This window comes from Euphorbia lathyris, chromosome 10 (genome assembly GCF_963576675.1).
Source record: "Euphorbia lathyris chromosome 10, ddEupLath1.1, whole genome shotgun sequence".
Lineage (NCBI taxonomy): Eukaryota > Viridiplantae > Streptophyta > Magnoliopsida > Malpighiales > Euphorbiaceae > Euphorbia > Euphorbia lathyris.
Window position 1 is genome coordinate 43,368,634 of NC_088919.1, and position 144,179 is coordinate 43,512,812.

Consider the following 144,179-nt stretch of genomic DNA (forward strand, 5'->3'; position numbering starts at 1 on the left):
AGGCCCAATTTGCATCGCGCTATATTCCCCTGCCCGTATTTTGTCTCTTCGATACTTCATTAAAAACAAGCTTGACACCAGTGACCAATCATGCTTAGTCGCGTCAGGTAGCGATTGAAACCACTTCAAAGGTTCGCCCACCAGCGAAAGATGGAACCATGGAGCGACTTCTTCCACTTTGTATGGCTCTCTAAACATAGCACACACGTATCCATACAAATGAGCTTTGGGGTCTTCTACCCCACTAAACAATTTCAACACAGGCATGATCCTCCGAGATGAGACTTCCTCGGTCTCCTCAGTTTCAGTTCTATCATCCATCACTTCTTCCGTTGGCTCCTCTTCCAAAGCCGACACATACAAACCATTTCCCACATTATTCTTCTCATCGGAGTCCAATAACTCCTCCTTGTCCTCCCCGAAGGGTTCCATCACTACACTTTCTTTCAGACCGACTCCGATCATGCTCACCCTATGATTAGGCAATGGATTACGCCTAGTGGAAGGGTTCGCTGACGAAGGATCAGCTATCTTTTTCTCCTCGATTAAATCTTGGATTTCGTGTTTCAGCCTCTCACAATTCTCAATTGTATGCCCATAACTGCTGTGGAACTCACAATACCCTCTAGCTTGTATCTGCGAAGTAGGTGGAGCTTTATTATAAGGGGTAAGGGCTTTCAACAATCCCTTTTTCTGCAAACGTTCAAAAACTTTTGCGTAAGTCTGATCAAACTTGGCGAACCGCCTCTTTTCGATAGCATTAAGATCAAGCACTTTTACTGCAGCAGAGTCTGTACTCGCACTTGGCCCTCCGGCACTATATCCAGACTTCGTCCACTTGGTATATGCTTTCTTCGGCTCTCCATCCCCCTCAATGGTCAAGGCACAGCTATACATCTGATTGAAATCGGTAAAAGGCATATACCGCAACTCATTCTTAATATATGGCAATGTGTTACCGACTACCATTCGGATCTGATCCTGCTCAAGCGGCTTTTGTTTCATAACCGCGGCCTTGGCCCTCCATCTCCTTACAAAATTGGAAAATGACTCCCCGGTCTGCTGCTTAGTGCTCTCTAGCTCTTTCAAAGTGACCTCAAGCATGGTATTGAAGCTATACTGAGCGATGAATGACTTCGCTAATTCCTTCCAATCCCTCTTCGTTACCATCGGCAATGCATGAAACCATGTGAGGGCAGCCCCCTCTAGGTAAGTGTTAAATAGTCCAAGGACTTGATCCTCAGTCAGGATCGTGTGCTTCATTACAACGACATACTGATTCATGTGGGCAGCGGGATCCCCAGTTCCATCGAATTTTTTCATGTCAGGGAGCCGGAATTTCAAAGGCAAAGCCGTTGCCGATAAACAATTCTTCAAGTTATAAAAGTCCTGACTCCCGAAACTTCCCCCATATAGATCCTGCACCTCCTGAGTGATGTGTTGCTTCCACTCCTCTTCCTTAGCTTTCTCTTTCTTAAGCTGCTTCCGGATATAATCTTGATAGTCATCCTCATTCCCAAAGCGAGGTCCATCATTCACCTCATTCTCAGCGTGTTTACTGCCACTTTTGTCATCCTTCATGGCCAGCTTAGCTATCTGGGCCACTATCGCAGCTAACTGCTCATTAATGTTGTTCACAGAGTTTTCCAATCCGGCCACTTTTTTGTCGGTCGCAGACATACTAGCTGAAGACTGAGTATACTCGGACGAAGATGATTCCGAAGCCACAACTGCCGATTCAGAACTGTCAATCTATAACTGGTCAAACTGCCTAACTAGCCGACTGCTCTCTCGGTACCACAATCGCTTAATGATGACGTCTGCGCGAACGGTATCCATTAGTATGTATGCATGATTTTATATGCATGATTCGTGGTGTGTGCGTTTATTTATTTACGGATATATAAGATAAGAAGAACAAACGTTAGTCTAATTACACGTATCACAACATCTCTCTTCCACCCTTATTCCTCCACACACTCGATGGTCCAAGTCTCTTTTCTAGGATTTTGGTTTGGGGCTCACATTGCGGTCCAGGGGACGCGTGATGCCATCGATTATTAGGGAAAAGTAGATCATTCATCAGACAATACAGTTCGTTTTGACGTATCAACGTTCAGTGACTAAGAAATCGACCAAGTTGGATTGTCCTTTCGGAATAACTCGTCTTTCGTCCTTTCGTGAGACGCATTAGTTCGGGTTTTGACTCCCTTTGAGCGCATCTCAGTTTTTAGACGTGGTACGAGTTATTCTTCTAGTCCAATCGTTCGTTATTGTCAATGACTCGTTCCCTTTTGTTCGCGCGGGTTCGTGTCTCGATTTTTGGATTACAACGGGATCTTTTGGATCTATCAAGAGACGTAACCACATGTTTATTTAGTGATGGAATCACTTTTGGATTTTATTTTAGGGAACGGGCTCATCGCGTAACGCGTTTGTTCTTAGCGTTGAGGATCCGTTTGCTCATTTTAGCTACGTGAAAAGATGGCGAGTCTTATTTTGAGCGCACGATAACCTTTCGGCTAGCAACAATTCGTTGTTCTTCCCAATCCACGGGATATATCATCTTAGTGTGGTTATAGAAAATCAACATTTCGTTGAATCACATGCTTATTCAAAGCGAGGATATCACCGTTCTCTTTCCCTTTAGGCACGACTTAAGCAAACACGTACATCGGGCCATATTTCTTACAGTTTTGGTAACGGTCGAAATGATCGAGTCGTTAGTCAAAACCCGCAGTCTCGTCCATATGGCGCAATTATATGGTTTGGCTTAATTCGGCTTTGAGATTTTAAACGGGGTATACACTCGTTCGAGGCACGTATTCAACGGCATTGGTTTATTTTCTTTAACTACGCTCGGGATTGACATATATCGTAAATTCGGAATGATTTTGGTCGTTTAGTTCATTTTTCGCTTTTCTTTTCTTAGTCGCTTCTGCAGACACGTCCATTTCTCTTAACAACGACACTGGGCATAACGTAAAAGCTCGTCTTTTATTTGGAAGGGACGGGCTACGTGCGCAAAACTTTTCACGTTATGACAGGGTCGTTCGAAACAGAAATGTTCTTCATTTTCATTTCGTTATGATCTCGTTTTATCCCAATTTATTTAAAGAATGTGAATAACGGCTACTGTTAATATAGTCTTTTGTATCGAAATGTAACTATCCTTAACACCAAACCGACGCATACTAATATGTGCTTACGTCGTAACGCATTTCCTGAACATGTGCCTTCGTCGGGACACAGAAAGGGACAAGGCGGGCCGCACATGTTCATTCATACGACATGACTAAGTCTTCTTTAGTTTAAATCATTTCGATGTTTTAGGGTAATTAGTATGTCGACTCAAGAGTATATATTAACGCATCATTTCATTTTCTTTACATACTTTAGAATTTAGACACGTATCATGGCGATTTGAAAACACGAACTGATTCATTTATCACGCCAAAAATAGTAACGGGTAATCCTATGGCAACTTCTAAGGCTACTATATGCTGACACGACTGATCGTGGGACCTCACATGACCGCACAAATTCGCCCCTAATGAATGGATGGGGACCCTTTGGCGCCTTACTGTAAGGGGGAACTTACACTAGCCTCTTTCGAGCGACGAATGGACTCTCGCTAGAGGTTTCGCGGAAATTACCCAAAAGGTTTGCAATAATGCACATGAATGCATACGAAAAGAAATAATACGATCCGTCCCCGTTAAGGGCTTAATACACGCCTTCCGGAATCAAATTTCTCGCTTTCCCAGCAGAGTCGCCACTTGTTAGACGAGGTGCCGCGGCCTAATCTCCCGGACGGACCGGGGGGTGGACACCTCATGGCGACGTAAGCGGTGATTGGCGCCGAAAGCAACCAATCGTGGAATCAAGCTGCTCGGCAGGACCGGAGCTCGGAGATATGGAAGAGTCGCCACCCACGAATGGGAAAATGAACACCGATCCCTTGCGGGAGACCGGTGTGGGTTCGGGAAACTTAGGTACGAGCCGAGAAGGCTAGCTCCTTTCCGGAGAAAGGCTACTAGGCACCCCGACATCGCCCGGTTATAAACCACCGGCCTCCTACTCAGCATGTTAGGCGATAACGGACTAATCGTATATTTCTTTAAGTTTAAAATTCATTTGAAACCTTTTCTTTCTCGTTTTGAAAAAAAAACGTTTTGAGCATATATTATTGAAAAGCCACTTTGGTAAAGAATCACCCATTTACATCAGTTCAAAAATACATGGAAAAGAGAGGGGGAGAAAGAAGAATTGATTTATTTACAACGTGATTTATGTTTCGTGTTACATACTAATTCTATACTAATTCACTTCCCCAAAACGAGTTCATTTACCTGGTTCGCACCTTAATCGCCGTTGGAACGATTTAGGTACGTTTCAAAACCCCGTTTGATGAAGTTCACCCGAATCGCCGTTGGAACGACTCAAGCGTTTGAAAACATCAAGATAAAAACCTTTAATAAGAAAACGTGGTTAAGCATACAAGTCAATTTATTTTGTACAAATCATTTAAGAAAACGATTCAAAACTCTATTATTTACAATGAAAAAACGATTATAATTACAATGTTCACTTAATCCGTCGTTGGAACGGACTAAGGTTTTAAAACGTGATGTTTTAAGAAATGATTTAAAATGTCAAGAAGACACTATTTATTTACATTAGGAACCTCTAAAAAACCTTTAGTTTAAATAATTAAATTGAAAACTCTTTTTGTGATTTATTTTCCCCTTTTTACTCAATAGACTCTTTACTTGTCATAATTACAACAATGAACATATTAAATCAAAATTCACTCCAAATAAAACTCATTAAAGTATGGACCCATAAATGTCCAAAGAATAAAGAAAATAATATAGGCATATATATATATATATATATATACATTTATTTGAAAATAATGATATACATCTAACTTTAGAAAACCAAGTAAAGGATGCTACTCAATAGCTAAATATATTCATAATAATGAAAATGAAAGATACTAAATATACTTTTACCTTACTAAAAAAACATGTAAAATAATAAACAAAATTCATTGTTAATAAGAAAATAAACTCTATATCCCAAAATAACTATTGTAATATATAGAAAATGACTTTCCCAAATATACATTAAACATTAAAATAGTACCTATTTATCCTCTAAATATCCACTAATTAATTACCTCAAAATACCCAAGTAAATAACATTTTAAAATAAAACCCAATATAACTTAAATGAAATGAGAAGAAAAATCTATATATATATGTATATACTTTATTAAGTCTAATTAATTGAAAATAATTTATAAACACATTAAATAACTATATGTATAAAGCATTTAAAAATAACTTGAAAGCAAATATTACATAATAATACATATATGTACCAAGGATTAAAAGCTTAAAAGTTGAGAAAGAGGGACCAAAACAGCATTTTTTACATTCCAGCAGATTTACCGACGGAAAATCCGTCGGTAAACAGCAATTAGGACAGAAAACGCAAATTACAGAACTGCTCCAATTATTTCCAGATTTATTCAAAAGCTTTAAATTAAGTCTAATTCACTCGTTTTGGATTTCCGAACTACCAAAAATGGATCATAGTCAATAACGGAAGTTCCTAAAACGACGTTTTTATTTTAAAACGTTATTTGGAAATTTCTTTTTTAAGAAACTTATAATTACAACATCTTTTAATACCCGAACTACCTTTTTATCGGATCACGGTTCGTATTGGGATATCAAAACGACGTTTTTATTTTAAAACAAAACCAAATTTTATTCAACACGAGACGAAAATTAAATAAATACGCAAAATTAAATAAAACGTGGTAAATAAATAAATAGCTAAATAAATAAAATTATAACATAAAAATCAATAAAGGAAAAGAAATAAAGTAAATAAAATAAAACGAGTCTAGTCCTCGGATAATACCATAAGTTCGGTATCTGACAGTCGAAGCCGATTGATTCCACGAGTCGTGATTTTCCGGTTTTTTATGTTTTTTTAGTAAAAATTTAACTTTGGGAAAATTTGGATTTTTTTGGGAAAAAAAATATTTTCTCCAAAAAATTGACTTTCTCTCTCTAAAAATGTTTAGAGTGAGAAAGCTCCAAAGAATCCCTCCTCTCAAATGCATGGGGATCCGTGCCTTTTATAGGCATTTGGATCCCCGGAGAAAATGGGCGACGCCCGAGAAAGATCGGGCGTCGCCCAAAAGGGTTGGGCGGCCGCCCAAGCGATGTTGGGCGGCCGCCCAACCTTCGTTGGGCTATCGCCCAACAATAGTTGGGCGGCCGCCCAACTATCGTTGGGCGCGCGCCCAGCCGACGTTGGGCGTTCGCCCAACGACCGTTGGGCGTTCGCCCAACGTCGTCGGGCGCTTGCCCAACGGCCGCCGGGGCGCGTCTCGCGCCGTCGGGCGCACACGCCCCGTGGCCGTCGAGCGCGCGTCCCGCGCTGCCAGGCGCCCATATGTCGTGGCCACCGAACGCGCGTTCCGCGCCGCCGGACGCACACGCCCCGTGGCCGACGAGCGCGCGCTCCGTGCTACCGGGCTCGTGCGTCGCCCGGACGTCGAGCGTGCGCCATTTGCGGTCGGACGCGTGCGTCCGATGGACGCCGAGCGTGCGTCTCGTGCTGTCGAGCGGGCGTCCGACTGTCGTCGGACGCGCGTCGGCTGCCGCTAGGTGCTCGCACCACGCTGCTAAGCACTCGCGAGCCATCCGATCGACAACAGCGACCCGTTGTAACTTTTCCTTCCTTATTTTATTTTTATTTTTTTTTTGTTTTTCAAAACTTCCGGAATCAACCGCTTCAACCGTCTTGTTTTCAGGTTTTCGTCACAGGTCCTCCGACTCGGTGTCTACAGCTATGTTAGGGAAAGCATGAGTCCATGTGCAGTGCCGGCTTTGTTGACACCCAAGAAGGATGGATCGTGGAGGATGTGTGTGGATAGCCGAGCCATCAACAAGATTACCATTCGGTACAAATTCCCGATTCCCCGACTTGATGATATGCTTGATCAATTGGGTGGTTCCAAGGTCTTTTTGAAGATCGATTTGAGGAGTGGGTACCACCAAATCCGGATCAATGTGGGAGATGAGTGGAAGACGGTGTTTAAGACGCGTGATGGACTATATGAGTGGTTAGTGAGCCATTCGGGATGACCAATGCACCGAGCACTTTCATGAGGTTGATGAACCAAGTATTACGTCCGGTGATTGGGAAGTTTGTGGTGGTCTACTTTGATGATATTCTCATCCATAGTAAGACGTTAGAAGAGCATGTGGAGCACTTGAGGGTCGTATTAGTTTTGCTCCGGGAAAACCAACTCTTTGCCAACACTAAGAAGTGTGACTTTGTGATGGAGAGCTTGGTGTTTCTTGGGTACATGGTCAGTGGGAGTGGTATCCGAGTGGATGAAGAGAAAGTGAGTGCTATCCGGGAGTAGCCGACTCCGAAGACAGTTGGGGATATTAGGAGTTTCCATGGGTTGGCTACATTCTATAGGCGGTTCATCCGAAATTTCAGCGTTATCGTGGCTCTTATGACCGAGTGTTTGAAGAAGGGTAGAGGGTTCAAGTGGGGAGATGAGAAAGAGAGCAGTTTTGCCTTGATTAAGGAAAAGCTAAGTACCACTCTGGTTTTAGCGTTTTCGGATTTTGAGAAGCTCTTCGAGGTTGAGTGTGATGCGAGTGGAGTCAGAGTTGGGGGAGTATTAATGCAAGAGAAGAGGCCCATAGCGTACTTCAGTGAGAAGTTGTGTGATTCAAGTCAGAAGTGGGCCACTTATGATAAGGAGTTCTATATGGTAGTGAGGGCTCTCAAGACGTGGGAGCACTACCTCATCTGGAAGGAGTTTATGTTGTACACCGACCACCAAGCCCTTAAATACTTGGGAAGTCAAAAGCAACTCCGGAGCTCCATGCATGCTAGGTGGCCGCTTTCGTGGATAAGTTTCCTTATCGACTTCTCCACAAAGTGGGTCAACAGAATAAAGCGGCGGATGCCTTAAGCCGAAGGGTAGCCCTCTTGAAAACAGTGGCCTTGGAGATAGTGGATTTTGAGCACATTAGGGGAGAATACGAGGAGGATCCGGACTTTGGGCTTGAATGGGAGAAATGTAGAAGAGGCACCGAAGAGGGAGGATATCAGCTTGTGGATGGGTTCCTCATGAGGGGTAGCCAATTGTGCCTTCCGAACACATCCATACGGGAAAGAGTGATCCGAGAGCTACACGGAGGGGTGTTGGGGTGACACTTTGGAAGAGACAAAACCTTTGAAGCGGTTAGCTCCCGCTACTATTGGCCTAGAGTAAGGAGGGACGTGGCCTACATCGTGGAGCGATGTGAGGCACGCCAAACATCCAAGGGGCACACTACTAATGCTGGACTACGTATGCACCTACCGGTTCCGGAGACTATTTGGGAAGACCTCTCCATGGATTTTGTATTGGGGCTGCCAAGGACTTAACGGGGTATGGACTCCATATTTGTGGTGGTGGATAGATTCTCGAAGATGGCACACTTTATTCCGTGTAGGAAGACTAATGACGCCACCGCCATCGCCAATTTGTTCTTTCGTGAAGTGGTGAGGTTGCATGGGGTCCCAAAGAGTATAGTGTCGGATCGGGACACCAAGTTTATTAGCCACTTTTGGCAAACTCTTTGGACTATTCTCGGGACCACATTGAAGTTTAGTACCACAGCTCACCCTCAAACGGATGGGCAAACTGAAGCGGTCAATCGGACCTTGGGTAACTTATTAAGGAGCAAGTGTCGGGACAAACCCAAGATGTGGGATTATGTGCTTGCCCAAGCCGAGTTCGCCTACAACTCCACCGTGAGTTCAACCACCGGGAAGTCACCCTTCGAAGTTGTGTACACCAAAGCTCCGAACCATTCGCTTGATTTGGGGGAAGTTCCGAAGGGAGAGAAGAAGAGTGTTGCGGCTCAGAACTTGGCCAATGACTACCACCAAATGCACCAAGAAGTTCGACATAGCATTGAGGAGAAAAATAATAAGAACAAGGCCAAGGTCGATGAACACCGAAGAGATGTGCAGTTTGAGGTTGGGGATGAGGTGATGGTGTACTTGGGGAAGGAACGACTTAGTCATGCCCCGAGTAGCAAATTGAGGCCGAGGAAGTATGGCCCCTACCGGATCACAAAGAAAATCAGTGCCAACGCTTACCAACTAACCCTTCCCAATTGGCTTGGGAAAATGTCTTCTTCTTTTAACGTGCAGGATTTGAGCTTGTGGAAGCCGGAGGGATCGTTGCCAACTAAGGTACCCGAGACAGAGCCCGACTCTTTCAAAGAAGGGGAGAATGATGAGGGCATCTTATCCCTAGACCCGAGCCCGGAGCAACGAGGAGCTACTCGAGAGAACCCACCTAAGGAGAGCGAAGACCAAGCCAAAACAGAGGGCACGCAGGGCGTGTCTAGCAGGACGCTAGGCATGGGGAGTGTTGTCCTGGGAGGAGGATCAAGTAATGCGGGGACGCGGGGCGTGGATAGCAATCTCGAGCAGGAAGCTTCCCAGAAGGTCAAACACGCGGGGCGTACGCCTTGGGCGCCACGCGTAGATTCCCGTCCACAGAGCCATCAAACTCAGGAGCCTAATGACGCAGGGCGTATTCCGCAGGACGCCACGCGTAATGAGTACGAGCAAACACCTCCAAGTTCAGGAGCGCATCTACGCGGGGCGTAGCACTAGGGCGCGGGGCGTACTTGTCCAGGAGAATACTTCTCCTCCAAGTTCTCACCTTGAGGGGACCAATTTCTGTTACTCTTTATTTACTGTTTTGCCATTACCCTCTTATTACTAAACTGCCATGGACTCTCCTATTTTCCTATTATACTCTTGTGCACATGTTTTGGCCAAAACCCTATTCATGGGCTTTTGGTCTTTTCCCTTCTTATTTGGGAGAGTATTTAAGCTCCCCTCTTTGTAATGTTTAAGAACTTTTGATAAATTTAAAACAATAGCCTCCATTGAGAGCTTGGATTTTCATATCCTTTGGGTTAACTCAACCTTCAAGTCTAGCTTGAGAAGATCGGATTCTTTGTTGGTTTACGATTAAAACCTTCAGTCGATTTCAATCTACATCAGTACTTTTTATTTAGAATTGCGTTAATTGATTTTTATTGAAATAATCCTCTAACGTTTAGTTTAGTGTATTTTATTATTTATAATGATAGTATAATTTTCAGTTTAATTTTAAATTTTAAAAAAAAAATACAAAGATGTTAGTTGGATCGGGCCGAATTGAGCTTAGGAATTAGTTCTCTTCGCTTGGTCCAACCCAGCCCAAACCCGATGTAAATATAGTGCGGGCTGGGTTGGGATTGGACAAAGTAATTATGTAACAAGTCTGGTTAGATCCATCCCGAACCGGCCCGATCCAATCCATGAATAGATCTGATAAACTTTGACATTGTAATTATATTGTTTAGGACTAAATTTCAACTTTTCCAAAAACTTCAAGCTAATTTGGTTCTTTAATTCAACCTAGATCAATTCCTCTTTTAATCCGGTCGAGTCGGTTTAATTAAGTTGGATTTGGTGACATGTTTTTTAAAAAAATTAACCGACAAGGAAAATTTGTTCAAAATCTGTTTAAAATGACTAATGCAAAGTTTGATAAATTTAATATTAAAAAATAAAACTTTATGATATTGACATTCCATCTAATGAGGATTGTAAGTGTAATTAACCCCAATAATTAATTAATTATATTTTAGTTAATTATTATACCAATTTAAATCCTAAAATGTAAATTTTACCCCTAAATAATACATGCTAAACCATAAATTATGAATTCTAGACCCAACATATGAATGATGTAGTACACTCTAGCATGCAGTATAATTTCTCACTAATCACCGCTTCAACTAGCTACTTACTTGCTACAACATTAAAAATATTCTTTTAATTATTTTTAAATGTATTTAAATTATTGTTAATATAATACACTATTTAATTTGGTTAGTGTATATAAGTTAACATAATTATACTAATAATATTTTAAAAAACATAATTATACTAATAATAATAATATGTAGCATATATTTAGATATGACAATGAAGCGAGATTTTTCAAAACTTGCAGCGATTCGAATCGATAAGAATAGAAAATTACTGTTAAGAATAGAGACGAGGAATATTTTATTCTCGAAACCTAAATGTATGGACGGAATGAGGGTTACTATCCTCAACCCATTAGGACCCTACAGTGTTCCCTAATAAACTTTGTACTCTTCTATAAAAAAAAAAAAGATTTTTTTGATGAATAAATGAAGAGAATTTTATAGACCAAAAATTAATATAGGAAGTTTAGCGATATCTTACAAATTGCTATTGAGTTTTCAAAATAAATTCTACGAAGAACAGAAATAACGAGGGAAATCAAGGGAATTTTCCAATTAACGGACTTGTGACGAGATTCTAATCGCAGGCACATAACACTTTAGCATTTAACTGCCCGCTCCACAAGCCCAAGATTGATATTTTCCACTCCAAAAGCCTTATCAGCGTAGCTTGTGGGCTGAATTCTTAACTTGGGCCCAGAACCCACATTCATAAGAGTTCCATTCCAAAATTAATTACCCAAGAGATTAATTAAATTAGATACCAAAAATAAATAGATATGATTTTGCCACATCAGCATCTATGGAAATTCTGTCAATTTGTTCTTATTTTCATTCTGAAAAAAATGGAAAAATGATTCATGTGAGGATTCAGTGAGGCCTCTATAAAAAAGGCTTATATAAAAGCCTAAAAAGAGTAGTTCAAGTGTGAAAAATAAAATAAGATTAATATTGGTGGGCTTTTAAAGAGACAAAAAAAAAAAAAAAAAAATTAAAAGAATTCTTGAGAGTTTGCATTAATGTTTCTCAATTTTGTAATCTTAATTAAAGCGCTATTTCTTCTGAAAAAATTAGTTCATAATTAATATTTTATTTAATTTCAAAATAACTCTTTTGTATCTATTAATTATTTATTTCGGATGAAAAACGTTTAACGTGAAACAGCGTGAAGGTAAAAAATATGAAAAACGGTATCAAAATATTAGCATGCAAAAGGTTTGAAGAAGTTTTATTTTTCTGGAAAAGTGTTTACAGATGAAGAGAAAGAGAAGAAGGCAAAAGAAGAGTCTCCAACATTACAAAGTACAAAATGAAGAAATCTAAAAGACCCAAGGCTTCTTATTTGACTGAAACTGACTCTTGGGTTGCCAAGGGTATTTCGGTCTTACACATCCAATCAAGGGCATTTATGTCCAAACACATCAATAGCAAACTCCAGAAGCTAGTGCACATGATATAGTGCATGTGCATCACAACACACACAATCAAAACCATCTTCAATCACCACCATTCAATATAAACCCTAAAATCAAGGTACCAAATCATGCCAAGTTACAAAACCCTAAAACTTTTGCTTTAGAAAAAAAGTTACAAAACCGTAGATGGAAATAAAAAAATTCTGTAATTTCAAATAACCATATGCAAAACCTCCTTTTTTGATAAAAAAATTTCTATAATTCTTCTTTAGGTATTTAAAAACATTACAACTTTTGCTTTAGAAAAAAAGTATCCAAACCCGTAGATGGAAATAAAAAAATTTCTGTAATTTCAAATAATCATATGCAAATCCTTCTTTTTTTGATAAAAATTTTTCTATAATTCCTCCTTTGATATTTAAGAACATTAAAACTTTTTCATAATGTGTTAAATACTGATATTATTTAAATAAAGCGCTATTTCCTCTAAAAAACTAGTTCATAATTAATATTTTTATTTAATTTCAAAATAACTCTTTTGTATCTATTAATTATTTGTTTCACATTTTGCATGAAAAACGTATAACGTGAAACAGTGAGGAGGTGAAAAATGCGAAAAACGGTATCAAAACATTGCGTACAGATCTTCTAGAGTTTGAGGAAACTCTACAAGGTAGAGTTAAACAAATCCCAGCCCTCCAAAAATAAATCAATAGTCCAGATTTATCCTAATTAAAATAGAATAATTAACTCCCCTTTTCTCTCTCTTTCACGCACGCGTTTCTTCTCCCCCCCCCCCCCCCCTCTTCCTTCCCTTTCAACTTTCCAGCCATCGTATTTTACGGCCGACCACCACACAGACGTCGGATTTTAATTCCGACGACCACACAGATGCCAGAATTTATCTTCGGCGACCGCACAAGTAGTATTATCAGTTGTTTGCTTTTTTTATTGATTGCTTAATTGAAATTGAAATCCCTAATTACATTAGCTTTAATTTTTCATATTAACATTAGCTTTACTGTCAAAGCTTGATTTTTATATTTACATTAGCTTTAATCCTTAATTGTATTTGATCCAAGCTTATAATAATGTATTATTCCCAATTATACATTAGCTTTAATTGAAATTGAAATCCTCTCCAGAGGTGCGGGTGGGAAAGTAGCCATTGTAAGGTGCTTGTTCATCTGATTGAATTTTAATTTGCGTGAACATAATCTTAAGAGGACATAATTTTAATTATATTTGTTATCACTCCAAACTCTTAAGAGGACAATGAATGAATTGTTAACTCTTATGCCACAAACTTACATGCAGGCATAATATGTATAATTAGCTTTAATCTGATTGAATTTTAATTTAAATCAGATCCAGTAAACATAATACTTGCAAAAATTAAGCCAAGCAATATAATATTTAAACAAATAGATCCCAGCAGCATAAACAGAATGCAGTTAAAATTGCTAGCTTTAGAACATATGAACCTACTTGCTAAATTAAATATTTGGTTTGTATCAGTAATTTGAGTGCAGAGTTTTCTTAATTAAGTCAACTTTTTTTTTGCTGTGTATCATTGAATCTATATTTAATTATTTATATTAATACCAAATTTTTTGTTCATAGAATGATGAATAATTCTACAGCAAAAAAGCTCAGCGATAATGTAGACCTATCAGAAAATTGGATTCCTCGTGTTGGTATGGAATTTGACTCGGTGGATCATGCTTGGAATTTTTGGTTAGAATATGGAGGGAAGATGGGTTTTAATGTCCGCAAGCATTATGCGAACAAGAATAAGGACGGACAAGTTACTTCTCGAAGATTTCTTTGTTCAAAAGAGGGTTTTCGCCGATCTGACAAGCGCGATCATTTGACGACTAATCCTCGAGCTGAAACAATAACTGATTGTAAGGTTCGTCTTGGTATTAATTTAATTAAGTGTACGGGAAAATATCATGTTCATGAATTTGTGTCCGAACACAATCATGTACTTCATTGTCCAAATACCACACATTTGTTGTCATCACAAAGGAAGATAACAGAAGTACAAGCTGTTGAAATTCAACTTGCTGATGATTCTAGAATTAGGCCTAGAGCAGCTCATGAGTTCATTGGTGCACATGTTGGTGGATCAACAAATCTTGGCTACACCCATCGGGACAATAAAAATTATCTACGGAGTAAGCGCCAAAGAGATTATATGTATAGGGAAGCCGAAAGTTTATTAAAATACTTTCACTTACAAACAATTGAGAATCCTTCATTCCAATATTCAATTCAATTGGATTGTGAAGAACAAGTAACAAACATTTTTTGGGCTGATGCAAGGATGCTTATTGATTATGCTGCATTTGGAGATGTAGTTGCCTTTGACACTACATTTGGTACAAACAAAGAGAATCGACCCCTTGGCGTATTTATTGGTTTTAACCATTTTAGGGAGACAACAGTTTTTAGTGCTGCTTTGTTATATGACGAAACAACTGAATCTTTTAAGTGGTTGTTTGAAACATTTCTAGCAACACATGGCAATAAGCATCCAAAGACAATGTTCACCGACCAAGATATCGCTATGGGAAATGCTATTGCAGAGGTGATGCCCAATGTGTGGCATGGATTGTGTACTTGGCAGATCACAGAAAATGCAACCAAGCACTTGCTACCTTATGGATCAACTGTTCTTCAAGAATTCAAATCTTGTATGTATGAGATTAAAGAAGAGGTAGAGTTTGAAAAATCATTCGAAGAATTGCGTGGGAAAGTGATAAAACAAAGTTGGTTAGATAGTATTTATGCCGTAAAAGAAAAGTGGGCAGAATGTTATATGACCAATGTATTTTCTTTGGGGATGCATAGTACTCAATTTAGTGAAAGCTTCAACAGGGATTTAAAAGGTTATCTGAAATGCACTATTGATATAATGCGTTTTTTCAAACAATTTGAGAGAGTTCTTAGGATAAAGCGGTAAAATGAGACAAATAATGAGTTTGAGTCGCGGGAAAAACTTCCAAGAATTAAGATGCGGAGATCACCTTTACTTAGACAAGTTGGCCAAATTTATACTCCTAAGATATTCGAAGCCTTTCAAGATGAGTATGATTGGTCAACGGCAGCTTATGTTGAACAGCATGTTGAAGGCCAACTAAACAATGAATATAAAGTTCGAATTTCAGACCCTAAAACTAATAACTCTATCGAAGAAGAATACAAAGTATTAAGTGATCCTTTGAATGATACAATTTCATGTAGTTGCAAAATATTTGAAAGATTGGGCATATTATGTGCTCATGCGTTAAAAGTCCTCGATACTATGAATATTAAATTGGTTCCGAAAAATATATTTTGAAACGTTGGACAAGAGAAGCAAGGGCTGAACCAGTGAAAGATATTTCTGGGAGGACTATTCTTGAGGACCCTCAGTTGGATGCAACATGTAGATACAAAGCTTTATGTTAAAAATTTGTGAAAATGGCTTCGAGGGCATCCAACTTTGTGGAATCATCATCATTAGTAGACATTGGCTTGGATAATATGATTGTTGAGGTTGAGAAGCTATTGTTGAACCTTAAAATAGAAAAGAGTGGAGCTCCTATAATTTCACAGATGAATGAAAATGAACAGCAAGGTGAAACACATGCCTTTATTCCTGATAAGATTACTCTGAAGCCGAAGGCGGAAAAAAAGGGGGGTAAGCGAAGGAAAAGTTGGACCGAAAAATTTCATCAGACAAAAAAAAAGTAAGAAGGTGTCAAATAAACCAGATAAAGAAAATATCTCGATACAGGTATGTATGAATAAATGTTGTAATATATTCTTGATTATTTTTTATTACTAACAGATGTTTTCTTATGGAACCTTTAAATTAGGAAGGAGAAAATCAGATGGTTTTACAACAACAATTTATGTCATTTGGGAACAACTATCAAAATTCTGAAAGACCTTGCAGTAGTTATACAAAATTACTCTTGGTAATTAATAGTAAAATACATTATATAAAACAATGTACGTTCTTTTTATTATGTTTTCATGAGCTTTGTGCTTTGTAACCTAGGCTCTGAAACTTATGGAAGACACGAAACTCCACCTTATTGTGCTTTGTGGAAAGGGAATTCATTTCCAAGTCAGGTATAAACTTACCACAGCTGTAACAATTTGTATTTTGGGAATAATGCTTCAGCTTTCAGTTACTTCTTGTAGGTTATGAACGTACAAAATATTAGTAAACTCCATTCCCAGACCAATTTATGTTATGTGCCAAATGAAAATACCTTAGGTACAATCTTACTTATCAATGTGTCTCTTTCTGGATAAAAACATGACTTATTCTAAATGGAAGTTCTAAATGGATGTAGGTCATTGATGCTCAAAATATCACAAGGGATTGGGTTGCTCTAGCGTCGAAACAATTTCGTAGGTGCAAGTTTGATGAAGACTTCGACTTTTTAATTTAATTACAAATTCTTGAATATTGCTTTAGGTGTTATTTTGGCTTTAATTATTTCTTGTTTAGATATTAAGTACAATTCATCGTGCAAGAACTTGTTTCTTTAATTTTTGTATCATATGCAAAACTTGTTTCTTCCATTGTTATTATATTTTGCAAGAATACAACAACATTTTGGAGTTTAACACAAGAGATAAATGTCTTTTACAAATTATATGTTGAAAAATGACATGTTAATTCAATTTATATCTAAAATTTGTGCCAGATTTATTGATCATGGAAGACAGGTTAAAAAGGATGAAATTAACCCTTTGTAGAGGTGGTTGTAAGCCTTAATTCCTAACAACATATTTTTGAAAATTTTGGATTGAATGGAGCCCTGATGTCATCAAATTAAGATCCTTAAATTTAGAAATCCAATAATAAAGGTTTGTTTATTATTTCTTACAAATTGCTATTAATACTTTATCATATTCCCTTTACCTCAAACAAGTTCACATTAACCACTTAATGGTTCTAGAGATGTTATTCTTTTCCTTTAGTACATATGATGCTATTGGCTATTGAAAGGCCATCTATTCTTTCAAGACGTTAATAATTTGTTTGCGATAGAACATTCCACAAGCACACATCAGTAAATCGAAAATAAGGAAAACCAATTTATCATTTCCTAAGCAACAATAAGAGAAACCAAGTTGTAATTACCTATTATGTATAAATAAAAAATCAACAATAAGGGAAACTAAGTTGTAATTACCTAAAACAAAAACACCAAGTTGTAATTACCTATTGGGTATAAATAAAAAATCAACAATAAAGGAAATCAAGTTGTAATTACCTGAAGTAAAAACACCAAGTTGTAATTACCTACTGGGTTTAAATAAAAAATCAATAATAAAGGAAAATCAAGTTATAATTACATGAAGCAAAAACACCAAGTTGTAATTACCTTTTGGGAAACCAAGTTGTAACTATCTATTGGGTATAAATCGAAAATCAACAATAAGGAAAACCAAGTTGTAATTACCTGAAGCAAAAACACTAAATTGTAATTACCTATTAGGTATTATATCCATGTTTATTGAATTTTACTCATTTTTTACTATATTGTCACTAAATTTTATAATATAACTCCTAGATATACTCTAAAAATGCTTTTTACCATTTTAGAAAATAAAAGTTTCATAGCAAATACCATTTTAAACAATTTTAATTTTTAAATGTTATAAGTTTAAGGTCGTCAAGTATCATTTTAAGGTATTAGTTAAAGTTAAACGACTTTTATATTAGTTGTGAAAACAAGTAAAAATCACTTGATATGTTATCTATTCATAATTTTTTCCAATTTTGAAACTTAAAATAAAAGAAAAACAACAAATTGTAATTGCCAATTCTTATTTTTTTCCAACTTTGAAATTCGATTTTGGTGGTTTCCACATTTTCCACTCCGAAGGTTTCCGCTCCTACAGTCCGGACGGGTGTGCACAACTTCATCGCTAGGCCTTGTTTGGATGATGGTATTTAAAGGTAGGTGATGATAAGTGTAATTAGATAAAAAAAAATTTTGTTTTGAGATGTAATAGTAAGTGAGGGTAGATGAAAGTGAATTTTGGGTTATTTTCCTTACACCTCAAATGGAAGGGGAATCATGGTATATATTTTTTTCTTCCAAAATTACCTTTTGTGTTTTATTTTATTTCCACAAATGAAAGGATATAAAAATAATTTTACATATAATTACATTACTAAACCATCGTTTAGCTTACCTTCCGCACAAACACAACAAGTTATTTCATATGGGTGGCAGGACCGGTCCTGGACCTAAGCCAGGAGTGTCCTAGCGTAGAGCCCAATTATATATATATATATATATATATATATATATATATATATATATATATATATATATATATATATATATAATAAAACAAAATTTATACTAAAGTCAAAAGTGTCCTAGTTGTTATATTGGCAACTCTCTTTTGAAGAGGTTTTACGTTTGAGTCCCCTATAATTCTCAGGTTTTATGAATTGGAGTTTAATTTGAGTTTAAATTTTTTAAATTAGAATAAAAAATAATACGTTATTTCTTATATATGAAAAATAATAATATATTGAAAAGTAAATTTAATGATATGATTTAATTATAATTTTATAATAAAATGTGATATTTATGTAAAATGCCCTAAAAATTATTTAGGTTTTAAAGAGTCCAAATAATTAATAATGTAAACTTAAAAGAAATCCAATTGATTTTTTAAATATAGATTGAGAGTTAATTTAATAATTAAACTCATATTCAGTCTCTGTGGTATGCAAAATTTTATCATATTATTTTGTAATATTTTTCCTTGAAGTATTTCCTTAAGTTACATTTAACCAATTTTGGATGAAAAATTAATCGATTTGTAAGATTTTTTTTTGTTACATGATAACATTTATATACATGTGACAATTGATTTATTTTTTTATAAAATAGATTTAATATGTAGATAAATAAGGAATTAATGAAATACTTTTTTTATTTATCATGTATTGAAATATATTTTAATTTTTTTACGTAAAATATTTTTATTAAAAGGGGCTTTATTTATTATTCTGTCTAGGACCCATAAATTACCAGGACCGGCCCTGATGGGTGGCAATGGTGCTAAGCAGAGACGGAAATACATTTTCCACTATGTCCTCCAATGTTTATAGAAACGGTTTTGGAGAATCCCTATTAAATGATTCAGAGATCTTTTCATCCACATTTCCTTCCCATAGGAAATTTTCATATCCAATAAAATAATAACGTTAATTTTATATATATCGAAACCACATCACACTAGTTTTAACTGATTACTGGTTTATAACCACTAAAATTAGTTAGTCTTTTATTTGAGTAAATAATTAATTAGAGTTTTTTTTTTCTTTTTTGAGAAAATTAGAGTGTTTTCCTGGATAGTAAATAAATAATTAGAATATAAATAATTAATTTTATGCGACCGGGCCGCCCTTTTTTTTTTTTTTTTATAAATAATTAATTTTAGGTGTTGTGAACTTGTGATCTTGTTCATGGTTTTGTAAATAATTAAACAGTGTATTTTTTTAGTGATTTAACATGATAAAAAAAATGCAAGCTTTGTTCTTTCAGCGTCAGTGGGCGCTTATTGGAACTGATTTTGTGTGAGTATGTGATCAATATCCTCCACTCGGGGCTTATAGATCCTGGTGTTAATTCCACTTTCATCACAGTTATTCCTAAGGTCAAATCCCCAGAATTCTTACACCAGTTCAGACCGATTAGCCTTTGTAACACCATCTACAAGATGGTTACAAAGTGTATTGTGAATCGGCTGAAGCCTTTCCTTGGGAGCATGATTGGCCCTATGCAGAGTAGTTTCATTCCGGGGTGGTCCATCTCAGATAATATAATTCTTGTTCAAGAGGTAGTCCACTCTCTTCAGAAGAAAAAAGGAAGGAAAGGGAGCATGGTCATTAAACTGGACCTTGAGAAAGCTTATGATAGGATCAGCTGGCAGTTCCTTCGGGATACCCTGCAATTGTTTGGGCTTGATTCTCACTGGGTTAATCTGACCATGAGCTGTGTTGAGGCTTCTTCGATGCAGGTTTTATGGAATGGAGAACAACTTCCTGGTTTCAAGCCTTCTAGAGGTCTTAGGCAAGGGGATCCCCTCTCGCCCTACCTCTTTGTCATGTGTATGGAAAGATTGAGCCATATCATTGAAGATGCGGTTCAATAGCGAGACTGGAAGCCTGTTCAGATTTCAAGAGGGGGGCTGAAGTTGTCCCATGTCCTCTTTGCTGATGATATTATTCTATTGGCTGAAGCTAGTGTTGCCCAGGCAGTTTCTATTCGTCAAATCATTGATTCCTTTTTGTGATTTCTCGAGTCAGAAGATCAATTTTGGTAAGTCAAAGACTTTCTTCTCTCCTAATGTCTCTGAAACGGTTAGCCGTGGGATTTGTGATGTCTTGAATGTGAATCGCACTAAGGATTTAGGTATCTATCTTGGGGTTCCCCTGTTTCACAAAACACCTACACATGCAACATTTAATTATCTTGTGGATAGAGTCCTGAATAGGTTGGCAGGTTGGAAGTAGGGGTGAGCAAAATAACCAGTAACCGATTACCAAACCGATAATCGAACCGAAATTTTAATTTGGTTCGGTTATTTTAACATTTTGGTTCGGTTCGATTTTCATTTTAGCTCAATTTGGTAATCGGTTTTCGGTTCGGTTATTGAAAAAAAAATACCGGTATAACCGATAACCGAACCGAACTTCATATATAAATATAAAAAATATAATTTTATCTTTATATTATATAAATAAAAATTCCAACCCTAAAAAATACACTTTTATCTTTGTATATATATATTTTGGTTTAGTAGTCTTTAATTTATTCAATTGTAACTTTTGTACAAGGATATTATTTGAAAACTAATTAAATAAAAATGTAGAAAAAATTAAATATTTTATGTTTTCGGTTATTCGGTCGGGAACCGAACCGAACCGAAAATTTTCGGTTAAATGAAATTCGGTTACCAAACTTGTTCGGTTCGGTTATGGAAATAGGACAAATTTCGGTTCGGTTAACCGACAGTTCGGTTCGGTTAGTAACCGAACCGAACCGATGTTCACCCCTAGTTGGAAGGCTAAGTGCCTCTCGTTTGCTGGCATAATTACTCTTGTCAAGTCCGTCACCTCGGCCATTCCCACATTTGTTATGCAACATGTTCTGCTGTCTATGCGAGTGTGCTCAAAACTGGATGCGTTAAACCGTGATTTTCTATGGGGCTCTACGGCGGAGAATCGAAAGATCCATCTCGTAAATTGGAAGATCGTGTGCCAACCTAAAATGGCGGAGGGTCTGGGCATTCGGGCTCTAGAAACTCCAATGTAGTGCTGGTTGCCAAGCTTGGCTGGAAAATACTCACGGATAAACAGGCTATGTGGGTCAAGGTAGTGTTGAGTAAATATAAGAGTTCCAACCAGGGGATTCGTCTCTTTGAGACCCGTTCTTCGAGTTCTCGGGTTTGGTGTAGCATCATGGCGAGAGTCAAGCTTGTCCTGCAGTCAGGTTTGGGTCGGATTGTGTTCAATGGTTTAAATACGTCTTTCTGGTTCGGCACTTGGTGCGGTGATACCCCTCTAATAACTAAAGCCACTAACCTAATCCCATCGGCTTGGACATCTCACTGCGTTCAGGAATTCTGGACCGAGGGGACGGGCTGGAACTGGATTACGCTTGCAGATTATCTCCTAGAAGCAGTACTTCTGCAAATGTCGTCGTTGGTATTGGATGTGGAAAGCGATAGGATCGATGAGTGGTTCTGGATTCACTCGACGACGGGCGTGTATAGTGTTGCTTCCGGAGCTAAGTGTTTGGCGGCTCAGCTTCAGAACCAGGAACCGTCTGGTCTGGAAAAGGTGGTCTAGAAACTGCAGGTGCCGGAACGGGTACATGCTTTTGTCTGGCTAATTATGAAAAAGGCGGTGCTTTGCAACAGCGAAAGAGTCCATAGGCATATCTCGATGGACTCGAGGTGTGCAGCATGCAACACGGAGGAATCTTTACTTCATATGCTTCGTGATTGCCCTCGGGTCAGTAGCTGCTGGCAGCAAATTCTTCCAAGCCAGTTCCACGCATCTTTCTTTTTTACGGCCTGGTTAGTTTAGCTGCGGAGAAATCTTCAATGTCAGGAGCAGCTTGGTGCAGTCTCGTGGTCGATTATTTTCTCCATCATCCTCTGGTGGCATTGGAAATGGAGGAACATACGGATCTTTGAGGGACGTTTGGTAATGTCTTTAAGATGCGATTTCATCAGATTGAGAGCTTGTGAAGCCTACAAAGCCTTCCAGGCTATCGACAGAATCCGGGGTCTAGTAAAAGGGTCGCAGTGGGTTCAATGGTGACCTCCAGAAGTAGAGTGGGTTAAAGTTAATATTGACGGGTCAAGTAGAGGCAATCCGGGTAGCGTAGCGGCTAGAGGGTTGATTAAGGACTCTAGTGACAGTTGGCTTGGGGGCTTTTGCGTTAATCTTGGTATTTGTTCTGCTTTTCTTGCTGAGTTGTGGGGATTGTTCCTTGGCTTATCTTTTCCGTGGAAAAAAGGCTTTCGTAAGGTTGTTGTTGAATTGGATTCAACCTCTGTGGTCCTCTTCATGAATTCCACGACACGGATTCACCACCCTCACGCGTGGCTCTTTTACAAGTGTCAGGACCTTCGGGACAGATCATGGGATATTCGGTTCTCACACACTTTAAGGGAAGGAAATTAAGCAGCCGACTGGATGATGAATTTCGCAGGTACTTTTCCTCTGGGTCATCATGAGCGTGGTGTGCTTCCTGCAGGCCTCCAGAACATCCTCTTTGCGGACCGCTGCGGGCATTTGACATTGAGAATAGTGACTAGTTAATTGTTTTTTAGTTTGTTTGTTTCTAGGCTTTTGCCTTCCATTTCTACCAAAAAAAAAGAATGATTTTATATTATTTTTTATTTTGTTTACCGATTTTTAAATTTTAAATTAGTTTTTGCTTGCGAGTTTGTTTTGATTACATTGAATCAATTAAATTGGTTTCTAATTCATATACTCTTACGACGTGTTTGGTATTTTATGGGATAGGGATAAGGATAAATGTTGGTATAGGAATAAGGATAAATGATTGGGACAAGGATAAAAATATGATCGTTAAGAATTATTTTTCAATATTTAGTACGTGGAATAGAGATAAAGATAAAATAATACATTTTACTATTTTAATCTTATTTAAACTACATAACATTAATTTGAGGGATAAGATAGATTTTTCCATCCTATTGAAATCGCAGGAACTTATCTCACATCCTTATATCATCCCCTCTTGGGTTGGGGTGGGCATGGTTCGGTTAACCAGTCCATTAATATCGGTTAACCGTACAATAGTTAACCAATATTTTTGGTTAGGTTTTTCGGTTATCGATTTTTAACCATTTAAACATTGTTTTTTCAAAATGATTAAAATGATTAATCAAAATTAATGGTCAACCATAAGTTCACATTTTAAAAAAAACCATCAACTAAACTAGTCACTTGATTTAATTATTAAATCAATTTCGTTAAATAAGTGAAAATCCCAAAAAATAAAATGCATGATTAGAAGTGGAAACCCATTTCTTTGTAAAACAATTAGGAAGAAAAGAAAATCCAAACAAGGAGGAAGTTTCGCGGGACTACAAACAGAGGCACCCAAAAAGTGAAAAAAGAGAACTTGGGGATGTTTTCCGCATTCTAAAGAATTTATTTTACTCTATTATATATATACTATGTTAGGGTTTTTGTTTGATATACTATATAACATAAAAACAATATATAAATATATGTAAATGTTTCGGTTAACCGAAAACCATCGGTTTTTTAATATTTTGAACCGAAACCGAAACTATTTTATTTTTCAACCCTAAACTGAAACCGCTGGTTCGGTTAACCGATTTTTTCCATTCGGATTATTGGTTTTCAGTTCGGTTACCAGTTTGATCAGTTTATTTGCCCCTCTACTCTTAGATATGAGATAAAAGACTTATCCATCATCTGTCTCATTATCTTAGCTTCTAAATAAACATGAGACAACTTAACTTATTTCGTTTTTTTATTCCCGTATAGCAATCCCCTCCCGTTCCGGTCGGTTCCGATAGATGCTTGGATAATCCGCATCCCGTTGCCACTCCTATTATTTCATTGAACTCACCTACTCCACCTTTTTACTTGTTTGTCCAAACTGATGAGTGATAGAGGAGCAGTGTCAAAAAAGATTTCTGGCTGTGGGCTTCATAATCAATCCAGAAAACTCAATCGCTTTAACTTCTACGTGATGCAATCACTGTCTTAGCGAGTAACTGCTTCCATTACACACTTCATCTACGATGTCCACTGGAAGGCAGTTTCCTGTTTTCACAACCTTTATACCTGTTTCTCGCGTCTCTGCGTGCCTCCTTTCTCCGAAACATGTCTTCTATCAGCGCTTCCTTCGGGGTGTCAATTTGAGTCAGAGATTACGGTATGGTTGTAGCTGTAACCGCTCTCTTCGCGTTTCAATGAGCTTTGAAGAGAAGGAGTATAGAGCTGATAGTGGCGTGAGTTTATTTGGGGATTCTCAGTTTGTTGAAGTCATTGGCGTTGGAAGCAGGAAGGACGCTGTTCTTGATTTCTGCTCCGATTCGCATTTCGAGTTATCGTCATCTCTGCGATTCTGGTAATTTGGCAATTAAATTCTTCGTTTGGTTGTTTTAATTTTATGATACATCTGCACTCTCTCATCTGAGTTGGAAGTTAAAGCTGAATGCCACTGCTAGTAAATATAACTTTGTTTGATTCCTACTAATTTACTTCTTTTATTTCAATTGCTGTCGTTAAGTTATTCCTCGAGCTATGACCAAATCATTTTTTTTTTTTGCAGGAATATTCATGCCATAGATCCTCTGAATGTGCAATTACAAGAAAGAGTGTTTCGACAAGGTTCAATTGTCTCGGTGCATTTGTTCTAAAAAATTTGCAATGCCTCATTTTTTTTTTGTTCTGTTCTGTTTTTCAATTCCTTTTTAACAAACGGTTTTCAACTGTAGGCTGTTCTTTTGAATCTGTTAATTTTATAGGCATATTTTTTTTTTCATGGTATTGCTACATGAAGATAATGCATAGTTAGATTCTGGCACGGTGCTCTTTTATTTTATTTTTTGCTGGGGATTAGGTTACATCTGCTTTGAATTCTCATAATTTGGAGTAGACTTCATGTTGCCTGTGTAAATGGAGTGCAGTACCATGAGCTGTAATATTTGATGGTATATTTGTTCGGCTAATATAGAATTATTGATAAGATTTAGGAAGAAAATAGAGCAAAAGTAGAAATGTAGAAGAAAGTAAGAATTGGAATTCAAATTTCCCAAATCAATACAGCTCAATTACAAGCCTTATATAGGCTTTCACATTCTTGCTTGCCTCTATGTAAAAGGGAAAGTAACAGAGAAAGATAGACTGAAACATAACAGAAAAATACAAGGATAGAATGGTAATAGGCTATCATTAGCTAAAATACTGCGTTTTAACTAATGTGTATTAATATCCCTCACTTTAACAATTATCCATAAAATTCTTATTACACAATTAACAACATACAAAGGATAGAGTCTTGGTTTCTATTTATAGGCGTCTAAGTTATGTCCACATGTCAATTGATGAATAGTTACTCAAGGTGCTCTTTTGTTTGTCACTCTTCACTTGTATTAGTTACAGAAGAGAGAGGATAGATTTAGAACTGACACCTATGTGTTTAAAGAAAAAAAGTTTTGCATGCCAGGGGTGAGCTAATTTTGTGTAAAGGTTGAGGTGTGTTCCCAATTATATAAGATATGGTTCATGCTTACATGGTTTGAAAATCGTTGTTTGATGCAGAATTAGTTCCAAATTTAAGCAGTTATATTGCAATGTTAAGAACGTTAATTGAAAGCTATATTAGTTAGGAGCAATCATAAATCAAGAAGGCTCTCTTTAGTTGATCACGTACATAATTGGAGAAACCTTATATATTTGATAATTGTGGATGGAAAATGTACTGTATAATATTTCAGCTATTGTCTTTTTATCCTGTAAAGGAGTCAAAATCTGACTCCGTATTGTTCTACTCTTTGACTGACATGACATTTTTCTTTTATTTTTTGCTGTAGATCTTAATCCGAGAATTCTTGAAGCTTCCCAATTTCTGCAGTCATGTTCCCCGGCTATTATCATTGTTTGTACATTTCTTACCTATCATTCTCATATATATGAACTATAGTGCTGTCTTTTGTTGTAGTAGGACTAACAATTATTTATTAGAGGAATTGTTGTGCAAGAATAATGGTAGAAATCAAAATCCAGTTACAGAAAATGTATAATAAAGATGAACGGATTGACATAAACTCTAGCAATAGGGTATAGAAATGAGCTCTTGATTAAGTCTAAATTATCTACATTTTTAACATTTTTACTGTAAATGCTGTGATTTTCTGGATTTATCTATTTTGGATAATTTGTGACTAAATTGTTTTGTACCGAACTAAGAATTGTATCTCATATACATGTCGGGAGGAACTCAAAAACATTTAAGCATCCATGAACAAATGTGTTAGGCTATTCAGATTTCATTGCATTCTATAGCCTCTGAAGATAGCAACAAAGGGTGAAAACTGCAAAATTTTATATTACACTGCCTTATGCTTGTTCTAGAAATATTCAATTTCCAATGCCTATGTCATGAGTGCAGTGGAATCTGATCTGTATCTGATTTTTGTTTTGTATTGCTTGCATGTGTGATTGTGCTAGGTAGCTAGTGCAGGATATGGCTTAGATCATGTGACAGCAATAGATATACTTAAAACAATAAGATCAAGGAATGGATTTGCTGTGGCTATCTTTCTGAGGCCTTTCAGCTTTGAAGGTCAAAGGCGCCAAGATGAGGTAGGCCATTTACTTAGGAATTTTTTTTATATGTAATGCTTCTTTCCAGCAAGAAATAAATAAAATAACTTAACTATTAGAAGAAAATCATTTTTTTATCTTTTCATTTTGCCTCTTAGGAGCAAGACTCATCTATAGCACAACTAAAAGTTGATATTTAGTTGCAGATTATTTTAATAGTTGGTTGGATCATGTTCAAATAACCGCTAATTGTTGAGGGATTATTTTGGACAAAAATATTGATAGTTGATGGGAGTCTATTTTCTTTGGGAAGCTTCTAAGAAATTATTCCATGCATGTTAGGCATTTGAACTATTTGACGAGTCTATAGCGAATCAAAAGAAGCTAGTTTTCTTCATTATAGGTTTGAGGGTGAGAGATATTATGCACTTCCATTTTAGAGTTAGATTACTTGCCTGGTATTTTCTCCTTTTGCAAGGAAATATAAAATGTGCTGACGTTAACTATACATTTGCTTGGGGATTTCTGTATGTCTTTAGACCATCTAAAACTGAATTCATATTGGAATTCTTATAGAATAAGACTTCTTAAGGGTCGTTTATTGAATTTTAAGGAAACACTATATCATATATTTGATTTACCAAAAAGTACTCTACAACTATTTATTTGATCTTGATACCTATCAGTCATATACTTCTGCGCCATTGCCTATGCCATGAGAGCTTGAGAGTGACCTAGTTGTCAAGAAACAAGCTCTAGAGCTATAAAAGAACACCTTGAGGATATTTTCCTCTTGAAAAATGTTGCTAGAGTCAGGTTCTCACACGTTTTTGTTTTTCACCAATTTCCTTATTTCCTTGCTGATTTTCATTCATTTGCTGTGAGCTCTAAAAGTTAAGCTCATTTCTACACTTTGTAAAGCAAAACAGCCTAGTAATTTGATAGCTTTATTAAACTTTGAAACAGTCAAATATTAAATAGGGAAAAGTAAAAAAAATTCCAAGCCGTGGAATGTGGTATTTTCATGCAAACGGGACTTTGTGCTTATCAAAAAAGGAACACAGAAAATGCAGGTCAACAAAGTCAACATTTTAACTTGTCATGTCAGCAAGGTTGATGTGCCACATTAGCAAATACTAACACTGTTGATCGAATTTCTTATTTATGCTAACGGTGTAAAGCACAAAGGTCTCTTTTGCAACGAAAATACTACATTCCTCAACCTGCAAATGTACGAAAGGAACCATGGCATAGGATTATTTAAGACTAACTTTTCTTTTTGAACTGCTATACGCCAACACTGTAAAGCACAAAGGTCTCTTTTGTAACGAAAATACTACATTCCTCAACTTGCAAATGTACGAAAGAAACCATGGCATGGTATTATTTAAGACTAACTTTTCTTTTTGAACTGCTATAAATTTATGAAAAGTTCTGGAAGAATTTATTTTCATATTTCAATTTGTTACAAAAAATAAAAAACAAAAGAAGGTAACTTCAGTTAGGAGCATGGATTGTGATAATATCACAGTAAAACAAGACAATTTTTGGCATTCATAAACTCAATATAGCTTGGTTCAAAAAAAAAAAACAAACTCAATATAGCTAAATCTTAAATCCAAACCAGTTACAGCTAGGCAGAAGAACTATTTTCTCTATTGAACCTCTTATAGAGATGGATTTCCTACAAAAGCAACTGCACTTACGTTTAATGTACTTATACATGCTATTTCAATTTTTCACTTCTAATTCTTTAATCAGCTACCTCATGATTTGAAAGTTCCTTCATCATTGAGAAAATTCCCATGTTTTATCTTATCTTTAAAAGATAACATTCCCGTTAAAAGATAACATTCCCTTGGTTGCATCTTTTAATTGAGTTTTTGCCCCAAAATTGTAATTTTCCATCCAATCTGCAGATGAAAGATTTGGTGGCAAAACTTCAAGCACATACAAACTTTTGGATAGGTGAGTATTGCATTATATCTTTCGAGAAATGGAGATTTTGTTTGCTGTCATGTGAAAATGCTAAATATGTTTGTGATCATCATCCCCTAGACTTTTTCTCTTATCATTGGTGGAGCTCCCAGATAGATGGGCCCTTTTTATCATAACATTGTTAGAGAGGGACCATTCCAGTAATAAAATGCCATTAGTTTCCTAATGTATTGCAGCTGCTTTGTTGGTATGAAGGTAAACCCTCTTGATAAATACCTGTCATCCTAATAAGGCCACCAGGAAGGTTGTTCCCGAAGTATTAAACTGCAACTAAGAGCATTTTGTTTACCATGCCGGTTGAGCTCTTCTACTAGGGGCTTCAGCCTTTTGCAGACAAGGCTTTTTTGGTAGGCACTTTGCCTGTGAGATAGTAGAGCATTTTTCCTTGACATTTAGCAAGGTGGTTCAATGAAGATAGCTAGGATGAGAAGAAGTTATTATTTCACTCCAGTCCATTTTCAAGAAAATTTTATAGTAGAAAGCATAGTCTTAAAAGGTGGTAGCTCAGAAGCAATATCTTGATTTTTTTTTCTTGAAGTTTTCTCTATCTTTTGTGCTAAATAGCATCTTCTTGCTAGGTTTCCAAAGGCACAAAGGATCTCTAGAATGTTTATTAATTTGTTCGGAATAATGGGCCATCAAGCTTGTATATTCTTTCTTGTGGTTTTATCACGTGTGCCCTTCAATTGATCATATTTGGATGATTGCTGTAAGCACCTGTTAGCTAAAACAATTCACTTTTACTGCATTATGAATGGGATTCTTGTGGATTGAGGATTGCCCGCTTAATAAGATTGAGCAGTAAAAGGGTATTGTGAAGTTGTCTGGTTGTAATTTGTTTTATCAGTGCAATGATTGTTTGAAACAGAAGCTGCTCAGCCAAATGAATTCTTGGCTAAGTACTATCTCAGGACTATTACTGTTTTCTGTTGAACATTCTTCCTTCAATATGAACAATATACTATCATCAACTATCTGTGCTATGTTGTGCTAGCAGAATAACAATCCTCTCTACAGATATTGACACTGACACTCTACTCAAGAAGGATCTAGTCACTCTAGATGAGGCTTTGAAGACTGCAAATACCGCTGTTTTGCTAGCCATAAATACTATCTCAGTCCTCATCTCAGTATGTATATCCTCTCTTCATTTTGATCCCAGACTCCATATCATACTCTCCCTGAATAACTTATTTTTGGAATATTTTTTCAGAGCATGCACCAGAAAGTAATTGACATGCAGGATAGTAAAATAAAAGAGCTCAAATTTTCAGAGATTATGAAAGTAAGGGTTGATGGCAATCCCATTGATGCAAGTTAGTGATTTTCGTTTTTATTTTTCCTGTATCTTATTTTTTCTTTTTCTTTCATTCAGGGTGTATTTTTTCCATTTCAACTTTCTCTCTATTATCTTAGCTTATTGTTAAATCTTATTGGAATTTGTTTTCTCCGAACTTGGTAAATGCATGAAAAAACTTGAATTTATTCCTTCAGTCATTCCTGGGGTTGTCTAATTATATCCCTTTCTCTTTTAAGCTTCTTATTGACCACTTTTGGATAATGCTACTGCACACAGATTCTAGAAAGCTATAAAGAAGCAAAAATTGGATTTGGAGCTGGTGACAACATTAAAAGCTCAATTTTAAAAGCTCTCTACGACTGTCCCTTCATTGGTGCCACTGTTGAGGTATGATTGTTTATAAGTTTCAGGAGTGAAATTTGCACTTCACTGATTTAGCAGATGTAAATCACATTTGGGGCATCCTAGTTGCTTCCTTTTAATTTCTTGCTTGGTCACAGTAATGTGAATAATTATGTTTTGTCATTTCATCTCATTGTTACCAAATAGCCACTATTCCTTCTAACGTTTTACTTCTTTTGTTTGATGTTGACAGAACTCAAATGGCATCACTATATGCGTTATTGCAAGTTCAGGTGTTATTGAGAAATGCGATGTTGAAACGTCTTTGCTCACTTTTCGTGAAACTGCAGAATACAAGGGGAAAATTATTATTTCTACTGCTCATGAACCTAATTTGGATAGCAACACAATAGTGACAACAGTTGTTACTTTAGGGTAAGGATCCTTGTTTAGAAGATACAAATGCTAACCAAGAAGTCTTGCTTTAATTGATTGGCATGTGCTGATTGATTTATTACCGTAAGTATGCACTGCAGTTGCAGTAAGATTTTGGATGGTCAATCATTCTTGGATTCATATGCTTCAGGCCACAACTTTTCTAATCCATTTTACTTTGTATCAACGAAGTTTTGACATGTGAGAAGTCTTCAAGAAAATTTTGCACAGAGTTTCACGCCCTTGTTAATGTTGTCCATTGCTTATCACATGGTATATGGTCTTTAATGTGCTTTCTGGCTGGATATAGGGTTTACTGATTCTTATAAGAAAACTTGGCCTTGTACAAATGACTAGAATGTGCTAATTTGAATTTTTTAGATTAAATCAATCATTTCCCTGGTTTTTTCTTAAATATATGATGTAATTTTTTTGTTATTAACAGTTGTGATGAAGTACAGACTTCTCAAAAAAGTAGCTTGCTATCCAGATTGGCATATCATTTCCCATTTGTTAACAAATTTTTGAGGAGACACCATCAACAATTGGATGATGATGATGTGATCAATGGACATAAAGATGCAGAGGTTCCCAAGACAACAAACTCTCCAGATTCTGATGAGATGGAGATTAGTTTTTTAGAAGGTTTAGCTGGAGGTGTTGACAAAGACTCTGAGGAGCATGAAAGATTACCAAGCAGCAGTTACAACGACATTTATGGTTTGGGGTGTGGTTGCTGCCTTAAGCTTGGGTTGCATTTGATGTACTTTCCGTAACTAGAACTCCATTACCTTTTCAATTATTTTATTTCTATTGTTTTTTACTATGCCAGGAGTTACAATAATGGGTCTTATGAAAATGAGATTGACTTGTTAGATGCCAGGGCCGAGTCTTTGGATTTTTATGATGAAACTACTAAAGGTAGAGCTTAAAGTTTACTCCCCATTCCAGTTTAATTTGAACGATTTTCTCTGCACTTCTTGTTGGAGTACATTTTGAGAGTCAATAACTAGCTAACAACACTTTTTCTTTTCCTTATTCGTGCTCAAAATGTATTCTGTAGAAGCTCCTGCTCTCCAAAGGGAGCAACTTGCTAGGTGGAACTTGGGACCAGGTTATCAGATTGCACAAGAATGGGCCAAAGAAAGGGCTGGAGATACTTCAATGCTAGATGATTTGAGCATCTTTCACCTGCCAGTTGGTGTGAGGCCTATGGACGGGTCTAAAGAGGGTCTGGATATCTCCTATGCTGCTGAAATCCCAGAGTCAAATGCTGAGGGTGTGATCAAAGAACAAAAACTTGCTAATTCCAGCATTGCATCTTTGGGTGCGCTAACTGATAATGGTTTTCTATTAGTAAGGGAGTTTTATAATAATGCATCCATGATGTTAAAGGGTAAACAATATGATGCGCCCAAGAAGCAAGGAGTTCTCTCTGTCCGTGCTGCATCTATGCTGGTAATCCACCAACTCTGTAATATTTGGTTGCAACAGATGCACCCAGATAGGCTTAGTAATAGGCATAACATTTTCCAATTTTACAATGTGGCTAATGTCATTATTAGGACCTGGCTATCCTTCAGTTTAACCATGTTTGTTAATATGCACCGTAAAGTGAAACTGTGCATTATTTATAGCTTTTTCAAAGAAATTAAAAGTTAATTATTTTGTCAGCTTTACTTCATCATTGTTGAGCTATAAAGTTAAAAATTGGATTACGTGAGAGTAACTTGGTTGCTGTTAATGTTTGTCTTCTGATTATGGATATTCTGCATGAATTCATTATGGTGTTTGCCTAATGTTTTTTTTGGAGGGATTTATTTTGAGCTATGCAACAAGATCGGTGAGCCCCTACCAGAAGTTTGTCATTTAGCCTTCTTTTAATAGGATTTCTTATGTTCCTTTATTACTATTATTATTATCATTATTATAACAGTCTCTCTCTCTCTCTCTTTGTGTGTCTGTGTATGTTCATGTGTGTGTTTGTAAATATAAGGTCTGTTCTCATTAGAAAATAAAATATAACAATTCCATGTTCCCATTTAGCCTTTTCTTTTCTTGCTTTCTGGTCTTAGACTTGAAATTAATCTGATAAAATTGTTCCATTAATTTCTAGTTTTGCCAGTTTGCTTTACCTATCCTTTTCAGTGCTCGAGGGCATATTTCTTGATTGTCTAAATCCTTGCAGGAAGCTGAGCGAGATTCCCCCAAAAAGTGGAGTCCTATTATGGAGATGCAGTACAGAGGAGGGGTCTATAAAGGACGATGCCAAGGAGGGCTTCCTGAAGGGAAGGTACTAATATTTAACACCTTTTGTGTGTGTGCTTTCACGTGTGGAGGATATTAATTTTGTTAATTGTCAAAGATATTTAAAGATCTCTTAGTGGTCAATTTAACAGGGTCGACTTATCCTCGGAGATGGAAGCTTATATGATGGTATCTGGCGTTATGGTAAGAGATCAGGTCCAGGTGCTTTCTGCTTCAGTAATGGAGATGTGTTCCAAGGGTCATGGAGGGATGATTTGATGCATGGCAAGGTTCGGTCTTCCTCTCCTGATTTTTTAAACTTCAGTGATAAATTTCAAAGACAGACTAGCCAATAAAATTGGCTTTCTCATACTATGCCACATCATTCATATCTTGTTAGTGCAATGTTTATGGCTTTTTTTTTTCTCAGTTCACAATAATTAATTCTTATTTTGGATGGCTTAAAAATGTTATCCTTCAAAAGGTCTGACAAGTTCTCCGGGAATAGAATTAGTGCAAGGGAAAGAAAAATGCATGGGAATGGGATACAAGATCACCCATTAGGGACTCTAGGACTTCATGACTATGAAAGACTTAAAAATAATACAATTACTTTGGTTACTATTTGTATTTGACTTTGCTACTACTAGAGTAAGAATTTACTTTATGGTACTTGTGCAAGTATTTAATCTCTTCCATTGTTAGGTTGTTTTGAGTGACTAAAAAACGAAGCTGAAAGTTAAGAAATTATTTTGGTACTTCTGTTCGGTCTTTCTTGGTTCTAAATCAATTGGTATCGTTGGCCTTATAAACAGTGCAGTAGATAATGATTGCCGAAGTTATAGGCATCTATTCAAATATATTGAACTTTTTAGTGGAGTATTTACTCTTAAGCAAGTAACACACATGCACACGCTTATTAAAAAAAAAAGGCATGGGCAAATGTATGCGCTTATATATGCTTGAGGCAGTATATATGTATTCATTCTACTCTGGTTGTGTGGTTGGGCACCTTTGGCTTTGCAGAAATTTTCCCGTAACCTACATCCTTCCCTTGTTTGTCTGATTTCAATATGGTTTTCTGTCGTCATGTAGGGTTGGTTCTATTTCCATACTGGAGATCGATGGTTTGCAAACTTTTGGAAGGGAAAAGCCAATGGTGAAAGCCGCTTCTATTCAAAATCTGGCGAAGTATTTTTCGGTCAGTTTCAAGATGGATGGCGACATGGCCATTTCCTTTGTATTGATGTTGATGGAGCAAGGTTAGTATTTGTTTCATCATCATTGCTGCCTTTTCTTCTTCCAAATTAGTGTTTTGAGGGGAAGCGAGAGAAAATAAGGATAAAAACAAAAGCACCGAGAAAGTAGTCTAGGTATGTATGTATGAACATGAGAAAAAGACTTGTGATTATGCACCGGTAAATATTCGAGAAAGTAGTCTTGGGGCCATATTGTCATTTTATAGTCTCAGTTTAAGGTGCATGCCTAATTCTATAGTTGAATATCCATAGATATCGTGCAAGTTGAATGTGCAAGTTGTACTTTGTCTGGGCTGGTGTATTAAGTAGTTGATAGTTCTCTAAATCTTCTTTACATCTCTATTGTATATGGCTTATGTTATTCACGTAAAACAGGCTTTTACTCCTTGAATTTTACTGTCTGCAAACATATCTGGGTTCAATTAATTGGCCTCAGATTTAAATGTGGTGTCTTTGCAAAGCTAATGTCTTCTGCATTCTGCATATTTACAGGTACATAGAGACATGGGATGAGGGTGTTCTCATGAGTCGGAAACAACTGGACTCGGATAGTGATGCTGGATAAACATGAACAGATAATTTCTGGATCCTTTTTTTTTTCACTTGTTTGTATAGTAGCCCCTATTCATTTTACATATTAATTATTAATAGATGGCAAGTAATTTGAAACTTGTTCCCATCCTTCTGTGCCATGGACGATACATCAGAACCATTTCCTGTTGTTGTAAACCTAGGGAAGTACATAAACACTAGTTCTTTTATCAATTACCATAAAATCACAGTTTTAAATGATTGCTTAGATGAAATTCCAAGAGCTAGCGGTCCTAGATATTGTTTTTTTTTTTCCTGGTAGGCTTGTAGCTGATATAGAATTGGGTGAACAAATCTCACTGAAACAGGTTAACCGAAGGAAATAAGACAATAAACACGCACAAAATCACTAAATTGTGGTATTCATTGATGAAATAGTCAAATAGAAAGCAGATAATAGAGAAGAAAGGAAATGGTAAATGATTGAGCTCACTCAATCCCTTCTCTACTAGAATGATAGAGAAGTTTGCACTAGGCATGATAAAATTCTCAATACCCAACTCTCTCTCCTCACGCACAAATGCCCTTTTCTCATAATAAACTACTCACTTTATAGCTCAACAAAACTAACATTTAGTTTGTTCTGTTGTGTCTTTCCCTCTTTGGGGTATAAACCTTTCATATTTTGGGTCTAACAGGATAGGGATATAGAATGTTAGTAGTAGCCCTTTGTTTATCAATACCACCCTCTTTAGAAACAGTTTTGTCCTCAAGACCATGGCTAGGAAACTTTGCTTGAATAGTGAAAACATCTTCCCACGTGGTGTTGTCTACTTCCTGGTCTTACCATTGGATGAGCCATTGAGTAATGGTGTCACCATGTTTCTGAGCAGTTCGAGTAGCTAAAAGCTGGAAACAGTTGCTTGGAGCTGTCCAATTCTAACTTCGTCGGTATAGGAGCAACATGATGCTGACCAATAGCACGATTTAATAGTGAGACATTAAACACGAGGTGGATTTTACTAGATGGAGGAAGTTGCAACTGATATGCCACACTGCCAACTTGAGCGACAATCTGATAAGGACCATAGAAACGTGGAGCTAATTTGGGTTAGATTTGCTTGACTATTGATTGTTGAGGACAAGGTCGAAGTTTCAAGAAGACCCAATCGCCCACAGCAAACTCCAGTTAACGGTGTTTTTGATCTGCAGACAGTTTCATTTGTTGCTGCGAATGCCATAAATGGTGCTTAAGTTGGTGATCAGCTTCATCGTGATCCTACCTGGACTTCCCCTAGAATGAATTGAATGACTGATGAGGGTTTACGTCTATACACCACCTTAAAGGGAGTAGTTACTCTCGGACATTATACATAGTGCTACTACTGAATCAGGTCATCATCTTCGCCTTGAATCGATCCCAGTGGAGCCCTGTATAAGAACTCTGAAGAATGGAGAACTAATAAATCGTTGGGCATTCCTTACACATCTGAGCATTGGATAACCGACAGAGAGGGGGGATTTCATTAACGTTGAATTATATCTCATTTCAGTGATCCAACAATGAGGATCATCACTGGAAAATGCTAGGAGTTTCACCTTTAGTAAAGAGAAATTAGAATTTGGAAAATGGTTGGGTTGCATCACAAACTACATCTCCGCTGAAGTTTTTGGAGGTGGTTGGTTTGGAGGAGAACTGTGAGGAATGAATTGGCCCTGAGATTCTCCCGATGGCATATGTGTCACAGTAGGGTCGCTTTGTGCAGAATCTCTAGAATCCCCTTCATGTTTGCACACTGAACATTTGCCCAACTGTTTAACCACACCTATTAAAAGTGTAAATTCTCAGCATATCTTATTTCTTCTACATTTCTATATACATGGACATAGATTTATATACATAACTAGTTAGTTATCCCAAAGGACAAGCAAACATCTACTCCACAAGTAGCCTAGACATCTTTATCCTACAACAACCTAAGCAGCCTTGAGAATACTCAGAATTAATTACATAACATACAACAGCCTAAGCAGCCATAGACATGATCTATATTAATTACACTTCCCCCTAAAGCTGGAGCATAAATATTAATCATGTCCGGGTTGGTACATATATAGTTAATCTGATTTCTTGGTAACACTTCCATAAGCACGTCTTCCAAATGTCCCCATATTCGATGTATGGAGTAGTGATTGTGCCATATTATATCTTTTCCCGAGTAAAGTGGCAGTGAACTTATATGTGCTTTGTTCTTTCATTGAATACATGATTATTGGCGATATAGTTAGCTGCTTCATTATCACATCATAACTTCATAGATTTCGTTTGAGAGAATCCAATCTCACCAAGAAGATTGCGTAGCCATACAAGTTCACATGTAGTTTGTGTCATAGCCATGTACTCAAATTTTGCAATGGATCTAGATACCACACTCTACTTTTTACTTTTCCAGGATATGAGGTTGCCTCCGACAAATACACAATAACCCATAGTAGAATGCATATTTGTAAGATCTCATGTGTAATCCGTATCTGTAAAACCTTCAATAGTGTGATGATCATGATTTTGATACAGTATACTATGCCCTAGAGTCCCGTTTAGGTATTTCAGAATGTGACTGACCACATCCTAGTGTGAAGTTCTCGGACATGACATGAATTGCCTTACAACACTTACTGTAAATGAAATATCAGGACGAGTGATTGCGAGATAGTTCAATTTTCCAACGATTCGTCTATATTTTTCAGGATCCGAAAGTAAATCTCCATCGCTGGTCTTCAGCTTTCCATTTGGTAGCATAGGTGCATCATAAGTCTTTGCCTCCATCAATTCAACATCATTTAACACATCTAGGCAGTATTTTCTTTGAGTGGGATAAATCTCTTTACGACTCCAAAAAACTTCAATCCCCAAGAATATTTCAATTGTCTTAGGTCCTTTATCTGAAAACAAGTACCAAGGAATTCTTTCGGTTTTGTAATGCCAAACTCATTATTTCCAGTAATTGTAGTATCATCAACATACACTACTAGTAAAATGCACCCAGAACTAGATGATGAGTTGAACACAGAATGATCATAGGCACTTCAACGAATAACAAATTTAATGACGGGATCACTGAATTGCCCAAACCAGGCACAAGGAGATTACTTCAATCCATACAAGGACATGCGTAACCTGTAAAATTTTCGAGACCCCCTAAGTAATAAAACCAGGAGGTTGCTCCATGTAATCTTCCTCGCGTAAATCACCATTCAAAAAGGATTTCTTGACATCAAGTTGATAAAGAGCTAGCAACCAAATAAATAAACAACCAAACAGAGAAGAGTTTGGCAATATGAGAAAATGTCTCTAAATAGTCGATGTCATAAGTTTGAGCATAACCTTTTGCAACTAAACGAGCTTCAGGCGAGCAATAATTAGACACAAAATAATGACCCAAAGAAGGAGAGTAGCAACAATACCTTTTTTGAGTCCGATAATAACCCACAAAGATACACTTGATTGATTTGGGATCAAGTTTAGAGACTTATGGTCGCATGTCTTGAACAAAACAAGTACACCCAAAAACACGTGGTCCGAGAGGAAATAAAGAAAACGAGGGAAAAAGAATGGACTATGGAATCTGATCGTTAAGGACTGAAGAGGGCATACATTTGATAAGAAAATAGGCAGTGGAGGCCGCATTTGTCCAAAAAACTTTGGGAACTTGCATATGAACAACAGTGCTCAAGCGATTTCTAATAAGTGATGATTCTTATGTTCGGCAACACCATTTTGCTGAGGGGTAACGATGTAAGAAGTCTGATGAATAATACCATTTTGGGAAAGAATGATTGGAAAGTGTTAGATATATATTCTTTAGCATTGTCACTTCCCAAAATACAAATAAATTTGTTAAATTATGTTCGAATCTCAGCATGAAAGGCACAAAAGATACTAAATAATTCTGAATGATATTTCATAGGATAAAACCAAGTAACATGAGAATAATCATCAACAAAGGTTACAAAATAACGGAAACCAAGTTTCGACACAATATGACACGGGTCCCATACATCAGTTGAATGCACCAAATAAAAGGAACACTCGATACATTTATTGGTTCGCGGAGGATATGAAACTCTATGATGCTTAGCAAATTTACAAGCTTCATATTCTAGAGTAGAATCACGTGGAAGACTAGGGCATAACTTTAGCAAAACTAGAAAAGACGGATGACCAAATTGATAGTGAAGTCGTAAAAGAGACGCATTTGTGCAGAAAATGGATCTTAACACTTGTCGATAAGTTGAATCAAGTTTATACAATCCATTCACCAGTTTCCCTCCAATAAATTTCTTCGTCCCAAGATCCTAAAAAAGACAATGGGTAGGATAAAAAAAACAACACAACATTTAGGAGTCTTGGTAAGTTGGCTGACAGATAACAAGTTTAGAGGAAAATTGTGTAAACATAAAACAGAGGATAAAAGAATATTAGATGTTGGGTGAGTTGTCCTTTGTCCAATTACAGAAACAGATGGAAAATTAGCTATATGGTTTGTAGCACGGGAGTCGCGAAGTCAATAACCCAACTACGAGAGACGGTGGATACACATGCAACGTGATTGCCTGTATCAGCCAAAACAGAGGTTCAGGTTGATGGTTGTTCTGCATCATAAGTCGCAGAAAGCTGCTGAAACCAAGAATACTCGTCTATAGAAATGGTAACAGAGGACGGGGTTGGTACGATGCCACGTTGAATTTCCATATTTGCAGATCTCTAGGGAGCATTCTGTCTTGAGTATTGGGGTGGTTTACCATGCAGTTTCCATCAATTTTTCTTAACATGCCCTTCTCCCCCACGGTAATAACAAGTATGAGGGGAGCTACGGTTGCCATTAGGAAGAGTATTGTCTCCACCTCTACGACCTGGACCAGCATTACTTACCAATGCTACTGTGTTAAAAGACAACGTACCAGAAATCATTACACCATCCTTACAGACGTTAAGTAAACGAGAATAGACTTCCGCGAAAGACACGAGTGTCCCACTAGGCAACAACTGTATACGGGCCACATCATACTTATGACCTAAACCTGTCAAACAACAACGCGTTCCTCTTGTGCTTGAATTTGTTTCATATCACACACAATTGGAAACATATTGTTCTTTTCCTCGTATGACTGTTTCATTTCAGTGTAAAAGTATAAAAGAGATCGATTTTTTTTTCTGCACGATAAATCTTTAACAATAACATATGAAGATGAGGCATATCCTTTTTGTTAGCATACAGAAACTCTAGATATTCCTATCAAGAAATATAATTTCTTGATAGTCTCACGGTGAGTCACAACATCATCAATAATGGGATCGAGAGTGTTTTGAATTTGATTAAACAATATAGTTTTGACTCCCAATTAATTTTCTATACGTAATTTTGGAGAAATTTAATGTAAGTTTAGTGATGATTTTCTTTTCACTTCTGCCATTAAACCGATCTAGGATGGAATGAGGTGTGTGTATATATACATGTATATTCACTCTTCCTTTTTTTAATATAAAAGTAGCACAATTAAATTAAAATAAGTAAAACTCTCAAAATCCCACTACGCATACAGAAAACAAAAACAGTATCAGAGAAGGGACTTTTCGGACATCAACGAGCACACGGGGTGGTCGGAAATAAGATTCTAACGGCGGGAAGGTAAAACGGAACCAAGGAGGAGACTTCACGCGTCGACGAAGCAAAAATTTGGTGAAGGTGTGTGGGGCTTATGGGTAGGTCAGACGACAGTTGTATTTTGAAAAGAGGCCGGTCGGAGGCAGGGAAGATGATTGAGACGGGTGGTGAGATAAACTGAAGTATTGAAATATACTCAAGAGACCCAAGCCTTCACTGAACTTGGGAAATATTACCCAAATAAACAAAACCAAATTTTTTTAAAAGAACCTAAAGCATTAATACCATGTAAATTCTATGTATGTCTTATTTCTTCCACATCCATATATTACATGGACATAGATTTATATACACAACTAGCTAGTTATTTCAAAGGACGAGTAAACATCTTTACCCCACAAGTAACCTATACATTTTTACCCTACAATAGTTTAAGCAGCCTTGAGCATACTCTGTATTAATTACATAACATACAATAGTCTAAGCAGCCATGAGCGTGCTCTATATTAATTAGAAAAAGAATATTCAAATCTCGCATATCTTGTTGCATCTGAGTAAGTTTCTCATCACCTTCGGGTATAAATCTTCCGTAACGAGATCCAGATCCAAAATGTTACTATCTCTAATAGATGTCTTTCAAAGTTAAAGCACAAGAATTGAGAAATATAATTAATTTTAACTAAAAAAAATTATTATCCTTTTATTAATTGCATCAACTAATTAATTTTTATCTATTCCCAAAATAAAAATGTAACTTAAATAGGGTTATATTTGGTAAAAAATCAATTAATGTGTATGAATTTTGAATCAAACTGATATGTATTATGGAACAAAAGAAAAAAACAATTCTAGAAAGGCATCTATTATGAAACGTAGAGATCGAGAGTAAAGGAGAGAGTAAAGGGCAAGTCAATACACAAATTACATCTTCCAATAAATACTCGGGCTAATTACAAATCTAGCCCAACTAAAAGGGTCCATTTACATATCTGACCCACTTTGCTTCCATCTCACCAAATTAGACACTTTCATCCACTTTGGACAAAATTACCCTTAATTCTATTTGATCCATCTGTTTCTGCTTTTTCTTCTTCTTCTTCAATTTCTGATACCAATTGTTAGCGATTTTTGAGATTATTGAAGTATTATGTCCAATTTCCCGTAGAAATTGTATGTTTTTAGCTTACACGTCTGCTTTTTTCGATGGTCTTGCCTCTTTCTTCATCTGTAATGGTATCATTTCAATTTTTTCAATTTTCCACCATTTTCCTCTATTGTTGTCGCATTTGTGACGAAATTTATCGCATTTCGTCGCATTTGTGACGAAATTTGTCGCATTTCGTCACAAATGCGACAATAAATGCGACAACTATTGTCTCATTTGTGATTCGTCACAAATGCGACATCGCAACAGATTAATTGTTATATTTTTTTTCTTTATCGTTTTTTGAGCTTTCCATCCTAATCCTCTTCCACATACACTAATTCTTCAAAGGTTGAACGAAACATAATCTCTTCTCTCTATAAAACACCGTCTTTTTATCGGTTTGGGATGGTGAAGGAGACATTGAGAGTCTAAGAAAAAAAGTGAACTGAAATAAGGGTATTCTTGTTCAAAGTGGATGAAAGTGTCTAATTTGGTGAGATGGAAGCAAAGTGGATTAGATATGTAAATTGACCTTTTTAGTTGGGTTAGATTTATGATTAGCCCTAAATACTCTCTCCCTTACATTATATTTGTCCATTTTGGTTGTTTTTAGGGACAATTACAAAACTAGCACCTTTTAAAGGGCTAGTTTTCTTTTCTAACTCCTTTTGAGAAACTCACCAAAACTAACACATTTCATTAACTAAATTCTAACCTTGCCCTCATCTCTATCCTTTTATAACGTTGTCTTTCCCCCCATTTGCTTCTTTCGCTCTCTCTCTCTCTCTCTCTAAAGAACAAATCGATTTACAGACAACGAACAACAATCAATCCAACCCACAGTTTGTGCTTCAAGATTTTATACACAATCATGTAAGTCTTTGATTTATTTACAAAATATAAAGCTTCGTCATATTCAAGGTTAAGATGTAGGATTTTGTTTCTCTAAAACCCAATGTATATTGTTGCTGTTGCATTTTCATGTTATTCCTGTTCGTGCGAATCCCTAGAAACAGAGACATTGTTGTAGGAAGATGCATTTCGTTTTGAACTTCACTCATCAGCGATTTTTTACCGAAAAGGTCGATAGCCGTCGATATCTTATTCATAACGACAGACATATCGGCGCGTTAGATGATGAATATCGACGTATATCGACGTATGTTTTCCATTCTAAATCATAATATCCAAACACAAAACACATAAAACATAGACAATAACAATATTTTTATATTAAAATAAAGAAGAAATACAGAAAACGGGAAAAAAACGGAAAAAAACACACTTAAACACAAAACACATACAGAAAACAGAAACAAACACACAAAACAACAAAAGTACATAAACATGAAAGACAAAAAATACACAAACTAAACATTCAGGTACTCAGGACCCAAAAGGGCGTCAGCGTAGTCCATCTTGGACTTCTCCAACTGCCTTTTGAGGCGCCTAATTGTCCTCCTAAGCCGCCTGTTTCTTTCCCTAACTGACTCCAGATGGTCAGCCATGGACTCAGCAGCGAAAGACATGGTGCGCGCCATGCCCCTCATGAATCGGACTATCTCGTCCGTGTCACCATCACGGAAGGATTCGCCGAACATAGCTATTAAAGCTTCGAACTCAGGAAGAGGAGGTGGTGGTGGTGGCGCTTCCATTTCTGGATAAACTAGAGTGTTGAGAGTTTTTTGAGAGTTTACTAGAATGAGTATAATATGAACAGACAAAGCGTCTATTTATAGGAGAAAGAGCTGTATTGTTCATGGGGAATCTCAATAGACAAGCCTCGTATTTAATGCTTAGTGATATTCGAAGAAGAGTGAAAGTTAAAGTGATCATTACATGCATTTAAGGCACCGCTTAACAGATCATTCTAGAAAAACGTCTTTTGATCTTCCGTCGAAATCAGTCGATACATGATCACTATCGACATCTATCACGAGAATGCATCGTAGATATGTGCCGATATGTGTCTATATTTAAGGGGTATCGACATATATCGACATATGTCGACATATATCGACATATCTTATATTTTGAAGTGTGTATACCAATAATATATAATTTTCGTTAGCTTTCTTCGTTTAGTTACAATAATATATAATTTACTTTTGTGTTTATGATAATGCAGAAATATGTCCACCCCGAATATTTGTCTGTGTATGCTTTCGTGGGATGGAGAATGGAAAAAAGAGGGGCCCATGGACACTATGATATACGTTGGTGGTCAATCGAAGGTGCTCCATTTTTCAACGCCAACTGATTATCAAACTTTGAGAGATAGAATTCACGCTTCCTTGGATGTTGATGCAGCCTGTTTTGACATACAAATGGCAATGCACACAACATACGGTCCAAATAAACTTTTTGGAAGATTAGCACACATAGTGGATGACAGTGATATTGCTGGTTTCGTTGAGTTTTGTAGATGGAATAAACCCGATGTGATGCCATTATATGTGACTATGACTTCTCGAACAAGTGTTGCAGAAGTAAGGCGGCCAATGGTTGCTGAAGTACGGCGACCAAGTGTTGCGGAAGTAAAACGACCAATTGTTGCAGAAGTAAGGCACAATGATTGGTCAACTTACTTTAAAAATGGCTAGAACTTTGGGCAATTTAGCGATACTGGTCTTTTTCCATCGTAGCCATCGTGGGATTCGAGTGCCTTTCTTCTCATACCATGCCTGGGTGGCATCCCATACTTCGAACAACCAAGCCTGCAACAAAGTTCCAATTCATTATTTATGACTATTACCAACATTTCTAGTATACAGAATATACACACATCATACCTAAAATACGTGTGCAAAACCATATAGGTTGTATGAGACACGGTTAGTCCTAAAATTCTCCCTATAAGCGACCAATTGATCAATTCGGTCTTTTCCACCATCTATCCCATTAACAAGAGACTTGTAAGTCACATCCCAGCCACAAACACCCCACGGAAACTCGTTAAACAATCTTGGAAATTCAGCAAGTTCCAACACCCAAGGAAGAGCTTTTTTTGCGGCAGTGTTATCCAACACACAGCCAATGGCAAAATACAACATGGCAAATGAAACTGCATCCTGATCAGATTCATCCTTCCAAACAGTTTGCAGCATAATTGTTTCCACCTCTTTAAAGGTTGGTGTAGGGATGCCTGGAAAAAACTTATTCCTAAATCTATATGGCTTATTTATCGCACTGAACCTTTCCAGAAATGCTTCCATGTCTCCAAACCGTAACCCACTTAGGAGTCCAAACTCCCAATCCTCAAATCTTAACTCAACACCTCTAACTTTGAAGCAAAGCTCCCTGGGTTTGAGGTCTTCACGTATGATCTCCCTTGTTAAAAGGGTATGACAAAGGACTCCTGCAAATACTACATTGGTCATATCCAAATACTGGCCGAAGCAACTCTTCCTAAATAGATTTACTTGGTCTACTGTTAAACAATCCTTTATAACTTTTGCTGCTTCTAGGTTACACCTAACTGTGATGACGCTTTCCGTTCCAAATGTTTTTTTGTATTTATATCCAGATTTCTTCTTGGCTTTCTTCTTCGAAGGAGAGCCATGCTCATCTCTCTTCCTCTTGTCTACACGATCATGCTGAAAAATGTTGTAGACATATCATCAGGGAACATACAATTAAGCTAATTATAACGTTGAGCTAGAATGAGCTAGCGTATGCTAAAATAAGAGAGTTATCAGTAATAGTTCGTCGATATGAATGTTCTATCGGCAATATAACGTCGATATGAATGTTCTATCGGCAATATAACGTCGATATGAATGTTCTATCGGCAATTAGATCGACGATATGAATGTTCTATCGGCAATATATCGTCGATCTGGATGTTCTATCGGCCATTAGGCTGTCTATGACTATGTACTATCTACAATTAGGTTGCCGATGAACATACACATCGACGAATTTCATCCAAACCAAATGACTTCCTAACACCAGACGAACCCAGAAAAAACCCTAACACCAGAAGAAGTAAACGAAACGAAACGAAACGAAATATTTCTTCTCAAACACAACAAATGTACATGCAATACAAGAGAGAAACGCAAATGTAAAGTCAAGTTATTTACCCTCTTTTTTGTCCTTCCTTCTGAATTCGATTCGTTGTCTGAGCTTGGTGTTCTCACCATGTCCACTCGAAGTAACAGAGATTCGCCGGATGAAATGTACAGAATCGGGCAATGAATCGCCGGAAAGTTAGAGAGAGGAATAAAGGGGTGTTAGGTTAGAGTGATGGAAGTTCGAATGTTGAAGAGCGGAAGCGGAGTGTTAGAGATGAGGGCAAGGTTGAAATTTAGTTAATGAAATGTGTTAGTTTTGGTGAGTTTCTCAAAAGGAGTTAGAAAAGAAAACTAACCCTTTAAAAGGTGCTAGTTTTGTAATTGTCTATTGTTTTTAAGATTAATGGGTTATTAACTAGGTTTAAAATTCAATGGTAAAAACTACATTACCTCTGTTTTGAAAAGCCTAAAAATTAATTTACAAACTTAAATCTATTAGTTCTGGAATATGAATTTATGTTTTTTAAATCTCAGATATATACTTCTATTCTTTGACTAAGCGAAAAGATGACTAAAATAAGAAAATTTAAAGAAAAACAAATTTAATTGGAAATCTAAAAACATCGATACATGCAATTTGGATTCTGTTCTGTAGTTGATTGATAGTGAGTTAGGTCCATATATACAAAACTTGAGTATTCTCTTTTTATTGATATTTTAACGATGGTAAGGTTTTGTTCTTTATCACTTAATTTTAGTAATTTATCAGTACTTATTATAATTATAATTATTTATTATTATTATTATTATTAGAATCATTATTACTTTTATAAGCTTTTTATTTTAATTATTGCTATTTGTAAAGAATTGTATTATTATTATTATCTCAATTTCAGTTCAATAGCATTCAGTTCAGTTTACTTAATTTGAGTAAAAAAGAATAGACCTTTTTACTGTCGATTTTTCATCATTGAATCTTGCTCAGAAAAATAAAGAACACTATGTTTTGGTAGATAGAATCTACAATTTAACACAATTCAGCATATTTTATTTTAGTCAAAAGCTAATGTAAAACACACTTCATTATGTCAAAATCTTGGAGTTGCTATTTTTTACTGCATTCCAATTTCCAAATGAAACACTCTTCAAAATTAATTTAATTTTTGTCTGTCCAAGATAAAGAACAGCTGCCACTCAACACCCTCTACCCAATTTACAATACCATTAAATCCAAAATCAGCTTCTCAAGAATCTGAGAAGTCTTTTACCATTAGAAATAAGAAAATCCTCAAGTCCCATAGCAATCAGCTGCTCTTCACTAAGAACATGGTTCTCATAGTATATTTTCTCAATAAGAAAACTCCTAAACATTCCACATTCATCTGTTGTATGCAAATCTGTTAGGTGCCATCTACAATATCTTTCTAATCCTTCATCATAGTATTGCGGAAAACCCCCCAGTGTCCCCGAATTCGCCAACTCGTTGAACAGATTAATGGCTGTTCTAGTTTTCCAACATTCTTCTGCCTGCATAAATAAATGCACATCTTCATATTAATACCATTTCTCTTATTGAATTCATCAAGTAATACAACTTCTTCCCGCCTATTTCCCCCTCCGTCTTACGCGTGTTGGTTAACTAACTTCAATTACTAAACAAAATCCAGGACATGCTACTGAATATATCACAACTTGATGCCTGATTTCACACACTTTAACTCTATTTCACTTCATTCTCCAACAGATATAAATCCAAGAAAAATGATAATTGTTTCAATCATATTGTGTCGGTCGGATTGTCTCTAAATTGTGTTCTCGTGTCATAAACTGTCACACCCCTACTTTTAAGCAAACTTAAAATGTAAAAACCAGCAAAATGGGTGCAGAGAGAGTTACCATAGTTAACAATGTTGATTTATGCTCCCGGATGTACCTTCTTGATCTTAAATCAGCCTGCGAATATTTTCGTATTGAATTCTCAGTTGTAACATTCATATAGATAGCAAATTCTGACATTAGTTATGTCACAACAAAAGATATAACTGAGTTGTACAAATTGAGGTAATAGATGTGAACCTGTCGTACGGACTCCGGCAAATGATAATTTCGTGTAAGCTTGACAAGTCTGATAGCAGTATCTAGCGATATGCGATGACCAATCGAAATGTATATTTTCTCATTAGAATCATATGCTCCTCTTTTTGATGACATTGCCTGTTGTTGAAGAACAAAACAAGTTGATTATGTAACTGAATGTTTGATTAACAATATCAACTAACTGTATTTGATTCTAAGATCCTGTAAAAAGAGAAGAAATGTTTGTCTTACTTACTGCTCCCAAAATACTCCCAGATTTTCCTGTGAGTTTGACAAAATCTTCACCACTTCTTCCTCTAGCTTGAAGAAGCTTTGTCACTTGATCTTCATCAAGACCATCCACATAATGCAGCTAAAACACATGAATCAGAGATAGGTGAAGGATAAAATATTAAGAAAAAAGAACTTCCACATTGCCCAAGGCCGTTTCGACGCAGCAGAGGGTTTTGTGTTCAAAGATGATTCAAGTGTTAGATATCCACATTGCTTAATTACTGAGCTATATGGCTCTTCATATATATATGACCACAGCCCCCTTTTGACGTACTTTTTTGAAGTGAATTAGACCTTTATCTATATGAAGATGATCGAATTCTTTAGTGGTTTCAAATAATGAAGGAAATTCCGTCGACTAAATTCACAAGTTTACTTCCCAAAATAGGTTTAATACATCCCTAACCTCCTGACCCCTATACTTGTAAAAAAAAAAAAAGTAAACTACATTTCTATACTTTGAAAAACTCGTATTTAACCTCTGGAATTGCTTAAAGTGACTATTAACTCCCTGAAGTTTCTTAAAGTGAACTAGTGGCTTTCTAAACATGATCTATTGACCCTTGAACTTGTTTAAAGCGCTACGCACTTCAAGTTGTCCAAAATCTCTCTTCCTCTACCATATGAACTTAGTGGCGGTCTTTAGGCAGGTTCGGAGGTAAATAGGATGTATACAAAGTATAGGGGACAATTAATTTTTCTAGACAAATACAATGAGCTAGGGATATATTAGGCCATAGAATCTGAAATCATCAAAGAATGGACAACCAGACAACAAGAGTGTGGTAAAAGGAAACTCACATTCTTTCCAATCCCAATGGTAGGTATATCAGCCATAACGCCTAGATGACATGCCAACCCAAAACCTAGAAGTACATATGAATCATAACAATTTTGTATCATATTAGAAACCAAATTGAACAAAACATTCAATTCTGTTTTGTTTCACATTCTACAGAACATATATGGAATCACATTGCTAAATCTAAAGGGAAAAAAGCTATACTTAAATGAAAAGAAAGAAAACATACATCGAGGATGAAGCTTTCCATTGCCATCTACCATGATCACCTACCCAAATCAAAACCATCAGATAGACAAAACACAAAAACATATTCAAACAAGTACTTAAAAAAGAAACCACCTGTGGATAACATGGATTTTGAGATCTTTTCATCTTCTCAATCAGAGGTAAAAGTATCGGAACCTGCAAAATTGAAGATATTACATGGAATAGTGAAGATCAACATGATATAAACATGAGAAAATGACTTCTGATTAAGTGAATTTAAGTGACCTCTCTGAAGGCGAGGAAGCCGGCGATGTAAGGGACTCGGAGACGGACAAGAGAGTAATCTTCGTAAACAATTTGGTGAGTACGGAGATCCAAAACAACAAGTGATCCACAAGCAACAGATGGATCTTCTTTCAAGAAGCTCACATCAACACCTCCCACATACTTAATTACTGCATCTTTTTCAGATGATGAATTAGGCAGTTTCCATTCGAAATCATCTTCTTCAATCAGTCTCTTTTTAAGAGAATGTTGAGTCCTGTACCCAGATTATGAGATTATCATCCAAATTTTCTAATTAGTAGTAAAATTAAGAAAAACATATACATACTCTAGCCAAGTGGGCATCCTTGAATTTGAATTTGAATTTGACGATCCCCCATGCTGCTGCTGCATGTTGGGTAGAAAATTAATGATCGGTCTGCTGCGAGAATCTGCAACGTCGGGTTTCAACTTCAAGTCGTCCTTTAGTCTTCTCATCTTTGGAAACTTAATGCATACGTTGTCTAGACTACTTTAATGTCACTTTCTTGACCTTTTGCTTTCCACCTGAATTAATTAAAAGATATTCTAATAGCCCCTTTAACCTCTCTTTTTTGTTTTGTTTTTTTACAAACCCCCAATGATTGAAATATTGATGATTAAAGGCAAAATTAAGAAAATAGAGAAGTAAACCAATTTTCAATATGATATTTGTACAATGGATAGAGTACACCATTCCTTCCCAATGCTATCCAAAAAATAAAAAAATAAAAAAAAAATAAACAAGTCAAATTTTGGTCTAATACATCAACATCTCTCTGAATTTAATCAAAATACTAGATTGGTTCCCTGAACTTTGCAACTGTCTTACCAGTCCCTTAAACTTATTTCGTATCACCAGCTCCCTAAACTTGTCCATAAAAATATATTAGCTCCCTGAACTTGCAAAGTATCTCACCAACTCCCTAAACGTGTTTATTTTGTAACAACTAAATACAAAAACCATAATACAAACTCTTGATCCTCATACATTCAATCTCTCAAACCTGCAACACTAACTCTTATAATAGGTTGAAAGGTAAGAGAAGCGAAAAATTACATCTCAAATAGATGAAGACGTACAGAATAAGCAAGTTTAGGGAGTTGGTGAGACACTTGTAAAGTTCAAAGAGTTAATATACTTTTATCGACAAATTTAGGAAGCTGGTGATACGAAATAAGTAAGCTTAGGGAGCTGGTGAAACACTTGCAAAATTCAGAGAGTCAATCTACTATTTCGGACAAGTTCAGGAAACTGGTAATGTATTAGGCCTCAAATTTTTAATGATATGTCTACAATGAATAGACTGTCTTCCTTCCCAATGTCGTCAATAAAACACAGATGAATTTTCATCTAGCTTTGTTTTTGAAACGGCTCATGCTCCAAAACTATATGCCCATTGTCTTCCCTTCCCAATACAATCACGAATAAAGCAAATGTGGATGTTAATTAATATGAAATACTATTGTATTTGTATGTCGGTTCATCTTATGTAATAACTTATGTTTGCTTCTGGCTTCTCATTTGTCAATGAAACTTCTTATAGTCAGATGAATTAGAATTTTGTTTAGACTAGGTCTGAAACATATTCCCCATTTTGTTTCCATCTTGAACATTATTGTGAAGGAGTAGTTACTGAACTTTGTCTGTGTTTCTAATCTCATGATTTAGTTGTTGTTGATCGAGGTATGCATAAACGTTATTGTAAAATTGACAATTACCTTTCATGATGAAATGTTGGAGCATGCCATAGTCACGAGATGTTATATCGTACGGAAACGTTAACTATAAGGCAATCTGTTAAGTCAGCTTACTTGTGCAAACTGATTAACGGAGCATTCAAGATTAGTGATCTACTCACGTTTGGCGGATCGAGGAAATATATTAATTTTCAATACCCTGCGTGTCTCTGCGTGGATAATGTGTCTTACCTTCCCAATACAACCAAGTATAAAGCAAAAAGATGAATTTTTAATATGATGTCTCTATAATGGATAATGTGTTGTCCCTTTCCAATACAGTCAATAAACTTAAAATTTAAAATTTTAACAAAGTGGATATTAATTAATAATCGGTTTTGATATATGCAGCCCTTAGGGCTGCATATAAGCATTAAATACGATAGGATATTCTTTTGTATTTTCAAGATGTATATTTATTATGCATTGAACTTCTAAATACATCAAAAATCATTTAATACAATCATAAATTCTTTTATATTTTTTATATGTGCATTAATTTTTATTTTTTATTTTCTGAAAAGATATCTGCATTTATTATTTCGACACGTTATTTGTAACTGTGTTAGTAACAGAATAAAAGTTAAAAATAACTCGTCGAAATAACACAGTTACGAATAACCTGTCGAAATGATAATGTTTAAGTCTGACAGATAAAAGTTACACACAAAAAACTGCATACAACTCGTCAAAATACAATTAACTGTTTTATTATATCGACGAACTTCTTTGGAATATCTGATGTGATAGTCAAATAATTGTTAAATCAGTAAGTTCAAATTTTCTGTTGTGTACTTGACATTGTTAGGGTAAAATTGCACAAATTCATAGTTACGAGTAAATCTGCACTGTTCAAAAAATGTTGGAAGTTCAATGTATAATAAATGCAGATATCTTTTCAAAAAATATTATCATTTCGACAGGTTATTCGTAACTGTGTTATTTCGACGAGTTATTTTTAACTTTTATTCTGTTACTAACACAGTTACAAATAACGTGTCGAAATAATAAATGCAGATATCTTTTCAGAAAATAAAAAATAAAAAATAATACAAATATAGAAAATATAAAAGAATTTATGATTGCATTAAATGATTTTTGGTGTATTTAAAAGTTCAATACAAATAAATATATATCTTGAAAATACAAAAGAATATTCCATTGTATTTAATGCTTATATGCAGCCCTAAGGGCTGCATATATCAAAACCGATTAATAATTAATATGAAATATTGGATTTGTAGGCCAGTTTATCTTATGTAGTAGCTTATGTTTGCATCTCACGGACAATTTTCTAATATTGTTCTATTTTTATGTGAACAATAAATTCATATAGTACGGAATGTTTAGTAAAACAGTGTCACATTCATAAGATATCGGTGACAGAGATGTGTATGTTGTGATGGATGTATGGTCATACGAGAAAGGATCGGGTGAAGAATGAAATAATTAAGATGGAAGTAGGGGTTACATATATTGATACTAAAATGAAGGAAAATCGACTAAGGTGGTTTGACCATGTAAGACGAAGAACGTTTGATGCACCAGTTAGAAGGATTGAAGAGTGACAAAGGGATAATGGTGAGGGGTAGGACAAAGCTTAAGCAAACTTGGAAGATAGTGATTGAGAGTTATAGGAGTTTATTGGGGATTGAGAAAAATATGACAGTAGATAAGATGAAGTAGGGGAGAATTTATATCGTTGACACGAGTTGATTTTACGATTTCATATGAGGGTTCATGTTAGCCGACCTCGAATCATTTCGGGACTAAGACTTTGTTGTTGTTGTTCTATTTTTTATGCGAACGTGTACATTACATTAGTTATTAGTTAATAATCAAATTAGAATTCATTATATTGTCATTTTATTTTAGACTTCAAAATATTAATTTTGGACATTATTGTGAAGGAGCAGTTATTGAACTATGTTTCTGTTTCTAATCCCAAGACTTAGTTATTATTGATTAACTCGTGTTGGGTCATAAGAAGCCCTTTGACCTTCAGCAATTCTCGGACTTAAAGCACAAAGGTTGTTTATAATTACATTTTTACTTCAAAACAAAAGAACCTTCAACATTCAAGCCAGTTCTTCACCCTACTCTTTTTTTATAGCGCATTTATGCTTGTTCAAGTCCATTAGACTTTTATTTCTATAGATTCTTATCGTGTTCTTTTAGTTTTTCACAAAATGCCCAAACTTTTTTCTTCCTTGAACATTTCTTGGACCGACGACTCTAATGAAAAAGATAAGAACCATTTTGTTGAGAAAATAGAGGAATCTAATGTTTTTATATTCTTCTGAAACTTTCTAATAATATTCATTAATTTAATTGTTAACTAGTATTGTGCCCGAGCGTTGCGCATGTGATAAATCTTTTGTACATAAATTTAACATTTTAAAATTTTTAAAATTTTGTATCATTTATATATAGTGATATTAATATTTTGATTTAAAATAATTTAAATTTAAAATTTTTAAGTAAATTAACTAAGAACCGTTTATAATTCCTTGATAATAATTTTTGGAAGTTGTTGAAGTTATAATTAATTGGCCATGTTGACATGTTTGCAAATGTCCTTCATTTCCGTTCTTGTACATTATTTTTATATATATAATCTTGCCATTTTAAAATATTTTACTACACTTTGTAGCGATATTTTTTCAATCAAATTCTAGCTCTTCTCAAAAAAAAAAAAAATCACGTGCTTTCTAAATCCTTTGATAAATCCATGAATTTGAAATAAGTATGTCTTTCTTTTTAAATTTTATTTAGTTTATATAGTAGTTTGAAGGTTTAGATATTGTGTTAATTATTACAACAAAAAATTAAATGTGTTATAAAATTTTTTAGTTATATCGATTTTAATGCTATTTATTAAAGTTAAATGAATGTAATTTGAATGGATCCTTACATATTTTTTATCATTATATAATTTGTGTTCGTTGGGATATTTTGTAAATTAATTTATTATATCTATTAAATATAAATATAATTTTTTCAGTTAATTGGTTTTAATACTATTTATTAAATGAATGGAATTTGAATGGATCCTTACATATATGTTGTCATCATATAATTTTTTTCGTTTTGATATTTTGTAAGTTATTTTATTATACCTATTAAATATAAATTAGATTAGATATAATATAATATTTATAATTTTCTTTTGTTACTATTTTGGTAACTAATCAAAAAAGCCTCTAAAACTCTCCTCATCAATTTCTCTCTACTTCTACTATTATATATAAAATATAAATATAGATATAGAATCCATCACTAAAAATGAGAAAGAAACTTAGAATAGTAATCATGACAAAATATGAATTGAGAACAAACTAACTATTACATATAAAAAAAATCGAATAATTACATTGGGAAACATAACGATTTCCTGTAACTTTTTACTCTTTTGTTTTTCCCAATTTCATTTGTCCATGCCTCTTTTTATTTCTATCAGATTTATTCAATTGGAGATATCAAAGTCTAAATTCTGACAATTCTGGAAGAAAATGATATTAATACAGTTTATCAACGGAAATCGCTCCTAAATAAATTTGAATCTCTTAATGAAATCAGAACAAAATTATAAAAAAAAAAATTATATGATTAAAAACAAAACTAATACATAATAAAAAAAATAAAGGTCGATGATGACTTTGATTTTCAATGGCCAATGAATATAACGATAGAATATTATCTTGAGAAACATAACGATTTCCTATAATTTTTACTCTTTTTCTTTTCCTGATTTCAGTTGTCCATGCCTCTTTTATTTCCATCAGATTTCTTCAATTGGAGATATCAAAGTCTAAATTCTGACAATTCTTGAAGAAAATGTTGTTAATACAGTTTATCAATGGAAATCGGTCCTAAATAAATCTGAATCTCTTTATGAAATCAGAACAAAATTATAAAAAAAAAAATTATATGATTAAGAACAAAACTAATACATAATAAAAAAAAAAAAGGTCGGTGATGACTTTGATTTTCGGTGGCCAATGAATATAATGATAGAATGCTATCTATCATGCTTTATATATAGGTTTATTTGTGACTTTTGGATTTCCTTCGTTTTGTGTTTGTTCATCTTCCTGTAACTCTTACTTTATTTTATTACTTAATTGATGGACTATTAATTGAAAATAAATAATGTATTATAGTACTAATTATATAAAGATAATTAGAACTCATTAACTTATTTATTCTCTTTGCTCCTACGGTGCCAACTAAGCCAAAAAGCCTCTAAAACTCTTCTTGCAAATTCTCTATGCTTCCGTAATTATATATAGTATAGATTTTAATCATATAATTTTGAATAAAAATATAATAATTGAGAATAAAAATATCATTTAAAAAAATGGACCAACAAACTAATTTAAAAGGTTTATAACACTAGTTTTTTCCAAAAAAAACAAAAAAACTAATTGAAATCTCTTTTCACCAAAAACCTGGTCTTGCTCCAAATAGGGCAATGTCTGTCTCAACAATGGATGGTGTCCTCCTTTCCAATGTATTTAATAAACAAAAGGATGAATTTTCAATACAAGGGATAGTGTGCTCTCCATTTCCAATCCGGACAATGAAATTCATTATTATCGTCGTAATTTAAAGCTTTTTCATATTTAGGGTCCGTTTGTTTTACCTGATGTTTGCTGTTGCTGTTTCCTGTTACGGTTTGCTGTTTGCTGTTTGAAAAGGCTGGTGTTCCAAAAAGCAGGGATTCCCTGCTTTTATAAAAAGCTACTTTTCGGCTACAAAAGGCAAACAGGAGGTGTCTAACCGAACACCTTAAACTCTCCTTTTTAAAGTGAAAAGGCAAACAGGAGGTTAAAAAGCAGCTACCAAACACCTCCTTAATTTCTGTTTATTTCATACTGTTTTTATGATTATAATAATAATTTTTCGCATATTTTTATCGTTTCACATATCTAAATCATTTTTATGTATTTTCAGAGGAAAAATAAAAAATTCTTACACTATCCCTCTCCCTCTACCAACCCTTTCGTCTCCCCTTGGACTCGGATTGAACTTTGGCCTATTTCAACTACAAGCCATGCACTTCACCACAATTCTCTCCCTGCCAAATCACAAATATTAGCAAAAATGTAATTTGCCAGCCATCCGACCATCCATCAACAACAGTGACGGAGCCAGGAATTTACGTTCGGGGAACTAATTTCTAAAACTTCATTATTTTGATGTATTAAATGCTAAAAGATTAAAATTGCTCGGCTTAAAAGGAGTAGATATCTTTAGTGTTATATAAATCTAACGCTAATTTCTTAGAATTTTTTTATTTTTAATTATGAATTTCTTATAATTTTCATAAAATTAAGTTTTTTTAGTCATAAAAGTTTAAAAAAAAAAAACTGATTTAAGAAAAAGAAATTAGTTTTAAAAAGTTAATAAGTCAAAAAGAGATAGAAAATTCAATCAATAAATAAAAGCTTTAAAAAAAAAGTTTCAGATTTGAACCCATAACCTCTTGTATTAAAAAATGTAACCTAACCAACACAATTATCTTAAAGTATTGTAATAATACTACAAATACACCAATATGAACGAAAATTAGGGGGGGGCCACAACATATAAAAACACCACTATTTAAGGGTGGAGCCGGCGGCCGGAGGGAGGCCGGAGCCTTGATTCAAATAAATTTAAAAAGAAAAAAGAAAAGGATCAAACTTGTCTTTTACTGACAAATATGATGGTTCCTACATATTTGTTTCAAAATGTTCACGTTAATTCAGATCAATAACTAAAAATGGACAAAAACTACCAACTAATTATCAGCTTCAGAAAGTGTGATGAAGCAACGAATGAACTAAAAGCTTCATTGCTTTCGCATTTTATCACAGGCTCACTAGAACTTGAGCAGTTTGTTTCCAAATCCTCACGCCTCAAAGCAAAATATGCTCCTGGTTTAGAGCAAAATTACCATAACTCATTCATGAGGACATAAATTTTCAGTCTTATAACACAGAACCCACCAAGTCATCAAAGGGATCATTGCCAGTAATCATATTTGGTATTTAGCCGTCTAATACCAAATAAGGGTATCATCCACAATGATGAAGTAATATGATAAACTAGAGAAGCATGACAAGTGTTCTGTTCTATGTACATATGAAATCCCCATGTAGAGAACAATTTCAGGAAACAACAGTTCTCTATAGAAATTGAGTATTAGAAATGTCTAAAATGAGCAAACTGATACATAAGTTATAAGAGACAAAAACACCAGATAATGGTTATGTAGCAAGCATGTGGATAAATTGAAGTTATTGGAGATAATTTGCCTGACAGAACTAAAAGGTTGGCCCGGTGCATTACGCGCCCCCGCTAAGCGAGGGTCCGGGGAGGGGTCCCACCACAAGAATGTATTGGGGGCAACCCTTCCCCTGCCAAATTTTTTTGGCAAAAGGCTGCTCCTAAAACTCGAACATGTGACCTCTCAGTCACACAACAACACGATATGGTGCCCTCCTGAACAAGCAGAGGTGGCATAGATTTAACACAGTGATCAAATATAAAAAAAGCCCATTGACATCCATCTAGCCAGCCACAACTAATAAGAAAGCACCCTTGTTCGAGATTAAACTTCCAGACCTAGCAAGAGAGACGCAATTGTGAATTGTCCTAGAAGAATGCTAATCGCTTCATCGGAATGTCGAGTCAAATTCGTTTTTGATACATCTAATCATACACAGTAACAATGTGGAAATGAAATGAACTTTATATCATACAGTAACTTTTTGACTAAAATAAAGATCAGCCTCACCAGATTCAACTTAATAAACTGTTCTAATATTTGTTGAGGCTTCGCACATAATCCCTTGATCTTTTATCAGCCTGCATTTAAAACAGAGCAACAAACTGACTGAGTTCACCGAAGTGATGAGTAGGTGGTAGTTTTAAGTTTATGAAAGACAAGCTGCCTGGAGAAAGCAGTATCACCAACATTAATCCCATGTTCTACCTTCCAACTTCAGATAGTACTACTAACAATAACAAATAAAAAGATTCTGAACTAAGATTAGGACCATTTTTAGAAAAACCATATTCAACGCCTGCGCAAGAACCTTTTGCTTTCTTGTGGACATGGAATAGCAAAAGCTTGCATGAAAACATCTAGAAATCTGCCCATGAGATTTTTAAAGCATCTACAAGATTGACTGACAGTAAAGACTTGCTACTTATTAGTCATCATTTGCATCTCTTGTAACTGCATTCCATGTGAAACTTTCAAAATATTTTTCAATATATTGCTCTAAACCAGAGATTTATAGAAACCAGGATGCCGAAATTTTAATTGTTGGTTGCTTTATACTGCAGTTGGCATTTTAGCCAAAACTACAAGGATGGAATAAGCATCATAACAATTAGCATTTCTTAAGAATGATTAGCAACTCTGACGAGTCCATTATTACTACTAACATGATCAAACACAAGAAAACTAGTTTAAATTGTAATAGTGGAGTATGTCCAGGATATCAGTTTATGACTCCTTATGTTTTTCATTGTATCCTGGAGCATTCAGACAATGTAAAATTGCAACTTTTAACATCACCTGACGAATAGGCTCGGGTACACGATATTTGCAAGTCATTTTCACAATTTTGACGGCATTATCAAGTGATACACGATGACCAATTGAAATAAATATTGGCTTTACTGAGCCCTCAGTTGATCTCATTGCCTGTTACAAAAAAAAAAACCAACAAGAAAGAAACAAATAAAGGTTGATTTAAAGTGCTTATTATCCATATTAAAGTGCTTATGTAATCTATGTAGAGGAAACCTTTTAAATCCCGTACCACACCATGTATGCACCCAGAGCGTCCGGTTAAAGAAACAAAGTGTTTGTCACTTCTTTCTGTGTCTAGAAGAGATTTTCGGACTCCCTTTTCAGTAAGACCATCTATGCAATGCAGCTACAAATATTGAAATTGGATTTTTTCATGTTAAACACAAAAAACAAATGAAAAAGACAAGAAACAAATTTGGGGAATATGTTCGGAAAAGAAAGAAGAACAGTGGATTGTTTTGAATCCTAAAACAGCAGAAATAGAAATACTCATAGAATTAGTATCAACAAAAACAGTAAGATGGAACCTGGCTTTTACTATTAGATAGTGATTCTTATAAGAGAACTCACTTTCTTCCCAATCCCAATTGTGGGAAGATTTCCCAGAACACCAAGATGACAAGCTAAGCCAAAACCTACAAGAACTACACTGTTACAACTATAGGTAAAAACGTTCTCTTTCATAATAATGATTAAAAAGACACTTACCTCGAGGATGAAGCATCCCATTGCCATCAACCATTAGTAACTGTTGAACCATACACAGAGCCTCAATTTAGATTAAAATAAAAACATATCGCCTGGTGGTGATAAGAAAAGCAATTAGTGAAGTTCTTTGAGGGGTAAAATAAATTATCCTGCAACTAATTAAGAAATTCACCTGCGGGTAATAAGGATTATGATTGTTCTTCATCTTTTCAAGAAGCTGTAAAAGTACGGGAGCCTGAATTACGAAGAGTCAGCAAGCATACATATCAGTGTCGATATTCTGAAATCACTGACACTAAAAATGAACATCAAATATGAAATTGAAAATTTGAATGTGCACAAATCAAAATCAAGACACAAGAACATGAATTCGAAACCTCTCGGAAAGCAAGGAAACCAGCAATATAAGGGACATCGAGTGTGACGTGAGCAGAATCGTGGTACACAACTTTGCCGGTGTGAAAATCCAAAACAACGATTGTGCCACAAGCAACCGATTGGTCTTCCTTCAAGCAGCTCACATCAACCCCGCCGATATACTTCAAGACTGGCTGATCATCGCCGTCACCTGCGGACACAGTTTCCGATGTGGGCGGCTTCCAAGTAAAATCATCATCCATTATCAATCTCTGCTTAAGCGAATTCTGAATCCTGCAAAATTACCCGTGTGTATTGCAGGTAGGAATCGGGTAACTAACATCAATTGGAAGAAGGTATAATAACATACTCTTTCCATCTCTGTAAAATATCTGATTCGGAGGCTGATAAAGATGAAGAAGGTGCTTCTTCGCCACCGAACATTTAAACAATTTGCTCAATATATCTGCTCATTCCGCGAGACTACTCGTTGAAGATCAAACTGTCATCTCCTCTGTTTTCGATTTTCAGCTACAGAAATTGGAAGATAGTTCTTTCTCACGATTTAGGCTTAATACATTATTTAAGCCCTCAATTTGTAAAAAAAAAAAAAAAAAAAAAAAAAAAAAAAAAAAAAGTTTGATATGACCTCTCAACTTTCAATATGTTCCGATAACCTTTTGAAATTGTATAAACTATTCAATTAAAATTTAATCAATTAATCATTTAATTGTAGAAAAATAAATTAAATGCAAAAGATATGTTGTATACATTTTAAAAAAAACGAACCACGGTTAAGGTATACTATTCTAATATTAAAGAAGAAAAAGTTTTATAATTGAATAAGTAATACCAAATACTTCCATCTTTCTACCCTGATTAGAAGGCAGAGAAATAGAATTGAGGCCATTAAGGATTCTAATGGTGATTGGGTTTATGAAGATGAGGTTATTCGAAACTTAGCCCTGGATTTCTACAGAGAGCTGTTCAAAGAGGAACCTGTTCTTTTGGAGAGGGCTCACTCTATTGCTACATTTCCTTTAATCAGTGAGGATTGTAGTCAGGAGGCCTTTCAACCTATTTCCCGAAAAGAGATTGACCAAGCTATCTTCAGCATTGGGGCTTCTAAAGCTCCTGGGATTGATGGTCTTCCGGCGGGCTTTTACCATAAGCATTGGGATGTAGTGAAGGAAGGCATCTATAATTTTGTCTTGGGGGTGTTCAGTGGTTCGAAGGATATTGAGCTGGTTAATAGAACCCTCCTGGTTCTGATTCCTAAGATTGATAAGCCTTCTTCCTTTTTGCATATGAGACCTATCAGTCTTTGTAATGTTCTTTACAAAACTGTTACAAAGATTGTGGCTAATAGAATCCGTGGCATTCTTCCTGCGATCATTTGTCAGAATCAGGGTAGCTTTGTGCCTGGTAGACAAATGATGGATAATGTGGTGATCGCCCAAGAGATGGTCCACACGATGAAGATTAGGAAGGGGAGGAAAGGCATTGTGGCTCTGAAGCTGGATTTAGAGAAGGCCTATGATCGAATTAATTGGGATTTCTTGATGGAGAGCCTTGAGAGAGCTAGAATCCCGGACAGCTGGAGAAGTTTAATTAAGGTATGTATTTCTTCTCCTGTGTTTCAAGTTATGGTCAATGGGGATATGTCGGAGGAATTTTCCCCGGGCAGAGGAATCCGTCAGGGGGATCCTATGAGCCCTTTCCTTTTTGTTATTGCTATGGAGAGGCTCTCTCACCTGATTCAGGATGCGATTGATAATGGGAGTTTCCACCCTGTGGCGATCAACAGCTTCTGTCCCCAGGTGACTCACTTATTCTTTGCAGATGATGTCCTTATCTTTCTTGAGGGTAATGAGGAGCAGTTGAGAGTCATTATGGATATTCTGGATTGTTTTTGTTCGGCCTCTGGGCAGAAGCTTAATATCCAGAAATCTAGGATGATGTGCTCTAAGAATATGAATCAGAGAGTCTGTAAGAGATTAAGTGATCTCTCAGGTATTCCTCTTACTGATTCTCTTGGGAAGTATCTGGGCGTTCCCCTCCATAGTGAGTGTGTGTCTAAAGGCTCCTTCAAAGAGACTTTGGATAAAGCTAATTCGAAGTGTGCCACTTGGAAAGCCAAGACTCTGTCTCTCGCTGGCCGCCTCACGTTAATTCAATCTGTTAATTGTGCTGCTCCCAATCACATCATGCAGGCTTGTAAGCTTCCGGATCCTGTGCTTAATGATCTTGACAAGATTAACCGTAGGTTCCTGTGGGGGGAAGCTGCGGAGGGCAGGAAGATCCATCTTGTGCCTTGGAGTGAGGTTTGCCAGCCTAAAGATTCTGGGGGTCTAGGTATTAGGAAAGCAAAGGACAATAATAAAGTTTTATTAATGAAACTCCTTTGGCGTATGTGGCAAAACCCCTCCTCTCTTTGGGTTCGCCTCCTTTGTGGTAAGTATCGGAAAGACAAAATCTTCGGGGGCCCGAAAGAGAGAGTTGCTAATTGTTCCTTCCTCTGGAAAGGACTTAGTGCTGTGTTTGATGAGTTCTGCTCGGGAGTTGGCCTGGAGGTGGGGAATGGTAAGTCCATTAGTTTCTGGTTTGATAACTGGATTGGGGATAAACCGTTAATTGAGGTGTGTTCTTCCCCCCCGCCTAGTGATATACGCAACTGGAGGATTGCCGATGTGGTTGACTCGGAAGGGGACTGGATCTGGTCAAAGTTTGATACTTTCTTTAGCCTTGAGACTCTCCTTAGAATGCGGGGAGTGAAGGTGAGTAATCAAGAGGAAGACTTGGATAGGCACTGTTGGGCGCTGACTAACAATGGAGTTTATTCTTGCAAATCGGCCTTTGAAGCTTTCTCTCTCTTTAGATCTGATCCTCCCTCGGATGTGTGGAAGTCGATTTGGACCCTTAAAGTTCCTTTCCGTATTAGGAGTTTCCTGTGGCTGGGCGTTAAGGACAGGCTTCTTACTAATTCGGATAGGCACAGAAGGCACTTGGCTGATTCTGGAGCTTGCAGTAGATGCAGAGGCCATGTTGAGACTTTGTGCCATGCTCTTAGAGATTGCTCTAATAGTAAAGAGGTTTGGAGGAAAATTCTCCCACACCATATTTTCTCTTCCTTCATGGCACATTCTGAGGTCGACTGGTTCTCTGATGGTGTTAGAGGAAAGTTGCTTCCATACATGGAGCATGGTGACATTTTCTTTGCTATTATCTGTCACCAAGTTTGGAAATGGAGAAACGAGGAGATTTTTGGAGATAAAACTGTTTTTATGACAAACTTAGCTGATTTCTTCTCGAAAAAACTTTTCTCTATTATCGATAGTTTCAAAGGAGAGTCCCTTGCCAGAGCCTCTCAGTGTTGTGATGTCCATCTCGTGGGATGGAGCAGGCCAAGAGAGGGGGTTGTGAAGCTGAATACTGATGGTTCCTGCCTCAGTAACGGTAAGATTGCGGCTGGAGGTGTGCTTAGAGATGTAGGGGGCGTCTGGCTTTCTGGGTTCTCCCAGAATTTAGGGTTGGGTTCTTCCTTTTCTGCGGAGCTCTGGGCTATTCTTACTGGAATCAATCTTGCTAAAAGGCTGGGTGTTAAGAGGCTCTCTGTGGAGTCTGATAATTTGGAAGCAATCAAAATGATTTCTGAGAATCATTCTATGGGTCTTAACAGTCGCAACCTCATCAAAGCTATTATAAGGCTTTGCTCCTCCTTTGAGTTCGTAGAGTTCAGACACATTTTTAGAGAGCAGAATCGTGTTGCTGATCGCTTGGCGGCGGCGGGCCATGAAGGGACGTTAGGCGTTACTACCCTTCCTGTTTCCCCTAGTTTCATCTCTCATCTTCTCTTAGAAGATAGGATTGGGGTTAGCTTCCCTAGGCTAATTCCTGGGTAGTTTGTTGTTATTCATTTTTCTTTTCCTTTTCTACCAAAAAAAAAATAACTACTTTTTTAACATGTTTTAATCTATTTTATGAATTATGTAATAACATTTTATGGCACATGCAACATATTTTCCGTATTTAACTTATTTTTTTTACAATCGAGTGATTAATTAATTACATTTTACACAAGTTCAATGGGTTAACTGAATATTTTATACACTTTTAAGGGATTATCAAGATACTTTAAAAATTCAGGAGGGAATCAAATTTTTGGATAACTTCAGAGAACAAATGATATATTAACCCACGATTTATTTATTTTGAAGCTAATAAATTTTGAGGGGTAAATTACACCATCACCCCTCAATTTGGGTTTATTTTTTTAGTGTCCATACCTTTCAAAATCAGATATAAATTCAATTAATATAAAAATAAAAAATTTCCAACAATTAGAAGTGTTTATAACCGTTTTATGAAACCAATTTTTTTTTAATCACTTAACTCTGATATCTAAGTTAGCAGTGTATAAAAATAGAATACTAAGTAATTGAAAGTAATTGCAACGAATGTGTATAGTACGTAATTTAGGTAAGTTGTGTTATACCTGATTTAGGTTTCCTTGATCCCAAGCGGATTTGGCGAGGCATAGTCCGAGTTGGATTCAGATGCTTTCATGCTGGTGCACGTGTCTAAGGTAGGCGATGTTTCTATTTAGATTAATTTTATGGCTCCTGTCATTCTAAATGCTCTCGTTACCCTATGATGAGGGCACGTGTACAATGATACTATTTTGTATGATACCAGATACCCTCATTGACTCTCGAAACTCTCTAGGGCTTCATCCTTTAGAGGTTTTATAGGGACCATTCATCCAGGGAATGGCTCGATATTCCCTAGATATTTGATTCTCCAGAACAATGAAAGATGTGTTGCGCTATATGTGATCCGTAACTTTTAAAAGTGTGATGATCATTATACTGGGTGATGTCATTGCTTTGGGTAGGTGTTATGACCGTCATTCCATTCCATCAAAAGCACGACACGTGTCTTTAAGCATTTTATCATACACAAAAGTAGGTAGAAAGGCCCACAATTTCCAAGGAGCGTCAACGCTAAAAGTCCTTTCATTGATGGCTATTTTTCACATACTCTTCGATGAACGTCCATAAAAGGGATTTTTTGGCGATGGGTTTCTTTTCGAGACATTTTCCATTTCTTTATGGATTCCGAGCTTCAACTATCCCTTCAAACAAGCGTAAGCTTTCTTTCTCTCCCATTTTCTTTTTTCACTGTATGGAAGTGTTGAAGTAGAAGAACTTTCATAAACCCTTGACCTTAAAAGATATTGCCTCATCCTCTTCCGAAGAAACCAAGAATATGCCTCCTCAGAAACAAAATAATGGAGGATCCTAATGAGGGCATCAAGTCGACTGAATGTGTCAAAACGGGTAGTGGGAGAAGCCGAGTCAAAGGGACGACACGCCGAGAGAAAAAGATGGCTAAAACATGTGGAAACAGAGCCTACATGACGTGTAGATCCAAAGGAGAGTCTTTACCTCCTTATTTTTAATCCACACGTTGTGTGGATATTCCCACATGACTTGTGGACTTTTTAAAAAGGCCCTACAGATCAACCTTGCCCCTATTCCAGCTGTTTCCTAATTATAATTTTACCACCCTTTATTTACAACTTTTACCATCATCTTATTTACAAGTTTGCTGCCCATTTACCCATATCCCGTTTTACCTCTTAAACCTTTCTCATGTTGATTCCTTCGGAGATTGGATAGACACTTTACTTCAGCGACACAACATCGAAGCAGTAGGGAAAGCAAGTATGGTTCTGTGGAGCATATGGAGGTAGTGTAATGCCAGTGCCTGGGAAACAATCTGATCCCAGCCTATAGCTCTCCGTCTGCTTGTCCATTGATTTTCTTGATCAGTACATCAGAGCTCAGGAGTTACAGATCTCCACTTGTTCAGTCGTAGCGTCGGTTGTGCGTAGCATTCATTAGTCTCCTCCACCTCCTAGCCGAATAAAAATAAATGTCAATGCAACTCTCTTTTTTGGGTCCTCTAAGATTGGTTGTAGTGCTGTGGTAAGGGATCACACGGGTAGATTTCTTAGGACTTTTCCAAAGACTTTATCTAGACTTCGTGACTCCACAACTGTGGAGGCGATCAACATTCAAGAAACGCTTTCCAAGGTAGTTCAATGTTAGTTCACCAACGTTTCCCTGGAAATAGATTCATAGTTATAGTAGTCGATGCATTTACTCAAGCTCCTAAGATGTTTTCTGAGTTTGGAAATGTAATTCACTTTTAAAAAACTATCTACAATTATGTCAAGTCATAATTTTGAGTTGTATTAAACTAATAAAATCATTACTTTTAATATATTTTAACGATTAGAGTTTATAAATTAAAAGTTTAGAATTTATAGATAGAGGTTTAAAATTTTTAAAGTATGGTGCATGAGCATACTTTATTTGTTATATATAGCAAATAGTGATATATTAAGAATTAAGTTTGATAATATGATTTAATTGTAATTTTTAATTAATTATAATTATTCATGTATAAAACCCATTATTTTATTTGTAACATTATTAAAAAAGAAATTAAAAGTAGATTTTATAAAACTACAAACTTTTAGAAATAAAAATACCGAGTGCCTTTAAATTAAGAAAGTACAATCATAAATTCATAATAACATATTTTCATCATTTAGAGTTCTTTTTCGGGGAGTTATCATTGATATTTTTTTTCTTCTTTTGTCTCTTTTTTCATATGTTTTTATTTTCTCTCCTAATAATAGAAAAATAGGATGTTGTTATATCGTCACTGCAATCGACAGCAAGTGTTTCTTTTAAGTTTTAGCAATGATTGTAATATGAAATTAGAATGAGCAAGAATTTATGGGTTGTGGTTCATTTGGCAATACAGATTTGATAACTTGCTGGATCCGCTTTGATATTCTTTGCCGGAGTTACCTGCAAAACAAAACCGGAGACAGGATCTCCGGGAAAACTCTCCGACGATCAAGTCAGTTTTTGTAAGAATGAGTCTATAATTTAACAATAGCTTTGTGGGAAAAAATGTGAACGTACCTCCCCCCTTATTCTTAAGGCATTTTATAGGTGTTTTTTGGATAACCGCCGAGGGCGGTTACTCCTTAGTGGGCCACGTTCTGAGGGCGGTTACCCCTTTTTAGGCCATGTCCCTTTCGTGGCTTTCATGGCAACGAACGTGGTTCTGAGTGGGAGTCTTGACGCTCCGTTTAGGAATTCGGGGCGGTTTACTCGCTGCGCCCGCTGCCTTCATTCGGGTCCCGTCCAATCTTATCCCATGGGGCTTTAATATGGGCTGGGCTTGCGAAATGAATATAACCCGTTTTGGGCTTCGCGGGTTATCAAGATTGAATTTGTTTGTAAGAATCTATGTTGGTGTTAGTGCCTCTATTTCAAAGGTGAAAAAATCAAAGCTAGATGCTGATTTTGACGTTGATATCTCAGTTTTAAAGGAGAAGAAGTTGAATTAACATGATGGTTCTAGCAAAATTGATAAATGGCCATGTCGAAACATAGATTCTCATAAAACATAATTGCTTCCTCATGCATACTGATCAAATAAGATGCTTAAAAAAATAACTAACAAATAACATAATTGCACAATTTTAGCAGAGACTTCTAATTCTCAATACTAATATAGCTACGATGAATATAATAGATCAATCTATTCCTAGAGCTAACTGACAGAACTAGATCAATGAATTCCACAATAACTAATATAACAGTTAGCATTTTATATCTTTCAATTTTAGTACAATCAGATTGTATTCCGAGCTGAAAGTTGAAGACGACTAGTTTCTTTCCCCCAAACTTGAAGTTGCCAACTGGACTTGCAGACTGAATACTTCATATCCCATTGAACATTCCACTGAAGCCTCCTCATGATTAACTTTGTTACAATCTGTAAATGCAACACAAAAAACTAATGTCAACAAAGAACAATAATTCCAACTGGCCATGGCAATAGAAGACACACCACTCAATTCCAATACCCTAGCTCAATAATTCTGCCGTAGAAATTAGAAGGGTTGTGAATGCATTAAGATGTGTCGTTACATTATATGCATAAAAACATGGAGCACGTATCAAAACTCGAAATTTCACCTTCTCATTTTCCTTGCAGCGATCTACAGCACCTCTATTTCATATTCATTTCAATCATTCTCGCAGTTCTAGTTGGACACCCCCTTCCGGATACTCGTGATGATGGAGGGAATCAAGACTGAAATTCAGTTAGCAGAAAACAAGAGCCATTCAGGGGATGCAGATCAAATACAACAATACAATGAGACAAGATTAATACGTCCATCTAACCTGCAATTCTTAGGGACGCTCCAAGAGACTATCAATGATGTTTTCAAACTTGGTGGCAATGACAAAAAGTGTTTCCAGTCCTGAAGCATAATTTTAAGATCATGGAGCTTGCTGTCCAATCCAAGACAGCAATTTGCGTGCATCGTACATACTAAATTTAAATCTTTACTAGGTTCACAAAGCCCACCAAAGTATACTGTGTCCAAGAATCTCATCTTCAACCCAAGATCATCAACAAAAGTATCATTCTTAATTCTATTAAGAACTTCCTGATCATGATTTCCAGGATATGTCTCCTTTGAAGAGTGCCAGAACTTGTAAAACTCTATCGAACGGTTATTGGACTTCACATAGGAAAATCCTCCATTGGGTTTGTTCTCTATACTATCAGAACTGCCTGCAAAATGATCACATGCAATCTGGAAATCCACATCTGAGTAAAACTGTGGAAAAGGATCCCTGAACCACATGACATCGGCATCCTGGGGGAGGAATAAAATTGGTATTGAATTTGCAGAACTTATCAAAAATAAGGCAGCATACAAATATATCAACATCAAAATATAGATAGGAATAGCTTGAATGCTGCACATGCACACAGAGCCCCTTTCAAAATATCCAATAAATGATGCAAGTAATATTGGTGGTCAAAACTGTCTCCTCTCAGGGTTTCTCTCTATATGAGTGTTTGTGTAAAGAATAAAACAGAATAAGAATTTGAATGCCTATATTTGAAAGCAGCGGTGCAAAAGTATGTTTATGACCGTTAATAAAACGCTCATTTAATTGTCAAAAGGTGTAATTCCATTAATGCTTCACAGAACATATTAAAGTAACAAAGTGGTAGAGATGAACAGAGCTACTTATGCATGAACAAGTCAGATTACATTATCATCAATATCTGCAAATGAATTTTCGAGATTACCGTAAAAACGAAATTATACCCCATCTCAAGAATAGACCGTAAAAAGTCAATCCTTCTCCACATCATCTTCAAATAGGAAGAGGTCATAAAATAAGCTTCCTTGCGAAAATCAATCCCCTCAGTGACCAAAGCAAAACAATGATTATGCACTTCTGTACAACGTGTATATGCCTTCTGATCCAATGCAATAATCACCAAATGATTCAAAAGCCTACGAGTGCCTTCCCCTATTCTAAAGCTCGCCAGGAACAGATCAATAACTGAATTTGGAGCTGCCCAAGCTTCATTTAGAGTAGTTAAAATAACAGTCCTATCTTCCATGGCTGCATCTTTCAGTACCATCTCAAGATTTTGCTCATTACTTGCCTACAACAAGAACTATTACCCAAGTCAATAATCGAAGTTCAGCCATAGGTATAAGCTTACTATTTCACACAAACAAACATGACATAGGCGGCAAAAAAAAAAAAAGCAACAAAGAATACACATTTCTCCTAATAAAATAGGTAATTTTAAAGGAATGAGAGATGTTAGGCGGTGCCAGAAAGCGTAGAAAGATAGATTTTCCATCGATGAGTCAAGCTCAAGATCTCATTAAAGAAGATCTTTTCTTCTACAGCAAGGCTAGAATAAGCCCAGATCCATTTCATAAGCATAAGAAAGGATCAATGCAAGTCGAAGTTCGTTGCATAAAATGTGGAAACAACCGCTACACTAAAATAGAAAATAAAAGGCATAACAATGCGATTGCCCTAAGTTCATTAGAGAGAAATTTCGCTAATTACACAAAATGAAGAAGGAAATCATCATCATCGACAACTACAAGCAAACAATTGCTAATATGCGCCAAAACATTCAAATGTCGGCAATAAAAGTGTGAGCCAAATCATTCATTCAATGAAACTAAAGGAAAAAAAAAATTAAAAGCATACTCACAGGAAGAAGATCGTTATCGGCCACGGAAGGGAAAATGTGAGGGAAAGAAACAGGGTAAACGGAGGGAAAAGAGAGGAATCGAAGGGAATCAGTAGCTCCATAGAGAAGAAAACAGCAAATGGAGACGAAAGCAAAGAAAAGGACAGCGCGGGGAAGGGCGGAATCCGGGAAGATTCTGAAGCTAGAAGACATGGTATTAGGTCGGCGAAGCCTGGTAGGCGTCAACAGTTTCCTGCTGCCGTGAAACCTGTAAAATGGTCCAGCACGATTCATGAGGGAGCATGATGGTTTAGGTGGGACTATAAATGTGATTCAGTTAGGGAGAAAGATCTTCCATCCTGATTCTGATATTTATTTGAATTTGTTAGGAATTAATTTGGTCGCATCTCGTCTTCTTTCTTTCTCTCTTGATCACAAAAACTTTATACTGCTGAAAACCAGGAAGAAATGTAAATTCAACTTTTTTTTTTCTTTTTTTAATGTAAATTCAAATTGCTTTTTTTTTTTTTTTTAAGAATGTTAACTAATTGTTAATCTGTTCGGTTGCCTTTTTTACTCTCTAATTAATACATTAATCAAATAATATTAGAATACGAGGCTATTATAAAAAGGCAAAAAGCATCTTGAGGCCCCCGATCTTTCATTGTTTGGTGCATTAAGCTTTCGATTTTTCATTTGGACATATTGAGTCTCTGATCTTTCATTGTTTGGTGCATTAAGCCCTCGATCTTTCATTTAGACACATTGAACCCTTGATCTTTCATATATGGGTATATTAAGTCATTTTGTAAATTAATTCATATATGAGTGTATTAAGAGCCTATTTGGTTCAACTGTTAGCTAATAGATGTTGTTGTTGTTGTTAGCTGTTGTAGTAAGCTGTTTGTTGTTGCTGTTGGTTGTTTGTTATTAATTGTTTAATTATTAGTGTTTGGTAAAATTATACTGAACTGTTACTGTTAGTTTATATTTATTTCTAATATGGACATGTTTTAAATTAATCTACAAATAAATTATAAAATAAAAAATACATTATACAAATTAATAAAAATAAATTGTATAAAAAATAAAAAAATAAAAAAATTGAACGCAACAAAACTTTGTTTTTCGATAATTTTGTTCTAGAAATAAAAATAATGTCAAAAAGGAACACATTTTGTGGAAATAAGAAAGATAATTTTGTCAATAATAAGTAACTACAAACAACTATCCATAAAAAGAACTTTTCGTGAAAAGCTCCAAAATGCTGCAGTGTCCAGAGAAAATATTAAACGATGCGGTTATATTAACCTAACCAAATGCTATGTTTCCTGCAGTTTGGAGTAAAACGCTAATAATTAAACAACTAATAACAAACAGTTTACTACAACCGCAAATAGCTAACAGCAACATCAACATCTATTAGCTAACAGTTGAACCAAACAAGCCCTTAATACACTCATATATAAATTGATTTACAAAAGGACCTAATACACCCATATATGAAAGATCAAGGGCTCAATATATCTAAATGAAAGATCGAGGGCTTAATGCACCAAACACTGAAAGATCGAGGGTTTAATGCACCAAACAATGAAAGATCAGGGGCCTCAAGGTGCTTTTTGCCTTATAAAAATTAACAAAACATAACCCATCATATTAAACTATACTCCTTCCATTCCAAAATATAAGTCAGGTTGTTTCACACAAATTAAGAAATCTAATTAATATAAAGTGAAATTAATAAATTTACATTGATTAACTAAAAAAAATGGCTTAATACATCATTTGCCCCCTGAATTTGTCCAAAAATGTTGATTGACCCCCTGAATTTTCAAAGTATTTCGATAGCCCCCTGAACTTGAATAAAATGTTCAGTTAGCCCTCTGAACTAGCGTAAAATGTAATCAATTGATCACTCGGTCGTAAAAAAGTAAGTTAAATGCGGAAGATGTATTCCACGCATCTTAAAATGTTATTACATAATTAAAAAATAGATTAAAAATGAAGTTATTGTTTGCTCAACTATACAACTTGTCTTCTCTAATATTAAAACCGTATACTACGATTTTGGTCGTTTTACTTTTTTTAAGACTCGTGGAATACATCTTCGACATTTAACTTACTTTTTTACGACCGAGTGATTAATTGATTACATTTTACGCAAGTTCAGGAGGCTATCGAAACACTTTAAAAGTTCATGGGGCCAATCAACCTTTTTGGACAAGTTCAGGAGGCAAATGATGTATTAAGCCAAAAAAAATTCTCTCTCATGTAATGGTTGATGAATAAGTCTTGTAATTTTGAAAAACACATGGATCAAGTTCTTAAAAAGTTAGAAAGACTTATATTTTGGAAAAAAATCCATTTACTCATGACTTATAAAAAGAAATGGAAGGAGTGATATTTATGAAAAAACAAAAACATTTCATATTTAATTTCAAACACTCGTAACACTGTGAAACTTACCAAAACAATTACCAAATAATCAAACAGTCATTTTCTATTATCAAACACCCAATTTAATAGCACATTTGTTGGAGATGCTGTTAAAATACAAAAAGGTCATATGAATCTCTTGACCTGTAAAAACCATTTAATCTCATTCATATATATATATAAAAATTTAGGTTTGCTGTAAAATTTGATGATATTATTTGATTATGTATTAATTAGGGAGTAGAAAAAGCAATAAATGAGAAGATTAATTTATGTTTTATCAAAAAAAAAAAATATTGAATTTGGAGTTTTTAGCATAATTTTTGTGATCAACAGGGAAGAGAAGAAGACCAGATGTGACCAAATTAATTCCTAACAAATTCAATCAGAATCAAAATCAAGAGGATCTCTCTAACTGAATTATATTTATAATCTCACCTAAACCATGCTCCCTCATGAATCGTGGTCCACCATTCTTCTTCTGGTTTCACAGCACCACTTGCCGCCTACCAGACTTCGCTCCTAACGTGTCTTCTAACTTCAGAATCTTCCCGGATTCTATCCTTATCCGGGCCGTCCTTTTCTTTGTTTTCATTATGATCTCCTGTTTTCTTCTCCACGGAGCTACTGGTTCCCTTGGTTTCCTCTCCATTCCATCCGTTTAGTATGCTTTTTCTTTTCATTTTGATTTCATGTTTAGTGCACATAAAGAGGGAAATATAACTATCATGTTTAATTGAATGAATGATTTGGCTCACACTTTTATTGCCGACCTTTGAATATCTTGGCGCATGTTAGTAGTTTTCTTCGTGTAATTAGCGAAATTTCTCTCTAATGAACTTAGGCAATCACAGAGTTATACTTTTCCATTTCTATTTTAGTGTAGCTATTGTTTCCACATTTTATGCAATTAACTACGACTTGCATTGATTCTTATGTTCAATGGCGAATATAGGACTGCTCGGTTGGGGGTCCGATTTTATATGTGGTATGTAAAAAAAAATTGCTAAATCAGTATGTAATAGGAAAAATTTGGGTTTAAAGGACCTAATAGATAAGAAAAAATTAGAAATTTAGATTTAACAAAGACCTAACAAGCCAAAACAATTAGAAATTTAGATTTAAAAAATGCCTAACAGACTAAAAAATTAGAAATTTAGACTTAGAGAAGACGTAACAGGCCCAAAAAAATTGAAATTTTGGATTTAGAGAGAGCTTAACGGGATCAATTTTGGTGTACTAATATAGCACCCGAACTAAATTTCTTGGAAATACGAGGCCGGAATCACCACAACCTTAAATTTTGTGGAGACAGTGTGACCAAAACTACTCGTGACCATAATGGTTCCAGCGGCCGCAGGGTCCGCCCCTGTCTCCGCCCCTGCTTATGCTTAAGAAATGGAAGATCAGGGCTTATGCTAGCTTTGCTGTAGAAAAAACGATTTTCTTTCTCGTACTCGCTTTCCGGAAAACCGGATTTTATTAGTAGAAATGTGTATTCTTTGTTGCTTTTTTTTTTTTTTCCGCCTATGCCATTCTGGTTTGTGTAAAATAGTAAGCTTATACCTGTGGTTGAACTTTTCGATTATTGACTTGGGTAATAGTTCTTCTTGTAGGTGAGTAATGAGCAAAATCTTGGGATGGTGCTGAAAGATGCAGCAATGGAAGATAGGACTGTTATTTTAACTACACTAAATGAAGCTTGGGCAGCTCCAGATTGCATGTGATCCAAGAAAATGTGATGAATTAATATTGTAATAAGTACTTTAATGTTTTGAGATTGCTAATGATTTAAATATTTGTATTTTTTTTATGTTTTAAATGTAAACTTAATGTATTATTTTTTAGTTTGGTAATTATGTTTTGAATTCTAAACTTTTATATGAATCCATTTTATTTAGATATTTGAAATTAGATGTATTTTGATATTGTTTAAAAATTTAGGTTTTGGTAAAAATTATGGTTAACCGTTGATTTTTGGTTAACCAATGAGAATTGGTAGCCGAAAAACCTTACCAAAATCAACGGTTAACCAATAAATATGGACCGATTTTAGTTTAGATGGTTCAAAAACCGTTGATAACGGTTCAGTTAATTTTTTTTTCCCTATGAACCGGTTAACCGAACTGTGCCCATCCCTATCAAATTGTAACATAGTGAACCATGAGGAGACTTCAGAGGAATGTTCAATTGAATATGAAGTATTCGGTTGGCAACTTCAAGTTTTGGGGGAAAAAAACTAGTCGTCTGCAACTTTCAGTTTGAAGCTCAGTTCTGTGACTTAGCTCTAGAAATAGATTGACTTATTATATTCATCATAGCTATATTTATATTAGTATTAAGAATTAGAAAGCCTTTGCTAAAATTGTGCAATTATATTATATGTTGTTTTTTTAAGCATCTGATCTTTCTTTTAATTCTAATTTCATATTACAATCATCGCTAAAACTGAAAAAAACACTTGCTGCCGATTGCAATGATTTAACAACATCCTCGTGATTGTGAAAAAGAACTCTAAATGATAAAAATATGTAATTATGAATTTAGCAATGTTTAGTTTTCAAAAGAATGTCCATATCATGGCCCTGTTTGGGAATTAGCTGTTAGCTGATTACATTAGCTGATTTGACTAGCTGATTTGACTAGCTGTTTGTGTAGACCTGTTTGGTAAAAATTAGCTGATTGATAATAGCGGTTTGTGCAAAAAGACGAATAAGGGCATTAATTTTGGCGCAGGAAAAGAGTGAGTCTATTTATTAAGGTTAAAGAAGTCCATTAATTTTAATATTGCAAAACGCTAATTGAAAAAGCTCCTTTTAAGAGCTTTTTCTAAATTAGCGTTTTCATCCCAAAACTCTCTCTCAAACCTCTCTCCACCAAACACTCCAATTAGCGGTTTCAGTGGTCAAACCTCTAAAGTTGGTCAAAACTGCTCTTTTTATCCCAAAACGCTCTTTACCAAACAGGGCCTATATCTTCTACCCACGTTAAGAGTAAACAATTTATTAGTTGGTGTTTTAACCTATTTCTAGGAATTACAACGGATACAGATTTTGTGAGTACTAATACTATTAGGTCTCGTTCGGTAAAATGTAACGACCTTCATAATGGAATGACCATTACATAGAAGGCCTTATTACCATATTTGGTTGCATGTCACAATTTCATTGTAATTGAATGAGAAAACCTTGAATTAAATTTTGTTGAAGAAATCTTGTAATCCTCGTTACATAGAAAAATGATTTGAATTCTCATTACATTGTCATCTAACCTCTCATATCTCAAATCTCACATCTCAATACCTCTCATTCTTGTCAAAAACGCAAAACGTAGAAAAACATGAAAATTGAAAACGATAAAAATGAAAAAAAAAATGAAAAAAAAAACAAGAAACCGGAAAAAGGAGAAAATAGAAAATAGAAAAAACGGTGAAAAATGTTGCAAAATGGAAATTGAAAAAACGGTGAAAAATGTTGAAAATGGAAATTAAAAGAAACGAGAAATATATAAAAAAAAGTGAAAAAGCGAAAAACTATATACTAATTTATTGATTTCGGTTAATCTAATTTTATATTTGATTTCGATTCGATTTTTCACATTTTTCGTGCTTTTCACGTTTTTCATGTTTTTCGTTAATTTTAATTATATAAATAAAATTTTATGATTGCATTTAATTAGGAAAATATAAGTATTGTAATGGTTATTACATTTCATCATAATTGTCAACCAAACATTGTAATAGAATCACTATTCCATTCCATTACATTACAACTTTGATTACATTACAATCTTGATTACATTACGGCATACCAAACGGACCCTTAGACTTTAATATATTCAGTAGCGTTCACCTGGACCTTGAATGGCCAAATGAATTTGGTCAATCACCGTTGGATCTATGCTCATTATAATCTACACTTTACGATGTTTTAGATATCAACCGTAGGATTAGAATAAGCATAGATCCAATAGTGACTTGACCAAATTCATTTGGTCATTTAGGGTTCAGGGTAAACATTACTGATAATTATACTACTCAAATCTTATATAAAACGGTTTAGGATTACCGCAATATTTTTGTTAATTTGTACTCTTTTAAAAGTTAATGAGTACATATTAAAAAATAGAAGAGATTATGAACTATTTCACTAATTTGTACTTGTTGCTGATTGATCTATTATATTTTTTATTTTTTTAATCAATCTATTATATTATTTAGATTTATAAGTGAAATCGTACAATTTATCATTAGGGAGACCTCCCATTTATAGGTCCCCGATTTTTTTTTTTTATAAAATTCAAAATTATTTCAATTACAATATAAAAAAATGAGATTCTAATTATTAAAAATTATCTCTATAAATAATTATTATCTGAATCTAAATTTAATAGTAATCATGTATTGAAAACAGGAATACACCATGCTAAAAAAAATCGAAAGTCGACAATAATTACATATATTGTTTTTTTTTTCTTTAATCATCGCCACTTAACAACAATAGCACAACATGAATCTCTAAAATTTATTTCACAACTTCTCTTTTAAAAATAATAGGGATACATTACAAATTTATCTATATGGTTATTGAGAGATAGCATATTTAGTGTCCACGTACAAAATAATACAATTTGAAGTCTAACATTTATCAGACAATACAATTTCAAACCTGATTAATAGAAATTGATTTTTTATTAACAGAAGATGTGCAATTTCAAGCCTTATTGGGTGGTCAGAATGCTAGAGGTTAGAAGGTAGCGAGAACTTAATATTGCACATGGATAAAAACTCATCTTTTATTAATAATGCTTGAAATTGTCCCTTTAGTAGGCTTAAGGTTATTTTATTTTATACGTGTAGGCTAAATTCGCTATTCTTTAATAATTATGTGGCTAAATGTGTATCTCATCTCATAATAATATAGTTGTTAATTATTTCGTTCTCTGAAAATTGTCCCAAAAGTTTTAGCTTTATTTGATTATTCTTCATCAAAATTAATTAAATTCTATATATATTAAATTTAAGTTTGTAAAAAAAATGGAGTATCAGAGTTACCTATATCGTCTAAAATACTAGAGTTGTCACTGTTTATCATAATACATGTGGACTAATGAGACTCTCCTTCTTCAAAAGTAACTGCTAAAGTGACGTGGACTAGTCAAAAGAGACATCAATATCATGCATACTCCTACCCGCGTCAAACGTCGTGGTTTTTGAAATCACAAGTGCAATCGTTACTACTAGGGCCGGTCCTGGGTAGGGATGGCAACATGTAATGTACCAGTGGGCACCCGACATTATCAAACTTTAATGGGACTACTCGTACCTGTATAAAAAGATCTGGGATCAAAACCATTCTTGTGACGGGTATGGGAATACCCCCCTAGGGTACCGGTTACGCATCATAAATCTTTTATATTAAAAAGATATTACTATTGTTTTTTAGATGTAAAATGTTTGATTCCAACTCCAACTTTTTCTTCTTTAACCATTGATATTATTAAACTATTTTTATTGATTAAGGTTCAATTTGTTCAATTTTTAGATGGGTGATTTATTAAATTTATATATTTTTTTTTTAAATTTGTAATATTTTTTATTTTATGTATTTATTTTTAACGGGTAAGGGTTTGGGATTGGCACTAAATATACATGTTAGGGTAATAAGATTGGTACGGGTAGTTAAAAAATAAATGGGTAAGGCTTTGGGATTGGAACTACATGAGGGTGCCCTATCTGTTATCATCCCTACCCCTGGGCCTTGAAATGAGGGGCGCAGGTCGAGGTCCATAAAATCAAGGGGGCCAAATTTTTTTAATGCAATACCATGCAGGGTTAATTACAAATACCTACCATATGATTTGATCGATTTACAGATGGGTATCTGTGGTGTTTTTTTATTTTTTAGAAACACAACCTTGTGGTTATCACCATTACCAAAACCAAGGTAAATTGATGGAATCTGTTTAGACAAAAATTTTATTTTTATTTTTATTTTTTAATTCTTCTTAATCCTTTCTCTTTCTTTTTCATCTTCATTCTTTTTTTCTTCTTCTTAATTTTTTTTAATTCTAAAATTTACAACCGTTCGACATTTAGAATTCTGAAGAATTAAAGAAGAAGAAATTTTGGATTTGATTTCAAAATTTCAAATTAAATAAAGTAAAATAATAGGAAAAAAATACAAAATTAGGTAGTTATATTTGGAAATGATGTTGTGTTTGTTTAGTTCTTCTTTTTTAAATTTTTTTTTGTTTTTCTAAACAATATAATAAAAATGTTTAGTTCTTTGGAATAAAAATAAGTAAATTTGTACCAGCTATATAAAAACAACAAAATAATAAATATGAATAATTTGAAGTAAAGAGGCTCATAATTTATATCAAATACTCTATATATATATGGGCCTTTAGGCATTTATTGAAAGGGTCTTTTATATAAAACACATGAATGAATAGAAATTATATTTATGACAATTTAATTAACAATATATCAAAAGCATTAAATATATTTGAAAAATGTCACAGTGATGTAGTTATGAATTTCCTACCTTTTTGGGATTGTTAACGTGATTTGTTTAATAAAAATGACAGTTTTTTAATTTGATAAAATTCAAATTACTTTTTTATAAAGTTGTAGATATTTTTTAAAAAGTGGATGTGAATGTAAATTTTCCTTATTGAAAATTGAAGGGACTGACTATGTAATTGATATAGTCCTAAATAGTTTTTAAAATATGAATTTCTGTGTAATTTTCCCTTTTTTTTTCAGAAAAGGAAGTGGGCTGGGCTATAATTGCTGTTAACAACCCAAACTCTTTCTTCTTTTTCCAAGTTCGTCCTCCTCTGCGGAGAGAAGAACATAGAAGAAGGGTTTTGGGAGCTCTGTACATTAACCGCATAGAAACCTGAAGTAAACGAAATCATAATGGCCGGAGAACAAAAAGATGAGAACAAGACAATGGAAGGAGAATCAAAGTCAGAAAATGGAAATGAAATTCAACCTCAAGCAGCAGTAGCAATAGGAGAAGAGCTGAAAGAGAAAGAGAAGGAAATAGAAAGAATGAAGCCATGGGAGCAGCACGCTGCTGTAATTAGCATACCTCGCTTCGATTACAATGCACCCTCTGCTCTTTCCAATCAATCTCACTCCGGGTTCCTCATTACCTGCTCTATCAGTGCGTTTCCTCTATTTTTCACTTTTCTAATCTCAATTCGTTACTCTTCTTTTGCTTATGCGAAGCGATTATTTTCCTATATTGAATTTGAATTTGAGTTGTGAAATACTTTTCTTTTCATCAGAGAGGGAAAAAAGTGCCACTAAAGAAGCAATTTCCATCCTTGAAAAGGTTTTTCTTACTGAATCTTGCTCTCTTTTGTACCAATCCTTTTAAACATAATACTGCATATGATAATTTCTTTTGTGGTCTTGCTTTGAATTAGTTGCTTCATTATTTAAATTAGAAGTTAGATTGGGTTAATATTCTTAGCTTTTAAAGCTTTGTAAGTGTTTCTGTCAAAGAGAGATTAGAATATTGGAAATCCTCAATTGATTAGGATTTGTAGGAACAACAACAACAAAGCCTTAGTCCCGAAATGATTCGGGGTCGGCTAACATGAACCATCATATAAAACCGTGAAATCAAGTCGGATCAGCGACACAAATTCTCCCCCTCCACTCTGTCCTATCCACTACCATATTTTCCTCAATCCCCAATAAACTCATATCACTCTCGATCACCCTCCTCCAAGTTTACTTAGGTCTTCCCCTACCCCTCACCACTGCATCCCTTTGCCACTCTTCAGTCCTCCTAACCGGCGCATCAAGCGCTCTTCGTTTTACATGGCCAAACCACCTTAGTCGGTTTTCCCTCATTTTATTCTCAACAGATGTAACCCCTACTTTTGTCCTAATTATTTCATTACTCACCCGATCCTTTCTCGTATGACCACACATCCATCTCAACATACGCATCTCTGCCACCAACATCTTATGGATGTGACAGTGTTTAACTGCCCAACACTCCGTACCATATAACAGTGCGGGTCTGATTGCCGTGCGGTAGAATTTTCCCTTCAATCTATTAGGCATGCCGGGGTCACAAAGGAAACCCGTAGCACTCTTCCACTTCGCCCAACCAGATTTAATCCTATGAGCAACATCTCCATCTACTTCTCCATCTGTTTGGATAATAGATCCTAAATACCGAAAGGAATCCGATGCCTGAACCACTCTCCCATCTAGGGTGATTGTCCCTGCCTCCATACTCCTATCGCCGCTAAACTTATGTCTTACTTCGGCTCAACTTAAAGCCTCTAGATTCTAAAGTTTGTCTCCATAGTTCCAACTTCCTCTCCACGCCTTCTTTCGCCTCATCAACCAACACAATATCATCTGCAAACAACATATACCATGGTATACCATCTTGAAGTGAACTCGTTAGTTCATCCATAACGCAAAAAGAAATGGGCTTAGTGCAGAACCTTGATGCACTCCAATCGTAATAGGGAACTCTTCACTCTTCCCAACACTGGTACGTACACTCGTGCATGCTCCCTCATACATGTCCTTTATGATGTCAATATATTTCCGCGAAATGTCTTTCCTTATTAAGGCTCACCAAAGTACTTCCCTTGGTACCTTATCATATGCCTTCTCCAAGTCAATGAAAACCATATGCAAGTCTTTCTTTTTATTTCGATAGTGCTCCATTAATTGTCTCATTAGATGGATGGCTTCCATAGTTGATCTTCCCGGCATAAAGCCAAACTGGTTTTCCGAGATCTTCACCGTCCTCCTTAGCCTTTGTTCGATCACTCGCTCCCAAAGTTTCATAGTGTGACTCATTAATTTGATTCCTCGATAGTTGGCACAATCCTGGACATCGCCTTTGTTCTTATACAAAGGGATTAGGATACTTTTCCTCCATTCTGATGGCATCTTATTGTTTCTCCAAATTTTGTTGAAGAACGTCGTCAACCATTCAATTCCTCTCTCTCCCAAACATCTCCAAATCTCAATAGGGATGCCATCAGGTCCTACTGCTTTCTTCAATCTCATCTTATTTAATGCCATTTTGACTTCACCCTTTTGAATTCTCCGTATGCATTCACGATTTACCATATCGTGAGTGATACTTATATCTCCCACATCTTGTCCGCGATCTCCATTAAATAAGTTATCAAAATAGGACCTCCATCGTTCCATGATATCCTTATCTCCAACTAGGACTTTTTGGTCAACATCCTTCACACATTTAACTTTTCCGAGATCTCGCGTCTTCCTATCTCTCATCCGAGCAATTCTATATATGTCTCTTTCCCCTTCCTTCGTATCCAATCTTGTATACAGATCCCGATTCACCTTTGCTCTAGCCTCTCGTATGACCTTCTTTACTTCCCTTTTAGCCTCTTTGTACTTTTCGTAGTTCTCATCACTCCTACACTTCCCTAATATTTTATAGGATTCTCGCTTACTCTTTACTGCTTGTCGTACTTCTTCTGTCCACCAAGATGTGTCCTTACCCGGTGGCATGCTACCTTTAGATTCCCCTAGAACTTCCTTCGCTACTTCCCTTATACTATACTCCATCTTAGTCCATATCGAATCTATATCTAAATCCATATTACAAGTCCAAATATCTTTTTTGACCATCTCATCCACAAATTTTTGTTGATTCTCCCCTTGCAATTTCCACCACTTAATCCTAGTCTCCACTTGTGGTGTTCGTTTTCTCATACATCTCCTACTTCGAAAATCAAGCACCACTACTCTATGTTGGGTTGTCGTACTCTCACCAGGGATCACCTTACAATCAATATAACTCTTTCTCCAAGCACTCCTTACTAGGAAGAAGTCAATTTGGCTCGCATTACCGTCACTCCGATAAGTCACTAGGGATGTTCTTTTCATAAACCATGTGTTCATGATACTCAAGTCATAGGTTGCTGCTAATTCCAAGATATCATTTCCTGCTTCATTTTTATCTCCAAAACCATACCCTCCATGGACACTCTCAAACCCATCTCGCCTAGAACCCACATGTCCATTTAGATCACCACCCAGTACCATCTTTTCATCCCTAGGAACCTGTTGCACCACTTCCTCTAAGTCCTCCCAAAAGGCTTGTCTTATAGAGACATCTAATCTTATTTGTGGCGCATATGCACTTATGACATTCACAACCTCGTCCCCTATCACAAGCAAACCCATACTGGAGAATGTTTCCAAGCTTTAGGTTATTTGCAGGTGCCTAATAATTAAAATGAAAGCCTTTTAAGGATTTATCATCTTCCACTTAGCATATATCTCTCTATCTTTTTCTTCTCTTCAAAGGCAAATTAATTATCAATTTCATGTTGTTTAAATAAAAGGCTTGTGCATTAAGGCATTTTATATGAGGATTAGAGCAAACTTCATTCTGTTCATTTAAATTCTACCTGAGGATCACAATTAGGAATGCCATTTTCTTGAATATTGATTCATATATTTTGATTTCCTTTGTAGTATACTAGGTCCTCCAATGACTGCAAAGCGTCTGAATGTTTGGAAAGTTCTGATGCAAACGAGAGAATTAAGAGAAGGAAAACATTGATGGATGAAACAGGTGGATTAGATGATGAGGGTTTGAAAGGCACTAGCATTAATGAGGATACAGGTAGTGATTTTGTAAGCAAGAGAACGAGACTTTATAAATGCGCATTTGATGTTTGATTGTTCCCATTTTTGTGTTTCCTGATGATAGATGGGCACTCAAAAGTGAATGATAGAACAGAAGAAACTGGTTTTGCTCTTTCATTAGTCAAGTTGACGAAAAGTGGTTTGCTTCTCCTGACCTGTGTGGGAGAAAACTCTCCTCACACCATAGACATTGTATCAGATATTTTTCAACGTCTGGAATCTGGAAGTCTAAAGTCACCACGGTAAGTTGCAGACAGAATTTTTTTTTTTTAATGCTGTTTCTTATTTAATTATACGGTTTTCCCGTGTTCACAGTTTATGCAATTAGAAATAATGAAACTGCAATATCTGGATGTGTTTTGGTCTTCGCTTTTTGTATGGCATGTATTCTGTAATGCTTCTTCTACTATAGCAAACCCATAACTTATAAAGTCATTGCAATTTATCTAATTAGTCAGAACTTCCGTTTGTTTCCTTTTAAGAATCTTGAATTTGTTACTTGTATCATGTACTGAAGCATTTTTTAGCATTTCATGGTCCGTGTGTGCGTGTGTGCATGTGCCTATGTTACGCTGATGCCAAAGATGAAGTTTATAACTGTAAAATGCAGAGCAAACATCTGGGATTGGATCCAAATCATTGTCCTTTTCAATATGAAAATTCACTGAGATTAAAGTCAAAGGTACCATGAGGAGTTCTCAATTCACTTTGCTTGCAGCCAATACTGAATATTAGTTATATGATTCAATTCAAGTTATCAAGAGAACTGATCTAAGTTTAATGATCATTCTCTCCTAACTATACATCTATATAGTTATATTTCTGTTAAATCTATGTGACTTCAAACTTTGTTTTGATATAATGGGTTTAATGTTGCTTCACTAGAACTTGCTGGTTTTATCAAATCTAATATGGAACCGCAATTCCTCAATGTAGCTGGTGTCATCGGATATTCCCCATTCAAGCTACTTGTCGGCTGGATGAGAAGGAACTGCGATCAGTTGTATCAAAACTCTTTCTTCAATTCATGAAAAACAAACAAGAAAAACTTGCACAACCTATAAAGGTAAGTGATGATCTAGATTGTTAAACAGTGCAGAATATTAGTATATGAATTATGATTGATTAGATTGCAACGATCTTTTGTGCTGTAGTTTGCAGTTGGATATAACAGAAGGGGTCTTGAAGAGGCGCAAGGAAAGGTTGTGAAGGATACGTCAGTTGACTCAAATGTTTGTCCCCTCTTGGACCGGAACAAATGCTTTGAAATTGTGGCTTCTGCAGTTAAAGATGTAGTATCAGATTCAGCTGTTGATCTCAAATCTCCCGAGGCAAGAATTCCTCCCCCGTTTTCAGATATCGAAAATTATATTCTTTTCTCGATCATATTTCTGATTGTTCTAACAATGATGATAAATTGATCAGGTTTCAATTCTTGTTGAGTTGCTGCCTCTATCTGGAGTGCCCAACGGATCATTAGTCGCTGCAGTCTCGGTTCTTCCTCAAAACCTGGTTACTGTGAAGCCGCGGCTCTGTATTAGGCCACTGGATTCTGATAAGAAAAGAATGGAAAGTAATCTTAATTTATAGTGCAGGCATCAACATTCCCACACAATGAATGGTGCTTCAGTTTTAGAAAAAATGCATCAATCAATTTATTCTAGTCCAGTTTTTTCCTCCACCCGAGTTGGTCTTCACACACTGTAGTTGAGCGGAAAGGTATAAATTATTTGTGTTTATATAAAGAAGTTTGTCATATTTTCGTATTTAAAACAAAGTTCTCAAAAACAAAAAATTATTGAAATTTTTTATAGTAAAAAAGTTTATTAGTTGAACAATTTCTTTTCAAGTGAAATACATGACATCAATTAAAAATTTAAAATGTGCTATGTGAAATACAGTCCAAAAAAAAAAGATACCCTTTTTTGTGGAGTTGTTTGATAACGCAATTCAGCAGTTAAAATTAATGTATTAAACATTTATTAATTTTTAGCTTGTTAAAAAATTCATTTAACTCAAAAAAATCATTTATTCTGATAAGTTATATATATATATATATATATATATATATATATATATATTTATTTATTTATTTATTTTTGAGGAAAAGATCAATGCCATTAACGAGGATAATTATCCTTATTGAGTGTAGACACCAACAAATTTAGAAGAACAAATGAAGTAAAAGGATTAGCAAAGAAACAAGCATTCCTGGTTAAAGTATGAGTTGCGTTGTTCGCTAATTTATAATAAAAAGACACCCTAAAATGTGGGTGGTTAGATAAAAGGCATTTACACTCTTGAATTAAAATTCCAAACTCTGTGATATCATCACAAATACCATTAATTATATCAGCAACGGTCTTGGAATCAGTCTGGAAGTCCACATCCTGCAACTGGAGACCTACTGTCCACTTCAATCCATTCAAGAGAGCTTTTGCTTTGATGAGTTTAATAGAATGACTGCCACTCACATAGCCGCTATGACACGCAACAAAGTTCCCCGTGTCATTTCGGATAACTGCACCCCATCCGTAGGACTTGGAGATAGAGAAAACTGAGGCATCCACGTTGCAGCTTAATCTTCCATTATCCGGTTTCTACTAAGTTGCAGCTGGAACACTAACTCGGGCGGGCTGTTGTTGGCAATTTTGTTGCAGAACCAGCCAGCTCTCCGCAAAAGCTAGCCATTGTCGTACTGTGACAGACGGTGGGAGGAGAATTCCGGACCAGAATTTCGAATTCCTCTGCCCCCATATTGTCTAGAAAATAACCGTAGCCTTTCTGATCACTTCCCTGCGAGTTTAAACAACAGAGCTTGAGAACATACTCACCGAATTCTGCATCCTGATCCCATGGTAGTGAGGTTCTCGCCTCTCGCCAACATTGACGTGCATACGGGCATTGCATGAAGATATGGCAAGTGTGCTCAACATTTTCGCCACAGAGAACACATTCAATCGGAACCTCCAAGCCCCTTGATTGAAGACGAAATCTAGTGGGCAGCCAGTTTAGCATCGCCTTCCAGAGAAAGAATTTTATTTTTGGCGGCACCTGAATGTTCCAAAGTTGGATCCATCCCTCCGATTCAGTCCTAATCCGGTGATGGGATATATATGCTTGATACCCGGATTTAACTGAATATCTTCCATTCTCCATATAATGCCATATGATTCTATCCTCTAATTGACTAGAAGGCAGAAACATACCTTTAATCAAACAGGCTTCATCCTCAGAAAATAGTTCATCAACTTTGGCAGTATTCCAGCCAATTTCACCCTGCACCAATAAATCCGAAACCCGATGGTTATCAGCGGAGTGATTATCGATCCATGTGGGCAGAAACTTGTCATTTTGCAACAGTCAGGGATCATCCCAAACTTTTATGTTAGTACCATCACCAATACGCCAACGTAAATTCAGGTTTAGAACTTCCTTAGAACACCAAATGCCCCTCCAAGCAAAACTAGGATTATTGTCTAGCTTAGAGGTGAGAAATCTATTATTAGAAAAATATTTAGCCTTGAACATGCGACTTACTAAAGCATTTGGGTTATTAAGCAAATTTCATCCCTGCTTGCTAAGGAGAGAGAGATTAAAAGTGTGTAAGTCTCTGTACCCTAACCCTCCACAGTCTCGCCTATCACACAATCTATCCCAGTTGGCCCAATGGATCCCCTTCTGTCCGTTTCCTTTCATACCCCACCAGAATGAGTTCATCATACTTAATATTTTAAGTTGAAACTAATATCATTAAATTCAATACTTATTTTTAAACACACCATTTAATACTTTCAACATTTATAAAATTTAATCTTTATTATTTTAGTATTTAATTTTCAGTTTTATCAAACATGATTGACTAATCTGACTAACATTGAACTTGGTAAAATGAAATGGTTGAATAATTAAAAAACGAGGATACAAATTGAATGCTAAGATTTTGTATTGAATTACTGATAGTAGATCCATAATAAAAAAAAAAAAGTGTTTGTGATTGTTCCAGAAGAAATGAAACTCAATTAATATAATTAATTACAAAAATAAAAACTAATGAGAATTTGAATCACAATAATACTGATGAAAGTTTATCGAATGTTTTATCCTATTTCAAATAAATAGATAATGATTTGCACTAAGATTTTTTTTTTTATCAATAGGATTCCATTAAGATTAATTTGTTGTTTTACTTTTACCTCAAAAAGCTATAAATAAAGTAAAAAGATAGAAAATTCTCATTTATTGTTATATATAATACGGTAATTTTCAAAACTAATACATGCTATTAAAATACTCTTCCATTACATATTTTCCAAAAATACCTTTAGTGTATATATAACAAACACTTTCAAGAATCAATTCCATTTTATTTCCAAATCACTTTCAAGCTCTAACATTTGTCTCAAAATCACTCGCAAGCTTCAACAATTATCTCCAAAGATCAAATAAGTTATTTTTAGAAAAAAAACACATATTAATCAATTGAAATGTTAGAACTGTTATACTCAAAGTTTTTATGCATATAATAGTACACAGGTCTAGGGTTTGATGTTCGCAAATTGTAAAATGTGAACACCGAACAAAAATGCGATAACTTCTTCTACATATGCGCATATAGGATTTCATATCGCATCTATAAAATATGTGACACGGCTGATAAAATGCGATAGAATTTCTCATCGCATTTATAAAATATGCGAACACCATTTGGTGAAATGTGATAGGAGTTCTCATTGCATTTATAAAATATGCGATACAAATAATAAAATACGAATCACATATATGTATATGCGCTCGTAAAAGCAAAATGTGAAAGGAAATTTCGCTCAATTTCAAACTACATTTTTCTATGTTTATGACATGATTCTTTTAGGTATTTGACAATGTATTTTGTTCTTTTCAGTATAGTTTGTCCACAAATATTGTTATTTGTTTGGTCTCTTGGAATGACCAATGGAAAAAAGTTGCAAGTACCATGACATATGTTGGTGACGAATCGAAGTTGCTCTGGATTTAAAAAAAATCAAGTTGGAGAAGTTAAAAGATAGAATTTACATTTGTGTAGGTGTTGATTCAACCTTGTATGATTTACGAATGTTTATGCAAGCAAAAGACAGTCCAAACAAACTATCTATTGTAGATCTCAATGATGTACAATGCTAAAATTAATCCATGTATAAATCCTAAAATCACCAATACTTTGAAATGATTCACGAATGTTCATCACACATACAACATAAATTAGTTTAAAAATCACCATGTAGCCATTAAACACTACTAGCTAACCTAAAAAAATATATCACAAGAAGTCCATGTATAAACCCTAAAATTAATCTGAAATCAAATAGAAGAAAACAAACACATGTGGAGGGACATGCCTTCGATTTGGGTTTATCCTGGTCATTATTACTTCCTGTCTTATCCATCTTCGTCGGTCAGTTTTTCGATTTTCCGTTCACAAATCGACTGTCGTTCGCAATTGGAGGAAGAATAAGAAAGCTTAGGGAGAAAATGGGGTGTTATAAGTATTCTAGAAGTTGAAAAAGAGTCTATTTTAATAACATGTAAGGGAATGAATCTGAATATCCTAACATCTAGCTTTGTAAATTACTCTATATAATATTTCATTAGATGCTTTGAATGGAATCCCACGTCCTAAATGTACTGTGTTGGAGTTGTTTTTAGATTTTAAAAATAGCTTTTCCAACTAAAATGATCATTTGCCAAACTGTTTTTTCAAAAGTTTGGAAAAATTAAAAAAGGCAAAACCTATGTTTAAGCCCCTGAACTTTTCCCGTTTTAAGGATCAGGCCTCTGATCATTTATTTTTCCATATTGAACCCCTAATCTTTATCTTTCTTATGGATTCAGCTTTTTATAACAGCTCTGTCCAAACTGTGCTCCACACGCCGTTAGTGATGAATAAGCATGCTATGCCATGTGGACTCATTATCAAACGATGCACATTAAACAATTAATCTCAAAATTTCTGCGATAGTTATTCATTAATCTAACCCTAATTCTCACTTTCTGTAAATCGATTTTCTCCTTGAATCGGATTCGAGCCACCCTTCCTCCTCCTTCCAAACGCAAAAGGCATACGGTTTTCTACTAAAGAAACGATGAAATCAAGAGAAATCTGAGACATAAAATTCGACACTGACGTGAGTTTGGTCGCTTTTTGGAACTTTAACAGGTTAGCAGCTATATCAAACAATAGCTTTAACAAAGTATGTGGTCCTTCTGCAAACTTTAACTTTTGTCGTTTTCTATTATAAAATACATATTGCAATTTATGTCAAATTGAGAAAAGATGGGATGACTGAGGAGTAAAAGATGAGATCAATATGGTTTGTTATACATTTTAAAATGGATGGCCAACATTTCTTTTGAGTTTTGATAATGGATGTACCGCCATCTTTCTTGAGTTTTAATTCAATATGGTCACAATACTGGTTTAAGTATTTACACAATATACTCTGTATTTCTTTCAATATACTCTGTATTTATTACCATTGTTATACTTAGTTATGGATATATATGTTATTCCAATAAGCAGGTTTATGTGAATTTACACAATATTATATATAATCCTTGTATTTGTTAGTATTTATTCATGGGATCATTTCTTTTTTTTTATTATTTGTTTATTTCGACAGAATGGGAGATTCGTTTTTGAAGTTAGGTGTTCATCATAGGGGAAAGTTTGAAATCAACAAGAATACTAAAAAAAAGAGTATGTTAATGGGATATATACAGTACTTGATCCCCTTCTGGATGTCGATAAAATGTCATATCCAAATATTCAGTCGTACTTAAAGGATATAGGCTACGATGGGGAAAAGCAGTTGTATTCTAGATGCAAGAAAACTAATCAGTTCTTATTGGTGTATGATGACAATAGCGTTTTGGAAGCAATTACTAATCTAAAAAATGGTGAGGAATTTGATTTATTTATTGACCATTGTAATCCCATGCATGTTGAAGATGGATTAGTGGATGATGGAGAAACTGATGGCGATAAAGAACGGGACAAACATGAACCACACACGAACCTAGATGACATGTTGTTTCCTGTTACGTTTCTTAGTGATGATGATGAAGAGGAACTTCAAGAAGCAAGAGAAAAGCTCAAAAATTTTAAGAAATCAAATAAGAAAGGCTCCAAACAAAGTGAGATTGACAAAGAAGATGTTGAAGATGATAAAGTAGATATTGAAGACGATAAAATTGCAACTAGTGATGAATCTTCTGAATCCGCACATGAATCTGACTATTTTTCGTCTGATGAAGAGGGAAGCTACTATAGTGGGAGTGACGAAGAATTGGATGAAGTTTGTAGGAGACATTCCTCAACTACGTGGTTTGATCCAACCATAAGTATTCCTATTTTCTGTACAGGAATGGTGTTTTGTAACGTGGAGCAGTTTAGAAATGTGGTTGCCACATATGCATTGAAAAAAAAACTTGGAGTGCACTTTGTGAAAAACGAAAAGGAAAGGGTTAGGGTGCACTGTGTAGAAAATTGTCCATGGGTTTTATTTAAAAGTAATGAGTCAAAGAAGGACAAAACATTGAAAATTAAGACTTATATTCCGCATTACAAGTGCAAGACGGTAAGGAAGAGTATATTTTCCAATGCTGCATACCTTTCCAAGCATTATAAACAAACAGTTCAATTAAAGCCAAATATAAAGCTAAGGGAGCTGAAGGAATTGGTGAGGAAAGATTTCAAGCTTCTTGTTAACTTGACAGTCTGCCAGAATGCTAAGAACAAGATAAAATTGGATTTAGAAGGAGATGTGAAGAGGGAATTTGCACTAATTACTGCTTATGCAAGGGAAATTAGAAAAACAAATCCAGGGACAAATTGTCAAGTGGTAGTGAACAGAGAGAATCTGGGTGGCCAACCTAAGTTTTCCAGATTTTATGTTTGTTTCAGTGCATGTAAGCAAGGTTGGAAAGCAGGTTGTAGACCCATCATTGGTCTGGATGGATGTTTCTTAAAAGGAATGTGCAAGGGACAATTGCTTTGTGCTGTTGGCAGAGATGGGAACAACCAGATGTTTCCTATTGCTTGGGCTGTTGTTAATGTAGAGAACAAACATACATGGGGTTGGTTTCTCCAGTGGATTCAACGTGATCTCGAACTTGGAGATGGGAATGGATATACAATAGTATCTGATATCTGATATGCAAAAGGTAAGTGATAATTGAGCTTTTTTAGTTGCTTTATTAAAATATTATGTATGTTACCTTTCATTTTGTTTTATTATTGTTGAGGTAATGTTATCAGATATTAAATATGCAGCACTAAGTATTTCTCTTGTATTCATTCCATTATTTTTCATTTGGCACTCATGCATAAAACCATTTATTATTGAGTTTATATAAATTTCTCATTTGGACATTTCAATACATATCTTTGATTGAATAATTAATCTTGTCTGATGTTCGTAATGGAATTTGTATTATAAATCTCTCATTTGGACACTTCACTTATATTTATGTTCAAATGCTTCATAATATTGATATCATTTTCACATTCAACTTTGATAGGGACTTGAGAGTGCGATACAGGAAATTATCCCTGAATGTGAGCACAGAATGTGTGCCAGGCACGTCTATGCTGCTTGGGCTAAGAAATGGAGAGGTGAAGAACGGAAAAAAGCATTTTGGGCTTGTGCAAAGTCAACAAACATGGTCGATTTGAAGGCTAATCTTGATGTGTTGAAGGAGTTAGGCGAAGGCATAGTTGAGGATGCTTTAAGTCGTTCTAACCATGAAATACAATCATGGTGTAAAGCATTCTTCAACACCAATCCATCATGCGATGTCGTTGATAACAACCTTAGCGAAATGTTTAATGGATGGATACTTGAGTCGAGGTTAAAAGCAATCATTACAATGTTGGATGAGATAAGAGTTTTGGTAATGAAAAGGATAGCAATCAAGAGCAAGCTTCCCAGTACTTGGATATGTGATATTTCAGAAAGAGCATTTAAAAAACTTGAACAAAACATTAAGGAGTCATTTGATTGGCAAGTGGATTTTAATGGAGATGATGGATATGAGATAACACATGTGAATAAGGCAACCCTTAGACACATTGTTCAGTTGGAGAAAAAGACATGCTCGTGTAGAGCTTGGGAGCTATCTGGTATACCTTGCCAACATGCCATGCCTGCAATTTTAGATGCCAAAAAAGAGCCAATTGACTATGTTGTTCATTGGTACCACAAGGACACCTACTTGAAAGCGTACGGATATAAAATGCAAGCAATGAGAGGTATGGATTTATGGGAAACAGAAGGTTGTGAAGAACTACTGCCACCACCCATTAAGAAAATGCCGGGGAGGCCTAAAAAGGCAAGACGTAAGGATATTTTTGAAGAACCGAAAATTGGAAAACTAAGTAGGAAAGGTAGAGTCATGACTTGTAGTGTGTGCGGTGGAGAAAAACATAATGCCGCAGCCTGCAAAAAAAAAAAGATAAGCCTGTAAGTGACTATTATATATTTACATCTTGAAATTACATGAAATCTAAACTTTAGTGATCATATTATCATTTTCATTTGAAACAGGTTCAAGCCACAAAATCAAATGAAAACCGTAAGAAACAAAGGCTTGAGAAAGGAAAAGAGAAACCTTCTCAATCTAGTCAAAAGGCAACCAATTCAACTGTTGTGCAAGAGTTGTTAAATATTTATAAACCTAAGCCTGTCAAGAAATCATGGAAAGAAAAGGTTGTTACATGAATTATAATGTCAACCTCAATACAAGAAAGGAGCTTTCAATTGGGGAGCTGGTTTGATTTTGGATCTCTATAATTATATAGCTAGCCTTTCTTTCTGTTGAAATAGTTTGGAATCCATATTGAACCCATATTATGAATATTTACTTTGGAAATTGAAGCATAGTTGATTCTGACTCCCTCTCCTTTCTTTTCTATGATAAGTGAAGTCTTTTGTTGAATAATTGTTATAATATTTGGTTGAATGTATAGAGTTAGTTAATTGTCTGCTATGAGAAGTTAATTGTTATTATCTGCAACTTCATATTTATATAAGCTAAGAATACACAATTTACAATAAGGCATATATTGGCAAGAAAAGAACTTATCACAACAAATTTATCAATAGATTAATAATAATACAAATTATACAAATTCTATATACTTGAATTGTTTCAGAGAATTACAAAGGAACTGACTCAGAGTTTTCTAATAAATTGACCAAAGTGTTATGTCACATAAAATGACTTTTTCCTTGTCAATTACTGCATGTCAAGAATCATCTCGTGCTCTTCTTTCACTTCTCCTAGAGCTTCTTCGTGTAAGCAATCAATGCCGGCCTAACCATTACCACAAAAGCGCTCGATACGGCTTGAAGGAAATTCTCTCGTTCAATCGTTGTGTCCCATCAAAGCAAACCTCTTATAGAAATTTGCAGTTCATGTCCTTTCTGTTAAGTCAATATCTGTCTCGCCTGTCCCTGCTATTGATAACATCTTATGTGCACCAGAAAAGCCCTTATTACCATTTCTGATGCTGCATAATTTTCACGGCTTGAAACAGGTGTGTCTAGCACCTTGAACTTGGAAATGCAGCACCAGCCCAAAAAACACCAGAACCAACAACGTAAATCAGCAAAGAACACAAACTGTCTTTTATATCAACTTCCTAATGAAAAATTACAAATTAACACCCGTTTGCGACTTGGTCCTTTCTCAGTAGGACTGTCAAATTTTTATTGCAAATATTATACATTTTTACACGATTGAAATTGTAAAATACAGTCTTACAAAAAATTGGCTTTTTTTATCTGATATAAAGTACCATTTTTGGATTTAGAGGGATAGAATCCATCTACTCTATTGAAGCTAATGCTAAGACATGTATGCATATATAAATTAATTTTTATGATCTGATCTGCAAGAATATACCAGCAAATATTATGACATTGGCAAATAGTTTCTCTCATAAACATCACAAAAATGACTTCCCCAAATGCATTCATAAACCACACTAATTTTTATATAATTTATGACGATACAATTTAAGTGATCCCCAAATTTAAAATTATGCTAATACTCTTGAGGGTTAAATCTGGAAAAATAGCCTGAAAGGGTCAAAGGGGCTCAACTCAATCAAGCAGTTCTCCTGCAAGGAAATGAAAGCATTCAAGTAATCAATGGAGCATTCCTCCTTCGCTGACCAAGGAGCAACAAGGCCGAGAAGCTGCATCCGAAATGGGTAGACCCTTTCTCCAAGAAGGGAGTCGATTTAATTATCTAGGACTTATCTAACACCATTTCAATAAAACATTCAGCAAATTCCCAATTGAAAACATACTTGAGCCTTAGAAAACTTCCAAAAGAAACTCCTAGGATTTGTCTCTATTTTTTTAAAAAATAACTTCGCATGATTACCTGCACAGATTGTGATTCGGAGGAGATAAAGCATACCCTTCAAGCACAATCGATTTGGGAGGAGCAGAAAAAACGATAGAAGTCGATTTGTCTCTAATTGCGTTTGATGCTTCAAAATCCATTAGGGTTACGATTAGGTTGGAGAAGTTCAATTTTGATTTAGGCGAGAGGATCAATTTGTATCTAATTTCAATCCTGATGTTCAAAATCGATTAAGAAAGTGATGAGGATGGAAGAAGATAGCAGATGTCCGGGGAGAATACTTCATCGATTAATGTTTCTTTTACATATGACCACGTGGCAATAGCAAATTGCAATGTCATCTAAACAACGCGCAATTAACGGCGCGTGGAGCACAGTTTGAACAGAGCTGTTATAAAAGGGCTGAATCCATCAGAAAGATAAAGATCAGGGGTTTAATATGGAAAAATAAATAATCAGAGGCCTGATCCTTAAAACAGGAAAAGTTGAGGGGTTTAAACATGGGTTTTGCCATTAAAAAACGTTGCTTCAAGCAAAAGTTACTACAATTTTGTAGTTTTTCATGGAGTAATTTTAACAACTTATAGTTGATATTAATTTTTTTTAGATAAAAATAATTATAACTTACAGTCTTGATCACATGCACCTTAATGAGTATGTAGAATTTGCTCTTTCACCGTTAGATTTAGACTTATTAGAATCAGGGTCGACCCTGGACCTAGGCCAGAAGCGCTCTGGCCTAGGACCCAAGGCCGTAAGGGGGTCCAAAGTTTTTATTAAATGTGTAAGTATATATAAAGTAAAAACCATAATTTATAACAAAATCAAATATGTCTCCAGGTGGTAAGGTTTGGAACTCTCATCCAAAGGCTCAATGTGTTGGATTCGTGACAAAAGCATATTTTTTAGACAATATTTTATACCAGAATATCTATGCTATATTCTTTTAAGACTTTAAGAAAATATTTTATAGACCAAATCAATATTTTTTTTAAAAAAATTAGTGAATATAAATTCCACCATATATTTTTTTTAGAGCATATCTTTTAGATGAAATCAATTATTAAATAGTGAATATAAATTCAATTTTAAAAATTTATTTATATTTATAATTATGTCAAAATTTATTTTTAATATAATTTAAGGATTAAAATTTATAAATTAAGAGTTATTGATATATTTACCAAAGTTTAGAATTTATGAATTAGGGTCTAAATTTTTTAAATTAGAATATAAAATCATACTTTATTTCGTATATATAAAAATAATGGCATATTGAAAAGTAATTTTAATAAAATAATTTAATTGTAATTTTGTAACCAATTTGATATTCATGTAAAAAGCTCTAAAAATTATTTAGGTTTTAAAGGGTCCAAATAATTAATATTTTAAACTCAAAAGAGGTCCAATTTGATTTTTTTGAATATAGATTGAGGGTTAATTTAAGAATTACACTCATATTTCACCTTTGTGGTATCCAAAATTTTGTTATATCATTTTGTAACATTTTCATAAATGACATTTAACACATTTTAAATGGAAAATTAATTAATTTGTTATTTCTTTTTGCCACATGACACAATTTTTGACATGCGATATGTACACGCGGCAATTGATTTAATTTTTTACCATATAGATTTAATATGTAGATAAATAAGGTATTAAATTTTGGATATCACATGGGTCAAATAGGGGTTTAATCCATAATTTAAAGAAATTGTGAAATATCCTTCATTTTGGGTAAACTTGTATTTAGTGAACGTAATAATACATACCGTATAACTACTAATAAAATATTTTTTTATTTATCATGTATTGAAATATATTTTAATTTTTTATACAAAATATTTTTATTAAAGAGGCCTTTATTTATTATTTCGCCTAGAACTCGTAAATTCTCAAGACCGGCCCTAATTAGAATCCTAAGGTGAAGATTCAAAACTTCCTGAGACTTAGATTCAAATCATATTTTTTATTTTTTATTTTTTAACTTTTAGAATTTTTATTGTGTATCTACTAATTTAAACACGTTTGTCAGTTTTTCCATAACTTCTGTTGTTCACAGTAATACTACTAAATTCACGTTAGTATTTGAATATATGAAGCCCATTTAGAAAGATAATGGAAATTTCCAGCCATTGAGAAAGATTAGATCTACTTCTACAATACTACAATTTGGACATTTAAATGAATAGAAAGCCTTTTAAATCATGCGCCAACAAAAACTTGGATCAAATACATAAATATCATAAATAACTATAAAATTACAACTACATTGTATCATTAAACTTAATTCTTAATATGTCATTGTTTTCTATATATTACAGATAAAATATGATTTTACATCCTAATTTAAAAAATTCTAAACCAATTCATAAATTATAAACTCTAGAAAATATATCCTACACATCTAATTTACAAATTCTAATTCTTAAACTATATTAAAAATGTAGATTTTACTAGTTTGATTTAATTCAAAATCATTACTTGATGTAGTTGTAAATAATTTTTCAAATCTGAATTTCTGTGTAAATTTTCCCAAAAAGTTTAACATCTTTTTTTTCCATGAAAGATTGAGACGCGATTAAGTGGCTAGACATCCCAACTAGGTTGGCACCCCTAACACACCAAATCAACCCGGAATATTATTAATAAAAAAAGGAAAATTACAAAGGGAGGAAAAGGAAAATAAAAAATGTTCAAAACAGAAAGATTAAGGAAAACGAACATGAGCAACATTACATAGATCGTCAAAAACAGACGATTGACAAAAATGAGGAGCCGAATGCCACCATGTAAGAGCCGTAGTCGTCTTGCCAAAACGGGCAAGTTGATTCGCCGCCTTATTACCCTCTCGATAGATATGAGTGATTCTGCAATTCATATACGAGAATCTAGCTAAACACTGAAGCCAGTCTTGTCTAATATTCCAGGGAGCCATGGTAGACTTTCTGTTTACCAAATCAACTGCGTATGCGGAATCCGATTCAATCCAAAGATTGTGCCACCCCCGTTCCCAGGCAGATTCTATTGCGAAAATAATGGCGGTCAGCTCGGCAATGTGCACATAGGAACTAGAGAGGTTAATAGCATAGCAGCCAATAACAAACCCTCGGGAATTTCTGAAAATCCCACCAGTTCCGGCGACACCAGGCGCACCGTCCGCCGCACCGTCGGTATTAACTTTATCCAACCCCTCGGCGGCGGACACCAGCGGACAATGATAGGGTCTGGGGGAGGCCAAAAAGTTTAACATCTTACGAGTAAAACCTTTAAACTTATCGTTGGATGAAAAAGAATTGAATAGCTCCACTCACAAACAAACCCTTTGCTTAATTAGAGATATAAACCCGCAGTTTCTTAAATTTCTCTTGCATATGCTCAAACCTCAGAAAATTAAATTCTAATAATCTTTTTTAAATAGAAATAAATCATTTAAATAAAAAGTTTAAATTGATAATTCAGCCATTAATAAATGTTATTACAATCTTTAACACATTAAAGGTGAAACTAGAATTTTAACAGATTGATCTAACCATAATCCTGCTGGTACGTGCGGATTTAGGAGAAAGCTAGAGCACTCACTGGTGGTCGAAAGTTCGATGAAAACTGTGAACAAAGATTTTAAATTTTTTATATATAAAAATATTAAAAAAAATATCAATTTATTATCCATAAATCTGAAAGACACTGCAAATACTGTATATAAGGGAATTTTGGATCGGTCGTTATGGAGTGGTGACCGGCCGTAATGGCGTTAGTATGAAATAGAGCTCTTTGTCAAATTAGGATTCTTTAATAAAATAGAATGTCATCTCGTATAGAGTTTTATTGTTTATGTATTTTGTAGATATATACACACTTCTAACTTGTTCATAATAAAAAAAATACATGTATTTAACTTAGTTTTATACGATATTGGAGCTATAGGTGTTAATAAGTCAGAGTAGCTCACAAATTATTTGAGCTCGATTCTATCAAAATTTCGACTCGATAGAGTTTGGTTCGAGATCGGTTCAACATTAACGTAAGTTCGGCTCGAAAGTTTGCAGATAGACTCGATTATTTTTTAATTATTATATATATTTTATTTATTTTTAATTCAAAATAAAATAATTAATAATCATGTAAAAACATCAACTCCAACTCTCAACCGCTTACAATTCACAAGGGCCATAAAAACACTTAGGGGATGTTTATTTCAACTTTTTGGAGCAGCGTTCAATGTTTTACTCCAGTACTGTAAGAAATATAATGTACGGTTAGGTTTAAAAAAATAGCAGCTTTTAGTTTTTTTTTATGGAAACACCTGAGTTTCGGAGCTTTTCAATAAGTATTTTTTAGCTTCACATAAATAACTGTTTGTAGTTATTTGATTTGACAAAAGGGTTAATTACAAAAATGGGTCAAATGGGAAGTTCATTTACATATTTAACCCATTTACTCAACCAACTACATATCTAGACTATTTTTGTGTGACTTTCCCATAATACCCTCAATCTTTCATCTTCCTCTTCCTCTTCCTCTTCCTCTTCCTTACGGTTTCCTCTTCACCCAAAATGGCACCTCCTCCTTCCACAGAGATCTAACCTGCAAAATCCGTTGTTGTTTGACGGCGTTCTCCAGCAACTCCTACTCCGGTGAGAGAAAAGGGAAGCGAACGGCGGTAGAGGAAAAACAAGAGGGCGATTTTAGGGCGAACGACGGTGAGAGAAGGTGAACGACGGTAGAAGAATGTGAACAGTGAGAGCAAAGAAGAGGAAGAATGCGAACAGACGGTAGAAGAAGGTGAACAGTGAGAGAAAAGACGAGTAAGAAGGCGAAAAACAGAGAAAAGGGAAGAAAGAGGGCGATTTTAGAGCAAACAGCAACCTCGTTCCGTGAGGCGGAAGATTGGGAAATGCAGAGAAAATGCCTAATTCTATAAATCTCACTGAATTATTGTTGGTGTATTCATTTATGTTCTGATTTTTTTGTTAAATAATGTTAGAATCCGTTGTTATTTGCCATTTTTTGTTATATACCACTAAGCGATATTTGTTAAAAATACATCCAGACTTCGCATATGCTAACTAAAATCATCAACTAAACCAAACATTCGCTTCGCAGGCTTCGCATATGCTAACTAAAATCATCAACTAAACCAAACATTAGCTTCGCAGGCTTCGCATATGCTAACTAAAATCATCAACTAAACCAAACATTAGCTTGGCAGAAAATAGGTGAAATTGCATAATAGATCCTTTAAAATACTTAGAAGTTTATGAGAGAGTGAGAGAGAAAAAAAACTTTTGGTTGTCAATGCTATTTTTCTAATCTCCATCCCTCTCGGGGCAAATTGGATCCCCGTGCTTTTTTTGGTATTTTTTTGGGATACGCTCTTGACCATAAAGCCTATAAAATTTACAATCCTTTAACAAAAAAAATTGTCATATCACGGGATGTCGTTTTCCATGAAACTATTTTCCCTTATTCATCTATTCCTCCTCCTACTCCTTCCCCTACATCTTCTTTACCATTACCTATATTTTTTCCTTACTCGGATCCTCCTACTCCGCTCACCCCTACAACCACTTCTTTACCACCCGACCCGGATTCTCATACTCCGATCACCCCTACAACCACTTCTTTACCACCCAACTCTTCCTCTTTACCTCATAATTCCGTTACTTCTCCCATTAATTCATCCTCACCTATTTTGGAACACTCTCCTGTTCTTTCTACAATTCCTACCTCATCTCCTATGAATGAAATTTCCTCTTTACCCTCTTCCTCGGCTAATTCTCCTATTTCTTTACCCACTTCTACATTACCTTCTTCTTCTTCTATTGTCTCATTATCTGTTCCCAATTCTCCTCCTCCTCCTTTTATTCCTCGAAGTACACGTGGCCGTCCGCTAAAGCAACCTTCTTGGTTACTAGATTTTGTTGCGCATACCATTACTCTTTCATCTTCCATTCTTCCGTGTCTACCACCATTCAGTGTTCAACATTCTATTTTTCTTTCTACCTTTGATTCCAATGTTGAACCTACTACCTATCAACAAGCATGTTCTAATCCTAAATGGGTTCAGGCTATGGAAGCTGAACTACGTGCCTTAGAGGATAATAATACTTGGGATTTGACTACCCTTCCTAAAGGAAAAAAAGCTATTTCTACTAGATGGGTTTTTCGCATTAAACGACATCCTGATGGGTCTATTGATCATTATAAGGCTCGATTAGTAGCACGGGGGTACAATCAAATTCAAGGTAACGACTATACCGAGAGTTTTTCTCCCGTTGCTAAAGTTGTTACCGTTCGTTTAATGCTAGCCCTTGCTTCGGCTCATACTTGGCCCATTCATCAACTTGACATTAATAATGCTTATTTACATGGCTTTGTGGATGAAGATATTTACCTTCAACCTCCTAATGGGTATTCCAAAGCCTCACTCGGCCAAGTTTGTGAATTACGCAAATCTCTATACGGTCTTAAACAAGCCGGTCGTCAATGGAATAAAGAACTTACCTCCCAACTTATTGCATATGGCTTTAAACAAACATCTTGTGATCATTGTCTTTTCACTTATGACTATTCTGATACTTTCCTTGTTCTCATTGTCTATGTTAATGATATCCTTATTACTGGCAATTCTTCGGATGGTATTCAACATGTTAAAAATCACTTACATTCTCTTTTTACCATAAAGAATCTCGGTCCTGCCAAATATTTTTTGGGCATTGAGTTAGCTCGGGACACTAATGGTATTTTTCTGTCTCAACGCAAATATATCTCAGACTTATTATCTGATGTGGGACTTAAAAATGCAACTCCTTCTCCTTGTCCCATGCCACCCGGTCTTATTTTAGATTCTGATCTTGGCATTCCGATTGATTCCCCGGATCAATATCGTCGATTAATCGGCCGATTATTATATATGAATTTTACTCGTCTTGATATCAGTTTTGCAGTTCAACAATTAAGTCAGTTCATGACAGAACCATGCACTCATCATCATGATGTCGTACTTCATCTTCTTCGGTATCTCAAGGGTACTATTCATTACGGTCTCTTTTATAGTGCTTCTGCTGATTTTCGCTTAACGGCTTATTGTGATGCAGACTGGGGTCGTTGTAAAACATCACGACGCTCTGTTAGCGGTTTCTGTATTTTTTTGGGCACTTCTTTAATCTCTTGGAAAGCTAAGAAACAGCCCACTGTTAGTAAGTCTTCCGCTGAAGCTGAATACCGCAGTATGGCGAGTACGAGTTGTGAATTGAAGTGGCTGTCTTACTTACTTCGGGAATTTCGTATTCCTTTACATCTACCCATCCCTCTTCATTGTGATAACAAGGCCGCTATTTATATTGCTTCCAATCCCATTTTTCACGAACGTACCAAACATTTAGACATTGATTGTCACATTGTTCGTGAACTCCTACTTTCTGGTTTTCTTTCCACTCCTCATATTTCCACTAAACTACAACTTGCTGATCTTTTTACTAAACTTCTATACGTTCCATCTCTTCGCTATTTCCTTCCCAAGCTGGGTCTTGTTTCATCACAACCTCCATCTTGAGGGGGGGGGGGGGGTATTAGATTATAATTAGATATGGTTTATATGTAAGGGTATATATGTAAATTTACCCAAGTAGTATGTAATAGTATAAATACATTTGTGTATTATTAATAAAACTAAGAGAGTATTATTTCATTTTACAATTGTTCACACATATGCTAACTAAAATCATCAACTAAACCAAACATTAGCTTCGCAGGCTTCACATATTTAGCTTCGCAAGGTTCGCATATGCTAACCTCTGCGAAGTCAGACGGGAGGAAAACAGCCGCGCGTAAATATTGATGGTATTTTGAGAAAGTCACACAAAATCAGTCTAGATATGTAGTAAATTGAATAAATGGGTTAAATATGTAAATGGGCGTCCCATTTGACCCATTTTTGTAATTAACTCTTGACAAAATTATCTTTTTTATTTCCACAAAAACAAGTTTTTGTTAATATCATTTCTATTTCTATAATATTATTGCCGAAACAACAAAGTTTTGTTGTGTTCAATAAAATTTGGGATAAGGTGCAAAAATATCTCTAACATTTACACCTAAAAGCAATTTTATCTTTAATGTTGACAGTCGAGAACAATTTCATGCCTAACGTTTTCTAATAATGTAGAATCCTTGCCTTTCCATTCATTGATAATGTGATATATATACACAAGATATATGTGTGAACATGATAATTACAAATCAATTATATTCCTAAATTACAGCAGAAATATCCATATCTACACCCCCGTAGTCGAAACGGGAGGTGGTCGAACGTTGAGACTAGAGCGGAAGTCGTCGAAAAGAATTTGTGGTAGACCTTTGGTGAAAATATCTGCAATTTGATGACGAGAAGGAACATGAAGTACCCTAACCTCTCCTTTAGCAACCTTTTCTCGAACAAAATGTATATCCATCTCAATATGCTTGGTACGTTGGTGTTGTACAGGATTACCAGTGAGGTAAACTGCACTCACATTGTCACAATATACCAAGGTGGATTTACTAATAGGGCAATGAAGTTCAAGAAGAAGATTTCTAATCCAGCAAGTTTCAGATACGACATTAGCAACACCACGATACTCTGCTTCAGCACTAGAACGAGATAAAGTGGGTTGCCGCTTAGCAGACCAAGACAGAAGATTGTCACCAAGGAAAACACAATATCCTGAAGTAGAACGTCGAGTGTCAGGACATCCCCCCCAATCTGCATCTGTATAGGAGACCAAGGAATCTAGTGAAGAGGTTGTGAATGTAAGTCCGAACTCCAGGGTTCCTTTAACATATCGAAGAATCCGCTTGATAGCTGCCATATGAGACGTTTTGGGATCGTGCATGAATAAACAGACTTGCTGAACAGCATAACTGATGTCTGGGCGAGTGAGAGTCAAATACTGTAATGCACCAGCTAAACTTCGATACTCAGATGGATCATGATAAGCAGAACCAGATGAAGCACTCAGTTTTTGCTTAGTGTCAACAGGTGTTGTACAAGAATTTGCTGAAGAAAGACCGGCTTTAGAAATGATCTCAGTAGCATACTTCTTTTGAGACAGAAAAAGAGAGCCGGCGCTCCGAGTGACAGATATCCCTAAAAAATAACTCAATGGGCCAAGATCTTTCATAGCAAATTCGGAACTCAATTTGTTGATAATTGACTCTCGTAGAGCAGTGGAAGAAGTAGCTAGAACGATGTCATCCACATATAAGAGTAGATATGCCATCTCTGCTCCCCGACGAAAGACAAACAGTGAATGATCAGATTTACTGTGAGAAAAACCCATGGTAGACAAGAAAGAGGCAAACCGTTGGTACCACTCCCGTGGTGCCTGTTTGAGACCATAAAGAGACTTTTGAAGAAGGCATACATGATCTGGATAGTTGGGATCCCGAAATCCCAGTGGTTGATGCATATAAACAGTCTCATGAAGATCCCCATGAAGAAAAGCATTTTTTATATCCAGCTGATGTAGTGGCCAACCTTTAGAAAGTGCAATACTTAATACAGCTCGAATTGTTGCTGGCTTAACAACTGGACTGAAAGTATCACCACAGTCTACCCCAACAAGTTGATTCGCCCCATTTCCAACAAGTCTTGCTTTGTATCTTTCAAAAGATCCATCTGCATTAAATTTGTGCCTGAGAATCCACCAACTACGAAGAACATTAGCATTAGAAGGACGGGGTACGAGGACCCACGTCTTATTTTCAATAAGAGCCTTATATTCTTCAGTCATGGCTTGTTTCCAATTAGGGTCTTGTAAAGCAAGTGAGGGATTAGAAGGAATAGGAGAAATAGTGGTGGTGTGTAAGTTGAACTTTCTTTGGGGTTTGAAAATTCCAAGTTTAGCTCGGGTTGTCATAGGGTGAGTCGGTTGGGTTGGGTTGGCGTGTATAGGATCGGGAGAAGGCGGGGAAGTGGGCTGTTGTGGGGAGGTGAGCTGTTGTGGGGAATTTGTGTTTGGGCCGTGTTGAATTGGAGAAGGAAAGGGACTGTCGAGAGGAGAAGGGGGAAGTGCTGGGCTGTTTTGGGAAGATGGGTTGGGACTGTTGGGCCGTGGTGAAACTGGGCTTTGGTTAGGAGTGGACGCATTAGTGGGGAAGGGAATAATGGGTTGGGTTGTTTGTGTAGGTGAGTTGGAAATAGAAGAAATGGGAGGGGAGGCCGAGACATGTTGAGTGGAAAATGGAAATTTGCTTTCATTGAAAATAACGTGACGAGATATAATTATTTTCCGCGCGGAGATGTCGTAACACTTATAGCCTCGATGATTGGATGGATATCCAAGAAACACACATGGAGAGGACCTAGGTTGAAGTTTATTTCTAGAGGAAGAAGGGACAAGTGGGTAACAAAGACAACCGAAAGTGCGTAAGTGAGTATAAGAAGGAGTACGATTGTAGAGAATTTGAGTCGGTGAAAGAAGACTAAGATTTTTGTGAGGGAGAATATTTAAAAGATAGGTCGCATGAGCAAGAGCATGAGGCCAGAAAGAATGAGAGCAAGAAGCATGTGTTAGAAGAGTGCGAATTATATTATTGATTGTTCGAATCGTTCGTTCAGATTTACCGTTTTGGGAGGAAGTATGTGGACATGAAAAACGGAATTGCATACCATTATTGTTAAAAAAATCATGAAAATGACTATTGTTATACTCACCACCATTATCACACTGAAAAGTTTTGATATCTTTTTCAAATTGAGTACGTACGTAATTTCGGAATGTGAGGAACACAGAAAAAACTTGAGATTTATTTGCTAAGGGAAAAGTCCACAGAAAATTAGAATAATCATCTAGGAAAAGAACATAATATCTATAGCCACTAGAACTTAGAACAGGAGATGTCCATATATCACTATGAATAATATCAAACGGCATTGATGACATATTTTTAGAAGCATAAAAAGGCAATTTAATATGTTTCCCAAGCACACAAGAATTGCAAATAGAAAAATCAACATTTTTAGGACAAGAAATAAAATTATTAGTTCGAAGATTGTCTAAAATTTGAGGACCAGGATGGCCCAATCTATTGTGCCAAACTGAAGGAGATAAAACAGAAGCATTTAAAGCATAAGAAGACTCTGAAGAGGAGGATGTGACTGGATATAAATCACCGGTGCTATTACATCTCATAATAGGGATCCCCGTGCGCAAGTCCTTCACAGAGAAACCAACAGGATCAAATTCAACGGACACATTATTATCAATAGCAAATTTCCGCACAGATATAAGGTTTTTGATTAATCTAGGGGCATGTAAAACATTGTTCAATTCTAGGGTTTTGTTGTTTGTTTTTAAGGATGCATTACCAAGACCGATAACAGGAATACAAGTGCCATTACCTACTACGATACTCGTGTTAGGACTCTTATTTAAATAAGATGTGAGTTTACCTCCATCCCCGCTCATGTGAGAAGTGGCGCCGGTGTCCATATGCCAAGGTTCTGCAGGTGGTGTGATTGTCAAGGTGTGCATAGCCGCCTCAATGTTTGTTGGAGTGTAATACTGGGCCAGATGGGCCTGCGGATGGGCTCCCAATATGCCTGGCTGGACTGCAGAAGAATTGTTATTAAAAACAGGCCTGCGAGTTGCACCATGAGTTGCACCATGTGAAGAATTGGGCCAAGAAGGATAAGGACATGGGGGATAGGCCCATTGGGGCGCCTGTCCAGTCCATGGCCCGTACCCCCATGGCTGTTGTAAAGAAACAGCCCCTGACCAGCGAGGACCGCTATTTTGCTGCCATCGTCCGCCTCTGCCCCGTCCGCCTCTGCCACGGCGATAATAACCCCGGCCACCGCGAGCAGCGCCAGAATTTTGAGGGAAAGAAGGCCGAACGTGATTTGAATATGGAGGAGCTTGATTCGACGGGGACTGTTGGGCGATAGTAACGGCGGCAATTTCAGATCCGACGGTGGCGGCTGTGCGTTTTTTACGGGCAGATTCTTCCAATAATAACATGGACCTTGCCTTTGTGAAATTGGGCAGAATGTCATTGTGGCGAATTTGTGTTCCGATTGTCTCGTAGGCGTCAGTGAGCCCCGAAATTAATTGAAGAACGAGACGATCGTTGGATACGGCAGCCCCGACGTTGCTTAATTGGTCCGAGAGGGACTTCAAATGTTGGCAGTAGGCAGAGATATCATCAAAATTTTCAAGTCTAGCATTGGACAGTTCTTGTTGTAAATAAAGGGCTCTTGAATTTTTATTATCGGAGAATTGTTGTTCTAGGAGTTTCCAAGCGTCGGCGGCTGTTAAATTTGGTCCGATGATACTGTTGAGAAGGTCTGAAGATATCCAAAAACAATTTTATCTTTAACATTGGCATTCAAAAACAATTTTACCTCTAACATTGACAAGTTAGGTCAATTAGAGAAATTATTCATCAAATTGTCTTCTGGATCATTAATCTTGTCATATACACTTCAAAGTTTTTACGCATATAATAGTACACAGATCTAGAAAAACATGTGATACGACTGATAAAATGCGATAGAATTTCTCATCGCATTTATAAAATATGTGAACACCATTTGGTGAAATGCAATAGGATTTCTCATCGCATATCCGCATAGGCGATCGTAAAAACAAAATGCGAAAGGGATTTTGAATCAGTTTCACTCACTATCAAACTGCATTTTCTATATTTATGACATGATTCTTTTTAAGTATTCGATAATGTATTTTACTCATAAATTAACATTTCTCGCAAAATGACACTTCGATTCAAGAAATTAATGAGCCAATACCAAACTTATCAATATTTGAAGCTTGTACAACTAACACCCCTCACCTAAACTTAAATTTGTACAATATCAGACACATTTGTTATAATTTGCACTAACTATATTATTTGCATCCGACACTCAACATATTATTTGGTGGCTTCCCATCCAAACCCCAACACTACCAACCGTTCATCCACTGCCTCACTACTAATAGAAATCCCTCAAATCAAAATCCATCAATTTAATTAATACCTCTCCCCCCTACTCTAAACAATAAATATGTATCAATCAATTTAACATCAATAATGTAAACCAAAACCTGAATCTACCATAATAATAATAATAATAATAATAAATTGGAGTACTAAATAAATAAATAAATACTCAGATCCTACATAGAATAACACCTGATAATTCCCTCTACAACCCACAAAGAGTAATTGAAAGATCCAAGTTAACACTTTGTTTACCATAAGAACCTGAACAATCTTTCATACTAGACCTATAACATGATGATGAAAATGCCTCACTAATCTCACTCGTCGTCGACGACCCGTTACTTCTCTGCGACGGCAATGACAGCGACAACGACAATTCGCAACCATCTCCGCTTCCACTCGCCTCCCCACCGCCGCCTTTGCACTTCCTATCCTCCCCCTTCACAACCTGCAAGATGAATTTCATTTCAATTAATTTCAAGTTTGAATTCAAAGTCCTGTGTTGGATGAAATGTGACATAATATATTATTTGTGGTACCTTACTGTGCAATAAATACCCTATTCTGAATTTTTATTTTTTACATTTTCCCCCATGGTCCCCTCCCTCCCCTTCCCAACAGTTATGTGGACCACAGAATGTAATAAGAGTAGGTTTCAATCTACTGCTAGTTTTGTAAATCAAATTTCAAACACAACTTTAAAGGGTAAATCTAAGGATTTTTAGGAAATTACATTTTGTACTATTCCTAAAACTAATTTTAACATAAATAGATATATTTTTTGCCTTCTACAAGTATGCAAAACAACAAGTTTAACTCTATTTTAAAACACACAAAAAAAGCTCTTGGATCTTAGCCTAATTCACCCTCAAATTAGGCACTTGAAACTAACTATAAATAGCTCTTTGTTATTTACAAAGCCTCAAGTAGCATTGCAAATGATAAGGAGTTTTTGATAGAGACTCGTTTCCGTTTACATGTATCCGTTCCCGTTTATGAAGTAGCGAAAAAAAAAATGTTCAAGTTCCTGTTAGGGCGGATCTATGATGGGGGACGAACAATCCTCATTTCTGTTTAGATGGAGAAACCCTATCTTCGAGAAAAAATTGTTCCCGATCCCATCAGGGAGGACTCTGTCGGAGATGAATAATCCTGCCCCGTTTGCAACCCTACAGGGACAGATCCATGGAGGGTTTTGGGGAGGCATAAACATCCACTAGTCGTCGAAAACGCTTAAAATTCTATGGAAACTTTGAAAGAGGCTTTTATTTTATTTTTATATAAGAACACTAATAAAAATATCATTTTATCACCCATAAATGACGATAACGATAAGCACCTCTTTTAGTGAATCTTAGATCCATGGGAGGGTTTGGAAGGAGGGTTAAACACCCACTAGTCGCCGGAAAACGCTTAAAGTTCTATAGAAACTATGACCAAGGCTTTTATGTTTTTTTTAGGTAAAAACACTAAAAAAAACTATCATTTTATCACCCATAAATCATGATAAGCATCTCCTCTTAGTGAATCTTGTATCCATCACTGCAACCCTAGGCTTCGAGTAGCATTGCAAATGCTGACACAGGTGGGTATTTAGACTGCTTTCTTGTTCAGGTTTGGATGAACCGGAAAAATTGTCCCCGTCCTTATCTATGTGGATTTCTATTGAAGACGGGTAATTTCCACCCATTTGCAACCCTAGACTCAAGTAGAGGTGATGACTAGAAAAACACGATTTACATAAACAACCCGATTGACACGAAAATAGACATGAGATATCGAGATTTTGACACGAAACTCGAAGTTCAAACCCCTAAATAGCTAGTGTAACTTGGTTGAGACATGAGATTAGGTGAAATAAAAAAACCAAAAAGGATAGGGAAGAAATGGTTTTGTTGTTGAGTGATAATAGTAAGTACCTGTAGTAGATGAGATTGTTGGAAGGCAGCATATTTGAAATTATTGATGCTAGAAATATCACTTGACAAAGACAAAGCATGATGCTTCTTGAAAGCTCCAACACCACAATTTCCTTCTTTTATTCCTCCTCCCACCATATAATCATCAACTGAGTACGGATTGGCTGTCACTGCATTATCATCATATATTCTTTGGCTGCATTGCTGCTTCTGCTGAATATTCTGATCACATATTGAACTCCTCTCTATTCTAGCTCTGCACAAACACATCCAACAAAAACAACTTTGAACAAAAAAGAGGAAGAAAAGATCATACAAATCTTCTTTTGTTTGTTTCTAGGAGGACTTTAAGTACTCTTTTGAAAAAAAGGTAGCTAGGCTGACCTTTTTGAAGAGAAACTAGTTGTGTAATCCGATTCTTCAACGGGTTTTACTTCTTCATCAAAGCATTTTCTTCTGATATCTGTCAAAAACATTACCAAGTTAAACAAGTAATAGATAGATAGGCCTTTTCAATCGTACATATCTCTAGATGTGAAATTAAGTTGAAAAGTATGGTATGCGGGGGGCTTTTAATTTACAGGTTTCATCAAGAGATGCTAATATTAGAAGATCTGAAAGGGATGCAGCAGATTTTATTCTCTTTTGGCATCTCATAAATGAAGTGATTCTCAATATCCCATTAGAGGAAGGAAAGAAAGGAAAGGAAACTCAAGTTAATAATAAGTCTGCCATTAATGCATACAAAAAATGAAAACTTTATATCCATATACCTTGTTTCCCCAAATCACTTCTCATACTTCTATACATCTGATCACCAAAACAAAACAAAACAACCCCATGTAAGCAATTCACAGTTTTAATGGTCAAAACATCAAAAAGAAGCAAAAAAAAAAAAAACCTAACCTGGAGATGGCTTTTGACATGTGAAATAGTGAGGCCTTTCACATCCATTAACTGAAGAACAAGTTTAGGAGTTGCTTCTACATGAAAGAAATTCAAAATTAAGCACTCCCATAAGATACCATTTAGGCATTTAAACAAACACTTACTGTCTTGGCCGCCAAGGCTTTCAATGGCATGAACAAAGCAGTGATGGAGATCAGGAGTCCATCTTAAACGCGGCACTTTTGATCTTATGTATTGCCTAACTGTGCCAGTTCTTCCGCAACTTCCCATTTTTGAAAACCACAGGAGGAGGGATGAGGATGAGGAAGAAGATGAAGAAGGAGGAGGAGATCACGAGAAGTAGGTGTAAATTCGTGAAATCGTATGTTAATCTTTCTCTCTTTTTGCAGAGGGGGAATTAATAGAAAGAAGAATTGTTCTGAAAATTCACGAGTTTCTGATCTTTTTTCCGCCTAAAATGATTACACCTATGCATATATACTGTAATATTTGTATTTTATTATAATGGAAATAAAAACAACAACCAACTGCTTTGCTTTGACCTTTGTTGTTTCTTCTATCTATTATTTAAATAAATAAAAAGAAATATAATATGACAAACGTCGTCATGATCACAAAATGCCTATCAAGATTTTTTTTTATTATTATTATTATTTTTATTTCCAAATTGGAACACTGTTTCTTTTCTCCTTTTTCACTGTATGGAAAAGTTTCTCTTTATAATGACCCTTTTGCCTTTCTATTTCCTTTCATTTACGATTATCATATTATCTCTCCACTTTCTCCATACAGTGGGGTCCATAAATTATATATTCGGAATTTTTGTTGATAGAAATTAAAACGAGACAGAATTTGGGCGGGTTGAGTATTCATGGTCCAAGAACTGTCAAAACCGCAATATATTAATAAAAGAAAAATGTGAGTGCTTGAACAAGAGAAGAAAAAGGAGAACAAACAAAAAAAAGAGGGGAGGAGAAAAGATAGGAAAAGTCAAGAAAAACGCAAAAGTCAAGAAAAACGCAAATATGAAATACTACAAATGTGATTATTGATTTTTACGTTTAAAATACTCCTAAAATTTATATCAGGAATTTCCTAATATTAATATATTTAGTCAATTTACAATAAAAAAAAATTATATTTAGTCCATTTTCGTATTTAACTATTAAGATTTCAAAATTAAGATTTTTATTTTTTAGGTTGAAAAAAAAATGATTTTATAAATTATTGATTTAACTTGGGTCCTCCTTTGAGTCTATTAAGTTTGTTCATATTTATAGGGAGCAGAACCGCGTCGCGAACCGTCTTGCAATGGAAGGGCACCCTGGTTTGTTGGGTTTTTCTACCTTTTCTTTTCCACCGGGCTTCATTTCTTCTTTGATCTTGGAGGATGTGGTGGGGGTCAGTTTTCCTAGGCTGATCCCGGGTTGCGTTGTTTTGTTTGTTTTTTTTTTTTTCTTTCCTTTCCTACCAAAAAAAATAAATTGATTTAACTTGTCAATTTTTAAGGTAAAATTAAATTTACATCATTTTAAGCATTAATAGTAACTCGCGGATAACAATATATTTGACATTATCCCTAGATTGTATAGCTATTCTTATTGTGAATTACACTTTTCTACTCTCTCTTGGCAATAAAATTAAATTATCTTTATTTTGAAAGATTGTCTTTACATATGATCTTTAATTTTAAAACGGAGATAATAGAATTTTTATCTTATTCAAATGATTTGTTTCACGGATTGATTGGTGAATTTCGCAAGATTTTTTCCAACAACAAACAATAGGTAAAACAAACAGGCTATTAATAATTAAAAAAATTTAAAGCCTATCTGTATTTGTGAAAAAAAGTTATTTTTATTTCAATGTTAAATACTATAATTTTACATTATATGATCCTAGTTATTTTTCGCTTAAATTTTCATGATAATTTGATTTTTTTTATTTTTAACAATAAATAGCATTTCTCTCAAAAAAAACAATAAATTTGAATTTTTGTTTCAAAAAAACAATAAATTTAAATTTAACTAGATTTTAAAATTTTATAGCTTTTCAATTCCTAATTTTTTTATCTAAATTAAATGTTTCTTTTTTGAGATAATCATATTCAAAACTTGAATGACAATTAAGACTTCTTAGGCTTCTTGCAAATGCATTTAATGAGAATTCAACCAAAGATTTTTTTTTAACAAACACAATATTCATAACTGAACTACAACTACTAGTTTGATTTGCAATTACTAAACAGTAATAATAAACTAACACTGTCTAAAACCAGCTAACTGCCTTTAACTAAATTAATAGTTATTTTAGTAATTTCCCCTGTTTAAAATAGTCCTTTTTTTTCAAAGTTGAAGTTAAAAAAATTATTGTGTACGTTATGTAAATGTATATTAGTAAAATTTGTCTTTTATGAAATTATTTATTATTATAAATTTACATTATATATAATATTGCAGTATTTAAAAAATATATTACGAATCTGATAAAAAAATATTACAAATTAAAAAGTATAAACAAAAAATTATTTTTTTCGATATAGCTATCTCGATCCACTTATTAATTATAGGCCTAATACATCACCAGCTCTCTGAACTTATCCAAAATAGTAGATTGGTTTTCTGAATTTTACAAGTGTCTCACCAGCTCTCTAAACTTGCTTATTTTGTATCAACAGCTCCTTAAACTTGTCCATAAAAGTATATTAGCTCCCTGAACTTTGAAAGTGTCTCACCAACTCCCCAAACTTGTTTATTTTGTAACAACTAAATACAAAAGTAATAATACTAACTCTCGATCTCCATTCATTCAATCTCTCAAACCTGCAACACTAACTCTTATAATATGTTGAAAGGTAGGAGAAGCAAAAAAACTACCTCTCGAATAGATGGAGACGTATTTTTAGAATTTAGGTTTAATAAGTTTTTGTATTTATTTGTTACAAAATAAGCAAGTTTAGGGAGTAGGTAAGACAATTACAAACTTCAGGGAGCTAATCTACTTTTATGGACAATTTTAGGAAGCTGGTGATACAAAATAAGCAAGTTTAAAGAGTTGGTGAGATACTTGCAAAGTTCAGGGAGCCAATTTATTATTTTCGACAAGTTCAGGAGCTGGTGATATATTAAGCCTTAATTATACAAGCCTTTAATTTATGTATGTGCTAAATCTTGAAAGACTACTATTAAAAAAGCTATGAAATAGTTACCAAATTTAGAAGATTATTTTTATTATTCTTTTTATGTATAATCCGTTACTATTTGACATTTTCCCTAAAGATGGGAATAAAGGAATAGAGCTTTAAATTAAAGACAAATGATCGGATTAATTTAATAATTTACTCTGATCAAGCTGTATAGATTTATTGAAGAATACATTTTAAAATTGAATAAAACTTAGCTTGACAGTATTTTCCTTTGGGATAAGGTAAAAAAAAAAAAAAAAAAAAAAAAAAACTCTAAACATCTAAAGTGTGAAATTTTATTCTTAATTTTGACAACCAAAAGTGTATAGACGTGTAAACTGAGCTTTTTTAAAATATTATAGGCTTCATACTTCCAAGGTCGAAGTTGCTAGTGTGGACAAGTCTATCATTCTGTAAGTAAATCATCGCCTCATCAAATTGAATATCTCTCACGGTTTATCTATCCTCTCGTTGACTTTGGCATTCTTGTTCTCTAATCAATTCTAAACTTCCTTGTTGATCATTTGGACCTCTTGGGCCAATCTTTTAGCTGAATCATTTACCCATATACCTGTTGGGATCTGGAAGGGGTCTAAGATATGGTTCAACACTTTAGTATAGACTATCGGGAAAGGGGATTATCTGGTACCTGAATGGATAGCTCGGTTATAAGCAAATTCAGGCTGAGCAATAGTAAAATCTCACGTCTTTGTCTTGTCCGAGCAGATACTTCTTAGGATATTGGTAAGCTGTGGTACTGACCATGAGCGAAGCATCAAATAAGGTCCAGATGATTCACCAAAAATGACTCGAAAACTTGGTGTCCCTATCGAAAATCATACTTTTCATAACCCCATGCAATTTAATAATCTCTCTAAAGAATAACTTAGTAATAGTGGAGGCGTCATTAGTCTGACAAAGCAGAAAATATGACATCTTCGAGAATATATCCACCACTACGAAGAGAGAGTACATAGGGTTCTTAGTGGACCTATAAAAAATCCATGAGAGTACATAGGCTGGTGCAATCTGGTATTCTATTCAACTCCCTTAATCTCTTTCCACTATGTACTTATGTCTTTTCGTATCCTCGACCAGTGATATCGAGAACTGATGGTCTCGTAAATCTTGTCTTTATAGATATCCTCCATGTAAATCTTGAATCATCATCTCCTAAGTAGTGATACATGGTAAGCACAGCTGATTCCCCTTCGCAATATAACCACTTGTTAGATGATATTAGCCATTCGTACCGTTAAGCGAATACTTTTCCCTAATCTTTCCAAAATCCGTATCCCCTTAATAATCATTCTTTAGGTGAAATTTTACTATATTTTCATAATAAAACATCAACCTAATTAGTCAATATGATTTGTATATATTTATTTTTTAATATCAATCATCTCACATACAATATATCACACACTCATCTTTTAATTAGTTAGACTCCAAGAATTTAATAAAAGTTGTCATTTATAGGAAAACAAAATCATTCTACCATCCACTTATTTAAATAAAAAAATTAACATTATTAATCAACGAACCAATTTAAAAATTTGAAAATACATTCTAGGATCTTATTGATTCAGCTCTTAGCTAATAGTTGTTATTGTTAGTTGTTTGCAGTTGGAGTAAGTTGTTTATTATTGATGTTAGCTGTTTGTTATTAGTTGTTTAATGTTTGGTAAAATTATATTGAACTGTTGTTGTTAGTGTTCAAAATATCTAATATAGACATGTTTTAAATTAATTAACAAATAAATTATAAAATAAAAAATGTATTACACAAATTAATAAAAATAATCTAAATAAAAAAATTTACCGAACGCAATAAAACTTAGTTCTTCCGGTGATGATGTTGTAGAAATAGAAATAATGGTAAAAATAAATATATTTTGTAAAAATAAAAATAATAATTTTATCAAGAACAAATAACTACAGATGTTCATGAAAACTTCCAAAAATGAGTTTTTATGAAAAGCTTCAAAACGATGTAGTTTTAACAAAAAAATGTTAAACGTTGTTGTTATATAAACCTTACTAAACGTTACTTTTCATACGATTTGGAGTAAAACATTAAACGCTCGTCTGAAAAGTTAAAACAAACACCCTAAATTTGTCATGTATTTTATATTCCAAAAAATGTCCTCCAGAGTCCTGCTTAATTTTCTCAATCAAAGCAAAAATCACCCACATTGCAACAACCAATAAATAAATAAATACTAACTGGAAATTGGAAATTATCCAACTATTGCAACAAACAAGGAGAAAAACATCTAAAAGTTTAGGTATCAAATTCACTATTTATTATTATTTATATATACATGTCTTAAATTAAACATAATTAATTTCTAATTAATTTCTGTTGTCATTTAATATTATTTAATTAAACATAACCTATTTATCACGAGTGCGAAATATTCCTTGTTTTTTTCTGAATGTAGACGCAAAACTTCATTGAAATGTTGTGTTTTCTGATTTTATACCCCTTCTACGAATATTTTTCAACCCAGAAAAGTAAAAAATTTTAATTATATAAACAACAAAGTCAAAAAAAATAAAATAAAAAAAAAAGCTTGTTGTATAGCTTAGGCGTGGCCCATAGAATATGATAGAGTCGTGATTATTATTATAATAAATCAAGGTTCACGTCAATAGTTTACAAAGTCAACTATTTTCTAGCTATTTAAAATCGGACCCACAATCACAGTTAGAAAGCACCTATAATCAGATCGGGACCGTTAATTGAAAGTATCTCCTGAAAAACCAACGGTGAGATGGTGGGAAAGAAGATCACGTCATTGGAATTGAAAATACATACATACGGGAATTTAAATAAAAGAATTTGGAAATTTGTAATCTTTAGCATCAAATCAATCACGTGTTCATTTCTTCTTTTTCCCATATATATATATTGAAAAATAAATAAATAAATAAATAAAAAGAGAAAGGTATAAATTGATTAAATTAAATATTGTAATAGGCTTAATAATTTGTTGTGGTACCTCTAAACTGAATGTGGTCGCTATAACATTTGCGTATTTATAGACGGTGCCGACTATTGAAATATTCCTACCCTAAATTCACTATTTTTCTTTTTTTCTTTTCCTTATAAATCAAATTTTCAATTTCACCAATTTAAATATCAAAGCCTTTTTCAAAACTTTCATTAAACTTTTTTGGGGTAATAACAAAATTTATCCTAAACAAAAGCAATGAGTCATAAATTTGGTTTATGACCAAGCTTACATGTTATGTTGTGGATGTAGAAAATTTTGCCATAATGTCGGATGGATAGGTATAAGGAAACAGATTCTACCGTGAATCCTAAGGTGGAGATTCAAAGCATCGTGAGGTTTATATTTAATAAGCCTATATTTAACGGTGAATGACCAAATTCACTTGATCATTAAGGTGCATGTGAAAGCTAAATCCTGGAAAATTATAAAGATAAATGAGGTGTACTAGCGAGCTGTTAAAGCTTTATAGAGTTTCTAATTTTAATGAGACATTTTCTCGACTTCGGCAACTACATGGCACCACTAGGAAATTGTACAACCACATTTCCTACTTCCTTATAGTGAGTAAACAAAGAGATGTCATTAACAATGTGGTTTGTTGCACCACTATCAATGATCCAAGATTTCCCAAAGGAGCAGAAACTATTCTACCCCATATTTTGGTAAACAAACCTAGGAGTAGGATTAGAATACATACCTGACACCATATTACAAACAATATGGCCAATATGATGTCCGGCACAATCTCAAGTGTCACCAACATCCAAAAAAAACCCATCAACTTTGAATAGTGCACCTTGGAGAGAGTTATGCATATTCTTGCTTTTCTAGCTGTGGTGCTAAAACTGAAACAGATCGAACTTGACCTTTTTGATTCTCAGTGATTACATTTCATGTTACATTACTTCTCTTGTTCTTTGTGAACTTGGAATTTGGGGGAAAATTGTGTTTGTGGTAACACTAGTTTATGGCGTGGCCTGACTTGTCACAATGACCACACGTAGGACTCTTATTGTTGCCATAAGCTTGGTATTGTCCTCTAACTAAGTTAACTGAAACTTTGCCATTTGATAAGAACTTACATTCTGCTTTTTTGATGCAAAACCATGGATAAAGCAAATGCGATGTCTGAAAAAGGCTTCATCAAGAAGTTTCGAGACCTTGCATTTGCATATTCCATTCCTTTAAGAATCGAATAGCGTAATATGTTTTCTGATATACTTTCGCCTTTGACAACAAAGAATCACACTTACAAGCAGCACTACATTTGAAAAGTGATAAAAGACGAAAATCACAAAACCCTTTCAAAAAATACATCTGTCTAGTATATTAATTAGTGACACTATAAGATCATTGAACAAAACTATATAACTATTCTTGAAGTTCTAAAATCTTAATAGAATCACACCGGGCAAAACGCTTCTCCAGATTTCCCCATGCATCCACACAATTGTCAAACCACTGAATACTAAAAGCTATAAAAGGAACAACAGACCTAAAAACGAGGAGAAGACCATTGTGTTACATCGTTCCTAAACCGCTCGTGTCGAGTCATCTACAGATGGAATCTCCAAAGATCCGTTAATAAAACATAACTTATTCTTGACTCGAAGACCTCGCTTGAACTCAGGACTCGAGGAATGAAAATTATCTCCTATCAACGGTTGCGCTACCAAGACTAAGCTTGTATTCTCTTAAGGATACAAATAAAAAAGGCTCAAATGAGTATGTGATGGATCAATAGTCACCGTATTCGTATTGGTAGTTGATTGAGTACCAATATATGCCATGGAAACGATTAATCGAACAAAAAGAAGAGAAAAATGAGAAAACTAGAGAAGAAAGAGAAATCTCTACAGAGAAAGCAAAAAATGCTATAAAGAAAATCTCCTTCCAAAAGATGAAATGAAACCGAAAAGGTCACGAGATCTGAAAGAAATGATGTACGAAAATGCTCTGATACCATATTAAGCTTGAAGAATGAACAAAGGTGAAGAAAAACTATTAGAGAGAATTTTGTATATTAATGAAAAAGATGAAGAACGATTCTCTTACCTTCTCCCATATTTATAGGGAGCAAAACCGCGTGGCGGATCGCTTGGCAGCTGCTGGGCATGGGGGGATGTTAGGTGTTTCTACCCTTTCCGTTCCTCCTTCTTTTCTGTTACCTTCTCTTCTTGAGGATAGGATTGGGGTCAGTCTTCCTAGACTGATCCCGGGTTAGGTTTTTGTTTGTTTGTTTTTTTTTCTTCCCTTCTTACCAAAAAAAAAATGAAAAAGATGAAGAATACATAATATGAAAAGTTAACCCTAAACCTATAAGCATCTTAACTATTTGTACAACAAATATAGAAAGTCTAAACTACCCTTCACGTAAAACTTTTTTTTTGGTAACAAAGGAGGGCCAAGCCCAGAGCAAACAGAAAGAAAACTAAAAGTTGATACTTCAACGTGTGGAACGTCCAAGCCGATCCGCACTTAGAATATCCTGGAGGCCTATAGGAGGCACATCACACTCGTGACGACTCAAAGAACAAGATCCTGCGAAGTTCGTCATCCAGTGATAGTTAAAAAAAATTAAAACTTAAATATATTTAATTATCTATTAAATTGAAACAAAACCTAAAGTGATAGTTAAAACTTAATAATTACTTTTATTGTAATATCTGACATATTGGTCATGAATTCCTTATGTTCTGTGTTCCTGTAAAATATCATTCCATGGATATATTTTCTGTGTTTTTTTTATAATTAGTTGTATTAAAAAAGATTGTAAAAAAGATATAACAATACATTTATTTATTTTTTTTGTTAAATTCACAAGTATTTTTATTGAGATAATTTTGATTGGAGCTTACTCACAATAAAAAAAAACTATTCATTCCTCATTGAGGATATATTTAGTGAGAATGGAACACGTAACCTCTTCCCACAAACTTATGGTATGTTTGGTTCAACTGTTAGCTGGTTGTTATTAATATTGCAGCTAGTTATTTATTGTTGTAGTTAGTTGTTTGTTGATTAATTATAAGTGTTCATTAAAATTACGATGAACTATTGTTGTTAGTAGGTAAAATATCTAATATGAACATTTTTTACCTAATCAACAAATAAATTCTAAAAATAAAAAAATATATATAATATAAAAATGGTAAATTTACATATAAAATCAAAACTAAAAAAACTATCTAGAGAAAATGCCAAGTTCTAATTTTGAATTATATCAAACTAATAAAATTTATTAGTTTTAATCTATTTTAAGAATTGGAGTTTATAAATTATAGGCCTAGGATATGTTGTCTAGGGTTTGAAATTTATGAATTGAAGTTTAGAATTTTTAAACTAAGGTGTAAAAGCATTATTTATTTATTATATATGGAAAATAATGACATATTCAGAATTAAGTTTGATAATATGATTTAGTTTTAATTTTATATTTAATTAACTTAAATAATTAAATAAAAATTAAAAAAGCTAAATTACAAAAATGGGTCAAATTGGAGGTCCATTTACATATTTAACACATTTACTCAACCTACTACATATCTAGACTGAGTTTGTGTGACTTTTCCATAATATCCCTAACCTTCCCACTTCCCCCTTACGCGAATGTTCTCTCCCCTCTTCTCCTTAGGTGCGTGAAACGGCTGTTGACTCCTCCATTAATGATTCCAAGACCTTTGATCTTCCTATCTTCCTTTAAATTGCATGAAATCTGCACCATTTCTCCAAATCACAATTTATTTCCCTTTTTCCTCTCTTTATCTCTTGATTCTGCAACTTCCTAATCCTAGAAAACGAAGCCATGGTTCTTCATCTTTCTGTCCCTGCTCGTTACTTGGTTTCTTTCTTCTTGTTACCATCAAAGGAATGGTTATTCTACGTAATTTCCATTGTTTTTCCCAGTTTATCATATTGTTATTGTCGCTTTTAAGGGTGAAAGGTGCGAAAAATTTAAGTATCTGCTGTTTTTTTTTTTTGCGTTTTTTCATGAATAAACTTCACGTAGTCGATGATTTCGTGAAGATCTGCGAAGAGAAAGAGCCTGAAACATGACGATCTACTTAACGAATCGATTATTTCTCGAAGTCTGCGAGTAGAAAAGTTCATGATTTCACTCGCAGACTTCGCGAAAGCATCGATATGCGATGTAGATCGTCACGTTTCAGACCTCGCAAACTTCGCAAAAACATCGATTAGCGAACTAAAATCATCTCTTTCCCTGCACATTACATTCGCCTGCTTCGCTAATCCTCATTTCACGAAGCCAAAATCGTATGTTTCCCTGCTTAATACAATTAATTTTATCTGAAGGTGGTTGATTACATAACATCCCTTTTTGGAAGGCGGCGTCCTCGGATGCAGGGGGAGATGACTTTCCTTCCTGTATAGGGAGAAATTTCCCTCAAGATTGGCACATTCACTTTGAAATGATTGGTTAGGAGAGATTGTGCCAATCTTGGTGTGCACCATGGGACACGTTCATCCCAAAAGGTGTGGACTTCCATTTCTCATCCCAAAAGGCATGGACTTCCTGTAGAGAGAGAAATTTTCGTCCAGATTAGTTAGATTCACTTTGAAGTGATTTGTTAGGTTGGCAACCTTGTTGTAAATTTTGATAATATTATGATTTTAATATTATTATTGTGGCAATCTTGTTGTAAATTTTGATAATGTTATAATTTTAATGTTAGAATCCGTTGTTGTTTGGCATTTTTTGTTATATACCGATTCGCGAATTAGCTTCAAAACACATCCAGGCTTCGCATATGCTAATTAAATTCATCAAGTAAACCCATCGATTAGCTTCGCAGGCTTCACATATGATCGAATCTGCAAAGTCAGACGGGAGGGAGACAACCGCGCGTAAATATTGAGGGTATTATGGGAAAGTCACACAAAAATAGTCTAGATATGTAGTAGGTTGAGTAAATAGGTTAAATATGTAAATGAGCCTCCCATTTGACCTAGTTTTGTAATTTACCCAATTAAAAATAATAATATATTTTAGGGAGAAAAATTGGCTAATTACTAATCTAGCCCATTTGCAGGGGTCCATTAACATATTTGACCCATTTTGCTTCCATCTCACTAAATTAGACACTTTCATCCACTTTGAACAAGAATACCCTTATTTCAATTCACCATTGATAACATCCGCCATAAAACATGGAGGACTAAACTGAAGATATTCCCTCACGGAAAGGGCTTGGAGGGAAAAAGACCCGCCTCCTTGGCATATATGGCGTACAGCTAGAAATACGGTGTCGTGCCATAAGTCCCTCTTATGATCCGCCAAGCAATACATAGTTGGAAATACGGTGCCGTATCATGGGTCCCTACAAGGATCCGCCCCTTTGAGAAGAATATGAGATCCGCCTCATATGGTGATCCGCCTTTATGGAGAAACGAGCAGCTATACGACGTAACTCACTAGCATTAAACCAGCATTGATGATATCATAAACCCTATAACAGATCGGAGGTTAGAGGCTAGAGTTAAGCTACATTAAAAGAGCATTACTCTTCATTAAAAAAGCATTAATAGAAAGTTATTACGGTTATCACTCAAACCTATATAAATATCCTTGTAACATGACAACAAAGGTACACTTACACACTATTCTCAACTCTACTTTGTCATTACAGTTTATTCTCTTGAGAAGTTTACTGACTTAGGCATCGGAGTGTCCCCGCCCGATCCCAACGGCGCCTCACAAGGACGCTTTACGGTGTTGATAAATCTACGGAATATCAACCTTCTTCCTTAGACTTTCTACGTCTTCTTCGCCATCCCAAACCGATAAAAAGATGGTGGTTTATAGAGAGAAGAGATTATGTTTCGTTCAACCTTTGAAGATTAGTATCTGCGGAAGAGGATTAGGATGGAAAGCTCAAAAAATGAGAAAGAAAAAAATCTAACAATTGAACTACTGTGATGTCGCATTTGTGATGAATTCGTCACAAATGCAATAAGAGTTTTCTCCTTTGTGACGAAATGTGAAACATTTGTCGAAACAAATGCGACAACTGTTGTCGCATTTGTGACGAGATGCGACAACTGGTGTCACATTTGTGACAAAATATGATAAATTTTGTGTGGAGGAAACTGGAGGAAAAATAGAGGAAATTGAATCTATGCCGTTATAGATGAAGAAATAGGTAAGACCAGCGAGAAAATCAGGCGCATAAGCTAAAAACATACCATTTCTACAGGAAATTGAACATAATACTTCAATAATCTCAAAAATCACCAACGATTGGTATAAGAAATTGAAGAAGATGATCCGAAGAAGAAGAAGTTGGAGTAGGAACAGATGGATCGATCGAATATAACTAAGGATAATTTGGTCCAAAATGGATAAAAGTATCTAAATTTGGTGAGATAAAAATAAAGTGGGCTAGATATGTAAATAGACCCCTTTAGTTGGCCTAAATTTGTAATTTGTCCGAGAAAAATCTTGTTGTATCGACAATAATATTATTGATAGAAATGACGTTAAAAAAATGTGTTTTGTCAAAATAAATTTTTTTATCAAAATTAAATAACTGCAAACAATTTTTGATGAAAAGCTAAAAAAAAAACTTTTCATGAAAAGCTTTAAAACGATGATGTTTAATTTTTTTTGGGTAGGAAAACGATGATGTTTAATAATAATAAAAAAAGTTAAAAATTGTTGTTCTAGAGTATATCTAAGAAACTCTTAGTTAACTCTTTAAAAATAATATAAACAATTAACTCTTCTTGATTTAAGTAGTGACTAAAACATATCATCTCCAATAATACTTGTCTCGTTATTTATTATTTATCATTAAAATTAGTAAGTACCGTTATATTTACAAATAATGAGAAAAGATAAACTACTCAATAAAAAATTAAATAAGGAGACACTTAGAAGCTCCTCAATAATATAGAGAATGAAAATATTTTTAGTGATTTGAAGAGTAACTAAGAGACTTTTATATTTTTTTTTTGGTTTACATGGAAGGCGCAAGGCCCGAGAAGGGGGGAAGAGAGAGAGAAAAAATAAAAACTAGACACGGATAGTTCTACTAATAGTCGAACCCTGACAGTCTTCACTGAGGATTCCCTAGAGGCCTGCAGGATGTATATCAAATTCATGAAAACCTAAGTGGCAAGAACCTGCGAAGTTCGTCAACCAGTCAGCGGCACGGTTGCCCTCACGATAAGTGTGTTTGAACATGATTACCCAGCTTCTCTCACGTAACTCTTTACACCGAGTTACAATCCACGCATAAGGGTGGGAGGTTCCCATCTCTTTCGTTAACAGGTTCATAATAACACACGAATCAACTTCCACAATCACTTTCCGGAATCCCTTGTCCCACGTGTGATTCATTCCGTGGAACAGGCCCCAAAGTTCTGCTAGTGTCACTGTGCACCAGCCAATATTAACTCCGAATCCCCCTAGCCATTCACAGGATCTTCCGCGAATCAAACCTCCAGCGGCGACGCTGCCCGGGTTCCCTTTACAGGAGCCGTTTGTATTCACTTTCACCCAATCCTCCTCGGGAGGCTCCCAACGAATCCGAACTGTTTGAAGGGTCGTCATTCCCGAATCCTTTAGCAGCGTCTGAGCTTGCTGAAATTCTGTGCACTGCTGCATAATGTGATCCGCTCCTCTGTACTGACTACTGCTGCCCCCAAAGATCAGTTTATTCCTGTCTTTATATAGTTCCCAAACCGTCTGCGCGAAGACACTCGGCCAAGGCACATTCTGGACTGAACGAGTGCAATAAATGTTCCGAGATATCCAATCCCTCACATTACCATAGAAAAAAGCCGTTCTCAGGTTCCAGGGAATAAGGCGGGCCCATACTCGGCGAGCAAGAAAACAATCCTGTAAAATGTGAAGTTCTGTTTCACGCTAGCTTTGGCAATCTTCAGAGCTAGCTATGCCTCTTCGAACTCTATTAGTATTACAGAGGATACTATTGTGCATAGCCGTCCATAAAAACATTTTGACCTTCTCTGGAACTGACAGTTTCCACATTTTGTCCTAAATCCGATCCCCGGTCTGCTGCATAGCATTTACTTGAATATCATACCCGGATCAGACTGAATAATTTCTGAAGGCACAGTGAGGCCAATACCAGACGTCCGGCTCGTGCCTATCCGGACTCAGCGCATACGCTGCGACTTTCAGCAGGTCCGTCGAAGATAACAACCTATCAAGTTGATCCCAATCCCAGCTGTTTCGCGAGGAGTCCCAGTAATCCCTCACTGTTTTATTTAACTCCTCCATCCCTATACCTGCTGTATTATGAGGCGTCAGTACCCCTAGTCCGCACCAAGCGTCTCTCCAAAACTTCGTTTCGCTTCCGCCATAGACTAGTTTAGCAGCTCCTTGCTTAATAATTGAACCTCCTGCAACGACACTCTTCCATGTCGCTGAGCTTGAACTTTGGGCCTGTAGTAGATCATGACCGAGTCTGTTTCCACCATATTTAGCACGAATTACACGAACCCATAGTGGGTCAGTATCCGTGAGCGCAGTCCAGCTCAGTCTTGCAATCATTGCTAAATTGAATTCTCTCATTCTTGTAATCCCCAATCCACCTTCGCTTTTCTTCTTACTAACCACATTCCAATTGATCAGATGCATCTTTCTCTCCTGCCCCACTGTACCCCAGATAAAGCCTCTATTAAACTTGTCAAGACGGTCACAAATGCTTTTAGGTAGGAGTGCAGTTTGCATTATGTAGCTCGGTACTGCTGTCATGACTGATTTGACAAGCGTCGATCGGCCAGCCAGGTTCAGAGCTTTTGATTTCCATCCTGCCAACTTGGTTTGAACACGCTCTACCACTGAACCATATGTTCCCTTGCTTATTCGTTGGTGAATAATTGGCATTCCCAGGTACTTCCCCAAATTTGTAGTTTTTGCAATTCCCAACGCTCTCCCAATTTCTAGGCTAGTTGGATCTGAAACATTGCTTGAATAGAAGACTCGAGACTTTATAAGACTGACTTTCTGTCTGGAGCAGGCAGAGAACTTACTCAAGATATCCCGAATAACCATAGCTTGCTGTACTGACGCCTCCGCCATTAACACAATATCGTCTGTGAAGAAAATATAAGACAAGACAGGTCCTCCCCTTGACAGCTTAACTGGCTTCTAAGCTCCCTCGCTGACTGCATCCGAGATCAAGTGATTAAGCCGTTCTAAACATAGCACAAAAAGATACGGCGACAGGGGATCTCCTTGTCTAAGACCTCTGGTTGGATGAAAAGCCGGTAGCGGTTCGCCATTCCATAAGACACTCATGCTGGGCCCTGACACACAGGCCATTATTAGATTAATTAGATTGATGTCCAAGCCAACCTCCATAAGAGTATGTCGCAAGAAATCCCAAGAAATTCTATCGTAGGCTTTCTCCAAGTCTAATTTCAGGACCATGAGCCCCTTGCGGCCCCTCTTCTTCTTGAGAGAGTGAATAGTTTCCTGCAGTAAGATAATATTATCAGATATTTGACGTCTAGGAACAAAGCTACTTTGAGTGGGGCCAATAATAGTACGAAGCGAGGTCTTCAACCGATTAACGATACATTTCATCACAATTTTGTACAAAACTGAGCACAAACTGATAGGCCGGAACTGAGTGATCCTGTCCGGGTTTGCATTTTTAGGAATCACCGTAATATGAGTGTCGTTCCAGCTCGGGGGCAGCACACCTGTGTTTAATACATCCAGGACCGCATTAGTAACTTGTGCACCGAGGATAGGCCAGAGTCGCTGATACACCCCAGCTTGAAACCCATCGGGACCAGGAGCTTTAAACGGACTCATAGCAAACAGAGCCGCACGAACTTCAGCAGCGTTGAACCTATCATGACTCTGAAGAGAGGCAGGTAGCGGTAGAAAAGTACAATTGGTAGTTAGAAGCGGCCGATCTCTCATTTCCTCAGTAAAGAGTGTAGTAAAATGAGTTGTGACATGCTCCTGAAGCATACCACTCTCCCATATCCATCTCCCCGCTTCATCCATGAGCCATTCGATCTTATTTCTCCGCCGTCTGATAATGGTTGATGTATGGAAGAACGTTGAATTTTTATCCCCAAACTGCAGCCATTTAATCCGCGATTTCTGATACCAAAGAGTTTCCTCCTGCAGAAGAGTCGAATTCAGTTCCGATAAAAGTTTACTTTCTAGCCTAGCAAGGCCCTGAGTGAACCGATTGGCCATGAGCTTTTGAACTCCTGTGAGGCGGCGGTAAAGCCGCTGCTTTCTGTGGAAAATATTACCAAAAATATTGCGGTTCCAGTTTCTTAGCTCCGGAATAATAGCAGCCGTCCCTTCCGTGATCTGAACATTTCTCTGCCAAGTTTGTCGGAAGAAGTTCAAGAAATCAACATGCTGGAGCCATGCAGCTTCAAACCGGAATGGCTTATTAGCGGGAGTGGTGCTGTCGAGGTTCAGGCTCATCAGGATGGGGGCGTGATCAGATTTTGTGCGGGGCAGATGACGGAGACTAGCATCGGGGAACCAACTGCGGAAAGTGGTGTTGCACAGAGCCCTGTCTAACCGACATACCACTCTAGTTCGCACTGTTGAGCCTCTGTACCAAGTGAAGATCGGGCCTTGGAACCCCATATCGATTAATTGCATATTATTAATCCATTGAATGAAGAAGGAGCATCGATCAAGGACCCCTGGGGCACCTCCTTGCTTCTCCTCTCTGCTCTTGATACAATTGAAATCACCTAACACGACCCAGGGACCCTGAACCTCACTGTAGATTGAAAGCATGTCTTCCATAAATTCCCCCTTGAAGCTCATTTGGGGTCGGACGTAAATAAAGGTAGCAAAAAAAGATCTATTCTGAAGAGCTCCTCCGGAAAAGGTAATCTCAGTGTGTAAGAACTGTCTGTTTCGGGCAACAATTTGGATGCTAAGTCTGTCATGATTCCAGAATAACCAAATACCTCCACTGAAACCTTCCGTGTCAACTGTAGTTACATCGGGGAAGTTTAGTTTGCGACGAAGGTCCTCAGCTCGAGTCGAAGGAAGCCTTGGTTCCAGCAAAACTAAAATCTCAGGCTTATGAATCGAAAGCATGTGACGGAGAGCCCGGTGTAGCTCATTACCACCGGCTCCAAAGCAATTCCATGACAAAATCATAACTAAAAGGAAAAGTAAAGCGAAGGAACCTCTACTTACTGAGGCGGGATGACAAAGCCAGAACCCTGGCCCATTTCTTCATTTATCACATAGCTGTCAATAGTGGATAGAGGAGACCGATTAGCTGAGCTTGGTCTGCTTCGCTTGTTCCTCCCCGGGGGCTCCGTAGCCCTTAAGCAATTCTCCTTTCCCAGTAGGGCTGTAGCTAGATCCATCGCACCATCACTGACATTATCCATTAGAGTCCCAAAGGCATTGGAATTTACATGTGTTTTTCCTCCATTCAGGCGTGCCTTAGGAGCCTTTCCCCGGGTGCCTGAAGAGTTGAACGCAAAGCTAGGTTCCATATTACTTCTGCTGGGTTCGGCTGCTGCTTCCTGCAACTTAGTAATCTTTTCTGGTTGTAGAGGTTGAGCATTTGTTGGGAATTTGGATTGAAGAGAGCTCGCAACTTGCTTCAGGCGAGGTGTGTACTTTCGTTTGGGAACACATAGCCACTCCCCATAGTTTGCTGGGCTGTCATCACTGTTTGTAGCTAGGCTCGAGTCATTCACTGGTTCCGAGTTACCTCTACTTTGTTGCTGTTCCCCCTTATCTTGCATTACCTCATCTATCCCCTTATCAGTAGATTCCAGCTCATGCGTTTTCGACACCACTGAGCGACCGATCCCTGGGTTCCTGCAGCCTTCTTTTTCATGCCCATACAATCCGCACTTGTGACACGCTGTGTATAACCCTTCATATTCAATATGATAGGTATTTCCATTGAGGCGGAATTGTGCAATTAAAGGCTTGCTAAGGTCAATCTCAACACAGACACGTGCGAACTTTCCTCTTGCCTTTCCTGTGGTGTTCTTATCAGCCCGAATGGCCTTACCAAAAGAATTTCCGATTAATAGTAGAGCATCCTCTTGATAAAACTGAATTGGTAGTTCAGGGAAACGAGCTCATACCAGCGTTTTGTCAACCGAAGCCGCTGAAGGCACAAACGTAGGTGACCACTCCCTAACTGTCAGATAGTGTCCTTGCACCAGCCAAGGTCCATCTTGAATAACACGATCCCTGTCAGTGCTCTTATCAAAATTTACTAGGTGAAATCCGTGTCAGAGACTTTTATATTAACTTATAACTATCTATCCTCAAATTTTAAATTAAAAGTTCAACTAAGAAACAGTTAGAGATGCTCTTATAAATCTAATCAAATTTTATATTTCTTACTTATTGAAATGAAATGCTAAAAGCTGATCCGAAAACTCAAACGAACTTTTCTATTAATCTACGCATGTTAGGTGGCAACAATTGGTAGTATTTAACTGTTTTATATTTTTCGTTTCAAAAAAGAACTGTTTTATATTTTTTTGAAAGGCTAAAATTGAAATTATAAATAAATATATCAAGTTTTTTTATTTATTTATTTTTTTGCAAAAACTTAGATTTGTCTTAGTTGTGAATAGTATTTGTCCCGTACGGAGGTCAATAATTTAAATCTTACAAAGATAAAAGATACTCTACCTTTGTATAGAATAGAATGAGAATAGTTTAAAAAAGAAAAAAGAGAATAGTCTAAGGTTTTCTACCTCCTATATTTTTGTTTTTTATTTAAGAATATATATATATATATTTATTTTTATTTTTCCATGTAACTACAAAACTACTAATTTGGAGTTTGTAAATAAATAAATTGGGTGACGTGACTACTCCAAGACTCATAAGGGCTTTCAAGCCGTAAAATTATTATTATTTGAAAATACTATTGTTATTTTTAGGAATGAAAATACTATTATTAGTTTATAAAAAACATATAGTATTTCATTTGAAAAAACCTAATAAATGTACAATTAGAGACCGTTCAACATCTTCTCCAAAGAAAATAAAAATACCAAAAGAGCATAAAAAAATTATAAGAGAACCACCAAAACAAATAAAAAAAACTATAAATCATCCAAAGAAAAATAGCTCTAATTGAGTGATTATCATTTAGGACCTTTTGAATATTGAGACCTGAGCTATTTTTATTACGAGTGATCTACGGATAAAATATTAATTGAATACTAAATTTATATTTAGCTAAAATAAATTAATTGATCGCTAACTTATAAAGTGTCACATTAATCAATTGACCTTGTTTTAAATAATTTATTAACTACTTAAATTCGTTTGAAATGATCTATTGTCCTTCGAGTTTGTTTGAAATAAGTTGTTGGCGTGCTAAACTTACTACTTGTTATAAGTAATATACATATAATTCTCCATTACTCTACCATGTGAATTTAAAGTGTTAATTATGTCATTTTAAGCAAGTTCACGAAAACACCTTAAATCAAGGACCAGTTTGTTTTTTTTTTTAAATAAATTTAAGCGACTATTGATATACTAATTCTTTTATAAAGATTGATATTGTAACACTCTGGTCCAATACCATATAGATGTTGTCCGCTTTGACTCAAATCCAACATATTGGGCCTCACGGATTTAAAACGTGTCTGCATATTCATACCTTACTAATAAGCCTGAATTATTTTCTCTCAATTTCTGATATGTGATTCAGTTCATTATTGTCTTGTTCCTATTGTTATCCCTTAAGGTCGCTTCTTGGTAAGACCTTCTATTCCGGCGCCATCCAGTCCGGACCGAGGCGTTACCTATATAGTATATATAAATTTTATACTTCCACACATGAGATTATGTAATTAAAAGTTGAGAATTCTTACTTGAAGGATTTTATAGTGATGGAAAAGAGCATGTACACAACACAAAGGAGAACTGTTTTAGGCCATGTTTGGTAAAGAGCGTTTTGGGATAAAAAGAGCGGTTTTGACCAACTTTAGAGATTTGACCACTGAAACCGCTGATTGAAGTGTTTGGTGGATAGAGGTTTGGGAGAGAGTTTTGGGAAGAAAACGCTAATTTAGAAAAAGCTCTTAAAATGAGCTTTTTCAATTAGCGTTTTGCAATATTAAAATTAATGGACCGCTATTATCAATCAGCTAATTTTTACCAAACAGTTCTATACAAACAGCTAGTCAAATCAGCTAATGTAATCAGCTATCAGCTAACAGCTAATGTAATCAGCTAACAGTTAACAGCTAATTCCCAAACAGGCCTTAGATTGAGAATACAAAAGGGGTATAGACTGAGGAAGTTTGACTCTGGAATATAAATATATATTGTATGGTGGAAAGAAAAAGAATTAAAATATAATATAAAATATTATTCTAATAAGACAAAAAGGGGAAGAAAGGAATAGAATCATGATTGCATTGCAATAGGTAAAAAGAAATAAATAAAAGCCTCTCCACAGTTTCAGAATTTTGTATAGAAAATAAATAAATAAAAAAAAATGGACCCAATATCTATGAATGAGACAGAGTAGCTATGGGTATGGCAAAGACAAACAGCATTTACTAAAGTGACAGGGATTGTACACTACAATCTCTATGAATATCCTTTCTTTTTCTGCCACCTAAAGGAATTATCATTACTCTCTCTTCCCCACGCGCTTCTTTTTCTTTTATAAAAATTAAAATACACCCCTATTTTTATTTTATTTTTTCATTTTTTATTCTTCCATGAGAATTAAGGTCAAATTTATCTCTTAAATTATTATAAAATGTCTATTTTACCCTTGTTATTCAATTTTAGTTTTGTAAGTAAATTACCAAAAATATAAGGATCCGATAAAAATAGAAGTCATGCGTAGAAAACTTATTGAGTATAAAATGCTTGGTCTTAGCTTCCATAATTATGTACAAAGTAGGTGATATTGGTGGCATGAATCCATTCATTTAAAAACAAGACCACATCATCATCAATGCTTAATGCTGGAGTTAACTACATTCATACTTCTCCGACTATAAGAAAAGAAACGGAGAAGATGACTTATTTAAACCACGTAGTCTATGTTTGATAATGATACAAATCACAAGATTTATTTTTATAATTTTCTGTATCTTCTAAGCACTAAAACTAAAAAAACCTTAACATCCGCGATTTCTCCAAACCATTCTCCATCTCCACATTGAACCATAACCTTACAATTCAAAGCTTGTTTGTCGTTCATGGTGTTGTTCTTTGCTCTGTATTCTCTCTTCAACTCCGCTTCTAAGCTCGTTATTTTCTCTCTGTGTTCCTTTGAGTCCTCTTCAATTCCATTTCTCCCTCTTACGGTTTTTGTTTCATGATGGTGACGAACTACAAAACTAGTATGTATAGGAGCAAAAATGCTGGAAGAAAATTCTCTTGGTTTACTACTTGTAGTGATAGGTATTTATAAATTACAAACATGATTATTGGTAACAAACATAACTCTTAGTAAATATAGACAACCTTTTGAGAAACAATACAACTTTTAATAAATACATGCATTACTCTTGGACAATACAATGAACCAAATTAAAGACTATTAATTATAAGTTTATTATTTCAACACACCTCCTTAAAAATATAATTTTTTTTATCCCCTAGTAATACCAAGAACAGTCCTTAATCTACTAAATCTTCAAACTTCAAAGTGTTAGTTAATATATCAGTAACTTGATCTTTGGATGGTACATGCTTGAGTTGAATTTTTTTCATTCCAATCCATTCTCTAATAAGTGATACTTGGTGTCAATGTGTTTGCTTCTATCATGAAATATGAGATTTTTAGCCAACGCAATGGCTGACTTATTATTAATAAAAATATCACTTACTCCATCTAGAACAATTTTCAAACTTTTTAACATCTTTCTCAACCATATTGCATGACAAACACAAGAAGTTGCTGCAACATACTCTGCTTCACAAGTTGAAAATGTAACAATTGCTTGTTTCTTAGAACTCCAAGCAAAAACAGCAGTTTCCATAAAAAAAAACAAAACCAGTTGTGTTATTTCTATCATCAACATCTCCTCCCCAATCACTTAAACCATAAAATTTGAAATTGTTTTGGGAAGAATAAAATAAACCATGATACAATGTATCTTTAATGTATCGAAGTATTTGTTTTGCTGCCTCCATGTGAGTTAAAGTTGGAACCTCCATGTAACGACTAATTAGTCCAACTCCACATAAGATATCTGGTCTTGTACATGTCAAAAATCTCAGCCTTCCAACCAACCTTCTAAACAAAGTTGGATTCACTTTTTCTTCAACATCATGCTTTGACAACTTATTTCGACAATCCACTACATAAAAGTTGAATTGCATTATCCATCTTGAATTCTTATAAAATAGCTTTTGCATAAGACTTTTAAGTAAAAAAGAATCACTTTTCTTAACTCCAACGCCCACACAATGTGACATCAGTCCCAAATGAGTAATCTCAAAATTGTTTATCATCAAATGCTTAAATTCTTCAATCATCTTTTTATCACATCCTATGAAAATTAAATCATCAATATACAAGCAGACATACATTATTTTTCCATCCTCATTCTCCTTAATATACAAAGCATGCTCATATGGATATCTTGTGAAGCCATTATTCTAGAAAGAGTCATCGATGCAAGAATACCACCAAGGCCTTGGAGCTTGCTTAAGGCCGTATAAAGCCCTTTTTAATTTCAACATCTTTTTTTCTTGACCTTTGATAGCGTAACCCAATGTTGGATTCACATAAACTGCTTCTTCAAGATTTCCATTTAAGAACGCTGATTTGATATCCATTTGGTTAATTTTCCATCCTTATTGAGCTGCCAAGGAAATAACTAATCGAATTGTCTCAATTCAAGCCACCAGAACAAAAAGGTTTTCATAATTAATTCTGACCTTTTGAGAAAAAACTTTTACAACAAGACGGACTTTATACTTTTTTACTTTTCTTTTCTTTTCTTCGGTTTTTAGCATATTGTTTAATGAGTTAAACAAGAAAATTTAATTAACCAACTATCCAACCTTTTTATTATACCGTTAAATTGGATTAGGAAAAGAGTATGAAGATTGAAAAATGTTAAAAAAATTGTCTTATCTCTTTGAACACGTTTTCCTTTTTCTTTTCTCTTGTTGATAGACATAAATATATTCATTTAACAAAATTTTCTTACCAAACAAATATTTGCAACATGTATTTAGAAAAAAGAAATGAAATGGGGAATGTATGTATGGTTGGGTTGGAAGGTTGCAAAGGCAGTTTTTGTCTACAAAATGGATTTTGTTGAGAATATCAAAAATTGAATGCTATGTTATAGCTGTCTTGTGCTGTCTTTTCCCTTTCTTTGACTTGCCTAACCTTCCCTTTTTTTAATTTATATAAAAATTAAAATTAATGTATCAGTTTATTTCAGATTCTGTGTTACGTGTCAAGCAACTGGGGGGTAACCAGATCTTACATCTTCTAATTCTTAATCTTACCCTTTTGCGTCTGATTCCCTCTTTCCATTCTGCACCCTTCTTTCGGTTTTCCTGTTAACTACTACCATAATCATAAAAACATTTTCAAACATTTTATCAGGATAGTTATAAAAAATAGGATATAATTTAGGTGGTTTAAAAGTTTCTGGGGTAATTATACTTTCATAAATTGTGAAGATTTTGCTCTTTTAAGTTTCTATTAAATATTAGAGGTTTGATAAACATTAATCACAAGACCTCCAAATGTTTAAAACGGGTCTAGGTGTATGAACACGATATTTGATAAAAAAAATATATATATTTTAGAGGATTTAATTCATAAACCATTTTAGATCAATTGACTTCAATAGTTTTGTTGAATTATGTATGATATGAATGTATACTGGTCATTATTAAAAAACGAGTAAGGACGTGTGGAGTAAGGTGAATCACGTTAAATGAGTAACCACCAAAATACTTGGGCCAATGAAAGACATTCTAAACCCACTCAAGAAAAGAACCTCCAATTCACGCCAGAAATCCAGGAAATACAAGGTAGACACATTACAAACTATGTAAATTACAACAGACGTTCGCCATTGGGGACTTGACATTTGTCCTCAAGAGAAGCTAGGACGTGACATCACGCAATCAAGGTACATACACAAACTCATTGCAATCCTTACTTGATTGCTTGTTGCTTACATTCCTAAACTCTGCTAACTTAAGCATTAGAGTGGGTTACCGGTCATCAGTCTTTCCTTGATCATTTTTCTGTCTTACCTCATGCATAAAAGGAAACTAAGTTGTCATCAGAGCATTGCCTATAGGTTCACCATATCAAATTGGCTCTACGAGCGTGGACCGAACAACATGCATCTATGGCACATCTTGAAAACTCAATGGATCCATCGTTCTTACGGCAAATCCAGGAGCCCAAAACCCCCACAGATGCTAGTGGAAATCCGTTAGGGCTCTTTCAAATCACCACTAATCTCAACATCTTATCGAGGAATGTTTAAGGTCATTAGATTTTGCAAATAGAGAGTTTATGGATATAATAATCAATTTCAACGTCAGAACTGTCCATATAGCTACAAACATGAACAAAATTACAATGGCTCACTTGTAGGAAACTCTAGACATTGTGGAACATGCCATCAAGCTTTGGGGTAGGAATGTTGGAGAGAAAAGAAGAATATAAGAAGTGAAAGAAATATAGGAGGAAACTTTTCTTAAATTTTATTTCTCTTTAACTTGTGCTTCTTCACTTTTAACCTATACAAGATAACTATTTATAGTACATGAAAATGTAACTATTACAAACCTAATAAATAACATTTAATAACTCTTCATGATTAATTAAGATTCTAACTTAACATCACATAACTTCTTATAAGTTATTCTAAAGTAACTTAATAACAATCGACTTAAAGACTATTAATTATAAATTTATTATTTCTAACACACCCCTTAAATTTATAATTTTTTTTTATCTTTTACCAACAACATCTCTTAATCTGCTGAAATCTTCTAACTTCAACGTTGTTGACCTCTTCACTCTAGCCGCAATCATCCTCATTATTATCTCCATCTTTTTCTTCGAACTTCATTGTAATTGACGTTTTCACTCTGGCTTCTATCATCTCCCTTATTATTTCCATCGTTTTCTTCTTCATTGTCTTCATCGTCATTTTCCTCATCATCATCGTCGTCTTCCTCATTATCATCATTGTCATATTCCTCAACATCTTGGTCAGTACCATCAGCATCACTATTATCAATGTCAACTGGTATTTTGGGTTTTGTCGCAGTGCACCTTCTACGTGAAGTTGACACAATATTACTCATGTTAATGCCATCTGCTTCTTTCACTCTTTCCTTTATCTCTTTAACTTCCATAGTCATCCCACGTGATTTGATTACCGTTTTTAGATGCTCAATGCCTTTACTATATGGTGGTGTTGAAATTTCCTTTTCCTTGTCATGTTGTTCAACCGATGATTGAGACTGACTATCATCAAAGGCATTCTCGGTGCCTTCTGCAATGATGTTCTCCTTGGCTTCTTCTTCCATAAGCTTGCTTTGCTTCTTGCCTGATGCTTTGCTTTCTTTTTCAAGCCTCGGTTTTACTTCACCATCTTCATCTTGGTCGTCCTCATCAATCTCTCTTTCTAAAGACTCCGAATTCTCATCAGCACATAGATATACCTCAATTAACAGATTGCCTATATATTTCTTATATGGATCAAGTGCAAATTTATCAAGTCCAAAATCTTCGTCTAAAATTCGACAAAGACTGTTCGTCGTAACTTCCTCATAATTGGCTTTAATATAAGAATCTTTCTTCAATGTGGCTGTGGTAATGCTGCTCTTACTTGGAACTTCTTTCTTCTTACTGATTGGATCAGTTTCTGGCAAAAGACCCATCACAGGAGAATCTTCAATTTTCTCCTTATCATCAGATACATGTCCTTGTACCTTAATTTCTCCTAAATCCTCAGAATTCTCATCATCATCATTTTCTAAGGATTCCACCAGACATTGCATGAAAAATTTCTTTTGTCCATCCAAAGCATATTTCTCCAATCCCAAATCATTTTCCAACACCCTCCTGATCTCCTCGAAGGTCAAAGAATCAACTTGTTCTTTGATGTCATCTATGCATAAGCGCATAGCTTTCCAAATCTGGGACTTGGTCTCCCATGAATCAATGACGATTTCTCTTTTCACCATTATTCTCAATTTTCAGGAGAATTTTTGTCTGGCTCTGATACCACTTTGTTGGAGAGAAAAGAAGAATATAAGAAGTGAAAGAAATATAGGAGGAAGCTTTTCTTAAATTTTATTTCTCTTTAACTTGTGCTTCTTCACTTTTAGCCTATACAAGATAACTATTTATAGTACATGAAAATGTAACTATTACAAACCTAATAAATAACATTTAATAACTCTTCATGACTAATTAAGATTCTAACTTAACATCACATAACTTCTTATAAGTTATTCTAAAGTAACTTAATAACAATCAACTTAAAGACTATTAATTATAAATTTATTATTTCTAACACAACCCCTTAAATTTATAATTTTTTTTTATCCTTTACCAACAACATCTCTTAATCTGCTGAAATCTTCTAACTTCAACGTTGTTGACCTCTTCACTCTAGCCGCAATCATCCTCATTATTATCTCCATCTTTTTCTTCGAACTTCATTGTAATTGACGTCTTCACTCTGGCTTCTATCATCTCCGTTATTATTTCCATCGTTTTCTTCTTCATTGTCTTCATCGTCATTTTTCTCATCATCATCGTCGTCTTCCTCATTATCATCATTGTCATATTCCTCAGCATCTTGGTCAGTACCATCAGCATCACTATTATCAATGTCAACTGGTATTTTGGGTTTTGTCGCAGTGCACCTTCTACGTGAAGTTGACACAATATTACTCATGTTAATGCCCTCTGCTTATTTCACTCTTTCCTTTCTCTCTTTAACTTCCATAGTCATCCCACGTGATTTGATTACCGTTTTTAGATGCTCAATGCCTTTACTATATGGTGGTGTTGAAATTTCCTTTTCCTTGTCATGTTGTTCAACCGATGATTTAGACTGACTATCATCAAAGGCATTCTCGGTGCCTTCTGCAATGATGTTCTCCTTGGCTTCTTCTTCCATAAGCTTGCTTTGCTTCTTGCCTGATGCTTTGCTTTCTTTTTCAAGCCTCAGTTTTACTTCACCATCTTCATCTTGGTCGTCCTCATCAATCTCTCTTTCTAAAGACTCCGAATTCTCATCAGCACATAGATATACCTCAATTAACAGATTGCCTATATATTTCTTATATGGATCAAGTGCAAATTTATCAAGTCCAAAATCTTCGTCTAAAATTCGACAAAGACTGTTCGTCGTAACTTCCTCACAATTGGCTTTAATATAAGAATCTTTCTTCAATGTGGCTGTGGTAATGCTGCTCTTAGTTGGAACTTCTTTCTTCTTACTGATTGGATCAATTTCTGGCAAAAGACCCATCACAGGAGAATCTTCAATTTTCTCCTTATCATCAGATACATGTCCTTGTACCTTAATTTCTCCTAAATCCTCAGAATTCTCATCATCATCATTTTCTAAGGATTCCACCAGACATTGCATGAAAAATTTCTTTTGTCCATCCAAAGCATATTTCTCCAATCCCAAATCATTTTCCAACACCCTCCTGATCTCTTCGAAGGTCAAAGAATCAACTTGTTCTTTGATGTCATCTATGCATAAGCGCATAGCTTTCCAAATCTGGGACTTGGTCTCCCATGAATCAATGACGATTTCTCTTTTCACCATTATTCTCAATTTTCAGGAGAATTTTTGTCTGGCTCTGATACCACTTTGTTGGAGAGAAAAGAAGAATATAAGAAGTGAAAGAAATATAGGAGGAAGCTTTTCTTAAATTTTATTTCTCTTTAACTTGTGCTTCTTCACTTTTAGCCTATACAAGATAACTATTTATAGTACATGAAAATGTAACTATTACAAACCTAATAAATAACATTTAATAACTCTTCATGACTAATTAAGATTCTAACTTAACATCACATAACTTCTTATAAGTTATTCTAAAGTAACTTAATAACAATCAACTTAAAGACTATTAATTATAAATTTATTATTTCTAACACACCCCCTTAAATTTATAATTTTTTTTTATCCTTTACCAACAACATCTCTTAATCTGCTGAAATCTTCTAACTTCAACGTTGTTGACCTCTTCACTCTAGCCGCAATCATCCTCATTATTATCTCCATCTTTTTCTTCGAACTTCATTGTAATTGACGTCTTCACTCTGGCTTCTATCATCTCCGTTATTATTTCCATCGTTTTCTTCTTCATTGTCTTCATCGTCATTTTCCTCATCATCATCGTCGTCTTCCTCATTATCATCATTGTCATATTCCTCAGCATCTTGGTCAGTACCATCAGCATCACTATTATCAATGTCAACTGGTATTTTGGGTTTTGTCGCAGTGCACCTTCTACGTGAAGTTGACACAATATTACTCATGTTAATGCCCTCTGCTTCTTTCACTCTTTCCTTTATCTCTTTAACTTCCATAGTCATCCCACGTGATTTGATTACCGTTTTTAGATGCTCAATGCCTTTACTATATGGTGGTGTTGAAATTTCCTTTTCCTTGTCATGTTGTTCAACCGATGATTGAGACTGACTATCATCAAAGGCATTCTCGGTGCCTTCTGCAATGATGTTCTCCTTGGCTTCTTCTTCCATAAGCTTGCTTTGCTTCTTGCCTGATGCTTTGCTTTCTTTTTCAAGCCTCAGTTTTACTTCACCATCTTCATCTTGGTCGTCCTCATCAATCTCTCTTTCTAAAGACTCCGAATTCTCATCAGCACATAGATATACCTCAATTAACAGATTGCCTATATATTTCTTATATGGATCAAGTGCAAATTTATCAAGTCCAAAATCTTCGTCTAAAATTCGACAAAGACTGTTCGTCGTAACTTCCTCACAATTGGCTTTAATATAAGAATCTTTCTTCAATGTGGCTGTGGTAATGCTGCTCTTAGTTGGAACTTCTTTCTTCTTACTGATTGGATCAGTTTCTGGCAAAAGACCCATCACAGGAGAATCTTCAATTTTCTCCTTATCATCAGATACATGTCCTTGTACCTTAATTTCTCCTAAATCCTCAGAATTCTCATCATCATCATTTTCTAAGGATTCCAGCAGACATTGCATGACAAATTTCTTTTGTCCATCCAAAGCATATTTCTCCAATCCCAAATCATTTTTCAACACCCTCCTGATCTCCTCGAAGGTCAAAGAATCAACTTGTTCTTTGATGTCATCTATGCATAAGCGCATAGCTTTCCAAATCTGGGACTTGGTCTCCCATGAATCAATGACGATTTCTCTTTTCACCATTATTCTCAATTTTCAGGAGAATTTTTGTCTGGCTCTGATACCACTTTGTTGGAGAGAAAAGAAGAATATAAGAAGTGAAAGAAATATAGGAGGAAGCTTTTCTTAAATTTTATTTCTCTTTAGCTTGTGCTTCTTCACTTTTAGCCTATACAAGATAACTATTTATAGTACATGAAAATGTAACTATTACAAACCTAATAAATAACATTTAATAACTCTTCATGACTAATTAAGATTCTAACTTAACATCACATAACTTCTTATAAGTTATTCTAAAGTAACTTAATAACAATCAACTTAAAGACTATTAATTATAAATTTATTATTTCTAACACACCCCCTTAAATTTATAATTTTTTTTTATCCTTTACCAACAACATCTCTTAATCTGCTGAAATCTTCTAACTTCAACGTTGTTGACCTCTTCACTCTAGCCGCAATCATCCTCATTATTATCTCCATCTTTTTCTTCGAACTTCATTGTAATTGACGTCTTCACTCTGGCTTCTATCATCTCCGTTATTATTTCCATCGTTTTCTTCTTCATTGTCTTCATCGTCATTTTTCTCATCATCATCGTCGTCTTCCTCATTATCATCATTGTCATATTCCTCAGCATCTTGGTCAGTACCATCAGCATCACTATTATCAATGTCAACTGGTATTTTGGGTTTTGTCGCAGTGCACCTTCTACGTGAAGTTGACACAATATTACTCATGTTAATGCCCTCTGCTTATTTCACTCTTTCCTTTCTCTCTTTAACTTCCATAGTCATCCCACGTGATTTGATTACCGTTTTTAGATGCTCAATGCCTTTACTATATGGTGGTGTTGAAATTTCCTTTTCCTTGTCATGTTGTTCAACCGATGATTTAGACTGACTATCATCAAAGGCATTCTCGGTGCCTTCTGCAATGATGTTCTCCTTGGCTTCTTCTTCCATAAGCTTGCTTTGCTTCTTGCCTGATGCTTTGCTTTCTTTTTCAAGCCTCAGTTTTACTTCACCATCTTCATCTTGGTCGTCCTCATCAATCTCTCTTTCTAAAGACTCCGAATTCTCATCAGCACATAGATATACCTCAATTAACAGATTGCCTATATATTTCTTATATGGATCAAGTGCAAATTTATCAAGTCCAAAATCTTCCTCTAAAATTCGACAAAGACGGTTCGTCGTAACTTCCTCACAATTGGCTTTAATATAAGAATCTTTCTTCAATATGGCTGTGGTAATGCTGCTCTTACTTGGAACTTCTTTCTTCTTACTGATTGGATCAGTTTCTGGCAAAAGACTCATCACAGGAGAATCTTCAATTTTCTCCTTATCATCAGATACATGTCCTTGTACCTTAATTTCTCCTAAATCCTCAGAATTCTCATCATCATCATTTTCTAAGGATTCCACCAGACATTGCATGACAAATTTCTTTTGTCCATCCAAAACATATTTCTCCAATCCCAAATCATTTTCCAACACCCTCCTGATCTCCTCGAAGGTCAAAGAATCAACTTGTTCTTTGATGTCATCTATGCATAAGCGCATAGCTTTCCAAATCTGGGACTTGGTCTCCCATGAATCAATGACGATTTCTCTTTTCACCATTATTTTCAATTTTCAGGAGAATTTTTGTCTGGCTCTGATACCACTTTGTTGGAGAGAAAAAAAGAATATAAGAAGTGAAAGAAATATAGGAGGAAGCTTTTCTTAAATTTTATTTCTCTTTAACTTGTGCTTCTTCACTTTTAGCCTATACAAGATAACTATTTATAGTACATGAAAATGTAACTATTACAAACCTAATAAATAACATTTAATAACTCTTCATGACTAATTAAGATTCTAACTTAACATCACATAACTTCTTATAAGTTATTCTAAAGTAACTTAATAACAATCAACTTAAAGACTATTAATTATAAATTTATTATTTCTAACAAGAAATAGGGAGAAATTAGGGTTTCATTAAAAAACAGTGAAAAAGGGGATGTTGGGGCGTAGGGCCGCGCACAAGGGCTCAGTAGTAAACTAACCAGGGACGATATTATCTTTAAATTTCTATCAGTAATTCCAGCAACGTTGTTTTTCTTTTGAAGAGGCCCTTCCAAACCTCTGATTTTGATGTGATCAGCCTTGTTGGTCTCACTTCGACAAACCCAATAATTTTTTTCACAAATATTTTGCTAAAAAATCAGTATATCTAATGTGTTAAGTGCCTTTTGAGTTATCTTTAGCAAACACGAGAATATGTTATTTTCTTTCATTATGACCCCTCCTTATACTTACATGGCTACATGGATGCTGAATGAGGTGGTAATCTTGATGAAAAAAGTCCCACCACTAGATATTCCATCTATCTCGGGTGGAATTTGATTTCTTGTAATTCCAGGAAACAACGATATGTTGCTTGGTCATCCATAGAGGCAAAGTACAACGTCCTTGCAAATGGAGCATCTGAAATTGATTGGTTGTAAATCATTTTTTTTTCTGTATCTCATGTCTTAAGCTACCACGACTATATTTTGTGATAATTTATCTACTACCAATGTCTCAAAGCGTCCCTTACATGTTCACCATATACCAACTATTGATAAAGTTGCGAATGTTCTCAAATAATCTCCATCAAAGGATCAATTTCAAACTCTACCTGGCAAGTTGAGTATTTGTGTCAAACCGGTGAGCGATGATGATTTTCGTATTAACCCTAACATGTTGTATATGTATTTATATGTTTATGAATAGGTTTATCACATTATTTACATCCCACTCCAAATTCCATATTTACAATGATATAAGAGAGTCCAAATTCCAGAAAGGCAATTCCAAGGTTATTAAAGTATATGCAGTTGATATTTAATAGTCTTTGGCACAATCATTCTATCAATGTGGATTTTAAATTGCTTAGATGTCATAGAGTTGGGCTAATGCATTTAAAGAAGTAGAGGTTATTAAAAATTGGCCTAATTGAATTGTAAGAGAGAGAGAGAGTAGTCCCTCCTCCATCCTCCCTGATGCATGGTTCTGACAATAAAAGAGTAGTTTGGTGGTCTAGACTAGAGGAAGGAAGTAAAGAAAAGACAAGAAAGCAAAGCAAAGCAGCATAATGCATAATGTAGAGTAGAGACAGAAGAGAAATAAATAAAAAGAAAGAAAGAAAGACAGATAGCTAGGGTGTGGGAGTGGGGGAATTATGACTATGATAGGAATTTGCAGGATGGAATGATGGAAATTCCTGCACTGCACAAAGAAGAGAATAGAATAGAATGATTCAATGGATAAAAGTCCAACGCAAAAGGTTTCCCTTATTTATTACTCATTTTCAATTTGGCAGCTGAAATATCGTTTCACCTTTTGTTCTTTTCTTATTCTTTCAATATATGGATGGATGCCTTCGAGGACGCCGCCTGCCCCTGCCTACATTTTTAACTTACTGTTTGCCTGGATATTTGTGATATTTGGATTTTGCAATATCTGCTTTGATCCCAATGCATCCCCCCCATTTTTATTTTCTTTTTTTTTTTTTAATTCAAAAAACTATAATTAAACCCTCCACCTTTTACGGTTTTACAAAATAAGTCTCTAACACTTTATTTTGCTATATTAAACTTTTAAACTTGAATTTTCATCACAATTGGGAGAAATTCTATTATGTTACTTGGATATTGCTAATAATTATGCACTTTTTTTTACACCAATCATTTTCTAATAAAGTAGTATATTTCTTTTTTTTCATTAGGTGGGTATATTACTTCCGATCCATTGTAGAAGTTCTCTATATTTAGAGTGTTTTTGTTTCATATTTTCAAAATAACTTTTAGCGTTTCAGTTCAAACCTCAAGAAATATAATAGTATTTGGTTAAATTCATAAAACAACATCTTTTAGTTATGAAAAATTGGTTGTAATTATATAGA

At 35.3% G+C, this 144,179-nt stretch overlaps 7 protein-coding genes and 1 long non-coding RNA gene across 16 annotated transcripts; 3 read left to right on the plus strand and 5 right to left on the minus strand.

Moving 5' to 3' along the window:
* Positions 1-24,450: 24,450 nt before the first annotated feature.
* Positions 24,451-35,518, plus strand: LOC136209290 (protein ACCUMULATION AND REPLICATION OF CHLOROPLASTS 3, chloroplastic). Of its 4 annotated transcripts, none has more exons than XM_066000721.1 (16): positions 24,451-24,975; positions 25,180-25,238; positions 26,444-26,512; positions 27,085-27,215; positions 29,096-29,144; positions 30,192-30,304; positions 30,388-30,459; positions 30,751-30,861; positions 31,070-31,251; positions 31,697-31,978; positions 32,084-32,172; positions 32,315-32,709; positions 33,440-33,544; positions 33,651-33,788; positions 34,594-34,760; positions 35,250-35,518. In XM_066000721.1, exons 1-16 carry the CDS (start codon positions 24,647-24,649, stop codon positions 35,320-35,322), a joined length of 2,364 nt encoding a protein of 787 aa, XP_065856793.1. In that variant the 5' UTR covers positions 24,451-24,646; the 3' UTR covers positions 35,323-35,518. The 4 variants fall into 4 exon arrangements, with proteins under 4 accessions (XP_065856793.1, XP_065856792.1, XP_065856794.1 ...); XM_066000720.1 differs by having other exon boundaries at positions 26,444-26,508; positions 27,081-27,215; XM_066000722.1 differs by having other exon boundaries at positions 24,836-24,975; positions 27,081-27,215.
* Positions 35,519-47,194: 11,676 nt separating this feature from the next.
* Positions 47,195-50,310, minus strand: LOC136208304 (uncharacterized). The gene is made up of 9 exons (XM_065999117.1): positions 50,113-50,310; positions 49,785-50,040; positions 49,632-49,694; positions 49,519-49,558; positions 49,289-49,353; positions 48,450-48,566; positions 48,194-48,331; positions 48,014-48,070; positions 47,195-47,644 (listed from the first exon to the last, which is right to left on the minus strand). Exons 1-9 carry the CDS (start codon positions 50,259-50,261, stop codon positions 47,354-47,356), a joined length of 1,176 nt encoding a protein of 391 aa, XP_065855189.1. The 5' UTR covers positions 50,262-50,310; the 3' UTR covers positions 47,195-47,353.
* A 6,792-nt stretch (positions 50,311-57,102) lies between these two features.
* Positions 57,103-60,750, minus strand: LOC136209732 (uncharacterized). 3 transcript variants are annotated; one of them, XM_066001308.1, is made up of 9 exons: positions 60,569-60,750; positions 60,219-60,492; positions 60,014-60,076; positions 59,842-59,881; positions 59,704-59,768; positions 59,363-59,479; positions 59,116-59,244; positions 58,327-58,397; positions 57,103-57,463 (listed from the first exon to the last, which is right to left on the minus strand). In XM_066001308.1, the coding sequence occupies exons 1-8, from the start codon at positions 60,640-60,642 to the stop codon at positions 58,350-58,352; spliced, it is 810 nt and encodes a 269-aa protein (XP_065857380.1). In that variant the 5' UTR covers positions 60,643-60,750; the 3' UTR covers positions 57,103-57,463; positions 58,327-58,349. The 3 variants fall into 3 exon arrangements, 2 of the variants coding, with proteins under 2 accessions (XP_065857380.1, XP_065857379.1); XR_010677655.1 differs by lacking the exon at positions 57,103-57,463 and having other exon boundaries at positions 58,164-58,397; positions 59,347-59,479; XM_066001307.1 differs by lacking the exon at positions 57,103-57,463 and having other exon boundaries at positions 58,164-58,397.
* A 6,958-nt stretch (positions 60,751-67,708) lies between these two features.
* LOC136209878 (uncharacterized protein At4g15970-like) lies at positions 67,709-70,784 on the minus strand. The gene is made up of 5 exons (XM_066001492.1): positions 70,336-70,784; positions 69,400-69,765; positions 68,475-68,956; positions 68,265-68,382; positions 67,709-68,061 (listed from the first exon to the last, which is right to left on the minus strand). The coding sequence occupies exons 1-4, from the start codon at positions 70,606-70,608 to the stop codon at positions 68,319-68,321; spliced, it is 1,185 nt and encodes a 394-aa protein (XP_065857564.1). The 5' UTR covers positions 70,609-70,784; the 3' UTR covers positions 67,709-68,061; positions 68,265-68,318.
* Positions 70,785-79,573: 8,789 nt separating this feature from the next.
* On the plus strand, positions 79,574-85,253 carry LOC136208311 (uncharacterized). The gene is made up of 7 exons (XM_065999134.1): positions 79,574-79,928; positions 80,053-80,099; positions 83,258-83,408; positions 83,496-83,673; positions 84,368-84,497; positions 84,586-84,762; positions 84,857-85,253. The coding sequence occupies exons 1-7, from the start codon at positions 79,679-79,681 to the stop codon at positions 85,019-85,021; spliced, it is 1,098 nt and encodes a 365-aa protein (XP_065855206.1). The 5' UTR covers positions 79,574-79,678; the 3' UTR covers positions 85,022-85,253.
* A 4,140-nt stretch (positions 85,254-89,393) lies between these two features.
* Positions 89,394-93,361, plus strand: LOC136208244 (uncharacterized). Of its 4 annotated transcripts, none has more exons than XM_065999041.1 (4): positions 89,394-89,627; positions 90,091-91,633; positions 91,991-92,931; positions 93,016-93,361. In XM_065999041.1, exons 2-4 carry the CDS (start codon positions 91,625-91,627, stop codon positions 93,131-93,133), a joined length of 1,068 nt encoding a protein of 355 aa, XP_065855113.1. In that variant the 5' UTR covers positions 89,394-89,627; positions 90,091-91,624; the 3' UTR covers positions 93,134-93,361. The 4 variants fall into 3 exon arrangements, 2 of the variants coding, with proteins under 2 accessions (XP_065855113.1, XP_065855114.1); XR_010677022.1 differs by having other exon boundaries at positions 90,419-91,633; XM_065999042.1 differs by lacking the exon at positions 90,091-91,633.
* Positions 93,362-93,549: 188 nt separating this feature from the next.
* On the minus strand, positions 93,550-95,118 carry LOC136208278 (uncharacterized). The gene is made up of 2 exons (XR_010677042.1): positions 94,862-95,118; positions 93,550-94,734 (listed from the first exon to the last, which is right to left on the minus strand). It is a non-coding gene; the product is annotated as an uncharacterized lncRNA (long non-coding RNA).
* A 12,846-nt stretch (positions 95,119-107,964) lies between these two features.
* On the minus strand, positions 107,965-111,125 carry LOC136209413 (myb family transcription factor MOF1-like). The gene is made up of 6 exons (XM_066000872.1): positions 110,811-111,125; positions 110,665-110,741; positions 110,532-110,568; positions 110,143-110,221; positions 109,759-110,014; positions 107,965-108,287 (listed from the first exon to the last, which is right to left on the minus strand). Exons 1-6 carry the CDS (start codon positions 110,935-110,937, stop codon positions 108,042-108,044), a joined length of 822 nt encoding a protein of 273 aa, XP_065856944.1. The 5' UTR covers positions 110,938-111,125; the 3' UTR covers positions 107,965-108,041.
* Positions 111,126-144,179: the final 33,054 nt, after the last annotated feature.

Excerpts from the sequence above, each read along its gene's own strand:
- LOC136209878 (XM_066001492.1), bottom strand. The coding sequence starts at position 70,608 with ATGAATCGTGCTGGACCATTTTACAGGTTTCACGGCAGCAGGAAACTG. Across the intron at positions 69,766-70,335 it reads CCGATAACGATCTTCTTCCT|GCAAGTAATGAGCAAAATCT; the intron begins GTGAGTATGCTT and ends TTCTTGTTGTAG. Across the intron at positions 68,957-69,399 it reads GGTATAATTTCGTTTTTACG|GATGCCGATGTCATGTGGTT; the intron begins GTAATCTCGAAA and ends TTCCTCCCCCAG.
- LOC136208304 (XM_065999117.1), bottom strand. The coding sequence starts at position 50,261 with ATGAGAAGACTAAAGGACGACTTGAAGTTGAAACCCGACGTTGCAGAT. Across the intron at positions 49,695-49,784 it reads GCTTCCTCGCCTTCAGAGAG|GTTCCGATACTTTTACCTCT; the intron begins GTCACTTAAATT and ends TCAATTTTGCAG. Across the intron at positions 47,645-48,013 it reads AATCAACATTGTTAACTATG|GCAGAAGAATGTTGGAAAAC; the intron begins GTAACTCTCTCT and ends TTATTTATGCAG.
- LOC136208244 (XM_065999041.1), top strand. Across the intron at positions 92,932-93,015 it reads AAAAAAAAAAAGATAAGCCT|GTTCAAGCCACAAAATCAAA; the intron begins GTAAGTGACTAT and ends CATTTGAAACAG.
- LOC136208311 (XM_065999134.1), top strand. The coding sequence starts at position 79,679 with ATGGCCGGAGAACAAAAAGATGAGAACAAGACAATGGAAGGAGAATCA. Across the intron at positions 80,100-83,257 it reads CAATTTCCATCCTTGAAAAG|TATACTAGGTCCTCCAATGA; the intron begins GTTTTTCTTACT and ends TTTCCTTTGTAG. Across the intron at positions 84,498-84,585 it reads AACTTGCACAACCTATAAAG|TTTGCAGTTGGATATAACAG; the intron begins GTAAGTGATGAT and ends TTTGTGCTGTAG.
- LOC136209290 (XM_066000721.1), top strand. The coding sequence starts at position 24,647 with ATGTCCACTGGAAGGCAGTTTCCTGTTTTCACAACCTTTATACCTGTT. Across the intron at positions 30,862-31,069 it reads TCATTGGTGCCACTGTTGAG|AACTCAAATGGCATCACTAT; the intron begins GTATGATTGTTT and ends TGATGTTGACAG. Across the intron at positions 31,252-31,696 it reads ACAACAGTTGTTACTTTAGG|TTGTGATGAAGTACAGACTT; the intron begins GTAAGGATCCTT and ends TGTTATTAACAG.
- LOC136209413 (XM_066000872.1), bottom strand. The coding sequence starts at position 110,937 with ATGGGAAGTTGCGGAAGAACTGGCACAGTTAGGCAATACATAAGATCA. Across the intron at positions 110,742-110,810 it reads AAGCCTTGGCGGCCAAGACA|AAGCAACTCCTAAACTTGTT; the intron begins GTAAGTGTTTGT and ends TCTTTCATGTAG. Across the intron at positions 110,569-110,664 it reads ATGTCAAAAGCCATCTCCAG|ATGTATAGAAGTATGAGAAG; the intron begins GTTAGGTTTTTT and ends TTTGGTGATCAG.
- LOC136209732 (XM_066001308.1), bottom strand. The coding sequence starts at position 60,642 with ATGTTCGGTGGCGAAGAAGCACCTTCTTCATCTTTATCAGCCTCCGAA. Across the intron at positions 60,493-60,568 it reads ATTTTACAGAGATGGAAAGA|GATTCAGAATTCGCTTAAGC; the intron begins GTATGTTATTAT and ends GTAATTTTGCAG. Across the intron at positions 59,480-59,703 it reads CAATTGGGATTGGGAAGAAA|CTGCATTGCATAGATGGTCT; the intron begins GTGAGTTCTCTT and ends CAATATTTGTAG.